Source organism: Dendrobates tinctorius, unplaced genomic scaffold (genome assembly GCF_039654945.1).
Source record: "Dendrobates tinctorius isolate UK_male_01 unplaced genomic scaffold, ASM3965494v1 ptg000039l, whole genome shotgun sequence".
NCBI classification, from domain to species: Eukaryota; Metazoa; Chordata; class Amphibia; order Anura; family Dendrobatidae; genus Dendrobates; species Dendrobates tinctorius.
The window spans coordinates 38755749-38899927 of record NW_027361707.1 but is presented as its reverse complement, the minus strand read 5'-3'; the positions used below and the strand labels follow the sequence as shown (position 1 = coordinate 38899927).

At 45.2% G+C, this 144179-nt stretch overlaps 1 long non-coding RNA gene and 2 pseudogenes across 1 annotated transcript; 1 reads left to right on the top strand and 2 right to left on the bottom strand.

The window, feature by feature from the left end:
- Window positions 1-60051: 60051 nt before the first annotated feature.
- LOC141088529 (mediator of RNA polymerase II transcription subunit 28-like) lies at window positions 60052-75409 on the bottom strand (annotated as a pseudogene).
- LOC141088530 (uncharacterized) lies at window positions 75151-78638 on the top strand. Its single transcript, XR_012231971.1, has 2 exons — window positions 75151-75210; window positions 78493-78638. It is a non-coding gene; the product is annotated as an uncharacterized lncRNA (long non-coding RNA).
- A 7664-nt stretch (window positions 78639-86302) lies between these two features.
- On the bottom strand, window positions 86303-134911 carry LOC141088526 (cytosol aminopeptidase-like; annotated as a pseudogene).
- Window positions 134912-144179: the final 9268 nt, after the last annotated feature.

The following is a 144179-nucleotide window of genomic DNA, read 5'->3' as shown; positions in this document are numbered from 1 at the left end:
CGTTGTCGGTGTTTCCTCAGGCAATCCCTTACTAGCTCCAGCACCAGCTGGTGAGTGAAGCTGAGGACGCCATCGGGTGGTAGAAGCACAATGTCCGGGCGATTATTGATAACAATCTCCCACAGTGCTTGTACCTGATGATTTTCCAAAAGTAATTCAGCCATAGTGAAAAATTGCAAATGCTCTCAGTCACTATAGAACCAAAAATGGCGCCGGTGACCCAGTGTACATTCTAGAAGTAGTGACTGAGCTGTGATGTCACAATGGCCAAGAATCACCAGTGATGTCATAATGGAATCTTGTGATAGAATCTTCGTGCTGAACTAACGCCAATGGTGAACATACCCTAATGATGCGCTGCGTCATATCATGGGAAATATTGGACATATTTTGCACCTCACGTGTTTTTTTCACCATAGATCATTTATTTCACTGTTTGCAAAGTTTACTATTAAAAACTGCTAAACCTACAGAGCGAAGAAGCAGCAAAATATCCTGTCCTAAGATATTAACGCAAATAGAAAATGAAGGAAATAAAAAATGCCAGATAGGGAATACATATAAAATATTAGAAAGCTTTATTGAAAAATCATTAAAAAAAGAAATAAGAGACCCAAGCAGACAAAAAAATAAAACTAAACAGAAAGGATGGTATAGATGGCAATAATGGCTGCAATGATCCATGACTGCATATACAGGAGCTTCTCACAAAATTAGAATATCATCAAAAAGTTCATTTATTTCAGTTCTTCAGTACAAAAAGTGAAACTCCTATATTATATAGAGTCATTACAGAGTGATCTATTTCATGTGTTTATTTCTGTTAGTGTTGATGATTATGGCTTACAGCCAATGAAAACCCAAAAGTCATTTTCTCAGAAAATTAGAATACTTTATAACACCAGCTTGAAAAATTATTTTAAAATCCAAAATGTTGGCCTACTGAAATGTATGTTCAGTAAATGCACTCAATATTTGGTCGGGGCTCCTTTTGCATCAATTACTGCATCAGTGCGGCGTGGCATGGAAGCGATCAGCCTGTGGCACTGCTGAGGGGTTATGGAAGCCCAGGTTGCTTTGATAGCAGTACCAATACCTGGTTTATAAACAACAGTATCACTGTGCTTCATTGGCCAGCAAACTCGCCTGACCTATGGGGTATTATCAAGAGGAAGATGAGACCCAGACCCAACAATGCAGATGAGCTGAAGGCTGCTATCAAAGCAACCTGGACTTCCACAACACCTCAGCAGTGCCACAGGCTGATCACATCCATACCACGCCGCATTATTTATGACTTGTGTTTAGAAACTGTAAAACTGCAAAGCGCTGCGGAATATGTTGGCGCTATATAAATAAAGATTATTATTGTTATTGATGCAGTAATTGATGCCACAGGAGCCCCGACCAAGTATTCAGTGCATGTAGTATACATACAGTACATTTCAGTAGGCCAACATTTTGGATTTTAAAATAATTTTTTGAAGCTGGTGTTATAAAGTATTCTAATTTACTGAGATAATGACTTTTGGGTTTTCATTGGCTGTAAGCCATCATCATCAACATTAACAGAAATAAACACGTGAAATAGATCACTCTGCGTGTAATGACTCTATATAATATATGAGTTTCACTTTTTGTATTGAAGAACTGAAATAAATTAACTTTTTGATGATATTCTAATTTTGTGAGATGCACCTGTAAAGTAATAGATCAAGGGACATCGCCAAATTGATTTTGAATAAAGTGTAACACAAAGATCATTATACATGAAGCTCTATGGGCAGGAGCAAGTAACTTGTACATAGTTGGTAAAAGCCAAGTTAGCTGAAAGATGTGAGAAATATATAGGCAAATGGAATAAGATATCAGAAAGAAAAGGAGTCCACTGGCGCCAATACTCAAATGAATAGTGGTGTTAAGCAGCCTGCTGGGAGGACAGTAACCACCTATTGTATAGTTACAATACACGTACAGAGATCTTTGGAAATATCCCACGCGGTAACTCAATTTGTTTGCCGATATTTGATCACAGCAGCCATGAATCTGTTTTTATTCATGATTCAATCAAAATTTCTGGATTTTATCTCCTGGAGCTGGACCTTTCTTTTCTTTTCTGGACTTCCATATACGTCTTGGCAGAGACGTGTCCGTGCTCGGAGCTTTCAATCAGTTCTCATGAACTTACTAAAGGTGAGCTGAAATTTATCCTTCACAGTACTTACGCTCTGCCAATGTGACATGGCACCCTCAAACCATTCCAGCAAAATCTGAACTCCAATATGGCGCTTCTTCCCTTCTGAGCTTTGCACTGTGCCTCAAACATAGTATTCCCCCACATTTGGGGTATGGGCGTACTCAGGAGCAATTGCACAACAAATTGTATGGTGCAATCTCTCCTGTTACCGTTATGAAAATGCTAAATTTGTGGCCAAAATAACATTTTTGTGGGGAAAATGTGATTTTTTTTATTTTCATGGCTCAAGGTTATAAGCTTCTGTGAAGTACCTGGTCTTCAATATGCTCACCACACAGCTAAATACATTCCTTGAGGGGTCTACTTTCCAAAATGTGGTCAATTGTGGGGGGTTTCCACTGTTTAGGCTCATCAGGGGCTTTCTAAATGAAACATGACGTCTGTTGATTCCAAGAATTTTTACTTTCAAAAAGTCAAATGACGCTCCTTCCCTTCCGATCTCTGCCGTGCACGCAGAGAGTAGTTTTCTCCCTCATATGGGGTATCAGCATGTTCAGGAGGAATTACACAACAAATGTTGGGGTCCAGTTTTTCCTGCTACCCTTGTAAAAATAAAGTTTCAAGCAATTTTTTTGTGAAAAAAGTTAAATGTTCATTTTTTTTCCACATTCCAAAAATTCCTGTGAAGCATCTGAAGGGTTAATAAACATCTTGAATGTGGCTTTAAGCACATTGAGGCATACAGTTTTTAGAATGATGTCACTTTTGGGTATCTTTTACCGTATAGGCCCCTAAAGGGACTTCAAATGTGATGTGGTCCCTAAAAAAATGGTTTTGCAAATTTTGTTGTAAAAATTAGAAATCGCTGGTCAACTTTTAACCCTTATAACTTCCTAAGATAAAAAATGTTTGGCTCCAAGATTGTGCTGATGTAAAGTAGACATGTGGGAAATGTTATCCGTTAACTATTTTGTGTGATATATCTCTGTGATCTAAGGGCATTAAAATTCAAAGTTTGAAAATTGCATTCTATAATGCTGTAGATAAGCCCCAGGTCCGACCTGCAAGATAAGAAAAATAAGTTTTATTATACTCACAGGGGGTCTGTCCGATGCGGTCTGGTCTTATGGGTGTCGCAGTCCGGGTCCGGCGCCTCCCATCTTCTTGTGACGCTGCCCTCCTGCTTGATTCTTAGCTCCCCGGCTTTGAGCTCCAGCACAGGCGTACTTCTCTGCCCTGCTAAGGGCAGAGCAAAGTACTGCAGTGCACAGGCACCGGGAAAGGTCAGAGAGGCCCAGCGCCTGCGCACTGCAGTACTTTGCTCTGCCCTCAACAGGGCAGAGAGTTACACCTGCGCAGGAGTGCGACACAAAGCAAGCAGGAGGACGACATCGCATGAAGATGGGAGGTGCCGGAACTAGACCTGCGACACCCATTAGACCGGCCTGCAACGGACCGCCTCCCCGGATGAGTATAGTAAAACTTATTTTTCTTATCTTTCAGGTCTGAGCGGGAGCTTATCTAGAGCATTATAGAATACTGCAGATAAGGCTAGGTTCACATTGCGTTAGGGCATCCGTTTAACAAATCCGTTAAACGGATGCGCTAACGCTAATGTCATTTTTGGAATCTTTAGCGCCATAGCGCTAACTGTATGCGTTAACGCATGGTAGCGCTCCGGTACCTAGCGCTACCATGCGTTAGCCCATGCATTCCTATGCACAGTGAAAGGGTCCGTTCACTGTGCTTTAATGCCAACGCACCCAAAAACGCTGCATGCAGCGTTCGAGGGTGCGTTAGGAAATAACGGCATGCGTTAGTATGCGTTATTAACATTGCGGTCAATGGCTGTGCTAACAGATGCGTTAGATAGTGTTTGCGCCGCTATCTAACGGATAGCGCTAGCGGATTGACCCTAACGCAATGTGAACCCAGCCTAAGCCCTGAATGGCGGTGGCCACATTTTTTATAGAGGCAAAAAGAGGTGACAGGTTCCCTTTAATTATCAAATCATAATAATTTTGTCTAAGGAGGTAATCACTACAAAATTAAAATGGCTGCCATCCTCTTAAACTGACAGAAACCTGTCCTAGAATGTGAGGACAGGTACCTGCGAGCATGTGCAGCAGGACGCTGCGCCCTCCTTCATGTATAGGAAGATGTGCTCCACTAATACTACTGGAGATCCCAGAGGTGCTGCGGTAAGAAAAGGCCACTAAAACTTGTGTGTGTCCTATCTATGTGATCTTACACTGGAGATACCAGGGTTCATTCAGAAAGAGGAGACTGCTCACACTGCTGTCCACCATGTCTATCTGATCTAATACTAGAGATACCAGAGTGCTAAGGTCAGAAGAGGCTGTCTATGGATTTAATAGCATAAATTGATCCCATGAGATATTCTACCAAACGGGCAGGTGACAGGCATTCTGTCATGATCCAGTGTTGGATCTGGCGGTATTAAAAGCACAAAGTGAACTTTTTTTACTTTGGTTATGTTCAAAGGTGTTTTGACTGTCCCCGGTGGTGGTTGTGGTATTGCACTTTGGGTTTTTGTGCACTTAATTAGGTATCAGGTGTGACACCCTATAAAGGTGTGCTAGAGGAGTGCAATCACGGCCTGTGATATTGTGAGTTTGTTTTCACTCTGGGTTGGAGAGCCTGGAGGAAGGATGGAGCTGGTGAGGAGTCCTGCGCAGCTTAGCCAGGGGGGATGTGTTTCAGCTATGGTGTCTGGACGAAGGGCTGGCATGGCGTGGTGGAGTCGCAGTGATGGTGTCAGCGGGAAGTGTCTGCATGGGCTGGTGGAGTGGCGACTATGGAGAGTGGCACTCACCATGTGGGACTTGGCCGCTGAGCTGGACTCAAGCATGCTCGACTTCGTGTCAGCAGCTGAACTCATCCTTGGGACTCTGGTTCTAAGCAGCTGCAACTGGTGTTGGACTCTGCTCCAAGGCTGCACTAAGGTGAAGGATCCTGTTATGGTGATGGATCCAGGTGGAGGAGAAGATGCACTCAGGTGGAGGGCTCTGTTGCTAGGAGCGCACGCAACAGAGCAAAGCTAAGTGGTGTTTCCCCTGTATTGTCTCTTTCCTCATGTGTGTTATTAGTGCAGTGGTGGGATTAGTCTCCGCACCGACCCATTCCCTAGTGAGGGTTTAGGTTCAGGGTGAGCAAGGGCGTTGAGGTACGCGTGCGGCGCCCGGTGCGAAACCGGCATAGGGAACGTTAGGAGTGCAGGGACACTGGCTCAGGGGAGCTCAGGAGGTCTCCAATTCCCTTTTCCCTATCGCAGGGCCCACCATTGTTAAAGTTTCCCAGGTTCCCTCTTTATTATTTGATTATTGTAGTTATAACGTGTAATACCTAAATTCGCCAGGTGGAGGCGGCGTATCCACCTGCACGTGTTATTATTTAAATTCGCCCCACTGGAGGCGGTGTATCCAGGGTCACGTGTGTTATGGGTCCGCCTTGCGGTATCATCTGCGTCCAGACACACGTGACCATGACACATTCATAAGGATGGGTCTGTAGGTCTTAAGGTAAGATTTTATCAATACCGACCTCCAGGCCCGACCACTGTCTTCATTGACCAATTGTCTACCTGGCTTCTTCATTTTCTTTCAACTGACACCCCCACTATCATCATGGGCGACTTCAACATCCCCACTGATACCCTTCAGTCAGCAGCCTCCAAACTCCTGTCCCTTACTTCATCCTTTGGACTTACTCAGTGGTCCTCCTCAGCCACCCACACAGACGGACACACATTAGACCTGGTCTTCACCCGTCTCTGCTCTCTTTCTAACTTCAGGACCTCCCCTCTCCCTCTATCTGACCACCATCTACTCACTTTCTCATCCCTGTCCTCCTCACCAGGCACCCAGGTCCAGCAACATACGCACCCCCGCAGAAACCTTGCGCACCAAGACACCCACGCACTCTCTGACTCTATTCTACCACTGGCAACCATATCCTCACTCCATGACACACAGTGCCACTGCTTTCTACAATGCCACTCTCGCATCAGCTATTGACGCCGTTGCCCCTCTCGTTAATGGCAGAATGCGGCGTATCAACAGACAATCCTGGCACAACAACACCACTAAAAAGCTCCGGCAAGTGTCCAGGATTGCAGAGCGGCGCTGGAAGAAAACAAATTTGCAAGATGACTTCACCACATTCAAACAGGCAACACTCGATTTCAAATCTGCCCTCACCTCTGCTAAACAGGCCTACTTCAGAACCCTCATATCTTCCCTTTCTTACAACCCCAAACAGCTATTCAAAACTTTTAACTCCCTCCTCCGCCCACCACTACCTCCTCCAACCTCCCTCATCTCTGCCGAGGACTTTGGCACACACTTCAAAAACAAAATTGACCAAACAAGGCAAGTCTTCATCACTCAACCACCACAACCCCTTTGTATACCAAACCAATGCCCAAACCCCATAACCTCACTCTCCAACATCACTGAAGGGGAGCTTAGTCGTCTCTTCTCCAAATCGCACCTCACAACCTGTGCACTCGACCCCATCCCATCCCACCTCCTCTCCAACCTCACCACCACACTTATCCCATCCCTAACCCACCTCTTCAACCTATCACTAACGTCCGGTACCTTCCCTTCTGCTTTCAAACATGCCACAATCACGCCTATCCTTAACCCCTTTAGCCCCAAGGGTGGTTTGCACGTTCATGACCGGGCCAATTTTTACAATTCGACCACTATCCCTTTATGAGGTTACAACTCTGAAACGCTTCCATGGATCCCGGTGATTCTGACGTTGTTTTCTCATGACATATTGTACTTCATGTTAGTGGTAAAATTTCATTCATATAGCTTGCGTTTATTTGTGAAAAAAATGGAAATTTGGCGAAAATTTTGAAAATTTCGCAATTTTCCAAATTTGAATTTTTATGCCCTTAAATCACAGAGATACGGCACACAAAAAACTTAATAAATAACATTTCCCACATGTTTACTTTACATCAGCACAATTTTGGAACCAAAATTTTTTCTTGTTAGGAAGTTATAAGGGTTAAAAATTGACCAGTGATTTCTCATTTTTGCAACACCATTTTATTTTTACGGACCACATCACATTTGAAGCCACTTTGAGGGGTCTATATGATAGAAAATACCCAAAAGTGACACCATTCTAAAAACTGCACCCGAAAGGTGCTCAAAACCACATTCAAGAAGTTTATTAACCCTTTAGGTGCGTCATAGGAATTTTTTGAATATTTAAAAAAAAAATGAACATTTACCTTTTTTTTTACACAGAAAAAATACTTCAGATTCAATTTTTTTTATTTTACCAAGGGTAACAGGAGAAATTGGGCTGCAAAAGTTATTGTGAAATTTGTCCTGAGTACCCTGATACCTGATATGTGGAGGGGAACCACTGTTTCGGCGCATGGCAGACCTCAGAATGGAAGGAGCGCCATTTGACTTTTTCAATGCAAAATTGGCTGGAATTCAGATCGGATGCCATGTCGCATTTGCAGAGCCCCTGATGTACCTAAACAGTGGAAACCCCCCACAAGTGACCCCATTTGGGAAACTAGACCCCCCAAGGAACTTATCTAGATATGTGGTGAGAACTTTGAACCCACAAGGGCTTCACAGAAGTTTATAACGTACAGCGGTACAATTAAAAAATCATATTTTTTCCACAAAAATGATCTTTTCACCCCCAATTTTTATTTTTCCAAGGGTAACAGGACCCTAAAAGATATTGTGCAATTTGTCCTGAGTACGCTGATACCCCATATGTGGGGGTAAATGACTATTTGGGCGCATGGCAGAGCTCGGAAGGGAAGCAGCGCCATTTGATGTTTTTGGCTGGAATTGAGATCGGACACCATGTCGCGATTGGAAAACCCCTGATGAACCAAAACAGTGGAAACCCCCCAAAAATGACACCATTTTGGAAACTAGACCCCCAAGGAACTTATCTAGATGTGTGGTGAGAACTTTGAACCCCCAAGGGCTTCACAGAAGTTTATAACATTCAGACGTACAATTAAAAAATCATATTTTTTCCACAAAAATGAACTTTCACCCTCAATCCTTATTTTTCCAAGGGTAACAGGACCCTAAAAGATATTGTGCAATTTTTCCTGAGTGCACTGATACCCCACATGTGGGGGTAAACCACTATTTGGGCGCATGGCAGAGCTCGGAAGGGAAGCAGCGCCATTTGACGTTTCTGGCTGGAATTGAGATGGGACACCATGTCGTGATTGGAAAACCCCTGATGTACCAAAACAGTGGAAATGCCCCAAAAATGACACCATTTTGGAAACTAGAACCCCCAAGGAACTTATCTAGATGTGTGGTGAGAACTTTGAACCCTCAAGGACTTCAGAGAAGTTTATAACATACAGACGTACAATTAAAAAATCATATTTTTTCCACAAAAATGATCTTTCACCCTCAATTCTTATTTTTCCAAGGGTAACAGGACCCTAAAAGATATTGTGCAATTTTTCCTTAGTGCACTGATACCCGACATGTGGGGGTAAACCACTATTTGGGCGCATGGCAGAGCTCGGAAGGGAAGCAGCGCTGTTATGATGAGTCACCGAAGGAGGAAAAAACAAAATACCAGCTAAGTCCAGAAAAACCAGAGAGGTTGGCAGCTATCGGATTGCAGACCCCTGAACCTATCCACAACAACTAGCAGTAGCCGTGGGGGGTTCCTACGGTGCCCTAGACCCCTCGATCACAGCCAGAGAGCTACATAGCCTAAAGACAGAAAGGGGGAAAACTAAACTGCCCCAAAGCAGACCCCAAAGCAATAGGCAGCCCCCAACATATAATGACGGTGAAGCAAGATGAAAACACTAACACAGATAGAAAGATAGGTTGAGCAAATGATGGGGCCCAAGCTAACTACATAGGACAGGATAGGAAAGCTGCTGTCTGCCATCCACAAAAACCCTATCAAAATGAGCCAACCGACTCATAGGAAAAACAGGCCCTGAAGTCGCTAGGCTTCAAAAGACTATATCAGCACTCAGGTATATTCTGAAGACAGAGCAAAAGATCAACAGATCAGAGACAAAAATGGAATTCAGCTCACCCCCGGCCAGGGATGGCAGAACTCCCAAAAAACAAGGCAAAACAAAAACAAAACTGAGGAGTACAAAGCAGAGCAGAAAAACTTAGCTTTGAGACGCAGGAATCAGACTGGTCTCCAAGAATCCAGCAGGAAAATCACCAGCCAGGAAGAAGGGCGTCGGCAGCCTTATATCCAGTCCTCAATTCCAGCCACCCAGTTATCATCTAGCTGCCCAGGTGTTTGGTAATCAGTCTCACTACCTTCCTTCACCAGAGGAGGGAGTTCATCTGACCTCAATGGTGAAGGGAAAAATGAACTCACAACAGTACCTCCCCCTTGAGGAGGGGTCACCGAACCCTCATCCATGCCACCAGGGTGATCCGGGTGAGCCCGATGAAAGGCACGCACCAATCTTTCAGCATGAATATCAGAGGCAGAGACCCAGGAATTATCCTCCTGACCATAACCCTTCCACTTAACCAAATACTGGAGTCTCCGTCTAGCCAGACGGGAATCCAGTATCTTCTCTACAATTATAGAAGGATAGGGAAAATGAAGGGAGGTCAGCTCACCAGTCTCGGTTGCGATCCATAATCCTCCTGCGCACGGAGTCACCTTGATCAGGGGTGTTGACTGAAGCAAAATAAAGGATGGAATCTCCAGCGCTGGACTTCAGTTAAAAATACATCATTTATTGTAAATTCTTAAAATAGAACAGAAAAAAGTATGGATAAGGACATACAGGCAGATGGGGTCTCTGGTGGTCTCCAACCAACGCGTTTCGACCTAGAGGGTCTTACTCATGGTTCACACTAGACCAATACTGACGACTACAAATAGTACAAAAACTAGTAAATCACAGGTGTTGGACAAAAGAATTAATGAAAATAGGGAGTATCCCTACCAGTTAACTCTTGCAAACACTCAGCCTAATGTGGAGCTGAAACAAAAACTTGTCGGAAAAACAGGAAAAAAAAAAAAAAAAATCTAATAAAAAGATATCATAAGAATATAATAACAATCACAAAAATTATCAGAATAACCAGAATTGAATAGGACTAAGTAGAATGTAAATATACAGAAGAAAATATCAATCTAATTGCAATATTAAATCAAGTCGTTTGTTCAGACCTAATGGTACTCTTGTATTTAATTTAAAAATCCAAAAGGATTCACGATTTAATAATTTTCTCCTGAAATCACCTCCCCTAGTAGATCTATAGACTTTCTCTATTGCTATAGTTTTACCTCCATGAACAGTTTTACAATGATAAGAAACTGCTGAAATATTATAATTACTACTAGTAGCTTCTGACAAGTGTTTCCTAATTCTCTTTTTAAGAGGTCCTATTGTACAGCCTACATATTGTAGGTTACAAAAAACGCATTCAATAACATATATTACTCCTTCTGAATTACAATTTATGTGAGACTGAATAGGGTATGATATGCCAGTAACACTAGAAGTGAATCTGTTGGTTTTAACCACATAGTTGCAGACTTTACAGGGATGATGTCCACATTTGGAAAAGCCTTTATATGACAACCAAGTATTATTTTTAGTTCTCCTATTGCTGATAAAAAGACTGGGGGATAAGATATCGCTCAAAGCAGGAGCTTTCCTGGCTATGTATCGTATCTGGGTATTGTCCAGAATTTGACCAAGTTCAAGTTCAAGACGCATTCAATAACATATATTACTCCTTCTGAATTACAATTTATGTGAGACTGAATAGGGTATGATATGCCAGTAACACTAGAAGTGATTGTTATTATATTCTTATGATATCTTTTTATTAGATTTTTTTTTTTTTTTTTTTTTTTTCTCCTGTTTTTCCGACAAGTTTTTGTTTCAGCTCCACATTAGGCTGAGTGTTTGCAAGAGTTAACTGGTAGGGATACTCCCTATTTTCATTAATTCTTTTGTCCAACACCTGTGATTTACTAGTTTTTGTACTATTTGTAGTCGTCAGTATTGGTCTAGTGTGAACCATGAGTAAGACCCTCTAGGTCGAAACGCGTTGGTTGGAGACCACCAGAGACCCCATCTGCCTGTATGTCCTTATCCATACTTTTTTCTGTTCTATTTTAAGAATTTACAATAAATGATGTATTTTTAACTGAAGTCCAGCGCTGGAGATTCCATCCAGTATCTTCTCTACCTCATATTCCATGTTACCTTCAACCAATATAGGGTCAGGAGGTGCCACCACAGGAACTACTGGTTCAACAAACCTCTTCAACAAGGACTTATGAAACACATTATGAATTTTAAATGTGACAGGAAGAGCCAACCGAAAAGAGACCGGATTAATAATCTCCAAAATCTTGTAAGGTCCAATAAATCTAGGCTTAAACTTAGGAGAAGCCACCTTCATAGCGATAATTTTTGATGACAACCAAACCATATCACCCACCTTAAACTGGGAAACAACGGTCCTACGCCGGATTGAAAACCGCTGGGCCTTTTCCTGGGAGAGAGGCAACTTATCCACTACTTGGTCCCAGATCTGGTGCATTCTCTCCACCACAGTGTCAACACCTGGGCAGGCAAAAGGCTCCACCTGCCCTGAAGAAAATCGAGGGTGAAAACCAAAGTTACAAAAAAAAGGTGACATCAAAGTGGCAGAACTAGCTCTATTATTTAAAGCAAATTCGGCCAAGGGCAAAAATGAAACCCAATCATCCTGATCGGCAGAAATAAAACATCTCAAATACGACTCCAAAGTCTGGTTTGTTCTCTCCGTCTGCCCATTGGTCTGAGGGTGAAACGCAGAGGAGAAGGACAACTGAATTCCCAGCTTGGAACAGAAAGTCCTCCAAAATCTAGACACAAACTGAACTCCTCTGTCAGATACAATGTTCTCAGGAATCCCGTGCAAGCGAACCACCTGTAGCAAAAACAAGGGCACCAACTCAGAGGAAGATGGCAACTTAGGGAGTGGTACAAGATGGACCATCTTAGAGAATCTATCACAAATCACCCAAATAACAGTCATTCTCTGAGAGACAGGCATATCAGAGATAAAATCCATTGAAATATGGGTCCATGGCCTCCTGGGCACCGGCAAAGGCATCAACAAGCCACTAGAGCGAGAACAAGGTTTAGACCGGGAGCAAGTCCCACAGGACTGCACAAAATTCCTGACATCACGAGACAAGGCGGGCCACCAAAAAGACCGACTCACCAGATCTCTAGTACCAAAAATACCTGGATGACCAGCCAATGCAGAGCAATGAACTTCAGAACTCACTCTCTTCCTCCACTGGTCAAGAACATACAACTTTCCACTGGGACAACGCTCAGGTTTGTCCTCCTGAAACTCTTCCAGAGCACGTCTCAAATCGGGCGAGATGGCAGAAAGAACTACCCCCTCGCCTAAGATGGTAGCAGGCTTAGTCACAACAGGAGAATCAGCAAGGAAACTCCTAGAGAGGGCGTCTGCCTTGACATTCTTAGTGCCCGGAAGAAAAGAGACCACAAAATCAAAACGTGTGAAAAACAAGGCCCTCCTAGCCTGTCTAGGATTCAAGCACTTGGCCGACTCCAGGTAAATCAAATTCTTGTGGTCAGTAAGGACCATGACTTGGTGTTTGGCTCCCTCCAACCAATGTCTCCACTCCTCAAATGCCCATTTCATGGCCAACAGTTCCCGATTCCCCACATCATAGTTACGTTCGGATGGGGAGAACCTTCGGGAAAAGGAAGCACAAGGATTCATTTTAGATGTCACAGGATCTTTTTGGGACAACACCGCTCCTGCACCAATCTCAGAAGCGTCCACCTCCACCTGAAACGGGAGTGAGACATCAGGTTGCCGCAAAACCGGAGCAGAAGTGAATCTTCGCTTCAGCTCCTGAAAGGAAGAAACAGCCTCCGGAGACCAATTCAGCACATCAGCACCCTTCCTAGTCAAATCCGTCAATGGCTTGGCAATACCAGAAAAATTAGCTATAAATTTCCGATAAAAATTAGCAAAACCCAAAAACTTCTGGAGGGCCTTCAAAGAAGTGGGCTGAACCCAATCATAAATGGCCTGTACCTTTGCCGGGTCCATTTCAATAGTTGACGGAGACAAAATAAATCCCAAAAATGAAACCCTCTGTACCCCAAAAAGGCATTTCGATCCCTTGACATACAGGGAATTCTCCCTCAAAATCCGGAACACAGTCCGGACATGTTCCACATGAGAGTCGCAATTCTTGGAGAAGATCAAAATATCATCCAGATAGATAATCAAAAATTTATCCACAGAGTCTCGGAATATATTGTTCATGAAGCACTGGAAGACAGAAGGGGCATTAGTGAGCCCAAAAGGCATCACCAGGTACTCAAAATGTCCCTCCGGAGTATTAAACGCCGTCTTCCATTCATCCCCATGCTTAATGCGAATAAGATTATACGCCCCCCTGAGGTCAAGCTTGGTAAACCAGCAAGCACCTTTAACTCTGGAGAATAGATTAGAAATCAGGGGTAACGGATACTGATATTTAACAGTAATTTTGTTGAGGGCACGATAGTCAATACAAGGCCTTAATGAACCATCCTTTTTAGCCACGAAAAAAAAAACCCAGCACCTAAGGGTGAAGAGGATGGTCTAATATGACCCTTCTTCAATGCCTCCTTAATATAGGATCGCATAGCCTCATGCTCGGGTACAGATAAATTGAAAAGCCGACCCTTGGGGAATTTACACCCCGGGTTCAGCTCAATTGCACAGTCATAACTCCTATGAGGAGGCAAAGACGCAGACTCATTCTCACTAAATACATCATAAAAGTCAGCCAAATAGTCAGGAACATCATGCGACTCGGGAGAGGTGGAGAAAACAGGAGCATCACTAAGGGCACACCGACAACCCCAACTCACCACAGACAAAGATTTCCAATCCAGAACTGGATTATGGATTTGCAACCAGGGAAACCCCAGAACAATGGTATCATGCAAATTATGCAACACCAAAAATCTGCAATTTTCTTGATGGTCTGGGGCGACCCGCATTACCACCTGGGTCCAAAACTGAGGTTTATTCTTCGCCAAAGGAGTAGCATCAATACCCCTCAAAAGGATAGGCGTCCGCAGAGGTGTCATAGGAAATCCACAACGTTTAGCAAAATCCAAGTCCATCAGGTTCAGAGCTGCTCCTGAATCCACAAAAGCCTTGGCGGAAAATGTGGACAGGGAGCAGATCAGAGTAATTGCCAGAAGAAACTTAGGTTGAACACCACCCACAGAAAACGTGTGTGCACAACGTTTCTCTCGTTTAGGGCAGACAGATATAAGATGCGAGGCATCTCCACAAAAAAAAACACAGCTTATTACGCCTTCTGAACTCCTGACGTTGCACCCTAGACAAAACTCTATCACATTGCATAGGTTCAAACATTTGTTCAACAGGTGGCAACATCTCTCGTGTAGTTTTGCGTTCACGTAAACGCCGATCCACCTGAATGGCTAATGACATAGAATCGTCAAGACCAGAGGGAACAGGAAATCCCACCATAGTATCTTTTACAGTTTCTGACAAACCCTTCTAAAAGAGGGCTGCCAAGGCACCATCATTCCAGGTAGTAAGGACCGCCCACTTTAGGAATTTTTGACAGTACAACTCTGCCGAATCCCGACCCTGGCTTAATGCCAACAGGGTCTTTTCAGCCTGATCAATAGCATTAGGTTCATCATACAACAACCACAAGGCTTGAAAAAATGCGTTCACATTATTCAGAATAGGATCATCAGGTTTCAAAGAAAACGCCCAATCCTGGGGATCGCCGCGCAGCAAAGAGATGACAATTTTAACCTGCTGCGCGGAGTTCCCCGACGAGTTAGGCTTCAAGGCAAAAAATAATTTACAATTATTCTTGAAATTCAAGAATTTAGACCGATCCCCAAAAAACACATCAGGAGTAGGAATCTTTGGTTCAGCAGCATGTGAATGAGCAAGATAGGCGGAAATTCCCCGCACTTCAGCAGCGAGCTGCTCCACACGATCAGACAATTGCTTCATCTCCATTGAGAGAAAAATTCCCGCTACGGCCCCAGAGATATAGAGGAAAAAAATATGCACACACAAAAAAAAAAAGAAAAAAATTCTGACACATTTCTTTTCCTTTTTTTTTTTTTTTTTTCTTTACAATTCTCTCCTGCTATTGAGTACCCTAGGATCTGCGGTATGGCTGGTGATTCTGTTATGATGAGTCACCGAAGGAGGTAAAAACAAAATACCAGCTAAGTCCAGAAAAACCAGAGAGGTTGGCAGCTATCGGATTGCAGACCCCTGAACCTATCCACAACAACTAGCAGTAGCCGTGGGGGGTTCCTACGGTGCCCTAGACCCCTCGATCACAGCCGGAGAGCTACATAGCCTAAAGACAGAAAGGGGGAAAAACTAAACTGCCCCAGAGCAGACCCCAAAGCAATAGGCAGCCCCCAACATATAATGACGGTGAAGCAAGATGAAAACACTAACACAGATAGAAAGATAGGTTGAGCAAATGATGGGGCCCAAGCTAACTACATAGGACAGGATAGGAAAGCTGCTGTCTGCCATCCGCAAAAACCCTATCAAAATGAGCCAACCGACTGATAGGAAAAACAGGCCCTGAAGTCGCTAGGCTTCAAAAGACTATATCAGCACTCAGGTATATTCTGAAGACAGAGCAAAAGATCAACAGATCAGAGACAAAAATGGAATTCAGCTCACCCCCGGCCGGGGATGGCAGAACTCCCAAAAAACAAGGCAAAACAAAAACAAAACTGAAGAGTACAAAGCAGAGCAGAAAAACTTAGCTTTGAGATGCAGGAATCAGACTGGTCTCCAAGAATCCAGCAGGAAAATCACCAGCCAGGAAGAAGGGCGTCGGCAGCCTTATATCCAGTCCTCAATTCCAGCCACCCAGTTATCATCTAGCTGCCCAGGTGTTTGGTAATCAGTCTCACTACCTTCCTTCACCAGAGGAGGTAGTTCATCAGACCTCAATGGTGAAGGGAAAAATGAACTCACAACACAGCGCCATTTGACGTTTTTGGCTGATATTGAGATTGGACACCATGTCGCGTTTGGAAAGCCCCTGATGTATCAAAACAGTAGAAACCCCCCATAAATGACACCATTTTGTAAACTAGACCCCCCAAGGAACTTATCTAGATGTGTGGTGAGCACTTTGAACCCCCCGGTGCTTCACAGAAGTTTATAACGCCCGGGCGTGAAAATGAAAAAAATCGTGTTTTTTCCATAAACATCATCTTTTAGTCCCCATTTTTTTATTTTCCCAAGGGTATCAGGAGAAATTGGACCCCAAAAGTCGTTGTCCAGTTTGTCCTGATTACGCTACACCTCATAGGTGGGAGAAAACTACTGTATGGGCACACGTCGGGGCTCGGAAGGGAAGGAGTGACGTTTTGGAATGCAGACTTTGATGGAATGGTCTGCAGGTGTCATGTTGCCTTTGGAGAGCCCCTAATGTACCGAAACAGTGGGAACCCCCCACAAATGACCCCATTTTGGAAACTAGACCCCCTAAGGAACTTATCTAGATGTGTGGTGAGCACTTCGAACCCCCAAGGGCTTCACAGAAGTTTATAATGCCCAGGCATGAAGATAAAAAAATCGTATTTTTTCCACAAACATGATCAATTAGTCTCCAATTTTTTTTATTTTCCCAAGGGTAAAAGGAGAAATTGGACCCCAAAAGTTGTTGTCCAATTTGTCCTGAGTACCCTGATACCTCATATGTGGGAGAAAACTACTGTATGGGGACACGTCGGGGCTCGGAAGGGAAGTAGTGGCGTTTTGGAATGCAGACTTTGATGGATTGGTCTGCGGGTGTCATGTGCGTTTGGAGAGCCCCTGATGTACCTAAACTATTGAAACTCCCCAAAAGTGACCCCATTTTGGAAACTAGACCCCCCACGGAACTTATCTAGATGTGTGATGAGCACTTTGAACCCCCAAGTGCTTCACAGAAGTTTATAACGCCTGGTCGTGAAAATAAAAAAAATCATTTTTTTCCGCAAAAATGATATTTTTGCCCCCAATTTTTTATTTTCCTAAGGGTAACAGGAGAAATTGGACCCCAAAAGTTGTTTTGCAATTTGTCCTGAGTATGCTGATACCCTCTATGTGGGGGTAAAACACTGTTTGGGTGCATGGCAGAGCTTGGAAGGGTAGGAGCACTATTTGACTTTTTCAGCGCAGAATTGGCTGGAATTGAGATCCGACGCCATGTTGCATTTTGAGAGCCCCTGATGTGCCCAAACAGTGGAAACACCCCAATTATAACTCCAACCCTAACCCCAACACACCCCTAACCCTAATCTCAGCCCTAGCCCTAACCCTAGCCCTAACCCTAGCCCTAACCCTAACCCTAGCCCTAGCCCTAACCCTAGCACTAACCCTAACCCTAATGGGAAAAAGGAAATAATTTTTTTTTAATTTTATTATTTTTCCCTTAGTAAGGGGGTGATAACGGGGGGTTTGATTTACTATTTATGGTGGTTTTTATGTTTGGCAGCTGTCACACGCTAAAAGATGCTTTTTATTGTAAAAATAGTTTTTGCATCACCATATATTGAGAGCTATAATTTTTCCGTATTTTGACCCACCGAGTCTTGTGAGGTCATATTCTTTGTGGGCCGAGTTGACGGTTTTATTGGTACCATTTTCGGGCATGTGACATTTTTTGATCGCTTTTTATTCCGATTTTTGGGACGCAGAATGAACAAAAACCAGCGTTTCATGAATTTCTTTTGGGGGGGTGCGTTTACACCGTTCCGCGTGCGGTAAAATTGATAAAGCGGTTTTATTCTTCGGGTCAGTACGATTAGAGCGATACCTCATTTAGGTCTTTTTTCATGTTTTGGCGGTTTTATGCAATGAAAACAATTTTATATAAAAAATAATTATTTTTGCATCGCTTTATTCTGTGAGCTATCACTTTTTTATTTTTTCGCTAATGATGCTGTATGGTGGCTCGTTTTTTGCGGGACAAGATGACGTTTTCAGCGGTACCATGGATATTTATATGCGTCTTTTTGATCGTGCGTTATTGCACTTTTTGTTTGGCGGTATGATAATAAATCATTATTTTTTTGCTTGTTTTTTTATTTTTATTTTTTAAGGGGTTCATTAAAGGGGTTAACTAATGGGACAGTGTTATAGGGCGGGTCGTTACGGACGCGGCGATACCAAATATGTGTACTTTTATTGTTTTTTTTTTATTTTCAAAAAATGAATTTATTGGGGAATATTTTTTTTTTACTAATTTATTTAGCGATTTTTTTAAAATTATTTTTACACTTTTTTTTTTACTTTATTACATTGTCCCAGGTGGGACATCACTGTCGTGTGACAGATCGCTGATCTGTCAGATCACTGTGACAGATCAGCGATCTGTCACAGGCACTGCTGCAGACTTCCTCATGCCTGCGCTTTGCAGGCAGTGAGGAAGTCAGCTCCCTACAGGCCCCCGAAGGTCCCCGTCGCCATCTTGGATCCGGGGACCTGTAGGGAAAGAGCCCCCCGCAGCAGCGCTGCACATTGCGCTGCTGTGGGGGGCTCAGGGAAGCACGGAGGGAGCTGACGGATAATCAGCTGACACCCGGCCGCGATCAGCGGCGCTCACCACGTGGGCGCCGCTGATCGCGCTAGACGTACTATCCCGTCCCTGGGAATAAAGTCACAGGGCACATGGATGGGATAGTACGTCTTATGGCAGAAAGGGGTTAGAAAGCCAACCCTCGACCCAACCGCTATGTCCAGCTATCGCCCAATATCGTTGCTCCCATTCGCTTCCAAATTCCTGGAGCAGCACGTCCATGCTGAACTTTCCTCCCACCTATCATCTATCTTGCTCTTTGACAATCTACAATCTGGTTTCCGCCCCATCACTCCACTGAGACAGCCCTGACCAAAATTACTAACGACCTACTTACAACCAAATCAAATGGACAATACTCTATACTCCTGCTTCTAGACCTGTCCTCTGCATTTGACACAGTTGACCACTGCCTCCTACTACAGATCCTCTCCTCCTTTGGCATCAAAGGCCTTTCCCTATCCTGGATCTTCTCATACCTTTCCAATCGCACATTCAGCGTCTCCCACTCCCACACCACCTTTTGGAAGTGCATTGAGCAGCAAGGTGGTGTGCTGGTAAAAGGGGAAAAAAAAAAAAAAAAAACTCTTTTAAATCTTCTTCCTGAGCGAGTGTGAACGAGCTGAGTGTGACCTGAGCGTAAGTGCGAACTGTGGTAAGTGTGTGACTTGAAATTCAGTGACTTTGGATTCAGGGAGTTTCCAAGGGAGGTCTTACTGAATTGCTGTTATATTAATACTTTTTTTTTTTTTTTTTAAATTATTTTTGCTTATCTTATTGTCTGGTGCAATCCCCATTAGGATGTGCTCCACTATTGCCAATGCCATCCAGTGCACGTCTTGCCGCATGTATGAAATCCTTGAACAGCCGGTCGAGGGTGCATACTGCTGTGCGAGATGTGAGCACGTTGTGCATTTGGAAGCCCAGATACTGGATCTAAATGTGCAGCTGGCAACACTGAGATCCATAGACAATATGGAAAGGAGTCTTCTGCTCACTGAGCAGACGCTCAATGGGATAGATGGGGGGGGGATGCTAGGTTGGAGCTGCAGGACAATGAAGCAGCTAGCTGGGTGACAGTTAGAAGGCGGGGTAGAGGGAAGAGCACCTGGCGCTCGAGTCCGACACATCGCTGATCGGGTTGAAGATTACTGGGAGGGGCTGGTGAGGATCCAGCGGTCATGGTGCACATTGGCACAAATGACAAAGTTAGAGGTAGGTGGAAGGTCCTTAAAGATGATTTCAGGGAATTAGGCTGTAAGCTTAAAGCAAGGACCTCCAAGGTGGTATTTTTGGAAATACTTCCTGTACCACGTGCCACGCCAGAGAGGCAACGGGAGATTAGGGAGGTTAATAAGTGGCTCAGGAATTGGTGTAGGAAGGAGGGGTTTGGGTTCCTGCAGAACTGGGCCGACTTCTCCGTTGGCTACAGGTTCTACGCTAGGGACGGGCTGCACCTCAATGGGGAGGGTGCAGCTGTGCTGGGGGAGAAAATGGCTAGAAGGTTGGAGGAGTGTTTAAACTAGGGACGGGGGGGAGGGTATTCCTTTTATAGGAGGGGAAGACAGTGCAGATAGAGACCTGGGCACAAATAATGACATTGGGGGTGGGGGTGGCATGGGGGGTGGGGTTAGAACAGTTAATAATTTAAGAAAGAATAGAGGTACAGAGAGATACATAAAGTGCATGTATACTAATGCCAGAAGTCTCGCCAACAAAATGGAGGAACTGGAGTTAATGTTGTTGGAACATAATTATGACATGGTGGGGATATCTGAGACATGGCTGGATGAGAGCCATGACTGGGCTGTTAATTTACAGGGCTATAGTCTGTTCAGAAATGACCGTACAAATAAGCGAGGGGGAGGCGTGTGTTTATATGTAAAATCATCCTTAAAACCCATCCTTCGTGATAATATATATGAATCTAATGAAAATGTAGAGTCCCTGTGGGTAGAGATAAGGGGAGGGGGGAAAAACAATAAATTACTGATAGGGATTTGTTATAAATCTCCAAAAATAATGGAAGCTACAGAGAATATCCTCATAAAGCAAATAGATGAAGCAGCGACTCAAGGAGAAGTCATTATTATGGGGGACTTCAACTACCCTGAAATACATTGGGGAACCGAAACCTGCAGTTCCAGCAAGGGTAATAGGTTTCTGACAACGATGAGAGACAATTACCTTTCACAACTGGTTCAGGACCCAACAAGAGGGGGGGCACTGCTAGACCTAATATTAACCAACAGGCCAGACCGCATATCAAATGTAAGGGTTGAGGGTCACTTGGGTAATAGTGATCACAAATTAATAAGTTTTCATGTATCCTTTAATAAGATGTGTAGTAGAGGGGTTACAAGGACACTAAACTTCAGGAAGGCAAATTTCCAACGGATGAGAGATGATCTTGGTGCAATTAACTGGGACGATATCCTGAGACATAAAAATACACAAAGAAAATGGGAGACGTTTATTAGCATCCTGAATAGGACCTGTGCACAATATATACCGTATGGGAATAAACATGCTAGAAATAGGAGGAAACCACTATGGCTAAATAGAGCTGTAAGGGGCGCAATAAGAGATAAAAATAAAGCATTTAGAGAATTAAAGCAAGTAGGTAGTGATGAGGCATTAAATAAATACAGAAGATTAAATAAATTCTGTAAAAAGCAAATCAAGACAGCAAAGACTGAGACAGAGAGACTCATTGCCAGAGAAAGTAAAAATAATCCCAAAATATTCTTTAACTACATAAATAGTAAGAAGCTAAAAAATGATAGTGTTTTTTTCGACAGTGTTTACACAAGAAAATCCCATGACGGATAACATGATCAGGGATAAAAATTCTCCATTAAATGTCACCTGCTTAACCCAGCAGGAAGTACGGCGGCGTCTAAAAATCACTAAAATTGACAAATCCCCGGGCCCGGATGGGATACACCCCCGAGTACTGCAGGAATTAAGCACAGTCATAGATAGACCACTATTTTTAATCTTTAAAGATTCCATAATAACAGGGTCTGTACCACAGGACTGGCGTATAGCAAATGTGGTGCCAATATTCAAAAAGGGGACAAAAACTGAACTTGGAAATTATAGGCCAGTAAGTTTAACCTCAACTGTGGGTAAAATCCTGGAGGGTTTTCTAAGAGATACTATACTGGAGTATCTGGAGAAGAATAACCTTATGACCCAATATCAACATGGGTTTACAAGAGACCGTTCCTGTCAGACTAATCTGATAAGCTTTTATGAAGAGTTAAGTTCCGGACTGGACCAAGGGAATGCAGTGGACGTGGTGTACATGGACTTTTCAAAAGCTTTTGATACGGTGCCACACAAAAGGTTGATACATAAAATGAGAACAATGGGGATAGGGGAAAATATGTGTAGGTGGGTTAAGAGCTGGCTCAGGGATAGGAAACAAAGGGTGGTTATTAATGGAGCACACTCGGACTGGGTCACGGTTAGCAGTGGGGTACCACAGGGGTCAGTTTTGGGCCTGCTTCTTTTTAACATATTTATTAATGACCTTGTAGGGGGCATAGAGAGTAGAATTTCAATATTTGCAGATGACACTAAACTCTGCAGGGTAATTAATACAGAGGAGGACAATTTTATATTACAGGAGGATTTATGTAAACTAGAAGCTTGGGCTGATAAATGGCAAATGAGCTTTAATGGGGATAAATGTAAGGTCATGCACTTGGGTAGAACGAAAAAGTTGTATAATTATGTGCTTAATTGTAAAACACTGGGCAAAACAGTCACTGAAAAAGACCTGGGTGTATGGGTGGACGACAAACTCACATTTAGTGGCCAGAGTCAAGCAGCTGCTGCAAAGGCAAATAAAATAATGGGATGCATTAAAAGAGGCATAGGTGCTCATGAGGAGAACATAATTTTACCTCTATATAAGTCACTAGTGCGACCACACTTAGAATACTGTGTACAGTTCTGGTCTCCGGTGTATAAGAAAGACATAGCTGAACTGGAGCGGGTGCAGAGAAGAGCGACCAAGGTTATTAGGGAACTAGGGGGTCTTCAATACCAAGACAGGTTATTACACTTGGGGTTATTTAGTTTGGAGAATCGAAGGCTTAGGGGTGATCTTATTACAATGTATAAATATATGTGGGGACAATACAAAGACCTTTCTAATGATCTTTTTACTCTTAGACCTGTGACGGGGACAAGGGGGCATCCTCTATGTCTGGAGGAAAGAAGGTTTAAGCATACTCACAGACGCGGATTCTTTACTGTAAGAGCAGTGAGACTATGGAACTCTCTGCCATATGATGTTGTAATGAGTGATTCACTACTAAAATTTAAGAAGGGACTGGATGCCTTTCTTGAAAAGTATAATATCACAGGGTATATACACTAGTCTCCTTAATATTGCGTTGATCCAGGGAGCTAGTCTGATTGCCGTATGTGGAGTCGGGAAGGAATTTTTTTCCCCAATGTGAAGCGTACTGTTGCCACATGGGTTTTTTTTGCCTTCCTCTGGATCAACATGTTAGGGCAAGTTAGGATAGGATATGGGTTGAACTAGATGGACTTAAAGTCTCCCTTCAACCTTAATAACTATGTTGCTATGTTACTATGTTACTATGTTACCTCTTCATCCCATCCTCTCTCTGTTGCAGTCCCCCAAGGCTCTGTTTTAGGACCCCTACTCTTCTCAGTCTATACACTTGGTCTGGGGCAACTCATAAAGTCCCACGGATTCCACTACCATCTTTATGCTGATGACACCCAGATTTACCTCTCTGGCCCAGACGTCACCTCTCTGCTGTCCAGAATCCCAGAGTGTCTATCAGCCATATCCTCCTTCTTCTCCTCTCGCTTCCTCAAGCTCAATGTGGACAAATCTGAACTCATAATCTTTCCTCCATCTCTCAGATCTTCCTTACCTGACCTAGCTATAAAAATTAATGACATCACACTTTCCCCAATACCAGAAGTCCGCTGCCTCGGAGTAACCTTTGACTCTGCCCTGTCCTTCAAACCGCACATCCAAGCTCTTTCTACCTCCTGTCGCCTCCAGCTCAAAAATACTTCCAGAATCTGTCCTTTCCTCAACCCTCAGTCTACTAAAATGCTTGTGCATGCCCTCATCATCTCCCTCCTCGACTACTGCAACATCCTTTTCTGTGGTCTCCCTGCTAACACCCTCGCACCTCTCCAGTCTATCCTTAACTCTGCCGCCCGACTAATTCATCTCTCCTCACTACTCCTCCGCTTCTCCCCTCTGCAAATCTCTTCACTGGCTCCCATTCCCTCAGCGTATCCAGTTCAAATTACTAATACTGACCTACAAGGCCAACTATAACCTGTCTCCCCCATATGTCTCTGAACTAATCTCCCAATACCTTCCCTCATGTAATCTCCGGTCCTCCCAAGACCTCCTTCTCTCCTCCACAGTTATTCGCTCCTCACCCAACCGCCTCCAAGACTTCTCCCGAATAGCCCCCATTCTCTGGAATTCTTTGCCCTAACAAGTCCGACTATCAACCACATTTGGATCCTTCAGACGGAACCTGAAAACCCACCTCTTCAAGAAAGCCTACAGCCTGCAATGACCCCGCTACCTCCTTCTCTCTCACCACTACCGGTGATCTCACCTCAACCAACACTGAAACTGCTGCAACCCACCAACCTACTGTCTCCTTCCCCACCATCCTGTAGCATGTAAGCCCGAAAGGGCAGGGTCCTCTGTATCATTCTGTCATTGTTAGTTTGTTTACTGTAAATGATATCTGTAATTTGTATGTAACCCCTTCTCATGTACAGCACCATGGAATCAATGGTGCTATATAAATTAATAATAATAATAAAAAAATAATAATAATCGATGACAACCTGTTTGACATATAACTTGTGAAGGGCCGCTCCTTCTCATTTGAGGGGTTTTCGCAGAACGAGGGTAGAGCAATTTCTTGGTTGGTACAAAAGGCGTTCTAATTTTAGGATTATACGGTCATCCCAAATCTGAAGATATGGGTCCCGAATGGACAAGGCCTGAATCTCCCCTACATGTTTTCCTGTAGTACCAGCTACCAAAAATGCTGTTTTTATGGTATGCTGTGAAATGGACATCTTTTCCCCAGGGACATAAGGCTTCGAACATGGGGACCTAAGGACCAAATCAAGATCCCAGGAGGGAACTGACCACCTGATTGTGGGTCACAGACACTGGATTGCCCTGACAAACCTTATTACCCATGGGTGAGTGGCCAGAGAGTAGGCAAAGAAAGTGCTTAAGGTCGGGGTCAGACTTGCGAGAAACTTGCATGAGTCTCACATCTCAATATCCGGCACTGCCACCAGTACTCGGGACCGGAGCGCTCAGCTGCATGTATTTCCATGCAGCTGAGCACTCTGGTCCCACGTGCCGGTAGCAGTGCCAGGTATTGAGATGCGAGACTCGTGCGAGTTTCTCGCAAGTCTGACCCCGGCCTAACATCGCTATCTCGACTTTTAAGGTACTGGGTCTAAGCCCCTTATTAAAACCAGCTGGATATCGGGCTTCCCCGCAATAAAGTCAGAACTGCCACTCTAAAAACAGATCTTCTTCCAGATCTTATAATATATTGCAGAAGTAACTGGCTTCCTACTGGCCTGGATTGTGGTTATAACCTGGTCTGACAGCCTCCAAGCTCTCAGGATGTCCTGCTCAGGATCCAAGCTGAAAAATGAAGCCTTTCCGGATCCTGATGGAAGACTGGGCTCTGATGGATGAGGTCTTTACTCCATGGAAGCAGAACCAAGTCTTCTAATGACATAGTTAGCAGCAGCAAAAACTAACTTCTTTTTGGCCTGTACGTGGTGATCAGAAGTACCTTCGCCTGATCCTCCTGCATCTTCTTGAGGATGGCTGGAATGAGTGCTATGGGGGGGGGAAGCGTAGGACAGGGACCGTCTCCATCTCTGACTTAATGCGTCGACGGCTTCTGGATTGTATGATGAGTTCAGCGAGTATAATCCGTCTGTCTTTGCATTTTTCCTGGTCACAAACAGATCTCTCTGAAGCCTTCCCCAGAGATGACAGAAGTACTGGAACACCTCATTTAGCTCCCATTTCGTTGCCAAACCTTTCGTCTGCTCAGGTAGTCCGCCACGACATTTTGAGAACCCCTCGAGATGAACTGCTGTCGGACTGTCTTCTATGCCCATGAAAAAAATCTCTTTTGCCATATCCTGGAGCATTCAATGTCTGGGACCCCCCTGGAGACACAGGAAGGACACCGCCGTCACATTGTCCGACAGAATCTTGACGTGCTGGCCCCTTAAGGCTACTTTCACACATCAGGTTTTCGGCGTCAGGCGCGATCCGGCGTCGTGCCGGAATGCCGGATCCGGCAAATGTTTTGTAAAACCTGATGTGCCGGATCTGGTTTTCTGCCGGATCCGTCTTGTTCTTGACAGACAAAACCGGATCCGTCCCATCCGGTTCATCCGTTTTTCTATCCGTTTTTCGACGGATTACGCCGGATCTGGTTTTTAAAAATGACCCTTGTGGCCTTCCGAACGGGATTGGCTACTGGAAAACTATATATAGCATGTTCCTACAGCCCTTCTTTGACAGGTTGTAGAGGAGAAAGTGCAGGTTGGAGAGAAGAGCAAGTTACTGGCGAAGATGGATGTTGTCATTGGAAATATTACCACTAGAAGTTCTGTGATGGTTTCAGTAATGAGGGACAATTTTGCACTATACTTTATGTCACCTCAAGGCAGAGTACACTGGCAGGATGACAAAGTGTGAAAGATTTGTGCCCTACCAAACTTGTGTACCTTCTGGACCAACAGTATATACCTTTGCCAACCAAAGTTGGCTATCTTGTCATGGTCTTACTATTTTTAGCTTTAGGCCACAGGTGTGTACCTGGTTGTGTTTTATGCAAAGTATTTCACCTTTTAACAAAAGTTGTGTACATTGTTAGGAAATCACCAACAATAAACACAACTTTTCAGGTGAAATACTTTGCTTCAAACACAACCAGGAACACAACTGTGGCAAAAAGCTAAAATTTACCCACAGTTATATACCTGGTTTTGAATACCTTTTTACCTTTTAAATACCCTGTATTTAACCTTTTTTTTAAACATATTTCGCCGCAGAAAGAAATGACAGACAACCAGTGTAAACAATAATTTAACTTTTATTTAAAAAATTTTTTTTTGTGTAAACTGTTTTTAAAGTTAAAAAAACTTTTTTAATAAAGGTTTGAAACCAACCAAATGGGCATTTTTATTACAAAAAAAACATTATAACTCGGTGTAGTGTGGGGTGGAAATACTGCTGGAGGGGCTGCGGGACACTTCGACAATGGGAGTGTGGAGAGAGGACTGGGATCGTGGTGGGGAAGGAACAGTTAGAGGTGATGGTGTGGAAAAAGATACAGAATGGGTGGACATGTGGGAGGCAGAAGAGGTGGTGGGCGGTGGAGTGGAGGGTTGGGCAGGGACTGTAGGAGCAGATGATGTTGATGGAAAGTTGTATGGGGAAGGAGTTTGGTACGGTGAAGGAGTTTGGTACGGGGAAGGAGTTTGGTACGGGGCAGGTTGCTGGAGGTGGGGAGATGTCTGGTACTGGGGAGGTTGCTGGTACTGGGAAGGTTGCTGGTACTGGTGAGGTTGCTGGTATGTAATAGGAGGGGGAGGATGGAAAGTGGCTGGAGGGGGTGCAGATGTAATAGGAGGGGGAGGATGGAAAGTGGCTGGAGGGGGTGCAGATGTAATAGGAGGGGGAGGATGGAAAGTGGCTGGAGGGGGTGCAGGTGGAGGAACTACAGTGGTGGGAGGTGGAGGTTGGGAGGTAACCTGCTGTACAGCACCGTGGCACGAATGCATTACATGCATCTGCTGGGTAGGAGATAGTGTTGCCATGCGCTCCACAACAGACCTGAAAAAGGTGTGGTTTGGCGAAGATCTTGCTTCTGAATGCATGGTTTGCAGAAGTGTCTTCACCTCCAGAATGCTGGAGTTGATCTGCTGAAAGCCTGCGGAGATTTGCTCTGACAAGACTTTTAGACAGTTCTGGAAAGATGCATTCAGATGCAAGAACTCTGGCGCATAACTCTTTTCCTGACCCCTCTGCCGCTGCCGCCCAGTACCCGCAGGTGTACTAGAGGTGGCAGGGGCAGAAGGGTGGGGTAAAGGGAAAGCAATCTCCTCACCAGCAGCTTCATGTAATGTAGGCGGCCACGATGCTCCTGTGCTGGTGGATGGGACAGATGGGTTGAATGTGTGGGAAGGCTGGGAAGGTGCAGATGTACCGTGGCGGTCGAAGTGTCCCTTGCTGCCGGTCTCCTCAGGGATCGCCTCAGAAGGGTCCAATCGTGCAGGCTCCCGAGTGCTGCTCACCGTGCTGTGGAATAAAGAGAAAAAAAACAATTAAAATACTGACATGGTATGGCCCTGGCTGAAAAAAAAAAGTTACATCTAACATTTTTTTTCACATGTGGTGTGTAATATTTACCTTCTAGTGACCATTGTTTCCCGGAGGAACGACAGGGCTTGTGCGTACTTGTACTTGCTCCTGCGTCCTCCAGATCCACTCGGGGCCCGCATCTCTTTATTGAACTCCTTCTTGAAACGATCCCTCACAGACCGCCACCGATTCACAATTCTGTTCCCTGAAACGAGAAAGGACAAAGTGGTTAGTATACAACATCAGTGTTTCCCAAACTCCAGTCCTCATGGTCCCCAGGGGTCATGTTTTCAGGATTTCCATAGTAAATAGAAATCCTGAACACATGATCCGTGGGGACCACGAGGACTGGAGTTCGGGAAACACTGGTTTACATCAAGCAACCGGTACTGTATATACTTACGCTCTTTAATCTGGGCCCGAACATCGAGGTCCTCCCAGCGGCCCACAAGGAGCGAACAGATTTCCTCCCAGAGTCGTCGGGTAACGATAAGGTCAGCGTGGCGGCGGTCAGCCATATTCCAGAGCGGCTCCCTTTCTCTGACGAGATCGATGAGGTGGTCCACATCGAGTCCTCCATCCTCACCGTCAGAGTCGGGAGCACGCTGTGAAGGCTGTTAAAGAAAAAGACAAAAATAACATAATTAGCCTCCAAAAAAGAAATGAAATAAAAAGTGCAAAAAAACAAAGCAAAAATATTTATACTTACACGCTGGTGACCGCCGCGTTGCTGTCGCCGACGACCCTGGGAGGCACTGCGAGGACCTCTTGGCCGAGCACCAGATTGGGAAGACTAGAGAAGAAAACAAAAAATGTTATGTCTTTGGATGTAGGCATTTGTTTGCTGTGTGTGGTCTGCAGAACATTGTTTTCTATGTGTTGTGTGTAGTGTGATGTTGTGTTTCTGCGTTTGATGCAAAAAACTTACCAATTGTGAGCCCACTCCAAGCGTCTGTCCACCCCTTCCTTCTTCTTCTGGGAGCTCCTCTTCATCTTGTGAATCCTGTTTTGAAATAAAAGGCAATGAATAGACATATATTACAGAGATGATGGATTTTGGAAATAAAAACTTACCGTCAAACGCTGACGATGCGAGGGAGGGCTCCCAGAAGATGATGTGCTGTCTTCCTGGTGGCCACACTCCATGCCTGTGGGTGGTGTTCCACCTGCTGCCATTGCTGCTGCTGCTGCTGCTGCATCTATTGGGCGGCTGTTGAATAAAGAGAAACAAAGGGCCAATGAATATCTTGATATTCAATAGCCCAAGTTTGGAGGAATGGGGGATTTGATAATTACCGTCTCTCATCTGCTGCTGGCCTCCCCTCCTCAGCATGTTCCATTTGCTGCTCCATTTGGGGTGGTGGTGGTGCTGATGGTGCTGCAGTGGTCTCCTGCCTTCTCCTGCTGCGCTTGGTTGCTTTCTTGGGTGGCATGTTGGGTGTGGCTGTGGGTCCCACTGTCTTGCTTTTATATATGTCTTGTGGGCAGAGCTACTGAGCATGCTCAGACCAAAAAAACCGGATCCGGTGCATTGCGGCGCTCATAGGCTTTCATTGTGTGAAAAAGCCGGACGCGCCGGATCCGGCGTGTCCGGCTTTTACGCCGGAGACAAAAAACGTTACAGTAGCCGTTTTTTCCAGACGCCGGATCGCGACACATTGCCGGATCCGGCGAAAACCGGATGAAACGCATGGCCATCCGGCGCGATCCGGCGCAAATGCAAGTCAATGGGGGGGAAACCGGATCCGGCATTGCATTTCGCCGGATCCGGTTTCTGTCAAAAGCGCCGGATCGCGCCTGACGGCGAAAACCTGATGTGTGAAAGAGGCCTAACAGTGCTCGATTAAATCTTAGGGCTTCCGACACAGCGTAGAGTTCTCTGTAGTTGAAAGACCTGGAACGCATGTCCGATGGCCATTCTACCTGGAGAATACTTCCTACCAGGTGCGCTCCGCATCGCTACTTGCTGGAGTCCGTGGTAATTACCACCCATGAAGAGGCATATTGGAAAATATTGGATTCTCATGTGGCTAGACGGAGACTCCAGTACTTTGTCAAACGGAGGGGATATGGCCAGGAGGATAATTCTTGTGTCTCTGCTTCTGACATTCATGCCGATAGATTGGTTCGTGCTTTTTACCGTGCCCATCCTGATCGGCCTGGTGGCGTGGATGAGGGTTTGGTGACCCTTCCTCAAAGGGGGGTACTGTTGTGAATTCACTTTCTGGTCTACCTCTGGTTGCTGGTGAGGGTGGTGGAGCTGATTGTATTGACAGAGGAGTCGTGAGTTCTCTTTCCGGGCTCCCTCTGGTGGTTGCAGGAGGTAATGAAGCTGATCTAATTAACAGAGACCAGCCACCTGATAATGAGGATGACGATTGGACATCTGGAGTCTCTGACTGGATTTAAGACAGCCGACTCCCTCTATCCATGCTGGTGATTTTACCTGCCTCCTGAGGTCTTAGTTTCCAGTTCAGTCCCTGCATTCTCAAGCTAAGTGTTCTTTGCTATTGTTCACATTTGATTTGGTTTTGTCTATTCAGTTTTGTGTGCTCAGCCAGGCCCGGCTGGGGCTGTGCTGAATTTCCATTCTTATGTTACTGTTTGTGCCAGGTTGCTTTTTGTCCCTTATTAGATTGGCCTCTTTTGCTCTGTTTTCAGAATATGCCAGAGTGCTGATATAGTGGGTGAAGTCTAGTGACTTCAGGGTTTTTTTGCTATCAGATGTGTTGGACATTTTTGCAGGGTTTTTTGGCATGATTGCAGACAGCATCTTTCCTTTCCTGTCCTTTCTAGTTAGTGTGGGCCTCATCGTTTGCTCAGCCTATTTTCCTACCTGTGTTTGTGTTTTCATCTTGTCTCACCGGCAATATATGTTTGGGGGCTGTCTATTCCTTTGGGGTCTGCTCTGGGGCAGTTTAAATTTCCCTTTTTCTTGCTTTAGGCTTATTTAGTCCTCCGGCTGTGTCAAGGCATCTAGAATCATCGTAGGTACGCTCCATGGCTACTGCTAGTTGTGTGGATAGGATCAGGGGTCTGCAATCCACTTAGTTACCAACCTCTCTGGTTTTCTGTGGCTTAGCTTGGTCTTGTTTTCCTCCTCGATGACCCAATCATAACAGCCACTGCTGTAAGGACGGAGCACGCTACTCAGCGTCCGATGCGCTGCTTGTCCACGCCAAAAATCTTTGATGTCTTGCCCGATTTATCTTAAGCTGGCCCCATGCCACTAGGTCAATGGGTCTGTCTGCTGCATTTTGACACAGTGTTGGCGCATTAGGTGCATAGTGCACTGCCCCCCTTCGTCTCCTCTTCAGCCTCCAGCTCAAAAAGGTAGCACATCAATCTCATGCTGGAACACTGCAGCACTGCCTAATCAAAGTGGGAACAGGCTGTGCTGAAGCTAATATGCTTCTGTGGAAAACACCACAATGCTGTAAAGTTGTGGACAGCTATGAAACAGCAGGCATATTTGTGGATGAGACTGGTGAACCCACAGTCAGGCATGTTTGTGTGTGACAATGGGTGGAACCTGGTGGCTGCTCTTTGGCAAGGCGAGCTCACACATTCGCCATGCCTGGTTCATGCGCTTAACCAAATTGGTCAATGTTTTTTGAAAAGCGACATGGAGCTGGCAGATCTGCTGGTAAAAATACAACGCTCTAAATACCCATTTTAGAAAGTCAGCTACAGCTTCATCCGCCATTGCCGTGATTTCATCAGCGCTTGCTACTTCTGGCTCACTGACTGGTGTGTGATGCCCCCAGGTCTTGGAACTCAACACTGCAGATGTAGGAAAGGATTTCTGAGCAGAAAAGGGCAGTGGGTGACTAATCTACCAGCATCAACAAGGTTGTTGGTATTCTATTCTGTCTTCACACATAACATATGAGGTGTGGACATCGATGTCTGACATGTGTGCCATCCTCCAAAACTTTGAGAAATCCACCAAGATGGTGAGCTTCAAAGGCAACATGACTAATGTCTCCATCCTGCTTTTCTGTGTTCTAATTTGAATCTTGAAAGTTATTATAGAGCGAAAACATACTTACAGCTTAACAGTTTCAAACACAACAGTCCTAAATAACAAGGCTAACAATAATCAAATAATTAAACCCAAATAAAACTACCCTGCTTATGACAGCTTACAAGCTACAGTAAGCAACAACGATGGCAATAATTCAACTCAAACAAAACAATCCTGCTCGTGACAAATTACAATCTAAAATTAGGTGGAGGGATCTTAAAACTACAGTGGTGTATTTACAAGAAGGTATTTACAGCAATGTTTGTACTCTGATCTTACTGAGGTTCGTTGTAAGTGTTGTAGGCCTGAGGACAAGGAGGAGGAGGACAGCATGATCAGTCATCCTGTTGGGGCGAGGACACGGAAGTGTTGCCTGTTTAGAGTCTGGGACTCATTGGGCTGACTTTATGTTGCGCTGCGTTTCCCTTGACCCTCGCATTATAAACATTTTCGGTGACACTCATTACTGGTTGGTGACACTACTAGATCCACGCTACAAGGAGAACTTTCAATCTCTTCTTCCAGAGGCAGAGGAGTGTACAAAAATGTTGCTGTACCAGAGGGCACTTGTAGCAGAATTACTGAAAATATTCTCATGTGAGAACGCTGGCAGCAGACGTCAGAGTTTGTTGTACAACCAAGGAGTCCAAGCGACAGAGACAGAAGTACTATCCAGCTCAGGCAGGGGAACAATGGCAAAGTTCTGGGCCACTTTTCTCAGACCCTCCCATCGTGCCGGCACAGAGGCAATGGGTGCTGGCACAAGAAGTGCAATGTTTGGGAAGATGCTGAGGGAGGACCTTGCAGATTGTATAAACATCCTCCGAGGTTCCTCTGTGCCTTTTAATTATTGGGTATCCAAGCTGAACATGTGGCATGAACAGGCTCTTTACGCCTTAGAGGTCCTGGCCTGCCCTGCTGCTAGCGTTCTGTCAGAGGGGTTTTTAGTGCCGCTGGTGGAATTATAACAGATAAGCCCATCCGCCTGTCAACTGACTATGCTGACAGGCTGACTTTTATAAAAATGAGCAAGGCCTGGATTGGGAAAGACTTCTGTACACCACCGAATGAAAACAGTGAAACATAGCCTCAAATACATTGTCTTTTTTGTGGAGGTGTAGTCTCATGCACCTCTTCACAACCACACATCCACTTCATGATTTGGTCTGTTTGGTGTTATCCTCCTCCTTATCCTCATTCTCATCATTCGCAACCAGTAGAACACCCGGGTGAACGTATTCCGTGATGCAAAAGTCACTCAATTTTTGAGCAAGGGTGTTTGTATGATGCCCGTTACTAATTTGAAACCAAAACAAATGTTACTCCCCCAGGGGGGACTGTCATAAAAATGAGATGTACGTTTATTCTTCCCACTTATTCTTATATTTTCCAGTTTTACTATGTCTGGACCATCCTCTAAGGACCTAGTGTATACCTCTACAATATAAAAATATTGAAATACTATTATATTATATTTTAATTTATATCCCTGTCTCTGAGCTGTTGCTAGGGACAAACATATCTCTGGGCACATTCTGGCTTCATATCTATGAACCTGTGTTCGCCCCTCCCTTTGTTTTTTCTTTCATAGGTGGATTCACATTTTTTATTTGTTTGATTTCAGTATGATTTATCATTATGTCTCCTCATTCTCTGCCACTAAATCACCAGGGTTAACGTGTTCTGTGCTGCTACAGGCAGTCCAATTTTTGGCAATGGTGTCTATGATGCCCATAGTATATTTTTAAAAACTGTAGCCCCCATGGGGAAATGTTTGTCAGCCCAGGCACTGCATGTATATAACGAGAGTGACAGACTGGCCAAAAAAGGGAATTTAGGCCTAAAATGCCTCAATTTTTGGCCCACGGATGTTTGAGGCATGTCAGAGATAGACCCCACTGTAAAATGTGGCCTGTTTTTTAAAATAATGCAACATAGTGCTATATATAACTTGAGTACCAGACAGGATATCACTGGCGCACCGGCCAAAATTCCACAAATTTTTATCACACGGACGTATGAGGCGTGTCACAGATATACCACACTGTCAAATATGTTTCTTTGTTTTTTGGTGGATGCAAAAGACTGCTAGATATAGCGAGAGTGACAGACTGCCAAAAAATGGAATTTAGGTCTAAAATGCCTCAATTTTTGGCACACGGATGTATGAGGCGTGTCAGAGATAGACTGGCAAAACTTTGAGCACACACAGATATGAGCTGCCAAGGAGATACCACTATGACAAATGTATGCCCTGGTTTTTTTTTGGCCTAACTAGTGCTGTATATAAGTACAGCTTAACCCAGGAAAAATAAAGAAAAGCGCCTACACTGGCAAATCATTGAGCACGCAAATATATGAGCTGACACGGAGATACCACTACAATAAATGTGAGGCCTGTTTTTTTTTTGGCTAAATACTGCTGTATTTAACCAAAAGTGACAGGGCGCCCAAAAAAGATAACAGCCTTAAACTGGCCAAACTTCGAGCACGCACAGATATGAGCCGGAACGGAGATGCCACACCAAAATATGTGTGGCCTGTATTCTAATTACACCTGGGGCTAGCTATATACGGCTAAGATATCCCACAGGTAGCAGTAGCAGAACCAGAACACAGGAAGGGAATGGACCCTCTTGACATATGCAGTGATCTATATGCACACATACAGTGCCTGCAGGCCTGGCACTGATGCGTGTACAGCGACGTACACTACCCTGCCTGCCTAACACTGGAACCTATATTCTCCGGAATCAATTCTTAGAAGGACTGTTGGTTTACCTGGATGTGATTATTTAGGATGGTAGACCCCACACTCACTAAGAAATCCCCAATTCTGACCCTATCAAGGCAGCCGCTCTCCCTACACTCTCTCAATCTGGAGCTGAATGCGCTGAGCAAGACGGCATCCGGTCTTTTATACCCCTGATGATGCTGTGTGGCCAGCCAATCACTGCACGACCATAACAAAGATGGCTGCGGCGCTTCATTGCCTGGCAGACAATCCCTTCAGCGTGATTGGGTCTCTAAAGTCCGCCAAAAGTGCTGGGTGGAGACCCGAGTTCCCGCCGAGTAATCCCAGAAATGCTCGGTGCTCACCGTGTAAAGTGATACTCGGGCGAATACCGAGTAGTGGCAAGCACATTCACTCAACACTTGTTACTATATGTCCTGTACACACTTTGCTGCATTATACATGCTTTTATCACTTTCCTGGAATATGCAGCACACATTCTTCTATTGATTGATACTCGTCTATATAAGATTTGATAATTATCAAGAGGTTGATAGTTTATATGTAGGATTATTATTCCACTATATATATATAACCATCATATTGATGTGATATGAATTACCTATTAGATTAGATTCTCACCTTCATATTGGGATACATTTTGAGTGCACCATTTTAGCTCTACATTTGGAGGCTTCATGTATGGTTATTGTATGTATGTTTATGTCTGACAATCTTTTAAATTTGATTTTGATATTTGTGTAATAAAGAAAATCTTTCCAGTCCCCTTGGCTAGTGATCCTGTATCTGTCTTTATAGGTTTTCTGTATTTAGTGGGAGAGCTCATTCAGGTGCTCAAAAAAATACCGTGTTGTATATTTTATATTATTGGGCTATGTAGTTTGGGTTATGTGCTAATAAATGAGGGTCCGTGCCATATCCAGAAGTCATTTAATATGATGTTTTATTTCATTGCTGTAAATGATGGTTTGCAATGTCAAAGATGTTAAATTATAATTTCTGGCATAAATAAAGAATAAAAGAAGAAAATTAGGATATAACGATGAGAGTCAGTGGTCACAGGTAGCTGGTGAAGGTCCTTCTATACAACTCCATCGCTGATGGTGGATCTGCTGGTCTTCAGGGCGCTGGATGCTTAGGTTTCCTGTCCTTTAGATGGTTCTAGGGCAACAGTAACAGCAAGCAAATATGCGAGCAGCCCTGGATAATCCGCGCCGGCAGGATGCTAATGTCCGGCGGAAGATGGAACCTATGAGAAGAGAAGTAAATATAATGTAAGTGATGGGACTCCATATGACATGATACTACTGTGCGGTCACTGTGGCCGGACGGCAGAGGAATATTATCACACAAAGGTCAGGGGTCATTGTCAGCCATCATACATGTGACAATGACAATCCCATCACTGACAGATGACATCTGCTCCCCACGAATGATTCTCACTGACATCACATAACATGGAGCTGATTCTCACACTTACCTCGTCTCTTTTTCCCCTTTTCTGGTTTTTCTGTATCATTACTCAGATTTGTTGCAGATTTTCTTTCTTCCTGAGCTGGAAGTTCTGATCAGAAAATAAAAAAAGTCAGTAACGATTTGTCCTTATAGGATCTGCTTTGTCATAACATGGATGACATAGGAAACCTATAGTATTCTATAAAAACCATCTGGAAATATTTGAGCCTTAAAGTCAACATTCCCATTGTTGGTGCTGCAGACATGGACATACCTGACAGTGGGGACGAGGATGGCAAGATGGTAGTAACGTTGTCTGTATCAGGTTCGGGGACAGATTCTTTCTGCCTGTTTGGAAGACGAAAAGCACGTAAATCACAGGTAAACCCAGTATAAGGGGTTGTCTCACTATAAGAACACCGACTATAAGGCCTAATAGGACATGTGACTGTCATAGTGGGGAAGGTCTAATGCTCAAAACTAACTTTTATAGAGCAGAGAGGAAAACAGCTACCAAGAATGTCTGACATGTAATACTACATCTCTCCTACAGTGTGGGGGGAAACACGAAAAATGCATGACCGGCTACAATAATGATGGGCTGTTATCACAAGCACTTTGTAAGGGCAAAAGCACAATGACCGCTAACCATGGGGCTGTGGATGCTGCATGTGAGATTATGGTATTTCTGTCCTATATTTGGTGTTGTGCACATATATCTGCCCGGAGCTCCCAGTAATGACCCCATAATCTACTCACATTTCTGAGCTGTCGGTGTTGGATGTTGGGGTACACTCTGGAGGGGATTTGGGATCCTCATCGTTCATCGTCCCGTTAACCTCTGGAGGGGACTTGGGATCCTCATCGTTCTTTGTCCCATTACTCTCTGGAGGAGACTTGGGATCCTCATCGTTCATCGTCTCGTTACTCTCTGGAGGGGACTTGGGATCCTCATCGCTCATCGTCCCGTTACTCTCTGGAGGGGACTTGGGATCCTCATTGCTCATCGTCCCGTTACTCTCTGGAGGGGACTTGGGATCCTCATCGCTCATCGTCCCGTTACACTCTGGAGGGGACTTGGGATCCTCATCGCTCATCGTCCCGTTACTCTCTGGAGGTGTCTTGGGATCCTCATCGTTCTTCGTCCCGTTAGTGGTGGTAGAGTGCTAAATGTGGATAACAAAAAGATATTAAATATTTTTTTTCACTCTTAGAGGTCCTTTATCTTATAGGTCTTTTTTTTTATATATTTTGGATTTACTGATCACATACTTACTTTAGAAAGACTTTCAGAAGATGTTATTTTTAGGAAGAAAATATTCTCCTCATTCTTACTTTTGCCCTCCTCATCCTCTGAGACCAGATGGTTGCTCTTATCAGAGTGATCTACAAGACATAGGTAAGGAAGTATTGTTAGAGGTTGTCAGTATAACACAGTCGCTATTTATCTCTAGGTTCCTGGATGCTACAAAGTTATTCAAGGAAAACATAAAAAGTCCTGTACAAATTAGAGAAATAGGGATTCAGTATGGGCCCATGGTCAACACAATTGGGATCCATGAAATATAGATACCACAGGAGAACAATCGCAGAAAAACCATGTGGAAATATTTGAATCTTGAAGTCAACATTCACATTGTTGGTGCTGCAGTCATGGACATACCTGATAGTGAGGACGTGGATGGCAAGATGGTAATATCATCGCCTCTATCATATACAGAAACAGATTCTTTCTGCCTGTTTGGAAGAAGAAAAATGTGTAAATCACAAGTAAACTACGTTTTATAAAGCAGAGCGTTAAACAACTACCAAGAATGTCTGGCATGTAATACTACATCTCTCCTACAGTGTGGGGGACAGCACTAAAAATGCTTGACTGGCCGCAATCATGGGCTGTTATCACCAGTGGCTTCTAAAGCCAAAAGCTCAATGATGCTAACAATGGGGTGGTGGATGCTGCATGTGATATTACGGTATTTATGTCCTATATTTGGTGTTGTGCACATATATCAGCCTGGAGCTCCCAGTAATGACCCCATAATCTACTCACAATTCTGAGATGTCAGTGTTGGATGTTGAGGTACACTCTGGAGGGGACTTGGGATCCTCATCATTCTTCATCCCGATATCGGTGGTAGAGAGCTAAATGAGGACAACAATAAGATATGAAATATTGTTTTTACTCTTAAATATTTTTTTACCTAACTTGGATTTATTGATCACACACTTACTTTAGCATGCCTTTCAGAAGATGACATAAAATTTAGAAAGTCAAGACTCTCATTGTCCACACTAGTGTCCTCCTCATCCTGTGAGACCAGCTGGTTGTTTATATCAGAGTTATCTACAAGACATAAGTAATGAAGTGTTATTAGAGGTTGTCAGTATAACACAGTCTCCATTTATCACTAATATTGAAGGGAACCAATGGTTACATATTAGGGAATAGGAGACAATCAGACACGTAGTCTATATGACGTCTCATTCTACTTACTGATGAAGCAGCTGGTGTCCATGTCTGATAAAAGCTGAGGGACATACTCCGGCTTCTGACTTAGGAGGTTGTCAAAGTCTAAGTCATTAAGGAATGGATGATCCTTGATCTGAAATGCTCCTCCTGGAAAATGAAAAACAAAAGTGATGCCGATATTGTCAGCCACTGCTCCATATCTGAGCAGTATATCATAATCTGACCTAATGATATAACTGAGCCGACATGAAGGAAAATGACTGAAAGTCTTAGTGCGGAGATCAAGAATTGGAAGAGCAGATAGAGAAGAGCTGATATCCTCATAGACATGAGCGATATGTCCTTGGTGTAACAACTAAATATTAACTCTATTATTTCTGTTACCTGTCCCAAGTCTATGCTCAGGATTTGTTCTGAGCAGCTCAGTGATGATGTTCTGAGCATCCAGGGGAGGAGCGCCGTCACAATCCCAAACTATGTCTCCTGTTGTATGGAAAGTTATAGAAAATAAAACCTCTTTAATGAACTGCAATATAAAGCAAAAGAAATAACTAAACCAATATAACCAGTCAAAAATTATTACATTATTCTACTTACCAAGAAGAACATTTTTATATAGCTTATTCAGGGAATCTTCATCAAATGGTACACATCCCAGAAGAAATTCATGAAGGATGATCCCCATTGCCCACCAGTCAACAGGTCTTCCATAGCCTTGTTTCAGGATGACCTCGGGGGCTGTGTAATATAGGGTGCCACAGACCTGGAAACCAACGGAAAAAAAGATCAGATTGATGAAACTATACTGTAGTTATTACAAGTTCTCTCCATGAAAACACAAAGAAAGAAGATAGCATCAATGGAAAAGTTCTCTAGAAATGAAGAACGTAGAGAAGAGACAGTACTGTGATGAGTTTTATAAAGAACTAGCTGAGTTCTTGTAAGTAACGCCAACCTCACGGTCCTGGAACTCTCTGCTGATGTCCTCTGCTGATTCCTTGTAGATGTTGGTGTTTGATATCATTAGACCAAATTTTGACAGCCCGAAATCGGTGATTTTTATGTGTCCGGAAGACGTTATCAGGAGGCTGTGAAAGAGAAGATGGGTTTAGTCTCACAGACTGTGAGATAATAAATGATAACTCTCCCTCTTTACTACACTACAGGTATTCACTTACTTATCCGGCTTCAGGTCTCTGTGCACCACACCGTAACTATGCAGGTATTCCACACCAAGGACCGCTTCTGCAAAGTACAAGCGGGCCAACGGGACAGGGAAAGGACCCCTGGTGCTTAGAAGGGTCCCACAGTCTCCACCTATAGAAGAAAGGAAATATGACCGGTGAGGGGTTTATACAGCAGATCACCATGATGTGTGATGAGAAGTGAGTAAATGCTGTGTGGGGATGTAACCGTCCACCAGGACAAGTCTTAATGATATGAGAGGTGATAAGATGTCAGCAGACTGGGCTGAATATAATTCAATGTACGTGTCCTACCTCCTACATACTCCATGACCATACACAGGTGAGATTTAGTGGGGAAGGAGCAGAGCATGGAGACCACGAAGGGACAATCTGCGATTGCTAAGATGTCCCTCTCCAGATAGGCCCATTCCACTTTCTGTGGAGTATCCAGGTTCCGCTTGGCCATTTTCTTCATAGCGAAGATCTGTTGTGATTCTTTATGGCGCACTAAGTGGACGGACCTGGAGAGAAGGAGAATCCATGGTTTATAATGAACCCTTATTAACAGTCTGTATATACAAGTCATTATATGATCTTTTGTACTAATGTTTAATACCAGCAGTCCGGCCATCACTAGAAATCCATGAATTAACACTACATAGATCACCTATGGGGGTCTGCACAATGCCATGTCTGCCAGACCCTCACCCAGGTCACATTATAGATGAGAGAATCTACCGAAACTCATCTTGGGCAGATTCACTATAACCGACCAGTAGATACGATTCAGTCCAAATATACTGTAAATTGGTGTAAATTGAAAGTTCTCTATTTGCTGGAAGAAGACGCTTATTATGTTCTCCACACCCTAAGGCAGAATAAATGGGAGTGAAGGAGTCAAGTCCTCCGTCCTCTGTGCCAGTCTTTGGTTGTCCTCCCTTCTGCTGCTGAGGCCAGTGATCGGACTCACATGGTCATGGTGGAGGGTGAGGGTGCAGATGTCATTGGCGTCAGTATCGTGTCACCTCTCACGTGACCGTGTGCAGCCAATCACTATTCTAAGCTTCATAATGGGACCCAAAAAACTCAGATCGGTGCAGAGGACGGGGAAGCGGTGGTGGAGGTGGCAGCATTAGAGCAGATGAGGTCTAGGACCGGTGGGTGTAATGTATTATATCATCCCTTTCCTTACAGACTGATTTGTTACAGATCTGGTCACTCAGCTCTATATAACTGAGCTGAATAGTGACATTGAGATGTGGACAGTGATGTGGACTCTGATCGTTTCCCTATGATAACACTGAATGGCAGAGCACAGAGGCAGCAGCATTGTCATAGGGAACCCTGAGAAATGGGGATTATGGGAACAGAAATCTCACCCAAAAGCTCCACTGCCGATCAGTGTAGATGTCTCATAGTCGCTCATACGCGGCTCTCCTGCCGGGATCAATGATCTGATCACGTCCTAAAAAAGAATAAGAAATTATATTAAGATATAGAAGCTGCAGGAAAACATCTCAGGATGTAAAATCTTCTCCTATATTATGTCCCAGCTGATTTACACTGATGCGATGTAGGGGACGATACAAGCCGGACGTTCCTCATGGATGTATTATAAGGGAGATCCTCTATACACCGGTATTATTGTAAAGTGCTGGATAATACGAAAGATCACACAGGCAAGAACTTAATAGAAATCTGTCAGCAGGTTTTTCTATGTAATGTAAGAGCAGCATGTTGTAGGAGTAGAGACCCTGATTCCAGCTGCGTTACTTAATATGCCATGTGCTGGTATTTCAATAAAATCAGTGTTTTATCAGCAGAAGAATGTCACAAAAGGACTAGCTATATTGTGTCATGTAGTCCCATTGTTCTCTGTAACCCTGCCCCCATCAATGATTTGCAGCTTTCTGTCTATACACAGTGTACACAGAAAGCTGCCAATCAGTGGTATGTGCGGTGTTATGCAGAGATCAGCATTCAGAGCACTGCTAGATCTGCAGCATAGAAGACTCACAACTTTTGCACCCAATAAAGTAAGTGATACATCGCTGGAATCAGGGTCTCTGCCCCAATACATACGAATGCTCTTAGATTGGGTAGCAAAGCCCAGGGACTGACAGGGAGTCCTGTAAAATGTAACACCAGATCTTGCCATATGTAACTGGTGATCCGTAGAAGATAGAGAGGATGAAGGTGCAGTGGCGTACCAGTCCAGTGGCGTACCAGTAAATGTGGCAGACTACGCATCCTGGATTCGGATACAGTTGAAAGCAATGATGGAAGTGGGAGCTGTCAATTGACAGTGGGGGCCCTGTTTCGGGGCCCTAAAAGAGTTTACGGGGCGATACGTTGGCCATTATACTATTTAGAGGTCTATGATGAGGCCATTATACAATATGGAGGGTTATGTTGGGGCTATCATACTGTGTATTAGGGTTCTGCAGGGGCCATTATACTGTGTGGAGAGGAGTAAGGGCCATTATACTGTGCTGGGGTCACTGTGGGGTATTATACTTTGCGGAATGGGGGGTAATGTAGGGTCATCAAACTATGCGTCTGGATGTTGGTATCTTAGAAATCCCCGGGGTATCATACTGTGCTTAGAGGGCAATTTTGTCGACTTCTGCTATGGGGCCCATGATTTCTATGCATGACCCTGGATGGGTCCTTACCGGTTGATCCAATGGGCGGGTCGGACATTCTATTACAGACAGGACTTCTTCGGCCAGTTCTTTAAGAAAAGCCAAATCTCCATTTTGATATTTTATTTCAGCCTATAAAGAAGAAAAAATAAAATCCTGAAATTATGAGAAGGGACATAATGGGGGCGGCCATTGTATGTGACATCTGCTCCTCTCTGCAGATACAACGACTCCATATCTGGGGACTCGTCATGTTTTATATTGGAGGAAAGAAGAAGCTTCTCTCCCACCATTATTCTCTGTGATTATGGAGAAGTTTTGTGCGGAGCGTCCGCCATTTACCTGGAGAAGTAATGTCCTGATGTTGTGACATAAATCCGTCAGATACTCTGACGTTAGACGACGTTGTCGGTGTTTCCTCAGGCAATCCCTTACTAGCTCCAGCACCAGCTGGTGAGTGAAGCTGAGGACGCCATCGGGTGGTAGAAGCACAATGTCCGGGCGATTATTGATAACAATCTCCCACAGTGCTTGTACCTGATGATTTTCCAAAAGTAATTCAGCCATAGTGAAAAATTGCAAATGCTCTCAGTCACTATAGAACCAAAAATGGCGCCGGTGACCCAGTGTACATTCTAGAAGTAGTGACTGAGCTGTGATGTCACAATGGCCAAGAATCACCAGTGATGTCATAATGGAATCTTGTGATAGAATCTTCGTGCTGAACTAACGCCAATGGTGAACATACCCTAATGATGCGCTGCGTCATATCATGGGAAATATTGGACATATTTTGCACCTCACGTGTTTTTTCACCATAGATCATTTATTTCACTGTTTGCAAAGTTTACTATTAAAAACTGCTAAACCTACAGAGCGAAGAAGCAGCAAAATATCCTGTCCTAAGATATTAACGCAAATAGAAAATGACGGAAATAAAAAATGCCAGATAGGGAATACATATAAAATATTAGAAAGCTTTATTGAAAAACCATTAAAAAAAGGAATAAGAGACCCAAGCAGACAAAAAAATAAAACTAAACAGAAAGGATGGTATAGATGGCAATAATGGCTGCAATGATCCATGACTGCATATACAGGAGCTTCTCACAAAATTAGAATATCATCAAAAAGTTCATTTATTTCAGTTCTTCAGTACAAAAAGTTAAACTCATGTATAGGAAGATGTGCTCCACTAATACTACTGGAGATCCCAGAGGTGCTGCGGTAAGAAAAGGCCACTAAAACTTGTGTGTGTCCTATCTATGTGATCTTACACTGGAGATACCAGGGTTCATTCAGAAAGAGGAGACTGCTCACACTGCTGTCCACCATGTCTATCTGATCTAATACTAGAGATACCGGAGTGCTAAGGTCAGAAGAGGCTGTCTATGGATTTAAATTTGACACAATCCAACATATCAATGAACATAATACTTTTTCTATCTAGAAAAAAGAACGTTCAAGAATGGCTAAATAAGGAGGCAACTCCCATGGAAGTATATGAACCTATATAGAAATGGAGTGTAACGCCAAAAAATTCAACAAGATAGTTATATTATAGTATCAAAAATATTAACTCTTTATTAGTACAATAGCAAAACAAGTACATTAAAAAGTACAATCAAAAATGATCAGGGAAAGTGAATGACACAGAGGAATGGAATCGCCGCACATATATGGTGAGTACAATGGTACAAAGAATTGTCCAAAAACTGCCTAAAGACCCATGCCCATGCCGCAAAGTCTCACATATGGCCATCTATTAAAGCAAAGTTACTACCAAAAGGCATAGGGAATTCATACAGAGGCTTCCATCAACATGCTGTGTGCAAGGAAAATGGACAGAGAAAAAGTTAGTCACCAAACTTACCCATAAGGGAGGTATGTGTGCGGGGTGTCCAGTCCCCAGAGCCCCTACGCACGTTTCGCGCTGGGCTTCATCGGGGGGCATATGTGGTGCTGTTGCGTGTGCGGGGGATAAAATATGTATGGCACAGGTGTCCGGAATTAGCATCGCCGCGGGAGGATGTGAGCGCATGAGAGGCCGGCCCCAATCGCGGAACGTCACTTCCGGCCATCATAATCTGTGGGAGGGACAAGGAGAGGTGCCACTCTCCTGACGTCATTGTCCCAGCCCAGATATACTGACGCCTTCCGGGACGCCCGCTCAAGACAGGACAAGCCGCGCATGCGCAACCCCGCGGCGGCCATCTCTGATATTGGCAGAGGGAAGGGCAGAATAGAATAACACGGCCTACAAGGAGGCACAAAAGGGAAAAGGAAGGGAAACAGGAGAGAGGGAAGGAAGGAAAAAAGGAGGAGAGTTCAACACTGATACCAATGGCCATACAAAACCACAATCTTCCACAAACAAAATTAACGTGATTCACCGAACCCACGTAAAATATGTTTAACAGCCATTGTGATTTACGAAAGAAAAAAACAACAAAACAATATTAAACATATGACAGAAAAGTCTAGATATATGCAATTATAACTATTAATATAAAAAGCACCATACATTGATATCCAAATGTGACCAAAGCACATATTTACTCATAAATAGTATAACATCAATTAGGGCATAGCCCATAATCAATTTCATTACTGATCTTTATATCAAAAGGGTGCAACATGTCATCTCATCTAATCAAGATACCATTTAATATGCTATATATCCAAACATTAAATTAAAACACAAAAAATAATAAAGAACACACAAATGGCTCTGCAAGGTCTGCATGGAAAAAGGTCAGTATAAAACCTGAGAGAACTTTCTTCCCTCTTCTTAAACTCCATATCCAGCATACAAAAGGGTTCCACATAAGAGTTTCTCCACCCTCCACTCCACGATTCCGATTCGTGCACCCAGGATAAACCCCGCAATACATACAAGGATTCATATTAATTGTACACTAAAAAAATTAAAATAAAAACAGCAATTAAAAACAAGAACGAAAAACACCTTATATATACATATATAAAAAGCCAGAAAGACATATTAACACTACAAAAAGGGGGCAAAGGATAATTTCTCATTGAGTCCATGAGGTGTCATGGACCCTAAAGTGACTATCCACCGACACTCCAGCTGGGCTAAGATCTTCTTATAATCTCCACCCCTAGTCCCAATATGTACTTTGTCAATCCCTTTCACTTTAAATGTCCGTGGATCGCAATTATGGACTTGCTTAAAGTGCCGAGGGATAGTCTTCAATATTGCAATATCTGAGATCTCCTTTGCCACCCTTATGTCCCTTACATGCTCCCTAACCCTCATGCGAAGCTCCCTAGAGGTGAGTCCCACATAGATCAAGTCACATGCACATGTGGCATAATATACCACATGTGTGGTACTGCAAGAGATATAATTTGTGATATGGTATTCCATACCACCATCGGCCGCCTTAAAGGTGGTTGCCCTAACAATATTTTGGCAGGCCAGACATGAGCCACATGGATAACATCCCCACCTCTGGGGCCTGGCACAAAAAGGGTTAGTGGATTTAGCCACATAGTGACTTCTCACGAGATGGTCTTTTAAATTTCTTCCCCTTCTAGAAGTCAAAAGGGGTCTATCAGGTAGGATTCCCTTTAGTGTAATGGATTTAATAGCATAAATTGATCCCATGGGATATTCTACCAAACGGGCAGGTGACAGGCATTCATAAGGATGGGTCTGTAGGTCTTATGGTAAGATTTTATCAATAGTATTTTTTCCATTTGAATAGTGACAGTATATCTAAAAAAAACTTTCTGATTACTATATGTTTATGTAAATTGTAGTTAAAATTAATTTGGATTAAAACTAATAATTTCTTAAATGAATCTTACAATCTCGACCATATAAAAAATATGTGTATAAAACGTTCCCAGAGGGGCAGATCTGCACCAAGTCAGCGACCCCAATACAGTAGTGTTCAAAATAATAGCAGTGTGTTCAAAAACATGAGTTATGCACAAAATCTTCATACTAGTTTTTATTTCCAGCATAGGGAATATTGCACACTGTTTTCTAATTTAAAACATGAAGAGAAATGTAGATAATTTTAACAACTTTACTGAAAATAGCAAAAAAATGAACATTGTGCTGTTCTAAAAAAATAGCAGCGTCTGCAATTGTCTTTACAAAGTCACAATATGTATTGTTTTTGTGGATTTAGGATTCCTGTGAATCAGTAACCTAATATTTAGTTGTATACTCACACTTTTATACACCTGCTTCACATCTATGTTGCATAGAGTCAACCAACTTCTGGCCCCTGACAGCTGTTATTACAGCCCAGGATGCTTGGACTACGTCCCACAATTTTTTGGTATTTGTTGGCTTTGCCTCAGAAACGGCATTTTTGATGTCGCCCCACATCAGATTAAGGTCTGGGAATTGGGCTGGCCGCTCCAAAACCTCAATTTTGTTGGACTGGAACCAAGATTTTGCTTGTTTACTGGTGTGTTTACCGTCGTTGTCCTGGAAACATAATTGCCGGTAGGTCTAATACCTATTTTCCAGGACGTCCCTCCTGACAGCACCATGGAGAATACCAAAGTACCTCCTCAGGGTGGGATTACTGCCTGGAGAACTTTTCTCCCAAAAGCAGTCTGTTAGCTAGATAACATGTCTAATTTGTAATGACTGCAAAATGTATTAAGCCTAGCCCAGGTTGAAGCCTTAAAAATTTGGTCTACTGATGCCCCCAACCCTCTTGGCCCAGGAGGTTGATACCACTCTATCCGAGTGGGCTCTTAAAGGGAACCTGTCACCCCCCCAGGCGTTTTTAAGTAAAAGAGCCACCTTGTGCAGCACTAATGCTGCATTATGTCAAGGTGGCTCATTATTTAGCGTCCCTTCCACCGCCGAAATAAGAGTTTTTAAAATTAGTCAGACATACCAGAATTTTGACCAGGGGGCAGGTCTTTCCCCCTCTGACACCGATGCCTCGCATCCATCATTCATTTCCTCCTTATGTCTTTGCTCCGCCTCCTCTGTGTTAAATTCAAATGCTGGCACCTGCGCTGTAATATATTTTCTTGGGCATGCGCAGTTAGCGCTGCCTGTTCTCTCACATCACTTCATGGCCTGGCTATCGCACCTGAGGTGGACGTGCTCTCAGAGATCCCGCCCCACAGTCGCTTATGATTTATTCACACTGCGGGGCTGAGTATCTTGGGCATGGGAGCCGCAGAGAACTACTGCACGTGCCCAGTTTTTCTTCTCTCTATTCTTTCCCCCAAACAAGAGGAACAAGTTATAGTCCTGCCTCCAACTACAAGTGGCTTCTATGTAATCCTTTCATTTAATGGTACAATCTCTGCTCCTGCTACATTCCCTGTTTGCTGTCATCTAGTGCAACCTTTCATTTAATGGTATCTAACAGTGCCTACTGAATGTTTGCTAAATTCATTTGTTGCATTGAACTCAAAACTTACTGCTGTCCAGCCATGTTGGGGCCAGTAGAGATGTTATCAGGTGTAAGGTGTTACTAGCATATGGATGTAGCCAGGCCCTGTGCCTTTGATTTTCACTCTCACTTGATCCTCTACTCAGTTCTATATATTCAGATGCCGCCTAGGGAGGCATGTGTGCGGGTCAGGCATGTGTGTCTCCCTGGAGCATAAGTATCTGAACATGCAGTTATTACTACGGCAGCTATTCTCGGCAGGAGTCAGGACCCCACACTATCTACCTGTCCCTTTTGGGTATGTCTGCTGAGTAAGCCCTTCTTATTACTTGGACTTAGCTTTTCTTAACCTATCTTATTTCATCACCATGTTTACATATGCCCTCACATTGTTTGCTCCTTTAATCCTCACTCTCCTTCACTATCCCCAAACCCCAGCACCCTCTAACCAAATAATCATCTCCCCTTCCCTCTTCCCTCCCCACCTGACCTCCTCTGCTGAACTGCTACTCAATCTCAAATCTGTCTGAATGAAACATAAAACAAGCTGCCCACTCTCCTTCTCCCATCTGCTCTCCCTTTCTCTGCTTCTCCTCACTGCTGGTGACATATCTCCCAATCCTGGACCCCCACAGCTCATACCCCCCATTACTACCCCTTCCTATCACTCCCTATCTAATAAGAACTAACGCAATCTTTCCAACTTAAAACCTGTGCCATTGACACTCAACCCCCTGCTCCCTCTCTCGGGAGCACTTTGGAATGCCCGCTCCATCTGCAATAAGCTCCATGTGATTCATGACTTCTTTCTCTCTTGCAATCTTGCCTTCCTCGGCCTCACAGAAACATGGCTGACATCCTCTGACACCGCCTCCACTGCTGCGCTGTGTTACGGCGGCCTCCACTTCACCCACACTCCTCGCCCTGCCAACAGACACGGTGGAGGAGTGGGTCATCTCCTTTCTTCCAACTGCACCTTCAACCCAATCCCACCTCTTCCCTCCCTAATCCTCCCCTCTTTTGAAGTCCACTCTGTCCGCATCTACTCTCCCTCCAAGTGACTGTCATATACCGACCTCCAGGCCCAACCACTGCCTTCATTAACCAATTCTCTACCTGGCTTCTTCATTTTCTTTCAACTGACACCCACACTATCATCATGGGTGACTTCAACATCCCCACTGATACCCTTCAGTCAGCAGCCTCCAAACTCCTGTCCCTTACTTCATCCTTTGGACTTACTAAGTGGTCCTTCTCAGCCACCCACACAGACGGACACACATTAGACCTGGTCTTCACCCATCTCTGCTCTCTTTCTAACTTCACCACCTCCCCTCTCCCTCTATCTGACCACCATCTACTCACTTTCTCATCCCTGTCCTCCTCACCAGGCACCTAGGTCCAGCAACATGCGCACCCCCGCTGAAACCTTGCGCACCTAGATACCCACGTGCTGACTCTATTCTATCACTGGCATCTATATCCTCACTCCATGACACACAGTGCCACTGCTTTCTACAATGCCACTCTCGCATCAGCTATTGACGCGGTTGCCCCTCTCGTTCATGGCAGAATGCGACGTATCAACAGACAACCCTGGCATAACAACACCACTAAAAAGCTCCGGCAAGTGTCCAGGATTGCAGAGCGGCGCCGGAAGAAAACAAATTCGCAAGATGACTTCACCACATTCAAACAGGCAACACTCGATTTCAAATTTGCCCTCACCTCTGCTAAACAGGCCTACTTCACAACCCTCGTATCTTCCCTATCTTACAACCGCAAACAGCTATTCAAAACTTTTAACTCCCTCCTCTGCCCACCACTACCTCCTCCAACCTCCCTCATCTCTGCCGAGGACTTTGCCACACACTTCAAAAACAAGATTGACCAAACAAGGCAAGTCTTCATCACTCAACCACCACAACCCCTTTGTATACCAGACCAATGCCCAAACCCCATAACCTCACTCTCCAACATCACTGAACGGGAGCTTAGTCGTCTCTTCTCCAAATCGCACCTCACAACCTGTGCACTCGACCCCATCCCATCCCACCTCCTCTCCAACCTCACCACCACACTTATCCCATCCCTAACCCACCTCTTCAACCTATCACTAACGTCCGGTACCTTCCCTTCTGCTTTCAAACATGCCACAATCACGCATATCCTTAAAAAGCCAACCCTCGACCCAACCGCTATGTCCAGCTATCGCCCAATATCGTTGCTCCCATTCGCTTCCAAACTCCTGGAACAGCACGTCCATGCTGAACTTTCCTCCTACCTATCATCTAACTTGCTCTTTGACAATCTACAATCTGGTTTCCGCCCCCATCACTTCACTGAGACAGCCCTGACCAAAATTACTAACGAACTACTTACAGCCAAATCAAATGGACAATACTCTATACTCCTGCTTCTAGACCTGTCCTCTGCATTCGACACAGTTGACCACTGCCTCCTACTACAGATCCTCTCCTCCTTTGGCATCAAAGGCCTTTCCCTAAATCTGAACTCATCATCTTTCCTCCATCTCTCAGATCTTCCTTACCCGACCTAGCAATAAAAATTAATGACACCACACTTTCCCCAGTACCGGAAGTCCGCAGCCTCGGAGTAACCTTTGACTCTGCCCTGTCCTTCAAACCACACATCCAAGCTCTTTCTACCTCCTGTCGCCTCCAGCTCAAAAATATTTCCAGAATCTGTCCTTTCCTCAACCCTCAGTCTACTAAAATGCTTGTGCATGCCCTCATCATCTCCCTCCTCGACTACTGCAACATCCTTTTCTGTGGTCTCCTTGCTAACACCCTCGCACCTCTCCAGTCCATCCTTAACTCTGCCGCCCGACTAATTCATCTCTCTCCTCGCTACTCCTCCACTTCTCCCCTCTGCAAATCTCTTCACTGGCTCCCATTCCCTCAGCGTATCCAGTTCAAATTACGTATACTGACCTACAAGGCCATCTATAACCTGTCTCCCCCATATGTCTCTGAACTAATCTCCCAATACCTTCCCTCATGTAATCTCCGGTCCTCCAAAGACCTCCTTCTCTCCTCCACAGTTATTCGCTCCTCACCCAACCGCCTCCAAGACTTCTCCCGAATAGCCCCTATTTTCTGGAATTCTTTGCCCCAACAAATCCGACTATCAACCATATTTGGATCCTTCAGATGGAACCTGAAAACCCACCTCTTCAAGAAAGCCTACAGCCTGCAATGACCCCGCTACCTCCTTCTCTCTCACCACTACCGGTGATCTCACCTCAACCAACACCGAAACTGCTGCAATCCACCAACCTACTGTCTCCTTCCCCACCATCCTGTAGCATGTAAGCCCGAAAAGGCAGGGTCCTCTGTATCAGTCTATGATTGTTAGTTTGTTTACTGTAAGTGATATCTGTAATTTGTATGTAACCCCTTCTCATGTACAGCACCATGGAATCAATGGTGCTATATAAATAAATAATAATGAAAAAAAAAAATAATAATCAATGACAACCTGTTTGACATATAACTTGTGAAGGGCCGCTCCTTCTCATTTGAGGGGTTTTCGCAGAACGAGGGTAGAACAATTTCTTGGTAAATACAAAAGGCGCTCTAATTTTAGGATTATACGGTCATCCCAAATCTGAAGATATGGGTCCCGAATGGACAAGGCCTGAATCTCCCCTACATGTTTTCCTGTAGTACCAGCTACCAAAAATGCTGTTTTTATGGTATGCTGTGAAATGGACATCTTTTCCCCAGGGACATAAGGATTCGAACATGGGGACATAAGGACCAAATTAAGATCCCAGGAGGGAACTGACCACCTGATTGTGGGGCACAGACGCTGGATTGCCCTGACAAACCTTATTACCCATGGGTGAGTGGCCAGAGAGTAGGCAAAGTGCTTAAGGTCGGGGTCAGACTTGCGAGAAACTTGCATGAGTCTCACATCTCAATATCCGGCACTGCCACCAGTACTCGGGACCGGAGCACTCAGCTGCATGTATTTCCATGTAGCTGAGGACTCTGGTCCCACGTGCCGGTAGCAGTGTCGGGTATTGAGATGCGAGACTCGTGCGAGTTTCTCGCAAGTCTGACCCCGGCCTAACATCGCTATATGGACTTTTAAAGTACTGGGTCTAAGCCCCTTATTAAAACGAGCCTGAAGGAAGTCTAAGACGCTTGGGATATCGGGCTTCCCCGCAATAAAGTCAGAACTGGCACTCTAAAAACAGATCTTCCAGATCTTATAATATATTGCAGAAGTAACTGGCTTTCTACTGGCCTGGATTGTGGTTATAACCTGGTCTGACAGCCTCCAAGCTCTCAGGATGTCCTGCTCAGGGTCCAAGCTGAAAAATGAAGCCTTTCCGGATCCTCATGGAAGACTGGGCTTGGATGGATGAGGTCTTTACTCCATGGAAGCAGAACCAAGTCTTCTAATGCCATAGTTAGCAGCAGCAAAAACCAACTTCTTTTTGGCCAGTACGTGGTGATCAGAAGTACCTTCGCCTGATCCTCCTGTATCTTCCGGAGGATGGCAGGAATGAGTGCTATGGGGGGGGAAAGCGTAGGACAGGGACTGTCTCCATCTCTGACTTAATGCGTCGACAGCTTCTGGATGGTATGATGAGTTCAGCGAGTATAATCCGTCTGTCTTTGCATTTTTCCTGGTCACGAACAGATCTATCTGAAGCCTTCCCCAGAGATGACAGAAGTACAGGAACACCTCGTTTAGCTCCCATTTCGTTGCCAGACCTTTCATCTGCTCAGGTAGTCCACCACAACATTTTGAGACCCCCTCGAGATGAACTGCTGTCGGACTGTCTTCTATGCCCATGAAAAAAATCTCTTTTGCCATATCCTGGAGCATTCAATGTCTGGGACCCCCTGGAGACACAGGAAGGACACCGCCGTCACATTGTCCGACAGAATCTTGACGTGCTGGCCCCTTAACAGTGCTCGATTAAATCTTAGGGATTCCGACACAGCGTAGAGTTCTCTGTAGTTGGAAGACCTGGAACGCATGTCCGATGGCCATTCTACCTGGAGAATACTTCCTACCAGGTGCTCTCCGCATCGCTACTTGCTGGAGTCCGTGGTAATTACCACCCATGAAGAGGCAATCCAATGAATTCCCACTTTTACGTTTCCTGGCTGAATCCACCAAAGTAGTGACCTCCTTTCTGCCGGGGATAAGGATGTTTTTCTGTCAAGGGTAGACTGTCGTCGATCCCAGGCTGACAAGACCTCTCTAAGCAGGGCACGAGTGAAACTGTGCCCAATGAACACAGGGGATACAAGCCATCATGAGGCCCAAAACTCTCATTGTGGATATGATGGAAACGTGACCTTTCAGGAGCTCTCTCATTCTGCTCCTCACCGATTTCTGTTTCTCTACTGGCAAGAAAGATGTTCTGTGACTGGAGTCCAGCAACACCCCTTAGAAAATCTTCCTTCTCTCTGGTGCGAAATCTGATTTCTGTCTTTTTCTGCGCAAAAGAGGGAACCAGTCAGGGGCTGTGATCAGAGGCAGCGGATTGCGCACAGCGCCCTTACCCCTTCCTGCTCAGTCCTGCCCGGATTCTCCATTGCACTGCTGTTATTCTGTCCCCCGCGAGATTCAGGGAAGGCACCACCTGTCTTGCCGAATTCCGTGTTCCTTTTTGGAACGCACACCGACCTTTTGCCCCGACGTCTTGCTCTGACGTCACTGGAATTGCGACGGCCTTCTCCACCGCGCAACTTCCGGTAGTAGCGATGACTTGCCGACCAGTATCGGAGCCGAGAGCCTCCCTGTGGGAGGAAGCGGCTCTTCTGAGGAGCCTCGTCCGCTCACTGATCTCTGAGGCTGAGGGACTCCCACCCAGGGAAGTGTCAGTCCCGGATTCCTTGACAGGGGGAAGGATTGGACAAGCTGCATGATCCCCCTGGGCCCATCCGGTAAGCAAACTTCCCCTTGTGCATTCCTCCATGCAGAGACAGGAAAAACACTGAGGGAATTGGGGTGAAGAGGGGCCTTTTATCCTCTTGTGTGCTTTCCTGTCCCTGTCAGGAGGAGGAAAACCTCCATGGTGCTGTCAGGAGGAACGTCCTGGAAAAGAACAATTTTACTTTCATCAGTCCATAAAATGTTTCTCCATTTCTCTTTAGGCCAATTGATGTGTTCTTTGGCAAACTGTATCCGCTTCAGTACATGTCTTTTTTAACAGTGGGACTTTGCAGAAACTTCTTGCTAAGATATTAGCTTCACTCAGGCGTCTTCTGTCACAGTGCTCACAGGTAACATGAGACTGTCTGTGATCATCTGGGAGTTGATCATTGGCTGAGTCTTTGCCTCCTGGCTTTTCTTCCGTTTCCTTTCACGTCTCTCTGGTTTGGCTTTCCATTTTAAAGCACTGGAGATCATTTTAGCTGAATGGCCTATTATTGCACTTTTTCATAAATTTAACCCTCTGCAATCAACTTTTTAATCAAAGTATGCTGTTCTTCTGAGCAGTCCCATATTTCTTTGGCTTTCAGACAGAAATACATGTACAGTGCTGTGCAAATTAATTGGGACAAAGCATTTTTTTAAAGTAAAATCGTAAGTTGGCTACCAGTCAGTGATTCAAACCAGTTTTAACTGCTTTGAACTGGCACTCACACCTGCTCAAAGCAGTTAAAACTGGTTTGAATCACTGACTGGTAACCAACTTACGATTTTACTTAAAAAAATGCTTTGTCCCAATTAATTTTCACAGCACTGTACAACATGTCCTGGCTTGACCCTTAAATAAGGAAGAAAAGGGGGAAATAGGGGAAGGGGAGTTTTTAATAAAATTGTCCTTTATTATAAATCATAAATTAAAATATTAAATTTAAATGAAATTATCATACATAAGATGTACATTGGATCATAGTATTTATTTTATAAGCACCACTATGATCACTAGTTCCCAAGTGACTGTCTCAGAATTATGATATGATATCCCAGCCACTGATCCTATAATAATAAGCTGGGTTTCAATTTAATATGGGCATTAAGAAGATCCAATGGCTTGATGTTGGATTGCCATCATTGATGTCACACCCTAAACGTTCCCGTTATTGTATTAAATTCAGAGGCTTGTATTATGCAGCACTTGGATAATTATTATTATGTATTACCTGCAGATACATAATTGTGGCACTGTAAAGCTGTGGGCAGAGAAGTACATCGGTGTCGGCTGGGGGTATCATCGGCACTGCAACTCAAACCACTCTGCTAGTTGCACAACTGCAAACTAAAGAAGATAGGCAATTGTGCCGCCGTCTGGCAATAGTGTAGTAAGTATGAATGCCGGTGATCCCCGATCCACCTGTCGGTGTTAACTACGGGGATCGTCTGCGCTGCAATTAAGATCGCTCTTCTTCACGTCTCGTGTCAGGAGACCATGTGAGGATTGATATCAGCCCGCCAGTCCCTAAATCTCATTACCCGTGTCTCAATCAGAGATCTGACGGGGAGTAGCGTGGCGGTGGATATACGAATAGTGCCTTCATTAGTCTGAGATAATATTCTACTTGGGATGAAGTCACTGACGTGCATTTCGCCGGGGTGGCCAGCTTTCTCTAAGGGCGGCGCTCATAGCAATACGGCAGTGACAATCATAGATATCTACCGGAGACCTATGGTAGTCATGCCAACCCATCGGTGACCCGCAATCACGTGACGGGGGTCACCGATAGGCGGATTTCCGGCTCGCTTGCCGAAAGTGCGTGTTAAATGCCGCTGTCAAGAGTTTGACAGTGGCATTTAACGGGTTAATAGCCGAGGGTGGATCGCGATTCCAACCGCGGCTGTTCTGGGCACGTCAGCTGTTCAAAACAGCTGACGTGCTGGAAAAGAAGTGGGCTCACATCAAAAGGAGGTTGTCTGAAATTGGCGTATTATTATGCCCAATGTCGGAAAGGGGTTAAGGACCAGGCAGATGTGCGGCAGCTTTGCACAACTCAGAGCCTGTGAGCACAAGCCTGGATTCTAATGCAGAAATTGTGTTCTCTCATTTCCAGATGGACAATTATAAGGATCTGTTGCAACTAAGACCGTTCTTTCTATTTCAACGGTAGCACCCTCTGGTCTGGGTGTCAGCTAATTTGCCAACAGATCACAAGTTGGATTCATTTGATATATGTTCTATAGGAGCGTATAAAATCATGGGTATTCATCGTGTATATAGTCCAGCCTGATGAAGGGGCTAGACCGTCTCCGAAACACGAAGCAACGATGAAAGCTTTTATACAATGACCCCAGTGGTACATCACCTCATAGAATCATAGAATCATAGAATGGTAGAGTTGGAAGGGACCTCCTGGGCCATCTGGTCCAACCCCCTGCTCAAAGCAGGATTCGCTAAATCATCCCAGTTAGATGTCTGTCCAGCCTCTGTTTGAAGACTTCCATTGAAGGAGAACTCACCACTTCTCGTGGCAGCCTGTTCCACTCATTGATCACTCTAACTGTCAAAAAGTTTTTTCTAATATCTAATCTGTGTCTCCTCCCATTCAGCTTCATCCCATTGCTTCTAGTCTTTCCTTGTGCAAATGAGAATAAAGTTGATCCTTCTACAATGTGACAGCCCTTTAGATATTTGTAGACAGCTATTAAGTCTCCTCTCAGTCTTCTCTTTTGCAAACTAAACATTCCCAAATCCTGCAACCTTTCCTCATAAGACAGGGTTTGCAGACCGGTCACCATTCTGGTCGCTCTTTTCTGAACTTGCTCCAGTTTGTTGATGTCTTTTTAAAAATGTGGTGCCCAAAATTGGACACAATATTCCAGATGAGGTCTGACCAAAGAGGAGTAGAGGGAAATAATTACTTCACGTGATCTAGACTGTATGCTTCTGTTAATACATCCTAGAATTGCATTTGCCTTTTTTGCTGCTGCATCACACTGTTGACTCATATTCAGTCTGTGATCTATTAGTATACCCAAGTCTTTTTCACATGTGCTGTCACTTAGCCCTATTCCTCCCATTCTATATATGCTTTTTTCATTTTTATTGCCCAGATGTAGTACTTTGCATTTCTCCCTGTTAAAAACCATTCTGTTAGTTGCTGCCCACTTCTCCAGTTTATTTAAATCTTTATGAATCCTCTCTCTCTCTTCTCTAGTATTAGCTATCCCTCCTAGCTTTGTGTCATCAGCAAATTTAATCAGTTTACCCTCAATTCCTTCATCTAAATCGTTGATAAAGATGTTGAACAATACAGGGCCCAGGACAGAGCCCTGTGGTACCCCACTTGAGACATTCTTCCAACTGGATGTGCAGCCATTTACGACCACTCTTTGGGTCCGATCACTAAGCCAGTTATGAATCCACCTAACAGTTGCCTTGTCCATTCCATACTTAGTCATTTTTTCAATAAGGATTGTATGAGAGACTTTGTCAAATGCTTTGCTGAAGTCAAGATATACTATATCTACAGCATTTCCTTGATCCACCCAATCAGTAATACCGTCATAGAAGGAAATTAAATTAGTCTGACATGACTTATTAGTTACAAACCCATGCTGACTCTGTTTAATCACTTCATTCTTATCCAGGTATTGACATACATGTTGTTTAATAATTTGTTCAAAGATCTTTCCTGGTATAGAAGTCAGACTCACCGGCCTATAGTTGCCTGGGTCCACCTTCTTCCCCTTTTTGAAGATAGGAACAACATTTGCTCTTCTCCAGTCTTCTGGCACTTCTCCTGTTCTCCAAGAATTTTCAAAGATTATGGAGAGGGGTTCAAAAATTTCTTCTGCTATCTCCTTCAGTACTCTGGGGTGTAATTCATCTGGACCTGGAGACTTGAATTCATTTAGGTTAGCTAAGTGTTTCCTCACTATCTTTCTGTTTATAGATATCCTGGATTCTTCTATTCCCTTAATAGGACAGTGAATAACAGTTGATGTTACATTTCCTTTCTGAGAGAAAACAGATGCAAAATAGGAATTTAAAAGTTCAGCCTTCTCAACATCCTGTCTTACCATTTCATCATTTTCATCCTGTAAAAATCCTATAGCATCTTTGACTTTTCTTTTACTTTTGACATATCCCCAAAATCCTTTATTATTGCTTTTGACATCTCTTGCAAGCCTCAATTCATTTTTAGCTTTAGCTAATCTGATTTGTGCCCTGCAGGTTCTGCAGACAGCATTATATTCTTCTTTAGATATGCCTCCCTCTTTCCATTTTATAAACATTTTTTTCTTCCTTTTTAGCATGTGCTTAAGTTCTGTGTTCATCCATCCTGGTTTCCTTAAATGCTTCCTATTCTTCCCTCTTTTCGGAATTGTTAACAACTGTGCTTTGAGAATTTCATTTTTCAAGATTTCCCATCCTTCCTGGACATTTTTGTCTTTAAGGATATCCAGCCATTGGATCCCTCCAATTCTCTTTCTGAATCCCTTAAAATCTGCCTTTCTGAAATCTAACCTTGACGTCTGAGTCTTCACAGGTCTTCCGCCTCTAGTTATCCAAAATTCTAAAATAGCATGGTCGCTACCTCCTAGGGTCCCAGCCACTTTTACCTCCTCAACCATTTCCTCCCTGTTTATAAGGATTAGATCCAAGGTAGCAGTTCCCCTTGTTTTCTCCATTACCTTTTGGAAGATAAAGTTGTCAGCAAGAGAGGATAAGAATTTCCTTGACCTGTTAGTTTTGCCTGAGAGAGATTCCCAACAAATGTCTGGATAGTTGAAATCTCCCATGACAACTATGTCATATTTTTTGGAGAACTTGGCCATTTGATGCATAAAGAGTTCATCCATATCTTCAGCTTGCACAGGCGGCCTGTAGTAAATGCCTACAATGGTGTCCTTTCCATTGTTCTGTCCTTGTATTCTTACCCAAACAGTTTCCACAGAACTCCCAGTCTCTGAAGCTTCAATCTCTGTGCAGATATACGCATTTCTAACATACAATGCGACACCCCCTCCTCGTTTATCAAGTCTGTTTCTTGCAAATAAGTTGTATCCTTCTAGTCTTGTATTCCAATCATGTGTATTGTCCCACCAAGTTTCAGTGATTCCAATGACATCATATTTCTTTTCCTGTGTTAGTAGTTCCAATTCTCCTTGTTTGTTGCCCATGCTTTGTGCATTAGTATAGAAACATTTTAGTTTGTGATTGGTTTCTCTTTCTCCAATATTTTTATTAATTAGATTCTTTCGTCTTTTTTCTTCCTTTCCACTTCTAATAGCAGAGTTCTCAATAGCATTTGTCAGGTGTATGGCTTTTTCTGGTCTTTTGCTTCCCTTCCCATGTTGTTCTAGTTTAAAGCTCTCCTTACAAGTGTAGCAAGGCGACTTCCAAATACCTGCTTTCCAGTCTTCGTAAGGTGCACCCCATCTCTAGCAAGTAGTCCATCGTATAAGTAGTTCACTCCGTGATCCAGAAATCCAAATCGTTGCTGACGGCACCATCGACATCATCATCCATGGCAGCACTGAACCAAACCCCGATTTTTCTCCCTTCCTTGGATTTCTGCCTGGATGTCAGAGTCCAGCAGGTGGAGCAACAGAAAATCAGAATCGCCTCATTATTCCTCAGCGCTGTGCCTGCTCTGACACAACAGGCTCAGGTAAAAAACAACCCAAACTCTGTTTTTTCTTACTACGATCTGCGCAAGGTACGCTTTCCTTTCTCTATCATGTACTCAGATGGACACTTCTATTATTTTTGCACCACCTCAGTTCTCTGCCCGTCATACATGTGACGCTTACTGCGCAGGACAGAGTATTTTAGCTTTTTTGAATCTGACACTTGGAAACATTAAGAAACACTGAAATACACCAGTTTATAGAAGCATTTTTTAATTGACTCCCCTTTCCAAAATATAGTATAAAAAAAAACAAACAAAAATATTCTTTACAATTTGTCCTTCAGGTCACGTCTGCTTCATTGGCGCAGGGATATTGGCAGAGGCTTGCTCCAGGAATGCCAGAGGCCCTTGTGGCATTTCGCTTGGCTTCTTAGGCGGACCATTAATCTCCTCTAGGACTTGCTGCCAGCTCCGTAGCTTAGCCAGGTGCTTCTGAATGAGCGCTTCCTTCCTCTGCAGCTCGCTCCTCAGTTCTGTCACATCCTATCAGGAGCAAATGTAGAAAAAAAAAAAGGCAATTTATATTGTAGCAAGGGTTTGATGATGGCAAACAGCAAACAATGCTTCCTGGCAGGAGGAGGTTTGCTGTTATGTCTACCAGGGCTGTGGAGTCGGAGTCGTGGTCGGTGCTCATTTTGTTGGAGTCGGTATAAAATGGACCGCCTCCGACTCCTAAAATATATAATAAATTGGGTACAGTAGTTCAATGCAGAATGTGCTGAATATTTTTTCATAGGAATTTGGGAAAGTTATGAAATGTCCTATAAATGGCTGTTCTATTCCTGATCTAAGGCTACATTCACACACAGCGTTTTTCCAGCGTTTTTTGAGGATACGTTTTTCAGTTGCAAAAGCAGATCAGCTTTTTAAAAAAACCGCATCACGAGCTCATAGATAATGTTTTCAATAGCAAAAGTAGATTAGAAATCTGCTCTATATATCCATTTATCCATATCACATCTGTACCAAAAAGAATGAAAGCTGGATAGCACACAGACTAACACTCCTTTTTTTAGCACCAGTCAGGTACATCTCATAGCTGCCCAAAAGGACGCCCAGGACAGGCATTGCTCGTCTTCAGTAACATCAACTGATAGTTGGAATAAATAGACTGCATTCATCACATCTTCTTAAGATGCAGGCTTTATTTTCAAGTGTAGGGGTGTGAAGTATGAGGTTCTGCAGCAGCTGACGTGTGCAGTATGAAATTCTGCGGAACAGTATGAGATTCTGCCTCCCCCGCTAGGTTTGATCCTGGCTACGCCCATAGTGTGAATGAAGCCTGAGGGTCTAGGGTTTATCTTAGCCGAGATAAGTCATAGTGTGTGTGTTTATATTATATACACACACACACACAGTACAGGCCAAAAGTTTGGACACACCTTCTCAATCAAAGCGTTTTCTTTATTTTCATGACTATGAAAATTGTAGATTCACTCTGAAGGCATCAAAACTATGAATTAACACATGTGGAATTATATAATTAACAAAAGAGTGTGAAACTACTGAATATACTGTATGTCTTATTTTCTAGGTTCTTCAAAGTAGCCACCTTTTGCTTTGATTTCTGCTTTGCACACTCTTGGCATTCTCTTGATGAGCTACAAGAGGTAGTTACTGGAAAAGGTTTTCACTTCCCAGGTGTGCCCTGTCAGGTTTAATAAGTTGGATTTCTTGCCTTATAAATGAGGTTGGGACCATCAGTTGTGTTGTGCAGAAGTCTGGTGGCTACACAGCTGATAGTCCTCCTGAATAGACTGCTAGAATTTGTATTATGGCAAGAAAAAAGCAGCTAAGTAAAGAAAAAGGAGTGGCCATCATTACTTTAAGAAATGAAGGTTAGCCAGTCCGAAAAATTGGGAAAACTTTGAAAGTGTCCCCAAGTGCATTGGCAAAAACCATTAAGCGCTACAAAGAAACTGGCTCACATGAGGACCGCCCCAGGAAAGGAAGACCAAGAGTCACCCCTGCTGCGGAGGATAAGTTAATCCGAGTCACCAGCCTCAGAAATCGCAGGTTAACAGCAGCTCAGATTAGAGACCAGGTCAATGCCACACAGAGTTCTAGCAGCAGACACATCTCTACAACAATTGTTAAGAGGAGACTTTGTGCAGCAGGCCTTCATGGTAAAATAGCTGCTAGGAAACCACTGCTAAGGACAGGCAACAAGCAGAAGAGACTTGTTTGGGCTAGAGAACACAAGGAATGGACATTAGACCAGTGGAAATCTGTGCTTTGGTCTGATGAGTCCAAATTTGAGATCTTTGGTTCCAACCACCGTGTCTTTGTGCGACGCAGAAAAGGTGAACAGATGGACTCTACATGCCTGGTTCCCACCGTGAAGCATGGAGGAGGAGGTGTGATGGTGTGGGGGTGCTTTGCTGGTGACACTCTTGGGGATTTATTCAAAATTGAAGGCATACTGAACCAGCATGGCTACCACAGCATCTTGCAGCGGCATGCTATTCCATCCAGTTTGTGTTTAGTTGGACCATCATTTATTTTTCAACAGGACAACGGCCTCAAACACACCTCCAGGCTGTGTAAGGGCTATTTGACCAAGAAGGAGAGTGATGGGGTGCTACGCCAGATGACCTGGCCTCCACAGTCACCAGACCTGAACCCAATCGAGATGGTTTGGGGGTGAGTGAAGGCAAAAGGACCTACAAGTGCTAAGCATCTCTGGGAACTCCTTCAAGACTGTTGGAAGACCATTTCTGGTGACTACCACTTGAAGCTCATCAAGAGAATGCCAAGAGTGTGCAAAGCAGTAATCAAAGCAAAAGGTGGCTACTTTGAAGAATCTAGAATATAAGACATATTTTCAGTTCTTTCACACTTTATATAATTCCACATGTGTTAATTCATTGTTTTGATGCCCTCAGAATGAATCTACAATTTTCATAGTCATGAAAAGAAAACTCTGAATGAGGTGGTGTGTCCAAACGTTGGTCTGTACCGTATACATGTACATGTATACAGTGTATTACATATTTACAATTTATTACAGTTTTTTGTGTTCTAAAGTTGTATTCCAATAAATATTATGTTCTAAATATCTTGATTATTGGATCATAGAAATGATTAAATGTCTGATGTTCACATTGTACTACAATAAATTTTTCACTTAAATATAAGCAATATATGTGGGAGTCGGAGTCGTGGAGTCGGTGTAAGGGAAATTGAGGAGTCAGAGTCGGTGTAAGGGAAATTGAGGAGTCAGAGTCGCAGGTTTGGCTTACCGACTCCATAGCCCTGATGTCTACTATGGTTATATTTAAAGGGGTTTTCTAGGATCTAAAATACATGGCTACTTTCTTCTAGAAAGTGTCATATCTGTCAGCCAGGAATGTCTGGTACTGCAGCTCAGCTTCGTGGAAATTAACGTGGACAGCTGTTTCTGGAATAAAGCAGCCATGGTTTTCTAATCCTTCTGGACAATCCCTGTAGGATATCTCCATGAATAGCAGATTTGCATTTGATTCTTCTGCATCTTATCAGTATGTAACATGAGCTGTTTTGCTGGGAAATTGAAACAGATTTCAGACTATGCGTTGCAGAAAGTGAAATCTACAATTCCACAACACGGATTAACGCGTCAATTTCTGCACAAAAATGATCAGCAACGTACAGTTTGGTCCATATATATTTGGACAGAGACAACATTTTTCCAATTTTGGTTCTAGACATTACCACAATGAATTTTAAACAAAACAATTCAGCTGCAGTTGAAGTTCAGACTTTCAGCTTTCATTTGAGGGTATCCACATTAAAATTGGATGAAGGGTTTAGGAGTTTCAGCTCCTTAACATGTGCCACCCTGTTTTTAAAGGGACCAAAAGTAATTGGACAATTGACTCCAAGGCTATTTCATGGACATTTGTGGGCAATCCCTTCATTATGTCATTCTCAATTAAGCAGATAAAAGGCCTGGAGTTGATTTGAGGTGTGGTGCTTGCATTTAGGATGTTTTGCTGTGAAGGAAACATGCGTCAAAGGAGCTCTCCATGCAGGTGAAACAAGCCATCCTTAAGCTGCAAAAACAGAAGAAACCCATCCGAGAAATTGCTACAACATTAGGAGTGGCAAAATCTACAGTTTGGTACATCCTGAGAAAGAAAGAAAGCACTGGTGAACTCATCAATGCAAAAAGACCTGGGCGCCCACGGAAGACAACAGTGGTGGATGATCGCAGAATAGTCTCTATAGTGAAGAGAAACCCCTTCACAACGGCCAACCAAGTGACCAACACTCTCCAGGAGGTAGGCGTATCAATATCCAAATCTACCATAAAGAGAAGACTGCATGAAAGTAAATACAGAGGGTTCACTGCACGGTGCAAGCCACTCATAAGCATCAAGGATAAAAAGGCTAGACTGGACTTTGCTAAAAAACATCTAAAAAAGCCAGCACAGTTCTGGAAGAACATTCTTTGGATAGATGAAACCAAGATCAACCTCTACCAGAATTATGGAAAGAGAAAAGTATGGCGAAGGCGTGGCACAGCTCATGATCCAAAGCATACCACATCATCTGTAAAACACGGCGGAGGCAGTGTGATGGCTTGGGCATGCATGGCTGCCAGTGGCACTGGGTCACTAGTGTTTATTGATGATGTGACACAGGACAGAAGCAGCCGAATGAATTCTGAGGTATTCAGAGCCATACTGTGTGCTCAGATCCAGCCAAATGCAGCCAAACTGATTGGTCGTCGTTTCATACTACAGATGGACAATGACCCAAAACATAAAGCCAAAGCAACCCAGGAGTTTATTAAAGCAAAGAAGTGGAATATTCTTGAATGGCCAAGTCAGTCACCTGATCTCAACCCAATTGAGCATGCATTTCACTTGTTAAAGACTAAACTTCAGACAGAAAGGCCCACAAACAAACAGCAACTGAAAACCACCGCAGTGAAGGCCTGGCAGAGCCTCAAAAAGGAGGAAACACAGCGTCTGGTGATGTCCATGAGTTCAAGACTTCAGGCAGTCATTGCCAACAAAGCGTTTTCAACCAAGTACTAGAAATGAACATTTTATTTACAATTATTTAATCTGTCCAATTACTTTTGGTCCCTTTAAAAACAGGGTGGCACATGTTAAGGAGCTGAAACTCCTAAACCCTTCATCCAATTTTAATGTGGATACCCTCAAATGAAAGCTGAAAGTCTGAACTTCAACTGCATCTGAATTGTTTTGTTTAAAATTCATTGTGGTAATGTCTAGAACCAAAATTAGAAAAATGTTGTCTCTGTCCAAATATATATGGACCGAACTGTATAAATGAGATTTATCATGTCAGTTAGCTGGTACTGTATTACTTTCTGGATTTCCACATGCAAATCCACACGGGACATCAGCCACAAACATGCAAAGTGTGGACATAACCTTTAGTTCCCCCACAGCGCTCCATCAGCCTTACAATGGATACTATTGCCACCTGAGCGACCATGTTGTCTTACAGTAAGGTCTGTTAGGGTACACAGGTAGATAGATAACCCTCCAGGTAAAGTGATATACGGTTTTATTTCTTGGGCAGGGCTGGATGGGGCCGCACATGTCTTATATAGCGTGTTATGCCTGTAAGGCTAAGTGCACACGTACCGGAACTCTCGCGGAAATTACCGCGAGAATTCCGGAATTCCAGTCCGCGGGAAAATCGCATTTTAAATTCCCGCGATTTTCCCGCGGAAAAACTAGCATTTTGCAAGCGTAATTAGCTTGCAAAATGCTAGCGTTCTCCAAGCGATCTGTTGCATTGCTTGGAGAACTGATTGACAGGTTGTCACACTCATCAAACATAGTGTTTGACAAGTGTGACCAACTTTTTACTACTGAGGCCGCCTATGCAGCATCAGTAGTAAAAGATAAAATGTAAAAAAAAAATAAAAAATGGTGTTATTCTTACCCTCCGACGTCCCTCGCATCCGTTCCCAGTAATCCTTTGCGAAAATGCCCGCGATGACGTCAGTTCTCGCGGGATCGCGACGTCTCGCGGTCATTCGCGATGACGTCGCGCGAATGACCGCGAGACTTCGCGATCCCGCGAGAACGGACGCCATCGTGGGCATTTTCGCAAAGGATTACTGGGAACGAGAGCGTGAAGAGAAGCGGGAAGACTGCGCGGGACGCCGGAAGGTATGAATAACAATATTTTTTACAGGACAGTCTCCTCTCCTCCGGACCGTGGGTACCATCCGCAAATGCTCTGCTTACTTTCCGCATGGTGTGCACAGCCACATGCGGAAAGTAAACGGAATAATGCATTCCTATGGGTGCGGGATCGCCGTGATTCCGCAAATTAATGAGCATGCTGCGGTTTTTACCACGAAGCGATTCCGCCGCGGTAAAAACCGCAGCATTAGTACAGCATTGCGGAATCCCATAGGAATGCATGGGATGCTTATTTTTCGCGTTTTCGCGGTTAAAACCGCCGCGGAAACGCGAAAAAAACGCCACGTGTGAACTCAGACTTAGTGGCACAACTCCCTTATTGCAGCCCTGTACATACAAGTGTGGCGGTGAATGGGGCTGCAGCTTTGGCCCTTTCATAGCACTAATCAGTACGGGCCCTAAGGACAGGTCATGAATGTTTAAAGGGAATCTGTCAGCAGAGAATGACTATTCTGATGTGGCAAACAGTCCCGTGCAGTTTCCCCCCCATCTTCACCCCCTCTATTTTGATTGACAGCTCTGGCTTTATAAAGTCAGTAAAAGGGCGCTGATAAAAGTGAAAACAAGTATGTGAAAAGGTGCACTGAACTGTTTGGCCACACCAATGGTGCACCAAGCGCCTGTTCATGGTTGGAACAGTCTTCAGCGCCAACAGTCTCTTTTTGAGCAATCATTCAGATGGCAGACATTCCAGCCGCCTCTCTCATACACAAGAGGCGCGCGTCCCGCGTTTTCTATGAGGGAGCCATCGCCTGGCACGTCTGGCTGCAGATTATCTCAGGGAGACAATGCGATCGGCAGGCCAAAAATCAGACCTTCCATTTCATTATGCCCCCCCAACAAACTGTCAGAGGAATTCCAGACACAGACTGTGGGACAATCCTGGAGATATCAGTGGGCTCAGCTGACATTAATCAAATGTGTATGGGGTTTAAGTCCTGGAGACCTCTTTGAGATAAGCCAGTTTGCTATGGAGACATCATCCTTAGGAGTAGTGAGGAGATGACATGGTCCTCACAGTAGGATATTCACCTCCTTAATAACCTGCTCCGGCTTCTGGACAGACAGCTGTAATCTCTTCTGTAGGAAGAAACATTCTGTTTGGCCACATCCAGGAACTTCTGAATACACTGTTCAACACCTGAGGAGGAGAGAAGAAGACCGGGAACGTTTCAGACTGGTGCTACCACATAACAGACGCAGCATGGACCCCTGGGCTGGGGCTGTAGACAGACATTTGCAGTAAAGCGCTTTCAAAACATTTCAGCAGTAAGGGGACCGTCTGCTACGTCTCTGTGCCTATCTGGAATAACGGACACTTTCAGAAAAAAAAAAAAGTATAAATGGAGCTCACATGAGTTTATGGTGATTTATCTAAACTCTCTCACAAATGCAGTCACATTTCCACGCTCCTGGCATTTATTCCCTCCTTGTATTACGTCCAGTACGCTGTAATCTCCCCACCATCGAGTACAGGCCGTCACACATCATAAACCTCTCATTTCCACTGATCCCACATCTCTCCTCAGCCTCCATGTCTCTTAATGGATTGTGTTTCTCAAGCTGGGCAGCAGACTGAACAGTTTCAGTACCGGAGCTGTGTTATGTGAGTAATTACTTTTTAACTATAAGAAATGTCTGTGTGGTGGAAGAGGAATCATTGGATCTGTAGTTCTTCACAAACAGTGAGGGAAAAAAAGTATTTAGTCAGCCACCAATTGTGCAAGTTCTCCCACTTAAAAAGATGAGAGAGGCCTGTAATTGACATCATAGGTAGACCACAACTATGAGAGTCAAAATGAGAAAACAAATCCAATTACGATTTCAGTAAGTCTTCACAAGGTTGGCGACACTGTTGGTGGTATGTTGGCCCATTCCTCCATGCAGATCTCCTCTAGAGCAGTGATGTTTTGGGCCTGTTGCTTGGCAACACAGATTTTCAAATCCCTCCAAAAGTTTTCTATGAGGTTGAGACCTGGATACTGACTAGGTCACTCCAGGACCTTCATGTGCTTCTTACGAAGCCACACCTTCGTTGCCCTGGTGGTGTGTGTTGGGATCATTATGCTGAAAGACCCATCCACATTTCATCTGCAATGCCCTTGCTGATGGTAGGAGATTTGCACTCAAAGTCTCACGATACATGGGCCCCATTCATTCTTTCGTGTACACGAATCAGTCGTCCTGGTCCCTTGGCAGAGAAACAGCCCCAAAGCATGATGTTGCCATCCCCATGCTTCACATTAGGTATGGTGTTCTTAGAATGCGGAGTTGCATACAGTCTCCTCCAAACACGACGAGTTTTGTTTCTACCAAACAGTTCTACTTTGGTTTCATCAGACCATATGACATTCTCCCAATACTCTTCTGGATAAACCAAATGCTCTTTAACAAACTTCAGACGGCCCCGGACATGTACTGGCTTAAGCAGGGGGACACGTCTGGCACTGGAGGATCTCAGTCCCTGGCGGTATAGTGTGTTACTGAAAGTAGCCTTTGTTACGGCAGTCCCATTTCTATGCAGGTCATTCACTAGGTCCCCCCTTGTGGTTCTGGGATTTTTGCTCACCGTTCTTGTGATCATTTTGACCCCATGGTGTGACATCTTGCGTGGAGCCCCAGATCGAGGGAGATCATCAGTGGTCTTTTATGACTTCCATTTTCTTATTATTGCTCCCACAGTTAATTTCATCACACCAAGCTGCTTGCCTATTGCAGATTCAGTCTTCCCAGCCTGGTGCAGGGCTACAATTGTGTTTCTGGTGTCCTTCGACAGCTCTTTGGTCTTCACCATAGTGGAGTTTGGAGTGTGACTGTTTGAGGTTGTGGACAGGTGACTTTTATACTGATAAGTTCAAACAGGTGCCATTACTACAGGTAATGAGTTGAGGACAGAGGAGCCTCTTAAAGAAGAAGTTACAGGTCTATGAGAGCCAGAAATCTTGCATGTTTTTAGATGACCAAATACTTATTTTCCTCCTTAATTTGAAAAATAATTCTTGCCAAATCAGACAAAGTGATTTTCTGGATTTGTTTTCTCATTTTGACTCTCATAGTTGTGGTCTACCTGTTATGTCAATTACAGGCCTCTCATCATTTTAAGTGGGAGAACTTGAACAATTGGTGGCTGACTAAATATTTTTTTCCCCACTATGTAATTTAGACAACAAAAGCCAAAGCAGCATCAAAAAAGGTAATAATGAGTAATAACGACCTCTGAGCCATGGTGCCATCACCTGGTTTGTATGGAGAGCTATTTGGATAAATTTGGTAAAAGAAGTAAAATCCCTATAAACGACAGAGACTCAGCATCTCGGCGTATGTTACCTGTGCGGATCTCCTCCTGGTCTGTGCCGTTCACATAGTCCTGGCTCACGAGAGAAGCAAAGCAAGCCTGTAATAGAGAGGAAAACGAATTACATCTACAATGGATTATACCATTTCTGAGGCGGCCATGTTACAGCGTTGCCTCGACTAGAAGTCCTTCTCTGTGGAGCAAGTGTGAGTGACAGCTGCCATCTCCAACAAGCTGCGGAAAACCATGAAACTGACAGTGGGCAGGAACATGGCTGCCCTGCAAGCACCCAGAAGACGACGGGACATGTCTGATCTCCATGCACGGCCGGGCAGTCAGGGAAGGATTGGGGTGAAACACCCCTAAAGTAGAAACATTGTAGTAAGGGATGCTGTGTATAGCTCAGGGCGCACAGACCAGACGTTGTCCCAATGCGCCGAGTACTGGAAACACTAACAATTTCTTCCGTATTTCAGTGATTTCCAGCTGTTACAAAACTACAACTCCCAGCACGCCCTAACACATTATTAATATACATTTATATAGCACCATTTATTCCAAGGCACTTTACATGTGAAATGAGAAATATAGACAAGTATAATAAACATTTGTAAGACAAGGGACACACAAGTACATAAGGAGAGGGGACCCTGCCCGCGATGGCTCACAGTCTACAGGGATGGGTGAGGATACAGTAGGAGAGGGTAGAGCAGGTCGTGCTGGTTGTGTGTCGGAACAGGTGGTTCTTCAGGTTCTTCTTGAAGGTTTCCGTTGTTGGTGAGAGACTGATGTGTTGCGGCAGAGCGTTACAGAGTATGGGGGAAGCACAGGAGAAGTCTTGTATGTGGTTGTGGTGGGAAAAAGATACGGGGGGAGTAGAGGAGGAGATCTTGAGATGATCGAAGGTTGCGTGCGATTAGGTACCGGGAGACCATGTGACAGATGTATGGGGGAGACAGGTTGTGGGTGGCTTTGTATGTTATGGTTAGGGTTTTGAACTGGAGCCTCTGGGCAATAGGAAGCTATTGAAGGGCCTGGCATAGGGGGGAGGCTGGGGAATAACGGGGAGACAGGTGGATTAGTCGGGTAGCAGAGTGCAGGATGGATTGGAGTGGTGCCAGAGTGCTGGAGGGGAGGCCAGAGAGTAGGGGGTTGCAGTAGTCGAGGCAGGAGATAAGGGCATGCACTAGTGTTTTTGTGGTTTCATGGTTGAGGAATGCGCGGATCCGGGAAATAATTGAGTTTGAGGCGGCATGAGGAGGTAAGGGCTTAGATATGTGGTTTGAAAGAGAGGGCAGAGTTGAGGAAGACCCCAAGGCACAGAGCATGCGGGACTGGGGAAAGCGAGCAGCCATTCACAATGATGGATAGGTCTGGTGTAGGAGTAGAGTGAGATGGGGGAAAGATGATGAATTCTGTTTTGTCCATGTTCACTTTGAGAAAGCGAGCAGAAAAGAAGGCTGAAACAGCAGACAGACATTGTGGGATTTTGGTCAGTAAGGAGGTGAGGTCAGGTCAGGTCCAGATAGGTAGATCTGCGTGTCATTGGCGTACAGGTGATACTGCAAACCGTGGGATTCTATGAGCTGTCCCAGGCTGAAGGTGTAGATGGAGAAGAGTAGGGGTCCTAGAACTGAGCCTTGAACACCAACAGACAGGGGGCGCGGTGAGGAGGTGGTGTGTGAGAGGGAGACACTAAATGTTCGGTCTGTTAGGTATGATGAGATCCAGGATAGGGCCAAGCCTGTGATGCCAAGAGATGAGAGAATTTGTAGCAGGAGAGAGTGGTCCACGGTGTCAAAGGAGAAAGACAGGTCCGGGAGAAGGAGGACAGAGTAGTGTCGCTTGCTCTTGGCGGTTAGTAGGTCCTTGGTGACTTTAGTTAGGGCAGTTTCAGTTGAGTGATGTGGTCGGAAGCCAGATTGTAACCGATCACATAGGGAACAGGAGGAGAGGTGGGAGGACAGTTCAAGATATACATGCTGTTCCAGTAGTTTTGAGGCATAAGGGAGAAGAGATATCGGGCGATAGTTAGACACAGAGGATGGGTCGAGGGAGGGCTTTTTGAGGATGGGTGTGATTGAGGCATGTTTAAAGGATAATAATCTTTATTTTTATATAGCGCTAACATATTACGCAGCGCTTTACAGTTTGTACACATTAAGAGGGAAAGACACCATTTGTAAGTGAAAGGTTGAAGAGGTGTGTTAGAGTTGGGATGAAGACTGTGGCAAGGTTAGGGATGAGGTGGGACGGGAGTGGGTCAAGCGTACAAGTGGTGAGGTGTGATCTTGACCAGGGGCGGACACTGACAGCTTGGGGCCCCTGTGCAAGAAATGTGTCTGGGCCCCCCTCCTTTTATGGCGTCAAAGCTACGTGTGTATATAGCCACACACACACACATACATGTATATATATTACATAATCTCCTTTATTATGTATATTGCTGTCCCTTACAGTGTGCCCTCTCGTTATGTACAGTACGGTCCCTTGCATTTTGAATTATATAGAGCCCTGTTTTTTATTACTTACCGTCCTGTCTTGTTAGCTGTATAATGCAATGATGGCTGATGGAGCATGGGAAAGCTTCTTTTCTAATGGATTTGCTGATGGACTGGTAGCCTGGTCACCGGCTCCTCGATCAGCAGTCATTTTATATCTAAAAAGAGAGGGGACTATGTAATAAAAGAGGGCAAGAATACACTATGTAAGAGACAGCACTGTACATAACAGCAGAGGAAGGTATATAATAAGGGACGGCACCATATATAACTAGAGAGGATGGTACGTAATAAGGGACGGTGTTATACATAATAAAAGAGGAAACTATGTAACTAAGGATGATGTTATACAGAATTAGTGAGTACACTATATAATTAGGGACTGTGTTAGACATAGTAAGTAATAATAATAATGTCTTCCTCCACCTCCCCCTGTTCCTAAGGCAATTATAAGTCCCCCTTCCTCCCATCCCAATCCCCCACACGCCTCATTGTTCTCCTCCCCTCACATCTCATTATTGTCCTCTCCCCCAAGCCATCATTGCCCTCTTCACCACCTCCATCATTTTCTTCTCCCCCACCACTATTTTGGCTTTCTCCCCCACCACTCCCATCATTGCCCATTCCACCACCTCCACCATTCATTGCCCTTTCCACCACCATCATTGCATTCTCCCCCACCACCCCATCATCATTTCATTTTTCCCCCACCATCCCATAATTGCCCTCTCCCCATCACGGCCTTCTCCCCATCACCCCATCATATCATTGCCCCTCGGGCCTGGAGAAATCGGCCAAATTGCCCTCCTCATTAGCCGCCTTGCAGGGCCCCCTGGAGGCTCTGGGCCCCTGTGCAGTTGCACAGGTTGAACCGGCGGTATGTCCGCCCATGATTTTGACAGGAGGGTGGAGAGCTGATCTTCACATGCAGAGAGTTGTGATTTCCTAACAGGTTAGACACCATAGATGTAAATTGGCTGCACTTACATGTAAGTGCCCTGTTTCTCCTCCTGGAGAGCGACATGCCAGGGTAAGGAGGCTTATAGGCCATACAATGCTCCTCTGGGAAATTAAATATGCAAATTGTCTCTTCAGAGAGTAAGAGGACTTGAACTCTAGCACCATCTACTGGAAGTAGCGATCCTAAAATTAAGTATCGACCCTTTAACGAGCCTTGCCATATGACTTTGGATAAAAGTCAAACCAAAATCTCAACTTGCAGACGTGTTTTGAGATATTACCCCTCCTCAGTGCAAAGCATGAGATCTAATTTTGCTGTATGGAGAGGCCTCTGACTGAGGTCTAAAGGGTGGCATCTCTCTTTGTGGAGAGTGACATACCTCCCAGGAGCATTGTATGGCCTTTAAGTCTCCTTACACTGGCATTCTAGACATGTCACTCTAAACAGATTGTTACCCCGTAGACCCAAGTCAGATGCCTCTCATACACCAAATCAGATCTCATGCTTTGCACTGAGGAGGAGTTACACCTTCCAAACATGTGTCAGCAAACAGATTCTGGTTTGGCTTTTATCCTAAGTCAGTAACCGATCTCAGACTGCGCCAACTTGTGTGATGGAAAAAGTCTGTGTGGCCGCACCCAGCATCACCCTAACAAACCACTGGAAACCATTAGGACACGTTCACACAATACTTTCTTGAGTGGAAACAAGTCCAACAACTATGTTTTCAGAGAAATCTGATTTCTTCTCCTCCTGGACTGATCACTTTAAAAATAATCAATTCTTGGTTAACATCGGAATTCATTGTTACATTAATGAGACGGAAGACAGTTGGTGCCAATAAGATTCTATGTAGATGAGGGAGGAGGAGCTAAAGGCAGAGCTCCTCCCCCCTCCTCTCTACAGTGAACTGTCTTCTCCTGTCTCAGTAATGGGATTTGAGAATAAGAAAGAAGCAGATTTCTCTGATGTATTACAACGTGTCTAATCTTCATGTGTCCTATCAATTCATGACATAGAAATGAAAACAGCAGCTACTCTAAAAGGAAAACCCTCATCATATGAACAGCACAGAGGATTTCCCATAGAAATGAATAGGAAGTTTTCCAATTGTTTTTCACTCAGTGTGAACATACCTTAGGGTGCCTTCACATTGCGTCTATCCCCCCGGTCAGAGCCCACGCTCGCCCTGTCACCACCATTATAGTCTATGGCCCCGTCAGCTCATGCGTCCGAAACCCGTTTTTCGGGGAGGTTCGGACATAAGCCCCAACAGGGACAAGGAACGGTGACAGAGCGAAATGTGAGCACACCCTTAGAACAGAGGGAATGCTGGTTATTGTGGTGCATAGACCCCGGTGTTCCCGACATGGCGGCCTGCAGACCCCTCCATCTAACTCCCAGTAATACACCGGAGCCGCCGTTACATTAGTCAGCGGGGTCTGCCATAGAGGAGGCAAAATACAAATCATCTCTTCCCTCAGACCAAGATGTTAGGTATACAGCTCCAGAGCCGGGGGGGCTGCAGTGCTCCAGAGCTGGGGGGGGGGGCTGCAGTGCTCCAGAGCTGGGGGGGGGGGGGGGGAGGCTGCAGTGCTCCAGAGCTGGGGGGGGGGGGGAGGCTGCAGTGCTCCAGAGCTGGGGGGGGGGGGGAGGCTGCAGTGCTCCAGAGCTGGGGGGGGGGGGAGGCTGCAGTGCTCCAGAGCTGGGGGGGGGGGGAGGCTGCAGTGCTCCAGAGCTGCTGGGGGGAGGCTGCAGTGCTCCAGAGCTGCTGGGGGTGGGGGGGTTGCAGTGCTCCAGAGCTGTTGGGGGGGGGGGGGGGCTGCAGTGCTCCAGAGCTTGGGGGGGGGGGGGGTGCTGCAGTGCTCCAGAGCTGCTGTGGGGGGGCTGCAGTGCTCCAGAGCTCGGGGGGGGGGGGGGGGCTGTAGTGCTCCAGAGCTGCTGGGGGGGGGCTGCAGTGCTCCAGAGCTGGGGGAGAGAAGAACCAGTGTCCTGTGTGCATGCTGGGACTTGTAGTGAGGCTGCAGACTACTAATATACACCTGTCCCTCCTCCATCATCTGCAGTGCAGACTGTGCAGCTGCTGTGGAACTACAACTCCCAGCATGTTGACGTCATCAGGGAATGCTGGGAGTTGTAGTCGGACGGCCCCAGTTTCCAGTCTGCACGTTCCTACCTCGAACGAGGACTCCAGCTCGTCCACCAGGGTGCTGTTGGTGTTCTTCGCCCCGGGAGGAGTGGACATCAGGCCAGGCCCTGCTCCAGGCTGCATGGGCGGCGGAGGCCCGGGAGGCTGCCCGGAGAACATCCCGCTGAGAGAAGACGCCATGAGACAGACGAACAGAACAGGGCTACTGACGTCACCGGACGTCTTCCTGCACAACCACTACTGGCATGCGCCCTACGCCGCCATCATTGATTTGGTAACTGATTTTTTTTAATGCTTTATTTTCGGAAGAGAATGTGCTTCCCAACAACAAAGTATGTCCGGAGCTGGGAATCGCCACACAGCGGCAAAGCGTGGAATAACAGCTACAGCCGTGTTTTTTTTTTAGCCACCAGATGGCGCCATAGCACAGGGAAACGAGAGCAGGGCCCGAGCGGCTCAGACTGGTGGGGAGTCATGGATACAGGGCTGGACCGTCCCGGCCTGCACTTGTGCGCATGAGCAGAAGATGACAGTCACTGCTCTACAGTCATAGATGTAACAGCCAGAACTTTTTTCCTTTCCTTTTTTTAGGGGTCAAAGAACCAGACTGGAGTCTATATTCTACAGTTGTGATAAGATACATATCACGTCGCCATTTTCCTGTAGAGTTCTCATTTTTCGGGGGCTGAGGGTTATTCTTTGCCCCCAGGGGTTTTTATTGATGCCACTTTCCAATGTTGCAGCGACCAAAAAACCCCATAATCCTGGCGGTTTGGTTCTTATCTCGTTCCGCTGCTTTCTGAGCGGATTAGTTTCTATTTTCATACATCGTATTTTTACGAATTATTATTATTTATATAGCACCATTGGTTCCATGGTGCTGTGCATGAGAAGGGCTGACATACAGATCACAGATGTCACTGACAGTAACAATGACGGACTGATCCAGAGGGAATGCAGCAATAGGGAGAAGTGGGGAGATCCGAACTTCTGTGGTTCCCCCATATTTTTACCCCCAAGGGTGGTTTGCTCGTTCATGACCGGCCAATATTTACAATTCTGACCACTGTCCCTTTATGAGGCCATAACTCTGGAACGCTTCCATGGATCCCGGTGATTCTGACATTGTTTTCTCGTGACATATTGTACTTCATGTCAGTGGTAAAATTTCAACGGAAATTTGGCAAAAATTTTGAAAAATTTCACAATTTTCCAACTTTGAATTTTTATGCCCTTAAATCACAGAGACACAGCACACAAAAAACTTACTAAGTAACATTTCCCACGTGTTTACTTTACATCAGCACAATTTGGGAGCAGCAAATTTTTTTTTCTTAGGAAGTTATAAGGGTTAAAAGTTGACCAGCGATTTCTCCTTTTTACAACACCATTTTATTTTTACGGACCACATCACATATGAAGCCACTTTGAGGGGTCTATATGATAGAAAATACCCAAAAGTGACACCGTTCTAAAAACTGCACCCCTCACGGTGCTCAAAACCACATTCAAGAAGTTTATTAACCCTTCAAGTGCTTCACAGGAAGTTTTGGAATGTTCAAAAAAATGAACATTTACATTTTTTCACAAAAAAATTACTTCAAATCCAATTTTTTTTTTTTTTACCAACGGTAAGACGAGAAACTGGACCCCAAAATGTGTTGTGCAATTTGTCCTGAGTACGGTGATACCTCATATGTGGGGGGGAACCACTGTTTTGGCGCATGGCAGAGCTCGGAAGGGAAGGAGCGCCGTTTTAGGCCATGTGCACACGGTGCGGATTCTGCTGCGGATCCGCAGCGTTTCTGGTCCTGTTGGTCCGCAGCAGATTTAGCTGCGTTGTACAGTACCATTGCTTTCAATGGTAAACTGGAAACCGCTGTGCACATGCTGCGGATTTTTCCGCGCGGTTTTGCTGCAGTTTACAATCCGCAGCATGTCAATTCTTTTCATCCATTATGAGGTGTAAAACCGCAGATAAACCACAGGACTTTAATCCTGCAGATTTATCTGCAGTTTTCACTACAAAATCCGCAGAGGCAAAAAACTCCGTGTGCACATAGTCTTACTTTTCAATGCAAAGTTGGCTGGAATAGAGATCGGACGCCATGTCACGTTTAGAGAGCCCCTAATGTGCCTAAACAGTGGAAACCCCCACAAGTGACCCCATTTTGGAAACTAGACCCCTTACGGAACTTATCTAGATGTGGGGTGAGCACTCTGAACCCCCAAGTGCTTCACACACATTTATAACGTAGAGCCATAAAAATGTAAAAATCATTTTTTCCACAAAAATGATCTTTTCGACCCCAATTTTTTATTTTCCCAAGGGTAACAGAAGAATTTGGACCACAAGAATTATTGTGCAATGTGTCCTGAGTACGCTGATACCCCATATGTGGGGGTAAACCACTGTTTGGGCGCATGGCAGAGCTAAGAAGGGAAGCAGCGCCAGATTTTACTGTTATGGTTTGCAGGTGCCATGACTCACTGGGAGAGCCCATGAGGTGCCAAAACAGCAGAACCCCCCATAAGTGACCCCATTTTATGACTTACACCTCTCAGTGAATTCATCTAGGGGTGCAGTGATCATATTGACACCATGGGTATGTCACAGAATTTTATACCATTGGACAGCCATGCGAAGAGACTCAGGAGGAACGGAGCGCTATTTGCCTATTCAAGTGAATGGCTCTGTGCACATGTCAGTGTGTTCCACAGACCATGTGTCCATGGGCAAAACATGCTGACATGTCCGTTTTTCAATGTCGTCGCTGGCCACAAAACATCCATCACACGTGCATACGCATAACACACATGGATGTCATCCATGCGACACGCATCGGCGCCGGGGAAGAAGCATTACAGCAAGTGCTGTTCCCCGGCGCCGGGTGCTGATTATAGCTCTCATCAGTCTCCCCTTCTTGTGCTGATCGCCCGCAGAGCAGGGGAGAATGACAAGATCAGCATCCGGCGCCGGGGAACAGTGCTTACTGTAACGCTTCTTCCCTGGTGCCAGTCCATGTGGTACTGATGCTGCACACGCATGCCACACGTGTGCCATAAGTATTACACACATGGACACTGACATCTCCGGTACCGGAAATATCAGGAAGTGTGAAAGAGGCGTTATAGCGGGTTTTTATGTTTGGCAGCTGTCACACACTAAAAGACGCTTTTTATTGCAAAAAAATAATTTTTGCATCACCACATTTCGAGAGCTATGATTGTTCCATGTTTTGGCCCACAGAGTCATGTGGGGTCTTGTTTTTTGCGGGACCATTTTTTGGCACATGACGTTTTTTGAGAGACAGAATGAGCAAAAGCCAGCAATTCGTGAATTTCTTTTTTTTTTTTTGGGGGGGGGGCGTTTACACCGTTCCACGTGTGGTAAAATTGATAAAGCAGTTTTATTCTTTGGGTCAGTGCGATTACAGCAATACCTCATTTATATCATTTTTTGTGTTTTGGTGCTTTTATACAATAAAAACTTTTATATAAAAAATTATTATTTTTGCATTGCTTTATTCTGAGAGCTATCACTTTTATTTTTCAGGTGATGGAGCTATATGGCGGCTTATTTTTTTTTGTGGGACAAGATGACGTTTTCAGCGGTACCATGTTTATTTATATCCGTCTTTTTGATCGCGTGTTATTACACTTTGTTTGGCAGTATGATGATAAAGCATTGTTTTTTGCTTATTTTTTTACTGGGTTCACTAAAGGGGTTAACTAGTGAGACAGTTTTATAGGAGAGGTCATTACAGACACAGCGATACCAAATATGTGTACTTTTATTGTTTAGATTTTTTTAATTCAAATATTTATTTAGTGATAGAATATTGATTTTTTTTATTTTTTAAATATTTTTACAATTATAGAATATAGATTTTTTAAAAATATTTTTACAGTTATTTAAACTTTTTTTTTACTTCATTCTATCTCTTACATGTTGTCCCACCATGGGACAATCATTTTTTGCAGGCTGATCGCTTAGACTATAGCATGCAGATGAAGATCTGCATGCTATAGAAGCTGTCAGCGCTGCACTTTCTGCACACTGACCTGAGAGACTTCCTGATCATGCACTGCGCATGACAGGAAGTTTCTCAGCTCTGGTACCCGGGTGTTGTCGGATTGCCATAGCAGCGATCGTCACGCCGCGGGGGTCTCCGATCCAAAGGCAGAGGGGCTGTCAGCCCTCTGCTTGCTCCCAGGATGCTGTGATCGCATTCGATCACAGTATTCCGGGGGATAAAGTGCCGGGAGCGGTCTGTGACCAGTGGTGTGGGGGGGCCCACCAGCCCAGGGAAAATTGCCCCATTATAATCTGCCACCATAGCGCCACGCCCCCATGTATCAACCCTTTCCTCCCCCTCCCAGACCCACCGGCCACCGCAACGCCAGCCCCTCACTGATAAATCCCTGCTCTGTGCGCACACGACCTGTGATGAGGTCACAGGAGGGGAGGAGTCAGGGGTTTCAGTAGAGGCCCCTGATCATGTGACCCCTGACTCCTCCCCTCCTGTGACTTCATCACAGGTCCTGTGCACACAGCCATCATTGTATTGTATGCGGGACTCTGCTGTGCTGGTTGTCATGGTGCTGGATGAGGAAAGTATGTGTGGGGTCAGGAGGGGTTTACAGGATGGATGTAGCTGCGTGTGTGTGCGAGGTGTACGGAGCAGACCCGCGAATGTGCGAGGTGTACGGAGCGGAGCCGTGTGTGTGCGAGGTGTACGGAGCGGAGCCGTGTGTGTGCGAGGTGTACGGAGCGGAGCCGTGTGTGTACGAAGTGTACGGAGCGGAGCCGTGTGTGTACGAAGTGTACGGAGCGGAGCCGTGTGTGTACGAAGTGTACGGAGCGGAGCCGTGTGTGTACGAAGTGTACGGAGCGGAGCCGTGTGTGTACGAGGTGTGCGGAGCGGAGCCGCGCGCGATGTATGGAGCAGAGCTGCGCACGCGAGAGGTGTACGGAGGGGAGCCGCGCGTGTACGAGGCGTACAGAGCTGAGCCCTGTGTTTACAGAGCTGAGCTGCACGTGTGCAAGGTGTACGGAGCGGAGCCGCGTGTGTGTACGAGGTGTACGGAGCGGAGCCGCATGTGTGTACGAGGTGTACGGAACGGAGCCCTGTGTGTACAGAGCTGAGCTGCACGTGTGCGAGGTGTACGGAGCGGGGCTGCACGTGTGCGAGGTGTACGGAGCGGAGCCACGCGTGTACGGAGCGGAGCCGTGTGTGTGTACGAGGTGTACGGAGCGAAGCCGCATGTGTACCAGGTGTACGGAGAGGAGCCGCGTGTGTACGAGGTGTACGGAACGGATCCCTGTGTGTACAAAGTGTACAGACCTGAGCCATGTGTTTACGGAGCGGAGCCATGTGTGTATGAGGTGTATGGAGCAAAGCCGCATGTGTACAAGGTTTACAGAGCAGAGCCATGTGTGTACAAGGTGTACAGAGTGTGGCCGTGTGTGTATAAGGTGTACGGAGCAGAGCCGCATGTGCACGAGGTTTACGATGTGTGTACTGAATGGAGCTGTGTGTGCGAGGTGTACGGAGCGAAGCCTTGTGTACGAGGCATACAAAGCGGAACAGTGTGTGAATGAGGTGTGCGGAGCCATGTGTGTACAAGTTGTATGATGGGGAGCATTCATACCTCCCAACCGTACCAGATTTTGAGAGTCTGCCCCACTGCCCCGACCTGGAGCTTACTTTTCCCGTGGACACAGGAGTATATGGCGGAGCCCCAAGGAGCACTTGAAAACTCGCACATGACATTCTATCGGAAGTGACGTGATGGAAAATGACCAGAGGAGATTGTGACGGAACCATGGAGGCTCTTCAGGGAATGCTTCAGATCATCACCATGTCCTCCTTTGAGAGCGCGGACAGCGGGATCGCCTTGGACTCGGGGATGTCGGCCATGTGAGTGGATCATGATATGTCCTGCACCAGGAGGCTCAGGTGGGCACTACAATGTGAGCTGGTATAGTATCTTTATAGAATCTTTCTTTCCCCTCTTTCCTTGTCTTTTTCTTTCTTTCTTTCTCTGTTATTTCTTTCACTTTCTGTTCTTTCTTTCCCCTCTCTTTCTCCCTCTCTGTTCTTTCTTTCTTTTTTTCTCTCGTTATTCTTTCTTTCACCTTTCTCTTTCTTTCTTTCTCTCTTTGTTCCTTCTTTCCCCTCTTTCTTTCTCTCTCCCTCGCTGTTCTTTCTTTCCCCTCTTTCTTTCTCTTTCTTTTTTTCTCTCTGTTCTTTTTTTCTATCCCCTTTCTTTCTCTGTTCTTTTTTCCTTTCTCTCTGTTCTTTTTTTATTTCTCTCTGTTCTTTCTTTCTCTTTTCCTCAGTACCAGTCAATGTGCCCACAGTACCAGCCACTGTGCCCTCAGTACCAGTCAGTGTGATCAGCAGTGCTAAATGGGTGTGGTTGGGGCATGGACATGGGTGTGACTAGTTGTGAAATGGGTGTGGTCGGGCGGCCGGTAGCCAATCATCATAGTGGAAGGCATCTGTTTCCATCAACTTTGTTATATGTGGGCAGTGGGCACCTCTAGTAAGGTGGGCACAAGATGGCGGGTTCTTGTCACCTGTGCCTCACACAAGTTACTATGAGATGTAAATGACCAGAGGAGATTGTGACGGAACCATGGAGGCTCTTCAGGGAATGCTTCAGATCATCACCATGTCCTCCTTTGAGAGCGCGGACAGCGGGATCGCCTTGGACTCGGGGATGTCGGCCATGTGAGTGGATCATGATATGTCCTGCACCAGGAGGCTCAGGTGGGCACTACAATGTGAGCTGGTATAGTATCTTTATAGAATCTTTCTTTCCCCTCTTTCCTTGTCTTTTTCTTTCTTTCTCTGTTCTTTCTTTCTTTCTTTCACTTTCTGTTCTTTCTTTCCCCTCTCTTTCTCCCTCTCTGTTCTTTCTTTCCCCTTTCTTTCTTTTTTTCTCTCGTTATTCTTTCTTTCACCTTTCTCTTTCTTTCTCTTTGTTCCTTCTTTCCCCTTTCTTTCTCTCTCCCTCGCTGTTCTTTCTTTCCCCTCTTTCTTTCTCTTTCTTTTTTTCTCTCTGTTCTTTTTTTCTATCCCCTCTTTCTTTCTCTGTTCTTTTTTCCTTTCTCTGTTCTTTTTTTGTTTCTCTGTTCTTTCTTTCTCTCTTTTCCTCAGTACCAGTCAATGTGCCCACAGTACCAGCCACTGTGCCCTCAGTACCAGTCAGTGTGATCAGCAGTGCTAAATGGGTGTGGTTGGGGCGTGGACATGGGTGTGACTAGTTGTGAAATGGGTGTGGTCGGGCGGCCGGTAGCCAATCATCATAGTGGAAGGCATCTGTTTCCATCAACTTTGTTATATGTGGGCACCTCTAGTAAGGTGGGCACGAGATGGCGGGTTCTTGTCACCTGTGCCTCACACAAGTTACTATGAGATGTATTTTATTCCTGCTATATTTCTTGGCATACTGAAATGTTTTGACCAGTTGGAAGTTGTACAACCTGAGGATTGTGCATGTGTGCACTGCCCGCATGTAGTAATATGTGTCTGTGTGTATATATATATATATATATATATATATATATATATATACTTACTCCGACCCCTATATAAACCCTGCCCCTCCAACCGCCGTCCACTTTCCCATGCTCCTGTTCCAATCCTGGGGTCTTTTTTGGTCCCCCTTGGTCCTTCACATGCTGAACATCTGGGACATGACTAACATTGCGCAATGTGCGCTTGTTCGTCGCCAGATGCAGCGTCGTGTTCAGTGTGTGAGGAGACGGCGACTTGTCTGTGGCGTTAACCCCTCTGCTGCCATGCTGGACACAGCCTGTGACGAGGAGCGTCTCTTCCTGTGTATCCGGCCACAGGCTGCACATCGGAGGCTGCTTCTTCTATCTGGGGAAGTTCATGAAGCAGAAGCCTCTGTGTGACTCATGTGAAGTAACTTGTCTGACAGGTCATGGGTCCAGGTCAGCAGGTGATTGCAGGCTATTAGCTGGTTTCGATGTTAGGTACAGGTGAGTCAGGACTAGATGTTGGGTGGAAGCCTTCCACTATTTGTAAGACCTCGTGCACACGCTGAGTATTTGGTGAGTTTTTCACTCAGTATTTGTAAGGCCTCATGGACACACTGAGCATTTGGGGTTTTTTACCTCAGTATTTGTGAGGCCTCGTGCACACGTTGCGTATTTGCAGAGTTTTTTTACCTCAGTATTTAACCCCTTCCCGCCACGTATGCGTCATGAAAACTAGTGACTTCCCGACCCCGTCACATGACCGGAGGGCCTATGGAGTCTGAACAGCCCGGGGCCCTGGCTACCCTTAATCCACCCCTGTGCATCAGCATTGCTGTGTGTAGCAGAGATCACAGTCTTCTATGAAAGCCAGCCATAAGCCGGTGCTCACAGTAGGATCGTAATGGCAGGTGCAGAGGTCTTCTGCCGACCCCCGGCTGTCACGACAATCCAATTGCGCCCCACGATCACGTGTCGGGTGCATTGATGGTCAAGATGCATGACGCACTTCTGGCCGGCACGTGTTAAATCCCACCGTTAGTAATGGACAGCGAGATGTAACCGGATAACAGCCACGGGCAGAGCACCACTACACTCAAGGCTGTTAAAGGCACATGGTGACTGATTAAATCTGCCATCATGTGCGGGGAAAAGTTGTGGGTCGGTGTGCAAGCCCGCATCAAAGACAGGCACAAACTTTGACGTAAATGTACGTCAAAGGTCATGAAGGGGTAAATGATCCAGCAGCTCTCAGGAGATTAATTTTCTCCCTATATCTGAATGTTCAATAAGGCGGACAGGGAACATTATATTGCTATTAAAGGGCAGATTATTCTTCTAGCACCATTACGTCCATGACACCTTACATGTTAAAAGAGTGTAAAAAAAAAAAAAGTACAATAATCATGAATACAAGTCATCGACTGGTACAGGAGGAGAGATAGGACCCTGCCCGTGAGGGATCACTGTTTACAAGGGATGTGTGAGGCTACAATAGGGAGGGTAGAGCTGTTTGTGCAGCAGTATGATGGAACAAGGGTTACTGCAGGTTGTCTGAAGAGGTGAGTCTTTAGGTTTCTTATGAAGGTTCCCATGGTGGGTGAGAATAGATGTTGGGAGACTAACTCACAGCTGTATGGAGGAGACAGGTTGTGGATGGCTTTGTATGCCATGATTGTGGTTTTGAACTGGAGTCTCTGGTCAATCAATGAGGAGCCAGTGAAGGGATTGACAGGGAGAAGAGGTGGGGGAATAGGTGTATTAGTCGGGCAGCAGAGTTTAGGATAGTATTGAGGGATGCAAGTGTGTTAGAAGGGAGGTCACAGAGCAGGAGATTGTAGTCTTTGAGATGGGAGATGATGGGGGCATGCACTATTGTTTTTGCAGATTCCTGAACCAAGAATGCATGAATCCAGGAAATATTTTTGAGTTGGAATTGGCAAGAAGTGGAAAGGGCTTGGATATGTTGTTTGAAAGAGAGATGAGAGTCAAGGATAACCCCAAGGCAGCGAGCAAGTGAGATTAGGGAGAGTGAACAGGCGTTGACTTTGATGGCCAGGTCGGTTGGGAGGCGGGTTGAGAGAGATGGGGGAAAGGTGACAAATTCTATTTTGTTCATGTTAAGTTTTAGAAATTTAGCTAAGAAGAAAGATGAAATAGACAGATGTTGGGATTCTGGTAAGCAAGAAGGTGACATCAGGTCCAAAGAGGTAGATCTGTGTGTCATCAGCATAGAGGTGATACTGAAAACCAAAGGTGTAGATTGAGAAGAGCAGGGGTCCTAGAACTGAACCTTTGGGGACATCTATAGATAGGGGGTGATGAGGTGGTGTGCAAGAGGGAGACAATGTCCGGTCTGTTAGGTATGACAAGATCCAAGATAGGGCCAAGTCTGTGATGCCAAGAGATGAGCGAATCTGTAGTAAGGGGGAGTGGTCCACTGTGTCGAAGGCAGAGGACAGGTCTAGGAGGAGGACAGTCGTGTCCCTTGGCTTAGGCAGTTAGTAGGTCATTGGTGACCTTAGTCAGGGCAGTTTCAGTGGAGTGATGCAGCTGGAAGCCAGATTATAAGTGGTCAAAGAGGGAGCAGGAAGAGAGGTGGGAGGACAGTTCAAGATGGACGTGTTGTTCCAGTAGTTTTGAGGCATAGGGGAGAAGTGATACGAGTCGATAGCTAGATACAGAGGATGGGTCAAGGGTGGGCGTGATCAAGGTACATATAAAGCATAAGGGGGAAGACCCCAGTTGTTAGTGAGAGGTTGAAGAGGTGGGATGAAGACTGGTGAGGTTTAGTATGAGGTGGGACAGGATCAGTCAAGTGCACAGGTGGCGAGATGTGATCTGGAGAGTAGAGAGGAAAGTTGGTCTTCTATAATGGCAGAGACACTGGTTTTGGAGGAGGAGGGCTGAGTTATGAGGAAGGGCTGTAGGCCTGAGCTTTCTCAGATGTTAATTTTCTGCTTGAAGAATTAAGCAAAGTCTGCAGCTGATATGAGAGGAGAGAGAGGGGGTGCTGGGGGATGGAAGAGACAACTGAAACTACTGAATAGCTGATTAGGGTTGCGAGACAGGGAGGATATAAGATATGAGAAGCAGATTTGTTTTGCTGCAGTGAGTGTGGACTTGAAGGTGGCGTTTTCCAAGGAGACAGGTCCCCATTAACTATACAAAAGGAATCTACTGAGAACAAATGCCAGGAAGATCCCTTCCACTAATATATTCAGTAAATCTACATCAGGAGAAAACAGCATCCTGAGTGAGAAACTCCACAACTGCTTTGTAGCGTGACCAGGAGCTGAGCAGATTGATATATAGAAGATTCAGGGAAACCCGTGACTTAATCATTTACACTTTGCGGCCCAGCTCCATACACATATGACTTGCACAGTACATGTACGGCAGATAGTAAAATATACCCAGCTCATGATGAATTGAACCCTTTAAGTCTTTCAACTTGTGGTTTTTGCTGACTTTGTTGCACTAGATTCATCAAAATGGCACATGAGACTCGAGTTTTGAGCATAACCTCAAGCTGTCTTTTTCCTAACTGGTTCTGCGAGTGCTTAAATGGGAAAAGTTGCAGCCAAATAACTGATATATTCACTCCAGGGAGGACTAGAAGAGTAGAATTGTGCCAAATTTTGCAACTTTTTTTTTTTTAAATAGTCGCATTTAATGAATCTGTTTAATTCATCTGGAAAGTCACACTGACATAAAAATCAGAAACCGCTTGGAGGAAAAAAAAAAAGTACAAATAGTTTGATTAATTTGTCACGTCCAAAATGCAATGATGAATCGTGCCTAAAGCGTTCAACACCTATAAAACAAATGTGTGAGATATGACTGGCAGATACAATTTTTGATTTTTTCTTTATTTTCAGACATTTCTCCACTCAGCACGTAGATGTATTAAAATTGCAGAATCATCTGAAGATGGAGGCGCAGATTCTAGATTTGCTTTGGTCGTGTTAGTAAAAAAAATAAGTGCATAGCAAGGTCATTGCGCTTTAGTTCATTACGTCCACATAGGACGAAGCAGATCCGGTAACTGATGTCCGGATTATTTGGGCTTCTTGTCCTTACTCAGCCGATCGGCGAATTCTACCAGAGTCCTTGTGGGGCGGCCGGACATGCCCTTGCGCAGATAAGGGACCTCATCCTTGTTGGACATGACTCCGGCTATATCCAGGTGAGCCCAGTGCGGGGACGTGACAAACTCCTTCAAGAAAGCCGCGGCCGTACACGCACCCCCAGATCTGCGAGAAGAAAACCTTTCATTAGTTTCTGTGGAGCAAGATACATTACCTCATGTATACTACTGATGTGGAAATTGTAGGTTTATTTTTTAATAAAATCCACATAAAAAGGAAAAAAAAAAACCCAATAATAATAATATTCCCATGATAGAAATTGATGACATATCCTGTAGGGGTGCACCCATGTGGTTAGGATCTCACCAATCATTTCTATAGGAATTCCAACAGATGAGCAAATCTGGATCTCCGTTTTGGTGATGGATGGAGGTCTCAGAGGCGGGGGTCGCTCTATGAGATACTTTAGAAACCTACTACAACCACCATATTTACATCCATTACCTGCTGTACTTCCCGACATTATTAAGGTCTGCGAGGGCCGACTCAGTCACTTGTTTAGTGTAATGATCAAAGAGAGGCATTCTCCATACACGATCCCCAGTCACGACGCTGGCCTGGAAGGAACATGAAACATCAGCAGTAAATTCAGCAATGTGGAGGACATCCCACAGGTCTAGAATACATACTTGGTGCCTTCCCACAAAAGGTGCAGGTGTACGGAGTTCTCTCAGGAGCTGAGCCGCCCCCATACAGAACAGATGCTGGCAGTGTTACACAGCTGGCAACTGCCTCTAGTAGCAACAACTGGAGCTAGCTCAGATCGCTGTATGACAGCTGAAATAGTGCTGAATGGGAAGGTGCTGATGGTTTCGTTGGCAGCCAGACACCTTCTGAAGGCCCTCATTGCCTCCATCTTTGTGCTCCTACGCAGCCTTGCCCTATCTTAATAGGCGACTGGTAATTTTTACTATATATTGCTGCAGTATACAGAACAAGTTCAAGTAAAGAAAAACACACCCTGACAGTATGAATTGAATTCCTTTTCCTGATCTGAATCTATTTGGCATTGCTGCAAAATGAAGGAAAAACAATGAAAAATGTTAAGAATTACAATACTGGAAAAGTCAAAAAATAAAGCCAAACTGACCATTTTTTTGGTCAACATAACCTCCAAAAAATGCAGTGAAAAATCAAAACGTTGCATGGACCCCATAATTGGGTCAAGGAAAAGAAAGAGAAAAAAAAATCTCGCCATGTGAAAAACAAGCTCTTGCACAGCTATATGAATGGAAGAAATTTTTTTATTCTTTTTATTTATTACAAAAGTTCCAAATGTTTTCTTTAAGACCAAACAAAGGGGTGAGCCCAAACCTATGCAGCTTTGGCACTGTTGTAATTGCACTGACCTGAATAATTGTGTTCCAGGTCATTTACTGCACAATGAGCGCTATAAAAAAAAAAAATTAAAAAAAAAAAGACAAATATAGTACAAAAAGTGAATGGTGTCTTTCAAAACTAGAACACACCCTCCTCCCAACCCAAAAAAAAAAAAAAAAAATCTCTCGTACAGTTATGTTAGTGGACAAATAAAGAGCTACTGGAATAAGGAAAGGGGGGGGAATAAAGTGAAATGAACAATGATTCAGACAGAAGAGCATGTTATGACAAGAAGATAGAAAGTAAAATGTTTCCGACCTCTTGAAGGTGATTCCAAAGCCAAGAAGAATTGGTGAAGACTCCAGTGGCTGCAGATCCCAGGGCTACGTCCATTGCACCTACACAACAATTCCCGGTGAGCCGTGCTCCTCGTGAGAAGACACAGGCAGACATCTACATACAATAACTGCATACAGCTGCAGTACAATCCCACAAAGTGAAACGGATAAAGCCGGCTCCATCTGCACCAATCACATCCTGGTAGCTGGTTGTGTCTACTGACACTTCTTCCACCATTCACATTCCACCCAATTGCAGCCGCCATAAAGCACAGACCACCAGACAGACAATGCAAAACTAATAAAATATACAGCTAAAGAAAAAACAAACATTATTTCTCTACGACATACATTATATTTTTTTGAAATCCAAATTAAAAGGGTTCTCCAGTTATTACCCATCCATAGGACTGGTGATTAGAGTTGAGCAAATTTGTTCGGGTTCCCTCTTATTCGGCAAGCTATAAGCGCTTACCAAATAAGCTGCAGAGGGAACCCGGCTTCCTGGATCACACCGGCTGAACGGCTCTGCAGCTGCATGTGTCGCGCCTGTGTCAGTCACAGCATGTGACATATGCAGCTGCGGCGGCGATCAGCTGATGGGCAGGCGTGATCCAGGAACCCGGGTTCCCTCTGCAAAGTCGCCCAAGTCTACTGGTGAAATCTTACTGATCGGTAACCGTATTGATCGGCAAAATTGGAACTTTTATCTCTGGTTAAATAGAGCGGCAATGCAGATACCTGACCGCTGCTCTGCTCATCCTATGGGGGGCTGCCCAGTGCTGCACTCGGCTTTTTCTGGCAGCCCTGTAAGAGGAGGTATGGAGCAGTAATCAAGTATCCAATCTGCCACTCAATTTTGTAACTTGAATTAAAAAAAAAAAAGCTCAATCAGGGACAGTTATTCCCTGGTCAGACCCTCACCGATCAGTAACGGATCATCTATTCTGAGCTGGTGAAGGGGGATGGGGCCTGGCTACACCCGCCCATTAAATTCATCAAAAGTGGGGGGTGATTCTTACTCTACAAGTGTTACTCCAGTCCTGTTTCTTGCGAGGTGCATGGATCCGCACAGCAGTGATAACGAGTTTGGGGCATCCTAAGTGGCGCGCGCCTCTCACGTTGAGACCCCACACTTAATGAATCGGAGCCCATGTGTACATTCTTCCAGCCCCTTCCATCATGTGTACGCAGCTCCCATACCTGTTAATGTCGCTGCATTTACGATCGCTCTTGCATTAAAGTTGTGTGCGTAACACAGAGCGTCCGCCAACAGCAGCCGTCCCTCCGCGTCAGTGTTATCTACCTGTGAGGAAACAGCAGCAGTCATGGATTTACTACTTTGCCATCTATAAAATAAAACAAACTAAATTGCTGTTCAGATCTGATCAGTACAGGGCAAGGGATCAATACTTATTAGAGGAGAACCCTTCATCTTGCGGTTAGATATCTGTATTCTATTGAATTATAGGACTCGCACTTTATCTATAATAGTCACAAAACTGGTGGCATTAGAGAACAATCCGGCTCTATCGTGGTCTATTCTAGAAAGATCCTGCACTGTAATAAATCTAAACCCTGAAGGACTGAATACAGCAATTTATCCACTATTGTGGGATGGGTTTATATTTTGCTCGTGTCCCCCTTCTGTGGAGGCTTCTTGCCTTGTCTTTTCAATTGTAATTTGTTTTTATATATCCATCGAAAAAGTCAATATTTTAATTATGAAGCTGGAATCTCTTCCTATCTGACAGCTACTGACTATTGCAGGAACAGATATAGGTGGTGTATTGAATAGTGAAGTGTCTACCATTATCCTCCTTGGATATATAGGATTAAGCAATACCAGTGTTGCTTTATATAGGAAAAAATCCCGCTCTCATTGGAGCACCACCATGACAGCCATAAGGAGTCTTCAGCAGACCCCCAGCTGTCATGACAACCCATTGTGAGACCGCGAGCACCTCGCATTGGAGCCAACAGCCAATTAGAACAGCGCGCTCCTCAGGACGTGAGCTGTGAATGCCGCTGTCAAAAGACTGGCAGCTAAGTTTAACAGGTAAACACCTGTGGACAGAGCTCCGCTCTACACGAGGATGTTAGAGGCAGATGATGGCTGAATAACACAGCCATCATCTGCTGGGAAAGATGCAATCTCAGTTCCTGAGCTCGCATCAAAGACAGGGTGCCGACAGATATCAGTAAGGGGTTAAAAAACAAAAACAATAATATGTTTGGGGGTTCAGTACTGGATTAGTGTAAGGGACTCTATACTAATACTACACAGCACAATGAAAACACTTGCCTTACCGGGGCCCCCAACACACGCTACGCCATTGACTATACATGACAAATGTATGGCCACTCCTCAGTGCCACTTTGAACTGGATAGCACTACTAACAATGGCTCAGGGTGGCGAGTTTTGAGCTGGTTCTCCATTGTTTGGTGGTGTTGGTACAGAACACTTTCCAGCTTCACACTGACCATGTACATCTAATGGTCCAACCCATCACAGGCCCCGCTACACATTGCCTTGGGTTACAATGAGATAAGAGCATAAACCCAGGGGCCAGATCTCCATTTATATCATGTTTACTAGGGAGCCAAAAGCTGAGGAAACCTAGGGCAAAGCTGATATTTGTATTCGTCACCCTACTAAACTCCTACTAGTCAGGATAATGGCCGTCACCACAGCCGGCAATGGGTGAAGATTACCTGGATGGTCTTCCCCGTTCTTGGCCTTCACCACATCCCCAGGCTTATTAGCTCTGCCGCTGGGCATATTTTCACACAGTGGAGCCAAACCTTACAGGACGAGATTAACACCATCATTAGTTTTACAGAAACATATTACATACAAGATAAAAAGTATCAGACAGGAGTAGAGATGCCATAGAAAACCTAGGACCAATGCTGAGTAACTACAATGGCCGCTGTTTGGGAGCCTCTTGGCAACAGGATCAAAGACTTGGCCGACTTCCTACTGTTCTGATAAGCCGCTGCGTGACGGGTGTTTTACTTTGTACCAAATTGATTTTTTTAAGTAATTTACTGCAGAATAATCAAATATAAAAAAAATGTCCTAAAAAGTGGTCCATGGGATGGGACAAGAAAGTAATCCATTATCGCATTTTGCCTGTTTTAAAGTTTATTTTTGTGTGTTTACGTGTCTATTTTTCTGTTTTTGCTGTCCCCGCCATTGTTGCCAGAGTTTGGGTGGTTTCGTGGAGTTTTTGTCCGATTCATCAATGGATTTAAAAAGAAAAAAATGCAGGTCAGCTATCTACTCCAATCTCCCTCTTCAGTTTTTTTTTTCTTTTAGAGAAACTTCACAAAAAAAAGTGCCACAATTCTGGGCAATTCTCCCCCCCTCCATGGAAGACAAAAAGCAATTTTAGAGAACTTTTTATATGTCACACTTAAACGCTTTAAGTTTTGATCAGTGAGGGTATGCGAGTTTAGCACCCCCCCACTGATCCATAAAACAAAAAGGTCAGGGGCACTATAATCAGAATTGTGCCCTTTTAGCTCATTTTTGGAGGGGCAGGGTTAGCATTGTATATGCTCACAAAAGTATATAAGTGGTCTGCGAAGGTTTCAGCACTCCGACACCATTAATCAAAACAGTTGATGTGTCGGAAGTTACCGTACTTAAATTGGGAGGGGAAAACATTTACAGCCAGATTTTTAAAAATTGTTCCACTGCATTTAAAACAAAATTAATTTTCAAATATTCCACAAATTTGTGTACACAGCTCATACCACGGTATGTGGTTCAATTGGTGGCATAAAAGTAAAAGTGAATAAAACTGTCATTTTCATATAGCCTTTATATAACTAAAATTGAAAGATAAATACTGTATTATTTTGCACTACACTCTAGGTTTAGAGAGCACAAAATAGGAAAAACATTTTTCCTACTAACTAAAACTTCCCGGGTAAAATGGAGAGGTCATGATCACTAATTTTAATGCACTAGGGTAGAATAGGAATGTAATAGATCAATTGTTAATGTGTATTATACACACACAGATCTGCTACGTATAGACACAGCTCTGAAACATTTGCTCATTTATAGATGCACACAGCTCTGCTACATTTGCACATTTATAGATGCACACAGCTCTGCTACATTTCCACATTTATAGATGGAAAACAGCAAAAGAGCAAAAAGGTTTACCCGTACAGGCCTCCAGACAAATGCACCATCAGGATGCAGTGGACCCATACAATTAACCCCTTCATGACCCAGCCTATTTTGACCTTAGCGACCTGGCCATTTTTGACAATATTGACCAGTGTCCCTTTATGAGGTAATAACTCAGGAACGCTTCAACGGATCCTAGCGATTCTGAGAATGTTTTTTCGTGACATATTGGGCTTCATGTTAGTGGTAAACTTAGGTCGATAATGTTTGCATTTATTTGTGAAAAAAACGGAAATTTGGCGAAAACTTTGAAAATTTTGCAATTTTCACATTTTGAATTTTTATTCTGTTAAACCAGAGAGTTATGTGACACAAAATAGTTAATAAATAACATTTCCCACATGTCTACTTTACATCAGCACAATTTCAGAAACAAATTTTTTTTTTGTTGGGAAGTTATAAGGGTTAAAAGTTGACCAGCGATTTCTCATTTTTACAACAAAATTTACAAAACCATTTTTTTTAGGGACCACCTCACATTTGAAGTCACTTTGAGGGGTTTATATGGCAGAAAATACCCAAAAGTGACACCATTCTAAAAACTGCACCCCTCAAGCTACTCAAAACTACATTCAAGAAGATTATTAACCCTTCAGGTGCTTCACAGCAACTAAAGCAATGTGGAAGGAAAAAATGAACATTTTAATTTTTCCAACAAAAATTTTCTTTTAGCATCAATTTTTTCATTTTCACAAGGGCAACAGGATAAAATGGATCCTAAAATTTGTTGGGCAATTTCTCCTGAGTACACCGATACCTCATATGTGGTCATAAACCACTGTTTGGGCGCATGGCAGGGCTCATAAGGGAAGGAGCGCCATTTGACTTTTTGAATGGAAAATATACTGTAATATTTAGCGGTTGCCATGTCGCGTTTGGAGTGTCCCTGTGTGCCTAAACACTGGAGCTCCCCCACAAGTGACCCCATTTTGGAAACTAGACCCTCCAAGGAACTTATCTACAGTCATGGCCAAAAGTTTTGAGAATGACACAAATATTATATTTTCACATGATCTGCTGCCCTCTGGTTTTTATGTGTGTTTGTCAGATGTTTTTATCACATACAGAAATATAATTGCAGTCATATTATGAGTAGCAAAAGGTTATATTGACAGTTAGAATGAGTTAATGCAGCAAGTCAATATTTGCAGTGTTGACCCTTCTTCAGGACCTCAGCAATTCTCCCTGGCATGCTCTCAATCAACTTCTGGATCAAATCCTGACTGATAGCAGTCCATTCTTGCAAAATCAATGCTTTTATTTTGTCTGAATTTGAAGGTTTTTGTTTGTCCACCCGTCTCTTGATGATTGACCACAAGTTCTCAATGGGATTAAGATCTGGGGAGTTTCCAGGCCATGGTCCCAAAATCTCTATGTTTTGTTCTCTGAGTCATTTAGTTATCACCTTTGCTTTATGGCAAGGTACTCCATGTTGAAAAAGGCATTGTTGATCGCCAAACTGCTCTTGGACGGTTGGGAGAAGTTGCTCTTGGAGGACATTCTGGTACCATTCTTTATTCATGGCTGTGTTTTTAGGCAAGACTGAGAGAGAGCCCATTCCCTTGGCTGAGAAGCAACCCCACACATGAATGGTTTCAGGATGCTTGACAGTTGGCATGAGACAAGACTGGTGGTAGCGCTCACCTGGTCTTCTCCGAATAAGCCGTTTTCCAGACGTCCCAAACAATCGAAAAGGGGATTCATCAGAGAAAATGACTTTACCCCAGTCCTCAGCAGTCCACTCCCTGTACCTCTTATAAAGAAGCAACCGAAAAAACAGTGCATAAACATCCAAAATAGGTAGAAATAACATGAATCTTTATTAAGGACACAGATAAAAATTGGCATGACAGAAGTGACACAAGCAGAACGCACAGAGGTACAGAGATTCCCTAAGGTATATCAATATGGTATAATGTATCTCCATTAGTGGTATATACAAGCCGACTAGTCATAGTGAAATAAAGGGTAAAATCCCCAGACCGTCAGGCAACCCCAAAGAAGGGGGTTATGAGAGATCAAAATACAAACATAATACTCATACCTAAGGGGGCACTGGACCACCGGCGCAAGGAAAACAGCCCAACGTACGTTTCGGAAGCTACACCGCTTCCTTCCTCAGGGGGTGTGTCATAAAAGGCCACCAGGTGTACTATAAATAGGGGTCCAAATAAACCTGAGCGCCAATCAGGGGAACGACCAACCACCCACCCACCAACACGTCCGGGCTGGCGCTGACAATACACGGGGCCCCGTGACGTCAGACGCCAGACCACGGGCGGATGGGGGTGGAGTTAGGCGCGCGTCACCCGTGCATGCGCAGACGGCCACAAAATGGTCGCGGCCATCTTGACTGGGGGCATAATAGATGGCAAACAGAAAAATATGATATCTAACATAGTATTTGACCAAAAAAGAGCGCCAAATGTTTTACCAGTATCTAGTGCATCACATAGCGACTATATTAGGCACCATGGATAAGTATCCAATAGCATAGGTGGATAAGGTAACCGCACATGCGCAAATGACCATAAAAAATTTATATACAGCCATCAAAGATGGAAACACACCTAATAGTAAGCGTAAAAAATACCAATGTATTTATATGAAAATTTATAGATTGTTACAAAGCATCAAAAATGATTAAACACGAGGGTTATAAGGATATAGGGTAAACCAACGTATTCCAGTCCTATACAGGTTTATGACAACAATATATATACCCCATGCATTAGTTTAGTCAAAAATTATAGCCATAAAAATGTACATAGTCCTATTATAATCTAAATGGAATAAGTTAGCCCAAAAATAATGCCATTACAATGAAATATAAAGAATAATCTCTATCAGCCGCATTATTATGCATTGCCCCCATATATATAACTACATATGCTTGTAAATAGAGGTGTATACAGCCATATATCAATGATCACCACATAGAAGTCCACCCATAAAAAATGGAAAAAAAATGGGCAACAAAGAGAACACATCTTCATCTTCTTGTATAGGAGAATGTTGATATATTCATAGAAGAGACGATCATATTTATCCAAAGCCTCCAGAAGATATTTCGGACCCAGACAACCCAACCAAAAAGATGCCAAATCTAAAAGACTAAAATAAAACAAAGTTAAAAAAGTTAAAAAAGACACAACAAATGTCACTCCAGAAGTGTAACAGTACCACAACGGGGGAATAGGTGGAGGAGAAGAGGGAAAGATAAAAGGAAAACTCACAAAAATGGAACGAATGAAAGACATTCGTTAAGGCCATATGGATGGACTGTTTTCAATTTCCAAATCCATTTAGCTTCTAATTGACTCAATCTTTTAGAGAGACCCCCACCTCAAATATCAATTTTCAGGGCCTCAATGCCCCATACCATAAGTGAGGTGGAATCACAGCCATGGTGCTCCTTGAAATGTCTAGGTATAGTCCTCAGGGTGGAAGCATCCGTGTGGCCACGAGCCGCCTGAATCCCCAACACGTGCTCCCTGACTCGGACCTTGAATTGTCGCGTAGTAAGGCCTACATAAATAAGGCCACAGGGACACGTAGCATAGTATATGACATACCTAGTCGTACAGGTAATGCGTTGTCTAATACTGAAGACCTGATCTCCACTCGAATTGTTAAATTCAGTACACCGCATAATGTTGGGGCAGGCGACACAGTGGCCACACGGATAACAACCAACCCCGGGAATGTGACCATCCAGAAAGGTAGTTTTAGAGCCCACAGCGTAGTGGCTCATAACCAGATGATCCCTTAAGTTTCTAGACCGTCGGAACGCCATGGCTGGTCTCTCTGTTGTGATCCTGTTAATGACCGGGTCAATGCGGAGGATAGGCCATGCTTTATCAAGGGCAGAACGAACAGCCTCTGATCTAGAGCTAAAAGTAGTAATAAACCTAACAGTTTGGTTACCCCTAGATGTATTGGACATCCCTGATCTATATAATAAATCCTGCCTAGTAGCATGCTTAGCCCGATTGAAAGCAATTTTGATGGATCTCCGGCTATATCCACGTTCTAGAAATCGTTGACGAAGCTCATCCGCCCGATGAAAGAATGTCTCATCTGTAGAACAGATACGGCGCAGTCGTAAAAATTGACCGATGGGTACCGCCTTAATGACATGTCTCGGATGTGCGGATGAGGCGTGCAGCAAGGAATTTGTCGCGGTAATCTTTCTAAATATGTCTGTTTGCACCATCCCATAGGGGTCCCTCCTTACGGTAACGTCCAAAAAGTCCAATTCATTAGCATCAGATGTGAACGTAAGTATAATATTACGGTCATTGTTGTTCAATTTTGAGATAAGCTGCGCAAGGTCGACGGAGCTGCCTTGCCAGATGAAGAATATATCATCAATGTACCGCATCCAAAGGGGGACACGGCACATTGACGCATCCTCATCTGACAAAAAGAGGTCCCTCTCCTACAGCTCCAGGAATAGGCCAGCATAGGTGGGCGCAAAGGCCGCACCCATGGCGGTCCCCTGGAGCTGGAGGTAGACCTGTTATAGAAAATTGACCTATAACCCCCTCTCATACTTATCTCAGCTGGAAACAATTCTGAAAAGATCTCTACGGGATGGCGTTATCACCAAACCATTATTTTCAGCATTAATGGTTCCTGAACCCACGATCCCAACTCTGTATCTGCTCCCTAAGATACATAAGAGCTCCTCGGTGCCACCCGGACGACCTATAGTGTCGGGACGTGGCAACTTTCTGGAAAATATAAACAAATGGATAGATTACCACCTGCAACCTCTTGTTATGTGCCTCCCTTCCTTCCTCCGTGACACTGGGGATCTGCTGCGCAGGGTCAACAGACTCTGCCTTGAGGGTGACACTCTTCTAGTTTCAGCAGATGTGGAGTCCCTATATACTAACATCAGACATTCGGATGGCCTGAGAGCTGTGAAATTCTTTTTGGAGACTTCTCCTTTGGCTCCCAGGCTTAGGGACCTTCTGCTGGAACTATTAGAGTTCACCCTCACGCACAATTTTTTTGTGTTCAAGGGGTCCTTCTACCTCCAGCTCCAGGGGACCGCCATGGGTGCGGCCTTTGCGCCCACCTATGCTGGCCTATTCCTGGGGCTGTGGGAGAGGGACCTCTTTTTGTCAGATGAGGATGCGTCAATGTGCCGTGTCCCCCTTTGGACGCGGTACATTGATGATATATTCTTCATCTGGCAAGGCAGCTCCGTCGACCTTGCGCAGCTCATCTCAAAATTGAACAGCAATGACCGTAATATTATACTTACGTTCACATCTGATGCTAATGAATTGGACTTTTTGGACGTTACCGTAAGGAGGGACCCCTATGGGATGGTGCAAACAGACATATTTAGAAAGATTACCGCGACAAATTCCTTGCTGCACGCCTCATCCGCACATCCAAGACATGTCATTAAGGCGGTACCCATCGGTCAATTTTTACGACTGCGCCGTATCTGTTCTACAGATGAGACATTCTTTCATCGGGCGGATGAGCTTCGTCAACGATTTCTAGAACGTGGATATAGCCGGAGATCCATCAAAATTGCTTTCAATCGAGCTAAGCATGCTACTAGGCAGGATTTATTATATAGATCAGGGATGTCCAATACATCTAGGGGTAACCAAACTGTTAGGTTTATTACTACTTTTAGCTCTAGATCAGAGGCTGTTCGTTCTGCCCTTGATAAAGCATGGCCTATCCTCCGCATTGACCCGGTCATTAACAGGATCACAACAGAGAGACCAGCCATGGCGTTCCGACGGTCTAGAAACTTAAGGGATCATCTGGTTATGAGCCACTACGCTGTGGGCTCTAAAACTACCTTTCTGGATGGTCACATTCCCGGGGTTGGTTGTTATCCGTGTGGCCACTGTGTCGCCTGCCCCAACATTATGCGGTGTACTGAATTTAACAATTCGAGTGGAGATCAGGTCTTCAGTATTAGACAACGCATTACCTGTACGACTAGGTATGTCGTATACTATGCTACGTGTCCCTGTGGCCTTATTTATGTAGGCCTTACTACGCGACAATTCAAGGTCCGAGTCAGGGAGCACGTGTTGGGGATTCAGGCGGCTCGTGGCCACACGGATGCTTCCACCCTGAGGACTATACCTAGACATTTCAAGGAGCACCATGGCTGTGATTCCACCTCACTTATGGTATGGGGCATTGAGGCCCTGAAAATTGATATTCGAGGTGGGGGTCTCTCTAAAAGATTGAGTCAATTAGAAGCTAAATGGATTTGGAAATTGAAAACAGTCCATCCATATGGCCTTAACGAATGTCTTTCATTCGTTCCATTTTTGTGAGTTTTCCATTTATCTTTCCCTCTTCTCCTCCACCTATTCCCCCGTTGTGGTACTGTTACACTTCTGGAGTGACATTTGTTGTGTCTTTTTTAACTTTGTTTTATTTTAGTCTTTTAGATTTGGCATCTTTTTGGTTGGGTTGTCTGGGTCCGAAATATCTTCTGGAGGCTTTGGATAAATATGATCGTCTCTTCTATGAATATATCAACATTCTCCTATACAAGAAGATGAAGATGTGTTCTCTTTGTTGCCCATTTTTTTTCCATTTTTTATGGGTGGACTTCTATGTGGTGATCATTGATATATGGCTGTATACACCTCTATTTACAAGCATATGTAGTTATATATATGGGGGCAATGCATAATAATGCGGCTGATAGAGATTATTCTTTATATTTCATTGTAATAGCATTATTTTTGGGCTAACTTATTCCATTTAGATTATAATAGGACTATGTACATTTTTATGGCTATAATTTTTGACTAAACTAATGCATGGGGTATATATATTGTTGCCATAAACCTGTATAGGACTGGAATACGTTGGGTTACCCTATATCCTTATAACCCTTGTGTTTAATCATTTTTTATGCTTTGTAACAATCTATAAATTTTCATATAAATACATTGGTATTTTTTACGCTTACTATTAGTTGTGTTTCCATCTTTGATGGCCGTATATAAATTTTTTATGGTCATTTGCGCATGTGCGGTTACCTTATCCACCTATGCTATTGGATACTTATCCATGGTGCCTAATATAGTCGCTATGTGATGCACTAGATACTGGTAAAACATTTGGCGCTCTTTTTTGGTCAAATACTATGTTAGATATCATATTTTTCTGTTTGCCATCTATTATGCCCCCAGTCAAGATGGCCATCTATTATGCCCCCTTTTGGAAACTAGACCCCCAAGGAGCTTATCTAGATGTGTAGTGAGCACTTTGAACCCCCAAGTGCTTCACAGAAGTTTATAAACGCAGAGCCATGAAAATAAAAAATTTTTTTTTCCTCAAAATGATTTTTTTAGCCCGATATTTTTTATTTTCACAAGGGTAACAGGATAAATTGGACCCCTAAAGTTGCTGTTCAGTTTGTCCTGAGTACGCTGGCACCCCATATGTGGGGGGGGGAACCACTGTTTGGGCGCACGGCAGGGCTCAGAAGGGAAGGAGCGCCATTTGACTTTTTGAATGGAAAATTAGCTCCAATCGTTAGCGGACACCATGTCGTGTTTGGAGAGGCCCTGTCTGCCTACACTTTGGAGCTCCCCCACAAATCACCCCATTTTGGAAACTAGACCCCCTAAGGAAGTTATCTAGATGCATAGTGAGCACTTTGAACCCCCCAGGTGCTTTACAGAAGTGTATAACGCAGAGCTGTGTAAATAAAAATATTTTTTTTTCCTCAAAAATTTTTTGATTTTTTGATTTGATTTTTTAGCCCGCTATTTTTTATTTTCACAATAGTAACAGGAGAAATTGGACACCAAAAGTTGTTGTCCGGTTTGTCCTGAGTACGCTGGTACCCAATATGTGGGGAGGGACCACTGTTTGGGCACATGTCGGGGCTTGGAAGGGAAGTAGTGACGTTTTGAAATACTGACTTGATGGAATAGTCTGCGGGCATCATGTTACGTTTGCAGAGCCTCTGATGTGCCTAAACAGTGGAAACCCCCCACAAGTGACCCCATTTTGGAAACTAGACCACCCAAGGAACTTATCTAGATGTGTGGTGAGCACTTTGAACCCCCAAATGCTTCACCGAAGTTTATAACTCAGAGCCGTGAAAATAAAAATCATTTTTTTAGCCCCCAATTTCTTATTTTCCCAAGGGTAACAGGAGAAATTAGACCCCGAAAGTTGTTGTGCAATTTTTCCTGAGTACGCTGATACCCATATGTGGGGGGTAAACAACTGTTTGGGCACACATCGGGGCTCGGAATGGAGAGAGCGCTGTTTGACATTTTGAACGCAAAATTGGCTGGAATAAATCGTGGCGCCATGTCGCGTTCGGAGACCCCGTGATGTGCCTAAACAGTGGAAACCCCTCAATTCTAACTCCAACTCTAACCCCAACACACCCCTAACCCTAATCCCAACCATAACCCTAACCACAACCCTAACGCCAACACACCCCTAACCCTAATCCCAACTCTAACCCTAACTACAAGCCTAACCCTAATCCCAGCCCTAACCCTAATTCCAACCCTAATTTTAACCCTAATTCCAACCCTAACCCTAATTCTAGCCCTAACCATAACCCTAATTCCAACCCTAACCCTAATTCCAACCCTAACCCTAATTCTAACCCTAATTCTAGCCCTAACTATAACCCTAATTACAACCCTAACCCTAGTTCGAACCCTAAATGGAAAAAAAAATATTTTTTTTATTTTATTATTTGCGCCTGGCTATGGGGGTGATAAAAGGGGGGTGTATTTACTTTTTTTTCATTTTGATCCCTGTGAGAGTGTATCACAGTGATCAAAATGAAAAATGAACGGGCAGCCGGCAAATTCATGGGCGCCGCCATCTTGAACAATGGCAGGCGCACTGCGCATGTGCCCACCATTTTCCAAGATGGCGGGCCGCTGGGAGCCACGGAGGGACACCGGGAGCACCATCGGAGGTCCCAGGGGGGATCGGAAGGTGGGAGGGAGCGATAGGAAGGGGAGGGGAACAGATGATGACGGCGGCGGCAACCGGTTGTTTCATCGGTATTCTTGCACCTGTGTTGCCATCTTAACCCCTTCACGACCCATGACGCCTACGTAGGCGTCATGAAAAGTCGTGCCCAAACGACCTATGACGCCTACGTAGGCGTCATGCTATAAATAGCCCCCCTGCGGGTCGGGTGACCGGGGTCAGTCGGTGTGGGGGGGGGTCGGGTGTCGGTGTCCAGCCATGTCCGATGCTATTGCAGCATCGGCCATGGCTGGATTGTAATATTTCACCAAATTTCATTGGTGAAATATTACAAATCGCTGATTGGCTGTTTCACTTTTAACAGCCAATCAGAGCGATCGTAGGCACGTGGGGGTTAAGCCACGCCCCCTGGGATTAACCGTAGAGTGTCCTCTGTGTGCGGGTCGGGTGACCTTTCAGTGACCCCGGTCACCCGACCCGCAGGGGGGCTATTTATAGCATGACGCATACGTAGGCGTCATAGGTCGTTTGGGCACGACTTTTCATGACGCCTACGTAGGCGTCATGGGTCGTGAAGGGGTTAAGATGGCAACACAGGTGCAAGAATACCGAATACCGATGAAACAACCGGTTGCCGCCGCCGTCATCATCTGCTCCCCCTCCCCTTCCTATCGCTCCCTCCCACCTTCCGATCCCCCCTGGGACCTCCGATGGTGCTCCCGGTGTCCCGCCGTGGCTCCCAGCGGCCCGCCATCTTGGAAAATGGCGGGCGCATGCGCAGTGCGCCTGCCATTGTTCAAGATGGCGGCGCCCATGAATTTGCCGGCTGCCCGTTCATTTTTCATTTTGATCACTGTGATAAACTCTCACAGTGATCAAAATGAAAAAAAAGTAAATACACCCCCCTTTTATCACCCCCATAGCCAGGCGCAAATAATAAAATAAAAAAAATATTTTTTTTTTCCATTTAGGGTTCGAACTAGGGTTAGGGTTGTAATTAGGGTTATAGTTAGGGCTAGAATTAGGGTTAGAATTAGGGTTAGGGTTGGAATTAGGGTTAGGGTTGGAATTAGGGTTATGGTTAGGGCTAGAATTAGGGTTAGGGTTGGAATTAGGGTTAAAATTAGGGTTAGGGTTGGAATTAGGGTTAGGGCTGGGATTAGGGTTAGGCTTGTAGTTAGGGTTAGAGTTGGGATTAGGGTTAGGGGTGTGTTGGCGTTAGGGTTGTGGTTAGGGTTATGGTTGGGATTAGGGTTAGGGGTGTGTTGGGGTTAGAGTTGGAGTTAGAATTGAGGGGTTTCCACTGTTTAGGCACATCACGGGGTCTCCGAACGACATGGCGCCACGATTTATTCCAGCCAATTTTGCGTTCAAAATGTCAAACAGCGCTCTCTCCATTCCGAGCCCCGACGTGTGCCCAAACAGTTGTTTACCCCCACATATGGGTATCAGCGTACTCAGGAAAAATTGCACAACAACTTTCGGGGTCGTGAACGGGTTAAGATGGCAACACAGGTGCAAGAATACCGATGAAACAACCGCTCGCAGCCTACCAATAAATGGAGGGGGCGGTTGCCTGGTATGTTAATGCACAACAAAACACTTGTATGCGGCGCTGTTCACACTATGGCCATGCACAGCATCCAGGCCAGCCTAGTAGAGACACCCTTCTATGAGCTCAGGCGGGCTGGCCCAGCGCTATCAAAATGCATGCCATGTGAACAGACACCGCAGTTTACAAGACCAAATGGGCCAACCAATACAACTGCTGGCAGGGTTTCAGCCACCAAACACTGTAATTTTACCCCCCAGTGAGAGCCATTCAGAGACTTCAGGTGGCCCTCACTGGGATGCTGGCTCTCTTCGTTCACAGAGCCAGTTCTTTGTACAGGGTCGCTCGTGAACCACTAGAGTTTGCGTTCTCCTCCATCACAGGAAGCTTCCTCCGGAATTTAAGACACACACTTTTTAGTAGTAAGTTTTTCTTACTAAAAAGTGCATCTGATAATTTTTGGGGATAACCACACTTACTTACCAATGAGGTTAATGGGTAATTTGAGAGTCGCAGCAGTCAAGATGGCAGAACAGACCGTCGCTGCACCACCCATATCCGCTCTCATTGCATCCATTCCAGATGATGGCTTCAAGGAAATCCCACCACTTAGAAAAAGAGACATTTTGGGGTCAGTGGTACTTTCAACAAGGCACAAAATGCTCTGTAGTTTTAGTCTGCACATATTCATCAGGAGGATGTGCGCCCAGCTGATAGTTGCTGCCCGGGGCAGGGACTGTGCTAGTAGTAATACATTGCTTCCATCATCTAGGTACACACAAGTAAAAAAACCTCCATACTGTCCAATAGTAGTCAGCAAGTGTTTTCAAAGGTTGTGCAACCCAATGTCATACCGTACGTGATGTGTCTCTGACCTGTCAAAAGTAACTCCTTTCCCCACAAACACAAGAGGAGGCTCGTTAGGATCACGGCTGCCAGTATAATGGATTTCCAGGAACACCGGCGGCTCATCAGATCCTTTGGCCACACTTAAAAACGCTCCCATTTGTTGCTCTTCTATCCAGGACTTTGATCTAGGAAACCAAAGTGGAAGCATATCACTGCATGGCATACAGTCGCTGTAACTATAGTCTACTGGTTAAAAAAAATGCAACATTGTATGTATTCAAATAACCAAAATTCAGTCCTAGTTACAAGAGTTCTAAATTGCACAAAAAAAGCCCAAAAAAGAAAAAACTCAAAACATGAAATACATACAAGAAAGGTATACTGCAGAGAATGATGGGGTGGTTGTATTAATACATTTAGAATATCCCCTGGAAGAAGCATTTCTTGCGAAACACTTCATCTCACATCTCATCCTTTCTGCAATATTTACAGCAGATATGTCCGCAGTCTTACCTAGTGAGCACCTTAACCCCGTCCCCCAATGCTCCAGTCTTCTGTTGAATTATCTCAGCAAACTTTGACGGAGTCACATAATTCGCTGGAGATTCCATCAAGTAACGAGCCAAGTTCTGCCCCTTCGCGTAGGAAACTCCTTTTTGCCAGGCATCTAGTTCTTCACTAAATAGAACAAATCATTCTGGGTAAACACACTGCAGGCTAGATACAAAGATGATTTTTTTTCCAACTTTATGGAAGCCGTCCACAGATTTTCTAATATGCAGCAAATACGCAAAAAAAGGGAAGAAAAAAAAAAAAGATACAATAACAAAAGATGTACCTGTGTAAGAGTAAGATTGCAACCGCATTCTCCACATCACCACTAATACTATACAACTGAAGTACTAATCTGCCACCAATATTTCCTTATTTTTACATTAGGACAATTTCCAATGTATACTTATTATATTGTTATCCCAATATTTGTGCCATATGTACAATAATGTGACAATTTTGCTGAATGTTATCACATTTGCGCACACACAAAAAACAAAAATACGGGAAAATAACCAAGGAGTATATACTTTTAGGCTATGTGCCCACGCTAGCGTTTTTAAACGCTCAGGAAAAGGATCCCCTTTCCCAGAAAACGCGCGTCTTTTTCCGCGATTTTTGACGCGTTTTTGACGTGTTTTTTGACACGCGATTTCTGGGATCATTGGGGATGGCTAAAAACGCTGAGCAATGCGGGAATTAATGAGCATGCTGCGTTTTTAGCCGCTAAGCGATTCCTGAGCGGTTAAAAACACATGCATTGGCACAAAAAGCCAAAAATGCATGCAAATGAATTAGAAGCATCTTGTAAGCATTTCTGCAGCGTCTGAGCCGGCACAAACGCTGCGGAAACGCATACAAAAATGCAACGTGGGCACCCAGCCTTAAAATGTTTAATTATTATTATTATTATTATTATTATTAATGTTAAAATTGACACAACAAAAGAAGAACAAAGGAACTACTGGACAGTCAATAGTGGGGACGCTATAAAGTACCGGTGACATGAGGTAGTACGCTTATCATACAGTTAGGTCCATATATATTTGGACAGAGACAACATTTTTCTAGTTTTGGTTCTAGACATTACCACAATGAATTTTAAACAAAACAATTCAGATGCAGTTGAAGTTCAGACTTTCAGCTTTCATTTGAGGGTATCCACATTAAAATTGGATGAAGGGTTTAGGAGTTTCAGCTCCTTAACATGTGCCACCCTGTTTTCAAAGGGACCAAAAGTAATTGGACAATTGACTCCAAGGCTATTTCATGGACAGGTGTGGGTAATCCCTTCGTTATGTCATTCTCAATTAAGCAGATAAAAGGCCTGGAGTTGATTTGAGGTGTGGTGCTTGCATTTGGAAGGTTTTGCTGTGAAGGAAACAGCGGTCAAAGGAGCTCTCCATGCAGGTGAAACAAGCCATCCTTAAGCTGCAAAAACAGAAAAAACCCATCCGAGAAATTGCTACAACATTAGGAGTGGCAAAATCTACAGTTTGGTACATCCTGAGAAAGAAAGAAAGCACTGGTGAACTCATCAATGCAAAAAGACCTGGGCGCCATGGAAGACAACAGTGGTGGATGATCGCAGAATAATCTCCATGGTGAAGAGAAACCCCTTCACAACAGCCAACCAAGTGACCAACACTCTCCAGGAGGTAGGCGTATCAATATCCAAATCTACCATAAAGAGAAGACTGCATGAAAGTAAATACAGAGGGTTCACTGCACGGTGCAAGCCACTCATAAGCATCAAGAATAAAAAGGCTAGACTGGACTTTGCTAAAAAAACATCTAAAAAAGCCAGCACAGTTCTGGAAGAACATTCTTTGGACAGATGAAAACAAGATCAACCTCTACCAGAATGATGGAAAGAGAAAAGTATGGCGAAGGCGTGGTACAGCTCATGATCCAAAGCATGCCACATCATCTGTAAAACACGGCGGAGGCAGTGTGATGGCTTGGGCATGCATGGCTGCCAGTGGCACTGGGTCACTAGTGTTTATTGATGATGTGACACAGGACAGAAGCAGCCGAATGAATTCTGAGGTATTCAGAGCCATACTGTGTGCTCAGATCCAGCCAAATGCAGCCAAACTGATTGGTCGTCGTTTCATACTACAGATGGACAATGACCCAAAACATAAAGCCAAAGCAACCCAGGAGTTTATTAAAGCAAAGAAGTGGAATATTCTTGAATGGCCAAGTTAGTCACCTGATCTCAACCCAATTTCGCATGCATTTCACTTGTTAAAGACTAAACTTCAGACAGAAAGGCCCACAAACAAACAGCAACTGAAAACCACCGCAGTGAAGGCCTGGCAGAGCCTCAAAAAGGAGGAAACACAGCGTCTGGTGATGTCCATGAGTTCAAGACTTCAGGCAGTCATTGCCAACAAAGGGTTTTCAACCAAGTACTAGAAATGAACATTTTATTTACAATTATTTATTCTGTCCAATTACTTTTGGTCCCTTTAAAAACAGGGTGGCACATGTTAAGGAGCTGAAACTCCTAAACCCTTCATCCAATTTTAATGTGGATACCCTCAAATGAAAGCTGAAAGTCTGAACTTCAACTGCATCTGAATTGTTTTGTTTGAAATTCATTGTGGTAATGTCTAGAACCAAAATTAGAAAAATATTGTCTCTGTCCAAATATATATGGACCTAACTGTATCTTATAAAGCAGCATAGACAACGGTACAAGGGGCAAAACATCCAACAGTTCAAGCCAAATAGCTTACAGCATGGAAGCATTACTTACATAAAAGGTCCTACTTGTTAAAGCGTTCCCACCGCCCCAACGTACGTTTCATCCAGTACTTCCTCAGGAGGCGTGTGAAGTACTAGATATCTTATTTATAAGATATGATAAGCATACTACCTCATAAAATCCCTGGTCTCTGCTGCAGATGTAATAGCGCTGTGAACCCTGAGCTGTGTATAATCCCACCCACATCCCTGACTGGCAACTTACTGTGTATAGGCAAAAAGCTGCCAATCAGTGGTGGAGATTACACAGATTAGCTGGACTGCCTGGCACGCTACATCCAGTCCCCCAATGATCATCTCTTTGCTGATAAAACAATGATTGTATTGAAACTACAGCAAGCAGCTGATCAAGTGACACATCGCCGGAATCAGTCCCTATAGTATGCTGCTCTCAGATTACATACCAAAGCCTGCTGATAGATTCCCTTTTAATACTGTGATAAATATATATAGATTTTCGACAATGCAGCTAATTCTGGAACACGTTTACTGCAAACGTCTTGTGAAACATTATGCAAAATGCTATAAAAGTGTCATTCCATGTGGGGTACAGTTAATCCGGTGCTTTTCCTATAGCGGCACAGACGTTGCAGCACAATTATGATGTTCCTGCACTTGACTCGCAGTGTTGAGCGCCCAGAGAACATACAGTGCCTTGCGAAAGTATTCGGCCCCCTGGAACTTTTCAGCCTTTTCCCACATATCATACTTCAAACATAAAGATACCAAATGTAAATTTTTGGTGAAGAAACAACAACAAGTGGGACACAATTGGGAAGTTGAATGAAATGTATTGGTTATTTTAAATTTTTGTGGAAATTCAAAAACTGAAAAGTGGGGCGTGCAATATTATTCGGCCCCTTTAATGTAACATTTTGTTGCGCCACCTTTTGCTGCGATTACAGCTGCAACTCGCTTGGGGTATGTCTCTATCAGTTTTGTACATCGAAAGACTGAAATTCTTGCCCATTCTTCCTTGGCAAACAGCTCGAGCTCAGTGAGGTTTGATGGAGATCGTTTGTGAACAGCAGTTTTCAGCTCTTTCCACAGATTCTCGATTGGATTCAGGTCTGGACTGTGACTTGGCCATTCTAACACCTGGATACGATTATTTGTGAACCATTCCATTGTAGATTTTGCTTTATGTTTGGGATCATTGTCTTGTTGGAAGACAAATCTCCCATCCCAGTCTAAGGTCTTTTGCAGACTCAAACAGGTTTTCTTCAAGAATGGTCCTGTGTTTGGCTCCATCCATCTTCCCATCAATTTTAACCATCCTCCCTGTCCCTGCTGAAGAAAAGCAGGCCCAAACCATGATGCTGCCACCACTATGTTTGACAGTGGGGATGGTGTGTTCAGGGTGATGAGCTGTGTTGCCTTTACGCCAAACATATCGTTTGCCATTGTTGCAAAAAAGTTCGATTTTGGTTTCATCTGACCAGAGCACCTTCTTCCACATGTTTGGTGTGTCTCCCAGGTGGCTTGTTGCAAACTTTAAATGACACTCTTTATGGATATCTTTGATAAATGGCTTTCTTGCTACTCTTCCATAAAGGCCAGATTTATGCAGTGTACGACTGATTGTTGTCCTATGGACAGACTGTCCTACCTCAGCTGTAGATCTCTGCAGTTCATCCAGAGTGATCATGGGCCTCTTGGCTGCATCTCTGATCCGTCTTCTCCTTGTATGAGATGAAAGTCTAGAGAGACAGTCGGGTCTTGGTAGATTTGCAGTGGTATGATACTCCTTCCATTTCAATATGATCGCTTGCACAGGGCTCCTTGGGATGTTTAAAGTTTTTAAAATCATTTTGTATCCAAATCCGGCTTTAAACTTCTCCACAACAGTATCACGGACCTGCCTGTTGTGTTCCTTGGTCTTCATGATGCTCTCTGTGCTTCAAACAGAACCCTGAGACTATCACAGAGCAGGTGCATTTATACGGAGACTTGATTACACACAGGTGGATTATATTTATCATCATTAGTCATTTAGGACAACATTGGATCACTCAGAGATCCACAATGAACTTCTGGAGTGAGTTTGCTGCACTGAAAGTAAAGGGGCCGAATAATATTGCACGCCCCACTTTTCAGTTTTTGAATTTCCACAAATTCAAAATAACCAATAAATTTCATTCAACTTCACAATTGTGTTCCACTTGTTGTTGATTCTTCATCAAAAATTTACATTTGATATCTTTATGTTTGAAGCATGATATGTGGGAAAAGGTTGAAAAGTTCCAGGGGGCCGAATACTTTTGCAAGGCACTGTAGATGTGAAGAGCTTACTGAGCCTTTGCAGGAAAGGTTTCTGTGGCTCAGTGTGTAACACTTGCTTTGCAGCACTGGGGTCCTGGGTTGAATCCCGCCAATAACATCTGTAAGGAGCTTGCATGTTCTCCCAGTGTTTTTGTGGGTTTCCTCCCACACTCCAAAGACAGACTGATATGGAATCTAGATTGTGATCCCCATTGGGGACAGGGATGATGTCTGTAAAGTGCTGCGGAATTAATGGCGCTATATAGTGGAATAAAATAAACTCTACCTTCCATATGGCATTGTTGAGACTTTTTTCTTCTTTTTGGCCTTAAGCTCATCATATTCATATAACCCCAGAACGGCCCCTTCTGCCGCGGCCTGAGCGTCTCTGCAGGGGTCAACGTCAACATGTGCAATCTCCAAATCCTGCATGTGCCTACAGCCCGCTGGGTGGGAAAGCAACAAACAGTCAGAAGTCAGGGCAGGTAAAGCCCCCACACGCAATAGATGTCCGGCTGACTGCTAAGGCACCAGACCCCTCACTACATGGCCGAGTGTTCCTGTGTTCTCTATGGGGGGGCCGCTGTCGGACTCCTCCAGCGTCAGCTCATCTCCATGGAGAACAAAAGGGTTGATGCTTTTAAACAGGTGTCTGACCTGTCATAGACCCCCGTACACGGACTCACTGCTGACCTCTCACACATTGGCAGGGTCAGTCCACTTTATGCTGGTTTTACATTAGCATTTTTTGCGCAGCACAACGTGCGTGTCCATGGGCATGCCTACCTATGTTTAACATGGCGCGCGCATGGTCTTGCGTTTGCACGCGTTCATACGCATTTTCGTGCACACGCGTTTTTTCGCCGTGTGCGCCTAGGCGCGCCCGACGCAACCTGTTGCATTTTTTGGTCTGCCGAAAGGCGTAAAAACACGCATGCGCACAGAATGTGACAAAATAACGCATTACAGTCTATGGGAATGCAGGTGTGTGCATGGACATGCGTTTGTCTGTGTTTTCGTGCGCATGCGTTTTTGGGGTAAATATGTGTAGACACTGGTTTTAACCCCTAGAGAACGAATGCGCAAAAAAAAACGCAAACGCATGCAAAAACACATCATGCGTTTTTTGTATGCGTTTGTATTGGGCACGATGCGCTGCACAAAAAAAACACTAAGGCCTCTTTCACACATCAGGTTTTCGCTGTCAGGCGCGATCCGGCGCTTTTGACAAAAACCGGATCCGGCGAAATGCAATGCCGGATCCGGTTTCCCCCCATTGACTTGCATTTGCGCCGGATCGCGCCGGATGGCCATGCGTTTCATCCGGTTTTCGCCGGATTTGGCAATGTGTCTCAATCCGGCGTCTGGAAAAACGGCTACTGTAACGTTTTTTGTCTCCGGCGAAAAAGCCGGACACGCCGGATCCGGCGCGTCCGGCTTTTTCACACAATGAAAGCCTATGAGCGCCGCAATGCGCCGGATTCGGCGACAGCCGGATCCGGTGGCCGGATCCGTTTTTTTTGGTCTGAGCATGCTCAGTAGCTCTGCCCACAAGACAAATATATAAAAGCAAGACAGTGGGACCCTCAGCCACACCCAACATGCCACCCAAGACAGCAACCAGGCGCAGGAGAAGGCAGGAGACCACTGCAGCAGCACCATCAGCACCACCACCACGCCAAATGGAGCAGCAAATGGAACATGCTGAGGAGGGGAGTCCAGCAGCAGATGAGAGACGGTAATTATCAAATCCCCATTCCTCCAAACTAGGGCCATGGAATATCAAGATATTCATTGGCCCTTTGTTTCTCTTTATTCAACAGCCGCCCAAGAGATGCAGCAGCAGCACTGGCAGCAGCAACACCACCCACAGCCATGGAGTCTGGCCAGCAGGAAGACAGCACATCTTCTGGGAGCCCTCCCTCTCATCGTCAGCGTTTGACGGTAAGTTTTTATTTCCAAAATCCATCATCTCTGGAATATATGTGTATTCATTGCCTTTTATTTCAAAACAGGAATCACAAGCTGAAGAGGAGCTCCCAGAAGAAGAAGGAAGGGGTGGACAGACACCTGGAGTGGGCTCACAATTGGTAAGTTTTTGGCATCAAACGCAGAAACACAACATCACACTACACACAACACATAGAAAACAATGTTCTGCAGACCACACACAGCAAACAAATGCCTACATCCTAAGAAATAACATTTTTTGTTTTCTTCTCTAGTCTTCCCAATCTGGTGCTCGGTCAAGAGGTCCTCGCAGTGCCTCCCAGGGTCGTCGGCGACAGCAACGCGGCGGTCACCAGCGTGTAAGTATAAATATTTTTGCTTTGTTTTTTTGCACTTTTTATTTCATTTCTTTTGTGGAGGCCAATTATGTTATTTTTGTCTTTTTCTTTAACAGCCTTCACAGCGTGGTCCCGACTCTGACGGTGAGGATGGAGGAATCGATGTGGACCACCTCATCGATCTCGTCAGAGAAAGGGAGCCGCTCTGGAATATGGCTGACCGACGCCACGCTGACCTGATCGTTACCCGACGACTCTGGGAGGAAATCTGTTCGCTCCTTGTGGACCGCTGGGAGGACCTCGATGCTCGGGCCCAGATTAAAGAGCGTAAGTATATACAGTACCGGTTGCTTGATGTAAACCAGTGTTTCCCAAACAACAGTCCTCGTGGTCCCCACGGATCATGTGTTCAGGATTTCTATTTACTATGGAAATCCTGAAAACATGACCCCTGGGGACCATGAGGACTGGAGTTTGGGAAACACTGATGTTGTATACTAACCACTTTGTCCTTTCTCGTTTCAGGGGACAGAATTGTGAAGCGGTGGCGGTCTGTGAGGGATCGTTTCAAGAAGGAGTTCAATAAAGAGATGCGGGCCCCGAGTGGATCTGGAGGACGCAGGAGCAAGTACAAGTACGCACAAGCCCTGTCGTTCCTCCAGGATACAATGGTCACCAGAAGGTAAATATTACACACCACATGTGAAAAAAAAATGTTTAGATGTAACAATTTTTTTTCAGCCAGGGCCATACCATGTCACTATTTTAATTGTTTTTTTTTCTCTTTATTCCACAGCACGGTGAGCAGCACTCGGGAGCCTGCACGGTTGGACCCTTCTGAGGCGATCCCTGAGGAGACCGGCACCGAGGGATACTTCGACCGCCCCGGTACATCTGCACCTTCACAGCCTTCCAACACATTCGACCCCTCTGTCCCATCCACCAGCACAGGAGCATCGTGGCCGCCTACATTACATGAAGCTGCTGGTGAGGAGATCGCTTTCCCTTTACCCCACCCTTCTGCCCCTGCCACCTCTAGTACACCTGCGGGTACTGGGCGGCAGCGGCAGAGGGGTCAGGAAAAGACTTATGCGCCAGAGTTCTTGCATCTGAATGAATCTTTCCAGAACTGTCTAAAAGTCTTGTCAGAGCAAATCTCCTCAGGCTTTCAGCAGATCAACTCCAGCATTCTGGAGGTGAAGACACTTCTGCAAACCATGCATTCAGAAGCAAGATCTTCGCCAAACCACACCTTTTTCAGGTCTGTTGTGGAGCGCATGGAAACGCTATCTCCTACCCAGCAGATGCATGTAATGCATTCATGCCACGGTGCTCTCCAGCACGTTACCTCCCAACCTCCTCCTCCCACCCCAGTAGTTCCTCCACCTGCACCCCCTCCAGCCACTTTCCATCCTCCCCCTCCTATTACATACCATCCACCTCCCCAGTACCAGCAACCTCCCCAGTACCAGCAACCTCCCCACTTCCAGCAACCTGCCCCATACCAAACTCCTTCCCCATACAACTTGCCATCAACATCATCTGCTCCTACAGTCCCTGCCCAACCCTCCACTCCACCACCCACCACCTCTTCTGCCTCCCACATGTCCACCCATTCTGTAGCTTTTTCCACACCTTCACCTCTAACTGTTCCTTCCCCACCACGATCCCAGTCCTCTCTCCACACTCCCAGTGTCGAAGTGTCTCGCAGCCCCTCCAGCAGTATTTCCACCCCACACTACACAGATTTATATGTGTATTTTAATAAAAATGACCAGTTTTATGGTTTCAAAGCTTTATTAAAAAAGTTTATTAAAATTTAAAAACAGTTTACTATAAAAAACATTTTTCAATAAAAGTTAAATTATTTTACACTGGTTATCTGTCATTTCTTTCTGCGGCCAAAAAGGTTAAATACAGGGTATTTAAAAGGTAAAAAGGTATTCAAAACTAGGTATATAACTGTGGGTAAATTTTAGCTTTTTGCCACAGTTGTGTTCCTGGTTGTGTTTGAAGCAAAGTATTTCACCTAAAAAGTTGTGTTTATTGTTGGCGATTTCCTAACAATGTACACAACTTTTGTTAAAAGGTGAAATACTTTGCATAAAACACAACCAGGTACACACCTGTGGCCTAAAGCTAAAAATAGTAAGACCATGACAAGATAGCCAACTTTGGTTGGCAAAGGTATATACTGTTGGTACAGAAGGTACACAATTTTGGTTAAGGGCACAAATCTTTCACACTCTGTCATCCTGCCAGTGTACTCTGCCTTGAGGTGACATAAAGTATAGTGCAAAATTGTCCCTCATTACTGAAACCGTCACAGAACTTCTAGTGGTAATGTCATGGTAATCTTGCAAGGTGGTTTCTTCAGAGGTGTCCTCAATGGAAATGGGTTCCTTGCAGATAACAAAATTGTGGAGTACCACGCACGCTTTGATCACCTCGTCCACAGTTTCTGTCTTGAGGTTGATCGCAGTCAATAGGACCCGCCATTTGGCTGTCAGAATACCAAAGGTACATTCAACCATTCTTCTTGCTCTTGTTAGGCGGTAATTAAAAATGCGTTTTGTTCTTGACAATCCTCTGCTACCGTATGGTTTCAAAAGGTGTTCTTTCAGCTGGAAGGCTTCATCCCCTACACAGACAAATGGCATAGGTGGACCAGATGTTTGCGGCAGCGGTCTAGGGGGTGGGAACTGGAAGGTGTTTCCATACAGTTTACGCCTCATGGCAGACAGTTTGAAAACTTGAGAGTCATTGGAGCGGCCATAGGCCCCAATATCAACAGCAATAAATTTGTATTCCGCGTCAGCGATGGCCATGAGGACAATTGAAAAATATTTCTTGTAATTGAAATATTCCGATCCCGATCCGGCTGGCTTTACAATGCAGATATGTTTCCCGTCCACAGCGCCCAAGCAGTTGGGAAACTGACATATCTGTTGAAACTTTTCTGAAATTTCAATCCACCTCTCTGTTGTTGGCTCTGGTAAAAACTCTTCAGCTAAGGAGTCCCACAGTGCACGGCATGTGTACTTCACTATTCCAGATATGGTGGAAATCCCGAGTCTGTACTGGAAATGCAGTGACGAAAGGGATTCTCCAATTGCAAGAAATCTGTGGAGAATTAAAAAACAATCAATTAGTTTTAAATCACAGCATTACATACCAAAACTCAGCTATAACACTTGGAGATACAAACTACCACCAACAAGATTGCAGTGAAAGTGTGCTCTGATGCGATCACATCCAATAAATGTGGCTTACCTTAAAGTCACCATCAGACGCTCTGCGGGTGAAACAGAGAAGCGGCAATAGGTGTCTGCTTTTCTTATGAGGTGTGCAATGCGCTCCACCAAGTAATCAAAATTCTCCATTTTCATCCGAACATATCCAAAAAATTTATCCGGGTTTCGTCGAAGGTCCATGCAGAGTGTAGAATAGACCCCACGCGTCATTCTCTTGGCTGTGATGGGGTGGATCCACAAACGTCGTCTACGATGCCTGATGCGCTGCTGTCTCGCTCTCTCCTTCTCCAGAACAATCACCCTCAAACGATTCGCCTCCGCTATAAAATCCGCCAAATTCTTCAAAATATTTCCAATGACAACATCCATCTCCGCCAGTAACTTGCTCTTCTCTCCAACCTGCACTTTCTCCTCTACAACCTGTCAAAGAAGGGCTGTAGGAACACGCTATATATAGTTTTCCAGTATCCAATCCCGTTCGGAAGGCCACAAGGGGTGTTTTTAAAAACCGGATCCGGCGTAATCCGTCGAAAAACGGATCGAAAAACGGATGAACCGGATGAGACGGATCTGGTTTTGTCTGTCAAGAACAAGATGGATCCGGCAGAAAAACGGATCCGTCACATCCGGTTTTATGAAATATTTGCCGGATCCGGCGCTCCGGCACAACGCCGGATCGCGCCTGACGCCGAAAACCTGATGTGTGAAAGTAGCCTAATGTGAAATTAGCCTTAGAGTAATGTGTAATGGGGTTTTATTCACATTTGTAGTTATTTGCCATAATTAATCACAATAACACAGAAAAATAAAGCAGCAGGATGAGAAATGGGTCCATTTACAGCATCAACAATAGTCAATTCTGGCTGCTTACACCGGCAACAGATATAGGATTTTTTTTTTTTTGCTTAGAAACATGTATTTGGAGCAGAAAATAGGTATTAGACCTACCGGTAATGATGTTTCCAGGAGTCCATCCTGACAGCACTATGGAGGACGTCCTCCTCCTCCTTACAGGGACAGGAAAGCACACGAGAGGTTAAAAGGCCATGTCCCACCCCCTTTCCCTCAGTGATTTGACAAGTACCACAAGGTGGATGATGCTAGTAACGGTTTAATGAAACAGTCATATTACAGCATATGACATAACATAATACAACATAGTATAACATAACAGGGAGGGAACTACCCGTGCTGTCAGGATGGACTCCTGGAAACATCATTACCGGTAGGTCTAATACCTATTTTCCAGGACGTCCACCTGACAGCACTATGGAGAGTACCAAAGCACCTCCTGAGGGTGGGATTACTGCTTGGAGAACTTTTCTCCCGAATGCGGTTTGTTGGCCAGCTAACACATCTAGTTTGTAGTGTTTGCAGAATGTATTAAGACTAGCCCAGGTTGCCGCTCGACAAATTTGATCAACTGACGCCCCTGCCCGCTCGGCCCATGAGGCCGATACCGCCCTTGTAGAGTGGGCTTTTAAGGAATCAGGCGGGCTGGCGCCTTCAGCCTGGTAGGCGTCCGAGATTACTGAGGTAATCCAACGCGCTATGGACGCCTTAGAGGCCTTCTTCCCTTTATTCCTACCACCAAAGAGAACGAACAGGTTCGGGTTGATACGCCAACTATTGGTGGCCTCTAGGTATTCTATAACTGCGCGCCTCACGTCTAGCGAGTGGAGCCGCCGCTCCTTCTCATTTCGGGGATTATCACAGAAAGAGGGTAACACTACCTCCTGGTTCAGGTTTCTTGTGGAGGCTACCTTCGGGGTAAATGCCGGGTCTAACCTAAGGATTATACTATCCTCTCTTATCTGGAGGTATGGATCCTTAGTGGATAGGGCCTGGATCTCCCCTATTCTTTTGGCCATGGTAATGGCTACTAGAAAGGCCGTTTTACGAGTGAGAGCACGGATGGGTATCTTCTCACTAAGGGCGAAAGTGTCCGAGCAGAGGAACCGAAGTACCAGGCCCAGGTCCCATGGCGGGGTGAGCTGCCTAATCGTGGGACGCAGGCGTTGTGTGGCTTTTATAAACCTTATCACCCAGGGATGTGCAGCTAACTGATAATCAAAGAAGGCGCTCAAAGCTGAAACCTGGACTTTTAGAGTGCTGGGCTTGAGGCCTTTATTAAAGCCTGCCTGCAGGAACCCTAGTATGTTAGGGAGATCCGGGGTACCTGCCACGAGCTCGGACCTGCCACCCTCCAGACAGAATCTCCTCCATATCTTCCGATAGATTGCCGACGTCACCGGCTTCCTGCTGGCCTGTAGGGTGGATATGACCTGCTCCGAAAATCCTTTTGCCTTCAGGATGTCCCTCTCAGGATCCAAGCCGATAGATGGAGTCTTGCTGGGTCCGGGTGGTGGATCGGGCCCTGGTGGATGATGTTCTTCCACAAGGGCAGCTCGACTGGATCTTCTACTGCCATGGCTCCCAGAAGGGAAAACCAGCTTCTCCTCGGCCAGTATGGCACTATCAATATCACTCTTGCGTGGTCCTCGCGTATCTTTCTGAGCACTGCCGGTATGAGGGCCAGTGGTGGGAACGCATAAGAGAGGGATTCTCCCCAAGTCTGACTCAGGGCGTCTACGCCCTCTGGATGGTCCATCGGATTTAAGGAGTAGAATCTGGGAACCTTCGCGTTCTTGCGGCTTGCGAAGAGATCTATACTGGGGTTCCCCCAGCGCTGACAAAGCTGGTTGAAGATCTCTATGTTCAGTTCCCACTCTGTCGGGTGGATCTGTTGTCTGCTCAGGTAGTCCGCCACTTCGTTTTGGGAACCTTCTAGATGTACCGCGGTCACGGATCGAACTGTCCGTTCTGCCCACGTGAATATCTTTTCCGCCAGTGCCTGAAGTGGTTGATGTCTGGTTCCTCCTTGGTGTTTCAGGAATGCCACTGTCGTCGTATTGTCGGATAAAATGCGGACATGACGACTCTTTAATACCGACCGGTTTCTCCGCAACGCTTCCCAGACCGCGAAGAGTTCCTTGAAATTGGAGGATCTGGCCTTGATGCTTGCTGGCCACTTCCCCTGGAAGATCTTCCCTTCTATGTGGGCTCCCCATCCCCACGCACTTGCATCTGTGGTGACTACCACGTATGGAGAGGTTGTCCAATGCACGCCCACCTGAAGATTCCTGGCCTGTAACCACCAGCGAAGGGACTCCTTTACTCGTCCTGAGAGTCTTAGGGGTTTGTCTAGCGACGCCTGACTCCTGTCCCACCTCGCGAGAATTTCTCTTTGTAACAACCGCGAGTGGAATTGGGCCCAACGGACACACTGGATGCAGGCTGTCATAAGGCCCAGGACCTCCATTGCTTCCCTTATGGAGCATTGACTCTTCAACAGACCTCTGGTTCTGGCCTGAATGGACTTCTGCTTCTGCTCGGGTAGCCAGGATATTCTGTCGGCTGAGTCTAGGAGGACTCCCAGGAATATCTTTCTGGTGTTTGGAGTGAGGTCCGACTTCTCCCAGTTGATCACCCAGCCCAGGAACTCCAACACAGTAGTTGTTCGGATCCTGTCTCGGATGAGCGCTTCCTTGGATCTTGCCACCAGTAAGAAGTCGTCCAGGTACGGCACAATCACAATACCCTGATCTCTCAGGTAGGCCACCACCTCTACCACCAGCTTTGTAAAGATCCTGGGAGCTGAGGCCAGCCCGAATGGAAGACCCTGAAACTGAAAATGGCAGGTCCGGGCTGGTGAACTGATCGCAAACCTTAGTAGGCTTTGGGATGAGGGATGAATAGGAACCTGATAATATGCCTTTTTTAGGTCTAGGGTGCACATAACTGCGTCCCTGTCTATCAGAGGAATTGCGGATCGGATTGACTCCATCCGGAACCTCCTGTATCTGACCCAAGCATTTAGTGGCTTCAGGTTTATGATGGTGCGGGCCTCTCCGGATTTTTTTGTAATTACAAACAGGGAAGAGTAGTGACCTTTCCCTCTTTCTGATGGTGAAACTGGTATTATGACCCCTGAGTCTAGCATGTCCTGAAGATCCGACCACATTGCGGAGTCCTCCTGGACGACAGTGGGGGCAATATATCTGTCGGGGGGAGGAGAATAGAGCTCTATCCTGTAACCCTCTCTGATGGTTCTGAGAACCCACTGATTGTTGGTGACTCGCGACCAGTTTGCTGCAAAGTGGCGAAGTCTCCCCCCAATGCCTATGGCGTCATTGTCTCCTCGACCTAGATGTCGATGCAAATGGGGGATCTCTGCTCTTCCCACTTTGGCTGAAGGAGCCTCTGTAGGAGCTTCTATTAGACCTCGCCCGGCCCCTAAACTCTGACTGTCCTCTGAAGAAGGAGCCTCTCCGAAAGGACTGGGACCGTCTGGGCTTTTCTTCCGGGAATCCCTTATTCTTATCAGACACCAGCTCAAGGATATTATCCAGGGCTGGACCAAACACCCTCAGACCCGAGAAAGGGATGGCACATAACTTGGCCTTAGAAGGGTTATCTCCCGACCAGGATCTAAGCCAGACTGCTCGCCGGGCCGCATTAGAGAGGGAGCTGTTTCTGGCCGCAAACCTAACTGATTCCGCCGACGTATCCGACAGGAACGCCGTGGCTGATTTCAAAAGAGGAGGAGATGCTAGAATCTCTGACCTCGGGGTCTTGTTGGTTAGGTTTTCCTCCAACTGCCCCAACCACAGGAACATAGACCTGGCCACCGAGGTGGCTGCTATGTTGGCTCTAATCAGGGCCGCCGACGTCTCCCATGTTCTTTTTAACAAGACGTCCGCCTTTCTATCCATTGGGTCTCGAAGACCGGACGAGTCCTCGGCTGGGATAGCCGATTTCTTCGTAACCTTGGCAACCGGGACGTCGATCTTAGGGACCTCTTCCCACGCCCGAGTTTCCTCGGGATCGAAGGGCAGTCTATTTTTAAAGTTTCGGGAGAGTGTCAACCGACGCTCTGCTTCCTTCCACTCCTCCTGGATCATTGCTTTGATGTGCTCGCTCACAGGGAACACCACCTGTTTGCGGGACACCAGTCCTCCAAACATTAAGTCCTGTCTGGACTGTGGCTTAGGGACTTCTTCCATCTGCATGGTATTTCTGACCGCGTGTACCAGCTCGTCCGTATCCTCCAGTCTGAACAGGTACTTTCTGTTCTGTTCCTGACTATCCCCCAGGATCTCGCCTCCTTCCTCCTGATCTGAGTTCCAGAAATCGGATTCCTCGCTAGGGCTCGCCTCTGATACTGGGACTGGTTCCCACCTCGGACGCTTGCGACCTGGCCCAGGGCTGGGGGATCGACGGGACGTAGAGGCCTGAATCTCTTCCCTTATCAGCGACCTCATTTCGGAAAGCAGAGATGGCTGTTCCTCGCCTATGACCCTGGAGGTACAGGGACCGCATAGGGTCTTGCTATAGGTGTCTGGCAGCTTTACTCTGCACACCGGACATCTGACTGATTTGGCGGTAGCTTTCGCCGGGTCCTTTCCCGAGGGGGACTCAGCCGGGGTTCCCTTTTCCTAATAATATAAGGGGCACCTCATCAGATCTGGGCTGTGGGGACGAGTGGGGAGGGTGGTCTGCGCTATGCGCACTTACCCCTCCACCAGATGCAGTGTTGCCTTCCATCCCCTGGCGTCCGATGCAGTCACACAGCCTGGAACCGCCTGTGACGACTCTGGAGAAGGCTTTGGTCCAGGAGCGCGCGCGCCCTGGATTTGAAACCGGCGTCTGACGTCACCGGATGTGACGCTGGTAAGCCGCGCCTCCACTTCCTGCCGGGCATCTGCGCGCGACCGCGCTCGGCGCGAGCCCCCGGCTTCCACTGCCCAGCGTCAGCGTCGTTCTGCGGGCTCGGCCCGCCGCCCCGCTTCTGTCGGTGCCCGCATGGCCAGCCGCCTGCGGGGAGCCGACCCGTCCTGGAGCCGAGAGCCCCCCCACCGGGAGGAACGGCTCCCTCCAGGAGCGCCGTCCTGCTCCTGGCCTTTGGAACCGAGGGACTCCCCACCGGGAAGTTTCGGCTCCGGGACCTCTTGACAGGGGAAGGATTGGACCGGCCGCACGATCCCCTGGGTCCCTCCGGTAAGCTCTCGCGTGTCCCTCCGTGCAGGGACAGGAAAAACACTGAGGGAAAGGGGGTGGGACATGGCCTTTTAACCTCTCGTGTGCTTTCCTGTCCCTGTAAGGAGGAGGAGGACGTCCTCCATAGTGCTGTCAGGTGGACGTCCTGGAAAATATAATTTTTTACATTGCGTTTTTTTAATTAAACATTGTGCACAGTTTAGCTTTTCCAGGCTCTTAGGTTTTCTCACATTTCGATGTGGTCTGTGGTTATAGATCAGATGAGTGAAACTCAGAAAAGTTACGAATTCATAGAATCATAGATTCGTAGCGTTGGAAGGGACCTCCTGGGCCATCTGGTCCAACCCCCTGCTCAAAGCAGGATTCGCTAAATCATCCGAGTCAGATGTCTGTCCAGCCTCTGTTTGAAGACTTCCATTGAAGGAGAACTCAGCACTTCTCGTGGCAGCCTGTTCCACTCATTGATCACTCTGTCAAAAAGTTTTTTCTAATATCTAATCTGTGTCTCCTCCCATTCAGTTTCATCCCATTGCTTCTAGTCTTTCCTTGTGCAAATGAGGATAAAGTTGATCCTTCTACAATGTGACAGCCCTTGAGATATTTGTAGACAGCTATTAAGTCTCCTCTCCGTCTTCTCTTTTGCAAACTAAACATTCCCAAATCCTGCAACCTTTCCTCATAAGACAGGGTTTGCAGACCGGTCACCATTCTGGTTGCTCTTTTCTGAACTTGCTCCAGTTTGTTGATGTCTTTTTTAAAATGTGGTGCCCAAAACTGGACACAATATTCCAGATTAGGTCTGACCAAAGAGGAGTAGAGGGCAATAATGACTTCACGTGATCTAGACTGTATGCTTCTGTTAATACATCCTAGAATTGCATTTGCCTTTTTTGCTGCTGCATCACACTGTTGACTCATATTCAGTCTGTGATCTATTAGTATACCCAAGTCTTTTTCACATGTGCTGTTGCTTAGCCCTATTCCTCCCATTCTGTATATGCTTTTTTCATTTTTATTGCCCAGATGTAGTACTTTGCATTTTTCCCTGTTAAAAACCATTCTGTTAGTTGCTGCCCACTGTTCCAGTTTATTTATATCTTTTTGAATCCTCTCTCTTCTCTAGTATTACCTATCCCTCCTAGCTTTGTGTCATCAGCAAATTTAATCAGTTTACCCTCAATTCCTTCATCTAAATCGTTGATAAAGATGTTGAACAATACAGGACCCAGGACAGAGCCCTGTGGTACCCCACTTGAGACATTCTTCCAACTGGATGTGCAGCCATTTACGACCACTCTTTGGGTCCGATCACTAAGCCAGTTATGAATCCACCTAACAGTTGCCTTGTCCATTCCATACTTAGTCATTTTTTCAATAAGGATTGTATGAGATACTTTGTCAAATGCTTTGCTGAAGTCAAGATATACTATATCTACAGCATTTCCTTGATCCACCCAATCAGTGATTCCATCATAGAAGGAAATTAAGTTAGTCTGACATGACTTATTAGTTACAAACCCATGCTGACTCTGTTTAATCACTTCATTCTTTTCCAGGTACTGACATACATGTTGTTTAATAATTTGTTCAAAGATCTTTCCTGGTATAGAAGTCAGACTCACCGGCCTATAGTTGCCTGGGTCCACCTTCTTCCCCTTTTTGAAGATAGGAACAACATTTGCTCTTCTCCAGTCTTCTGGGACTTCTCCTGTTCTCCAAGAATTTTCAAAGAATTCATTCAGACCAAGCTCACTGATAGATTCTCAGTTAACTCATCCGGCTGCAAGCAATAGGCCTTGCAACTCCGAGGCTTCAGAAGTCAAAGGGTGAAAAACTTTTAATGAAACCTATTTCAAAATGATTTTTTAGCCCCAGATATTTTCACGTGAGAGGGGAAAAAAAAGTTCCCAAAAGGTGAATAGCCCTTAATTAGAAAAGGAGGACCAAGCAGAATATTTGCTGGGTGTCAGATGTAACATAGTAATTAAGGTTGAAGGGAGACTTTAAGTCCATCTAGTTCAACCCATATCCTATCCTAACTTGCCCTAACATGTTGATCCAGAGGAAGGCAAAAAAACCCCATGTGGCAAACAGTGAGCTTCATATTGGGGAAAAAAATTCCTTCCCGACTCCACATACGGCAATCAGACTAGCTCCCTGGATCAACGCAACACTAAGGAAACTAGTGTATATACCCTGTAATATTATACTTTTCAAGAAAGGCATCCAGTCCCCTCTTAAATTTTAGTAGGGAATCACTCATTACAACATCATATGGCAGAGAGTTCCACAGTCTCACTGCTCGTACAGTAAAGAATCCGCGTCTGTGAGTATGCTTAAACCTTCTTTCCTCCAGACGTAGAGGATGCCCCCTTGTCCCCGTCACAGGTCTAAGAGTAAAAAGATCATTAGAAAGGTCTTTGTATTGTCCCCGCATATATTTATACATTGTAATAAGATCACCCCTAAGCCTTCGATTCTCCAAACTAAATAACCCCAAGTGTAATAACCTGTCTTGGTATTGCAGACCCCCCAGTTCCCTAATAACCTTGGTCGCTCTTCTCTGCACCCGCTCCAGTTCAGCTATGTCTTTCTTATACACCGGAGACCAGAACTGTACACAGTATTCTAAGTGTGGTCGCACTAGTGACTTATATAGAGGTACAATTATGTTCTCCTCATGAGCATCTATGCCTCTTTTAATGCATCCCATTATTTTATTTGCCTTTGCAGCAGCTGCATGACACTGGCCACTAAATGTGAGTTTGTCGTCCACCCATACACCCAGGTCTTTTTCAGTGACTGTTTTACCCAGTGTTTTACAATTAAGCACATAATTATACATCTTGTTCGTTCTACCCAAGTGCATGACCTTACATTTATCCCCATTAAAGCTCATTTGCCATTTATCAGCCCAAGCTTCTAGTTTACATAAATCCTCCTGTAATATAAAATTGTCCTCCTCTGTATTGATTACCCTGCAGAGTTTAGTGTCATCTGCAAATATTGAAATTATACTCTCTATGCCCCTTACAAGGTCATTAATAAATATGTTAAAAAGAAGCGGGCCCAAAACTGACCCCTGTGGTACCCCACTGCTAACCGTGACCCAGTCCGAGTGTGCTCCATTAATAACCACCCTTTGTTTCCTATCCCTGAGCCAGCTCTTAACCCACCTACACATATTTTCCCCTATCCCCATTGTTCTCATTTTATGTATCAACCTTTTGTGTGGCACCGTATCAAAAGCTTTTGAAAAGTCCATGTACACCACGTCCACTGCATTCCCTTGGTCCAGTCCGGAACTTACCTCTTCATAAAAGCTTATCAGATTAGTCTGACAGGAACGGTCCCTTGTAAACCCATGTTGATATTGGGTCATAAGTTTATTCTTCTCCAGATACTCCAGTATAGTATCTCTTAGAAAACCCTCCAGGATTTTACCCACAGTTGAGGTTAAACTTACTGGCCTATAATTTCCAAGTTCAGTTTTTGTCCCCTTTTTGAATATTGGCACCACATTTGCTATACGCCAGTCCTCTGGTACAGACCCTGTTATTATGGAATCTTTAAAGATTAAAAATAATGGTCTGTCTATGACTGTGCTTAATTCCTGCAGTACTCGGGGGTGTATCCCATCCGGGCCCAGGGATTTGTCAATTTTAGTGATTTTTAGACGCCGCCGTACTTCCTGCTGGGTTAAGCAGGTGACATTTAATGGAGAATTTTTATCCCTGATCATGTTATCCGTCATGGGATTTTCTTGTGTAAACACTGTCAAAAAAAAGTTATTTAGCATATTGGCTTTTTCCTCATCCTCCTCCACCATTTCACCCAGACTATTTTTAAGGGGACCAACACTATCATTTTTTAGCTTCTTACTATTTATGTAGTTAAAGAATATTTTGGGATTATTTATACTTTCTCTGGCAATGAGTCTCTCTGTCTCAATCTTTGCTGTTTTGATTTGCTTTTTACAGAATTTTTTTAATCTTCTGTATTTAGTTAATGCCTCATCACTACCTATTTGCTTTAATTCTTTAAATGCTTTATTTTTATCTCTTATTGCGCCCCTTACAGCTCTATTTAGCCATAGTGGTTTCCTCCTATTTCTAGCATGTTTATTCCCATACGGTATATATTGTGCACAGGTCCTATTCAGGATGCTAATAAACGTCTCCCATTTTCTTGGTGTATTTTTATGTCTCAGGATATCGTCCCAGTTAATTGCACCAAGATCATCTCTCATCCGTTGGAAATTTGCCTTCCTGAAGTTTAGTGTCCTTGTAACCCCTCTACTACACATCTTATTAAAGGATACATGAAAACTTATTAATTTGTGATCACTATTACCCAAGTGACCCCCAACCCTTACATTTGATATGCGGTCTGGCCTGTTGGATAATATTAGGTCTAGCAGTGCCCCCCCTCTTGTTGGGTCCTGAACCAGCTGTGAAAGGTAATTGTCTCTCATAGTTGTCAGAAACCTATTACCTTTGCCGGAACTGCAGGTTTCGGTTCCCCAATGTATTTCAGGGTAGTTGAAGTCCCCCATAATAATGACTTCTCCTTGAGTCGCAGCTTCATCTATTTGCTTTATGAGGATATTCTCTGTTGCTTCCATTATTTTTGGAGATTTATAACAAATCCCTATCAGTAATTTATTATTTTTCCCCCCTCCCCTTATCTCTACCCACAGGGACTCTACATTTTCATTAGATTCATATATATTATCACGCAGGATGGGTTTTAAGGATGATTTTACATATAAACACACGCCTCCCCCTCGTTTATTAGTACGGTCATTTCTGAACAGACTATAGCCCTGTACATTAACCGCCCAGTCATGGCTCTCGTCCAGCCATGTCTCAGATATCCCCACCATGTCATAATTATGCTCCAACAACATTAACTCCAATTCCTCCATCTTGTTGGCGAGGCTTCTGGCATTAGTATACATGCACTTTATGTATCTCTCTGTACCTCTATTCTTTCTTAAATTATTAACTGTTCTAACCCCACCCCCCATGCCACCCCCACCTTCATTATTTGTGCCCAGGTCTCTATCTGCACTGTCTTCCCCTCCTATAAAAGGAATACCCTCCCCCCCGTCCATAGTTTAAACACTCCTCCAACCTTCTAGCCATTTTCTCCCCCAGCACAGCTGCACCCTCCCCATTGAGGTGCAGCCCGTCCCTAGCATAGAACCTGTAGCCAACGGAGAAGTCGGCCCAGTTCTGCAGGAACCCAAACCCCTCCTTCCTACACCAATTCCTGAGCCACTTATTAACCTCCCTAATCTCCCGTTGCCACTCTGGTGTGGCACGTGGTACAGGAAGTATTTCCGAAAATACCACCTTGGAGGTCCTTGCTTTAAGCTTACAGCCTAATTCCCTGAAATCATCTTTAAGGACCTTCCACCTACCTCTAACTTTGTCATTTGTGCCAATGTGCACCATGACCGCTGGATCCTCACCAGCCCCTCCCAGTAATCTGTCAACCCGATCAGCGATGTGTCGGACTCGAGCGCCAGGTAGGCAGCACACCGTTCGACGATCCCTGTCTTTGTGACAGATTGCCCTATCTGTTCCCCTAATAATTGAGTCTCCCACTACCAGAACCTGTCTGGCCTGCCCTGCTCTCCTATTTCCCCCCTTACTGGAGCAGACACTCCTCCGGCTTTCAGAGGACATGCCTTGCTGCAGCAGTGCTACTCCTGCACTAACACTCCCCTCATCTGCCAACTTAGCAAACTTATTGGGGTGTGCCAGATCAGGACTAGCCTCCCTGGTGCTCTTCCCTCTACCCCGCCTTCTAACTGTCACCCAGCTAGCTGCTTCATTGTCCTGCAGCTCCAACCTAGCATCCCCCCTCATCTATCCCATTGAGCGTCTGCTCAGTGAGCAGAAGACTCCTTTCCATATTGTCTATGGATCTCAGTGTTGCCAGCTGCACATTTAGATCCAGAATCTGGGCTTCCAAATGCACAACGTGCTCACATCTCGCACAGCAGTATGCACCCTCGACCGGCTGTTCAAGGATTTCATACATGCGGCAAGACGTGCACTGGATGGCATTGGCAATAGTGGAGCACATCCTAATGGGGATTGCAAAAGACAATACGATAAGCAAAAATAAATAAAAAGTATTAATAAAATATAACAGCAATTCAGTAATACCTCCCTTGGAAACTCCCTGAATCCAAAGTCACTGAATCTCAAGTCACACACTTACCACAGTTCGCACTTACGCTCATGTCACACTCAGCTCGTTCACACTCGCTCAGGCAGAAGATTTAAAAGAATTTTTTTTTTTCCCCCCTTTTACCAGAACACCACCTTGCTGCTCAATGTACTTCCAAAAGGAGTTAAGCCCCAACCAGCTGCCCCTTATAAACCCTTAATTACTGTATGAACTCCCACCCTTAATTAACCCCTTGTGAATATAGTTACACATCAAGATTTAAATTCAATATAGTTAACCCTTAAAAACACAGATAGTAAAATAAGAGATTAAAGATTAGAGAGAGAAAAAAAAAATAGGTTAAACAAGCCCCCAAGCCCCCCAAAAATTGGACAGGTAGAAAGCACTCAGCAACCTACAATTCAGCAACTCACACAGGTATTTGTTATAGGTTTTCCAAACACCTCTTCACTGAATCTCAAGTCACACACATACCACAGTTCGCACATACGCTCAGGTCACACTCTGCTCGTTCACACTCGCTCAGGCAGAAGATTTAAAAGATTTTTTTTTTTTTTTTTTCCCCCCTTTTACCAGCACACCACCTTGCTGCTCAATGCACTTCCAAAAAAAAAAAAAAACGTGTCAAGAATGTGACAAGACTAAGTCTAGCCATTCCCTTTAACTAATAAGCTGATGTACATTTTCCTTTTAGTTCACTACTGAAGTATTAAGAGAATCACTGCCAAAAATACAAAGGTCAGCGGTAACCACAGCCACGACCGGTCACACTAAGTTACCTGATACTGCAGCCCTAATGTTCTCCTTGCTTTCATTCCAGAGCTCCTGCTGGTGGACACCTGGCGACTGCTTCCCCAACCCCACCGTCACCACACTGGGGAAATCCTGCCATTGAAAGAGACCTGTTAATGACGGGGTGAAATTCTGTTCACAGCTCATGGGTACAATTGTACGTAGAAATAGGTCAGACCCATCAAATGCCGAGATAAAATGTGGTCAGGACACCGCCATAGTGTACATTCACTTAGGACAAACTGTGGCCGGCCTGTGGGTCACATGCAGCCCTTTGGCGGTTTCGTGTGGACTGGAACAGTCAAAGGCATGGAATCAGCGGAGTACCGCCCAGGAGTTGGGGGTGGCGGGGTGAGGGGCCTGGTATGGCATAGCATCACAAGTACAGTATAACACTATATGCATCCTCAGAGTGTAGATACTGCTGAACACAACGGTCGAACAGGCAAGAGTCAGCTCCCTCCTCCACCAGTCAGAATGAGACAGCGCAGCGGGCAAGATGACATTACTAGATGTCTGTTACTGAGCCTCAGTACTTACAGCAAAGCACATCGGAGAAACAAGGCGAGGCGAGTAGTCATTCACTTGTGAGTGAGGGAAGTCTGGGAGGCATCATACTTTGTGTGGGGGAGGGTTGGGGGATCCATCATGCTGTACTATGAGGAAGCCATCACACGGTGTTTGGAGGACAGTGCTTTAGGGTCCCTCTCGCTGTGTGTTGAAAAGGTTTGTGGGATCCCCCATGCTGTGGGAGGGAGGGCTCCATCATGCTGTGTGAGGCCATCAAACTGCTTGTGGGGGGAAGGGCTGTGGGGTCCCATATGCTCTGCGTCGGGGAGAGCTATGAGGGGCACATCATACTGTGCGTGTTGGAGAGGGGCATGGTGGCGAGGGGCACATCATACTGAGCGTGTCGGGCATGGTGGTGAGGGGCACATCATACTGAGCGTCGTGGCGAGGGGCACATCATACTGAGCGTCGTGGCGAGGGGCACATCATACTGAGCGTCGTGGCGAGGGGCACATTATACTGAGCGTCGTGGCGAGGGGCACATCATACTGAGCGTCGTGGCGAGGGGCACATCATACTGAGCGTCGTGGCGAGGGGCACATCATACTGAGCGTCGTGGCGAGGGGCACATCATACTGAGCGTCGTGGCGAGGGGCACATCATACTGAGCGTCGTGGCGAGGGGCACATCATACTGAGCGTCGTGGCGAGGGGCACATCATACTGAGCGTCGTGGCGAGGGGCACATCATACTGAGCGTCGTGGCGAGGGGCACATCATACTGAGCGTCGGGCATGGTGGCGAGGGGCACATCATACTGAGCGTCGGGCATGGTGGCGAGGGGCACATCATACTGAGCGTCGGGCATGGTGGCGAGGGGCACATCATACTGAGCGTCGGGCATGGTGGCGAGGGGCACATCATACTGAGCGTCGGGCATGGTGGCGAGGGGCACATCATACTGAGCGTCGGGCATGGTGGCGAGGGGCACATCATACTGAGCGTCGGGCATGGTGGCGAGGGGCACATCATACTGAGCGTCGGGCATGGTGGCGAGGGGCACATCATACTGAGCGTCGGGCATGGTGGCGAGGGGCACATCATACTGAGCGTCGGGCATGGTGGCGAGGGGCACATCATACTGAGCGTCGTGGCGAGGGGCACATCATACTGAGCGTCGTGGCGAGGGGCACATCATACTGAGCGTCGTGGCGAGGGGCACATCATACTGAGCGTCGTGGCGAGGGGCACATCATACTGAGCGTCGTGGCGAGGGGCACATCATACTGAGCGTCGGGCATGGTGGCGAGGGGCACATCATACTGAGCGTCGGGCATGGTGGCGAGGGGTACATCATACTGAGCGTCGGGCATGGTGGCGAGGGGCACATCATACTGAGCGTCGGGCATGGTGGCGAGGGGCACATCATACTGAGCGTCGGGCATGGTGGCGAGGGGCACATCATACTGAGCGTCGGGCATGGTGGCGAGGGGCACATCATACTGAGCGTCGGGCATGGTGGCGAGGGGCACATCATACTGAGCGTCGGGCATGGTGGCGAGGGGCACATCATACTGAGCGTCGGGCATGGTGGCGAGGGGCACATCATACTGAGCGTCGGGCATGGTGGCGAGGGGCACATCATACTGAGCGTCGGGGGTTGCTATTGATCATGGCACAAAAGCTGAATCGGATATGTATGATTATAGAAAACAGTGATGTATATGGTTTTGATTAGTGGTTACTGATAAGCGTAAACCTTACAGTAATCCCAATCCTAACATGTAATAGCAGTAACAGCCAGACATACTTAATTCTGCTCAATATTAAATGATAAAATTAACAAAAATATATTAACATTGAACAGAATTAGTTTTAGTCTATTGGTTCGGCCCTACTCAGCCAGTCTCATGTCACCGCTTGGGATAAGTTACTCAACCCCAGGGTGGATAAAAATCAATGTTTTTTTAAAAAAAAAATAAAAAAAAATAAAAAAAAAATCGGATTTTTTTTTTATTTAAATCGGATTTTTTTCAATAAACTGCTTTTTGAGGAAAATATTTTACCATCCAAAGGTTCTTCCATCATGAGATAAAGCTGAATTGTTTAACTCAGTAGAATAAAGGCTGTATATGTGTAACATTCACAATGCCATGCTCTTCCAGAGGTTTCTGTAGGATTAGTGGGCAGTTTCTCTCCTATGTTATCACAGACGCTCGCTTTACTTACGCAGTTTTCAAAACTGAATTTGACTCCGCAGAGGTCCCAGCCTCTTCTTCACGGCAAAAATGTTACAACATGAACAGAGTTGAGAAAAAGACCTTAATCCTATTGTTCTACAAACCTATGAATACAGAATCAACCCCTTCAGTGCCAAGTCCAAGAAGTTAGACAATATGTTTCTGATTGTTTGGAGTGGAATAGATCTGCACAACACAAGAAGAATGTGAATCAAAGTGTGAGGAGGAGGAAGGGCAAGCAGACAAGAAAATGAAAGTGAAACTTTGAGCACAATACTGCAGCATAGCCACAGACAGACAAGTCTGGATCTGTTTGTGTGTACGATCTGAAGTTTATTACATTCTTTCCTTATAATGGCAGCAGGCCGTAAAAGAGACCCAGTTTGGGAATATTTTAATGAAGCTCCTTCGCCTATCGGTAAGGCAGGCATGCGTGCAAAATGCAAACGATGCAACAAAGAGATGCAAGGCCTGGTGGCGCGAATGAGGCAACATCATGAGAAGTGCGGTGATGAAGATGACCAAAGAAACACTTCTGAACAGGCAGGATCTTCAGGTTGGTAAACATTTTTATTGAATCCTATTTCTAAAGACTGAACTGTCATGTGTGAGAAAAATATTTCTTATTATTACTGCATGTTACTGTCATTTGGTACAGTTATGAAGAAAAACAAATATTCCTTTTGGGGCAGGGGCAGTGATGTGTTGTGTACAATAAGCAGAAATTGTATAAACAATAAAATAACAGCATTGACTTTTTTTGTTTAGGGGAATTCATGGATTCTGGAAACTATCCACCTCCAAGATCACCATCATCCTGTTCTACAGTTTCAGAGTTATCCATCCAGGATAGTGCTTCATTAGCAGCATCATCATCAGACACCCACAGCCACATATCACCATCACCCAAAAGGAAGACAAAACCTTTACCTCCTGGAACCACCATAGATAGGTTTGTGATAAGAACTAGCAGATTAGAAAAAGAGTTGATTGATGAAAAAATTGCCCAGTTTATTTATGCAACGAACTCTTCTTTCCGTCTGACTGAGAACCCACATTTCATTAATATGGTTCAGTCACTGAGACCAGGATACAGTCCACCCAGCAGAGCTGATGTTGCAGGGAAACTGCTGGATCAAGTGCATGACAGAGAAATGGAGCAATGTGCAACAGCTCTGGAGGGTAAAATTGTTAACCTAAGTATTGATGGGTGGAGTAATGTCCACAATGATCCTATTGTATGTGCTTGTATAACAACAGAAGAAGGTAAAGTCTTCCTTGCACAAACAACTGATAAGTCAGGAAATGCACACACAGCAGAATACTTACACGAAGTGGCAGTAAAAGCTATAACGACATGTGAACAAAAATTCAAATGTCTAGTACGCAGTTTGGTCACTGACAATGCTGCAAACGTATCCAAGATGAGAAGAGATTTAGAAGAGCAGGGAGGGAATACAAAGCTGCTAATAACATATGGTTGCAGTGCTCATTTGCTGCACCTCTTAGCCAAAGACTTAAGTGTTCCAGAAATAAAGGCTAATGTTGTTGAAATTGCTAAATACTTCCGTAATAATCATTTTGCTGCAGCAGCTCTGAAAAGGATGGGTGGAACCAAGCTAACGCTCCCACAAGATGTTAGATGGAACTCTGTGGTGGACTGTTTTGAGCAGTATATCAAAAACTGGCCTATTCTGATGACACTTTGTGAAGAAAATCGAGATAAAATAGATGGCACTGTCACGGCCAAAATCCTCAACATTGGGCTTAAGAGAAATGTTGAACATATGCTGAGCTTCCTGAAACCCATCTCTCAAGCTTTAAACAAAATACAGAAAAATAGCTGTTTTATTGCGGATGCTGTTGAAATTTGGAAGGAACTGAGTGAACACTTAAAAACAGAACTACACATGGACAGAATTAAATTACAAGCAGTAAACAAACGAATGGGACAAGCACTGACTCCAGCTCATTTTTTGGCAAATATTGTCAATATCCAATATCAGGGTCAAAACCTAAGTGCTGAGGAAGAGGAGTTAGCTATGACATGGGTATCCAGCAATCATCCATCTTTAATGCCAACTATAAAAAACTTCAGAGCTAAGGGGGAACCATTCAAGAAATATATGTTTGCTGAAGATATTTTAAGGAAGGTCACACCAGTAAACTGGTGGAAGTCACTTAAGCGCTTGGATTTAGAGACTGTTCAAGTAATGATTTCACTTTTAACAGCAGTAGCTTCTTCTGCAGGCGTTGAAAGAATATTCTCTTCCTTTGGACTCATTCATTCTAAATTGAGAAATCAGTTGGGACCCAATAAAGCAGGAAAGCTTGTTTTTCTTTTCCAGATTATGAATAGGAACAAAGAAGAAGATGATGATGAAGATGACGACAAGTGAGCTACAGAGGACAGCAGGGACAGTAGTATTTAAGTTTTTCATGTGTCGGCTGGGCTGACAGTCTAAGTTTCTTAAAATATATATATATTTTGTTTAGCCAAATTAGTTAACAAACATGGATGTTTGTGTAAGCAAATAACTTATGCTGTAATGTTGTTATTGTTTCAGTTGAATAAATCTATTTAAATTGTTATTAAGGTCAGGATTATTTTTCTCCTTCCTAAGTACAACAGAACAGTGGTGTCCAAATATGAATGATTAACCCATTAAACTGGGGAGAAAAAAGTAATATAAAAAGTGATTCTAAAAATCTTCATCTACTTGCATGTTAAAGTAGCAAGAACTAGTTTAGGTAGAAACTTTGATTTAAATCACTGATTTAAATCAAGCCTTACTGACTAGTGATTTAAATCGTGATTTAAATCATGATTTAAATCAGTTAGATTTAAATCAAATCCACCCTGCTCAACCCTGACATAGTAATGATACGGCAGAATGTAAACCCACATATAAGTGCTGTCTACACCCCGTCCTTCCCCTGACCTATATACAAAAAATGGCAGCAGATGGACAGGGGTAATACACAACTATAGGACAGGGTGTAGCCATGGCGACACATAGGGCTGCATAAAGGCTTTATACACAAAACAGCGGGACCCTCATAATACTCATTCATCTTTCCCGCTATATTACCAGATAATTACACATCACATAGTAATAATGAGAACGTGCCTCATGCAAACCATAAAACACTCACGTCTTCCCCTTCTTCAGTGCAGGCCCGGACCTGTAAAGGAAGACCATGGATTACTATGGGGGCGATGGGGTGGGAACAGTCTGCGTTATACACGGATAACATTGGATTTCTACCTTGTCAGCTGAAGTCGCAGTTTTCCTGAAACAGCATTGTCGAACCTGTCTGCGGCCCGGCTCAGGGGGAGACTTTCATCCTCCTTATTCTTATCATATACACCGAGAACAAGGCCCTAAAGCAGAAAGATGGAAATAGCTGAGGCCGCAGTACGGCTCCTCGATGTGTAATATGGCGCCATAATGGCCCCCATACCACTCCGAGGCTTCTTCATGCTCCCCCACCACCACGGCTTCTGGGAGGGAAAGGAAACATCTATATCACAGAGGTAACAAATGGTGGAAGGTGCGGTGGGCCATGCACACGGCTTCAGAACATGGCGCTAGCAGCAAATCCGGGGAGCCAAAAATGTAACCAGTGTATTGGATCCAATTCTCAGCCATTTATGAGCCATGGGAAATAAATTCTGTTGCCATTATTACCTATGGTCGGGGGGCAGCCGAAAGGTTTTTCGTGTTTTTATAACAGACCCACGGTTGAGTTTGATCAGTCAGATCAAGAGGGCAAAAAAAAAAGCTGCCGGCAGTCGGAGCGCCCTAATACGCCAGCCGCAGCGCCATCCTCCACCGTATACTGCACAGAGGAACAGCACAGATACAGCCAGGGCATGACACAGATGTGTGCAGACGTGAACAGGTTAAAGGAACCGATAGCAAGGGGCGAGATGAGGGCGGCTCGCGTTATAGCGGGGTTTTACCTTGCGCCCAGAGTTGTAGGAACGTGCAGACACGGAGAACGCTCTGCAGCAGCTTTTGTGCACACTGCTGTGGAGCGCCGCTCTGAGGGGCTGCAGCATGATCTCCGCTCTGGAGTGGCAGTAGCTGTCACTGAGGCTCAGCTGGTGCCCCGCACATGTGCACAGAGACCCAGGATGATGACGTCATCACACGGAGCCACGACGCCCGGCCTCCCTGCATTGACATCAGCCACAGGCAGCAGAAACCTATCACAGCTCATGGGTGCCACCTTGTGGCGGTACATCATACTGCAAGGCTCTAAGAAGATCTACAAACTGTTCTGAGGTCTCAGTCTCACGTCTGTTTCCTTTCTCATATGTGAAGAATAAAAAACAATAAAAGCAGACCGCTCTCCATCACTGTACTGGGTCAGAGCTTACCCATCAATGTTAAGCCACCCTGCGGTTCAAATCTTGTTTTTGAGCATTTTCTTCCTCTTCGGCTACATGTCACCACTCTGAGGCGAATATCTTCTGGAATCCACTCCGAATTTTACACATCAAGTAAAACAGCTGAAAAAAAACATTTCATATTATAATATATATACACACACTATACTGGATAATAAAAACCTCCCCAAAAAAGGAGTTTTTCCTGAAGCGGTTCCACTTGAAAAATTTGTTGTTTTTGACGTCCTTAAAAAGCTCCATCAGAATTTAGATTTCATGATATGTAAAAAACAAAAAAACTGGCAACTGGCGGTGTTGGAGCCCAGGATCAATCATGGAGTAGGCTGAGGCCTACTTGGAGCAAGTGTAAAATCTGATGTAGTGTGAATGTGGAGGGAGCAGGAGACATTGCCGGACACACAGCAGGGGAGCAGCTGGCGTTACTGAACCCCACTAACACTGGAGCGTGTGTTTTTCTCTGTGCAGACGGCACTTCTGAGCAGCAACTGGTGGTGTTGGAGCCCAGGGATTACAGTTCAGGTGGCAGAAATATGAACACAACAGCAGACCTGGATACTGTTGCCAACCAATTATTTATTCTGGAAGAGGACTGGCAAATTCCGGCGAGATCCAGGCCTTGTTCATTTTCAGAAAAGTAAGCCGGTCAATGTTATCGGAGGATAGTCGCGTGCGACGGTCTGTTAGTACACCACCTGCTGCACTAAAGACTAGAGTTGAGCGAAACGGGTCGAAAAAATTCAAAAGTCGCCGACTTTTGGCAAAGTCGGGTTTCATGAAACGAAACCCGACCCTAGGATGAGGTCGGCCACGAGGTCGGCGACTTACGCGCCAAAGTCGCGTTTCAAAAGTTTGTTTTGCGCTCTTTTTCAGCCAATCAGGATCCACGGACACTGTGGGTAACGTGATGACATAGGCACGGGTCACCACCATCTTTCAGAAGGGCATGCAAGTGATTGGCTTGCTTTGGTGGGCGTCACAGGGGGTATAAAAGGGCGTGCACACCGACCGCCATCTTACTTCTGCCGATCTTAGTATAGGGAGAGGTTGCTGCTGATTCTGTAGGGAGAGCATTAGGCAGGGAAGAAGACAAAAAAACTGCTTCTGCTGCTAGCTATTTGGCCTGCACAACACACCAGTCACTGTGTGTGCAGTGCAAGGGGAGGCTATATAGTGGTGTATCAGTGGTGTTGGTTGTTGGGCTGCCTTTTAAGGTTTCCTGACAGGCTGGCATTGCTGTTTACCCACTGCTCCGCAAACTGCTTTTTTAAAAGCAATCCCAATTTTTTTTTTTGTCCTGCTGAGAAGAAAAAAAAACTGCTTCTGCTGCTAGCAATTTGGCCTGCACAACACACCAGTCACTGTGTGTGCAGTGCAAGGGGAGGCTATATAGTGGTGTATCAGTGGTGTTGGTTGTTGGGCTGCCTTCTAAGGCTTCCTGACATTCCTGCATTGCTGTTTACCCACTGCTCCGCAAACTGCTTTTTTAAAAGCAATCCAATCTCCCTTATCCTCTAGTCACTTTTGTCACAGCTGTGCCATCGAGCCTGTCACATAGCGCTCAGATATTCATTGGGCCTCACACAATCCAAAAGTGTCCAGTGTCCAAAAGTGTGTGCAGAGATTCAAAATCTCCCTTATCCTCTAGTCACTTTTGTCACAGCTGTGCCATCGAGCCTGTCACATAGCGCTCAGATATCAGTGGGCCTCACACAATCCAAAAGTGTCCACTGTCCACAAGTGTGTGCAGAAATTCAAAATATCCCTTATCCTCTAGTCACTTTTGTCACAGCAGTGCCATCGAGCCTGTCACATAGCGCTCAGATATCAGTGGGCCTCACACAATCCAAAAGTGTCCAGTGTCCAAAAGTGTGTGCAGATATTCAAAATCTCCCTTATCCTCTAGTCACTTTTGTCACAGCAGTGCCATCGAGCCTGTCACATAGCGCTCAGATATCAGTGGGCCTCACACAATCCAAAAGTGTCCAGTGTCCAAAAGTGTGTGCAGATATTCAAAATCTCCCTTATCCTCTAGTCACTTTTGTCACAGCAGTGCCATCGAGCCTGTCACATAGCGCTCAGATATCAGTGGGCCTCACACAATCCAAAAGTGTCCACTGTCCACAAGTGTGTGCAGAAATTCAAAATCTCCCTTATCCTCTAGTCACTTATGTCACAGCAGTGCCATCGAGCCTGTCACATAGCGCTCAGATATCAGTGGGCCTCACACAATCCAAAAGTGTCCAGTGTCCAAAAGTGTGTGCAGATATTCAAAATCTCCCTTATCCTCTAGTCACTTTTGTCACAGCAGTGCCTTCGAGCCTGTCACATAGCGCTCAGATATCAGTGGGCCTCACACAATCCAAAAGTGTCCACTGTCCACAAGTGTGTGCAGAAATTCAAAATCTCCCTTATCCTCTAGTCACTTTTGTCACAGCAGTGCCATCGAGCCTGTCACATAGCGCTCAGATATCAGTGGGCCTCACACAATCCAAAAGTGTCCAGTGTCCAAAAGTGTGTGCAGATATTCAAAATCTCCCTTATCATCTAGTCACTTTTGTCACAGCAGTGCCATCGAGCCTGTCACATAGCGCTCAGATATCAGTGGGCCTCACACAATCCAAAAGTGTCCAGTGTCCAAAAGTGTGTGCAGATATTCAAAATCTCCCTTATCCTCTAGTCACTTTTGTCACAGCAGTGCCATCGAGCCTGTCACATAGCGCTCAGATATCAGTGGGCCTCACACAATCCAAAAGTGTCCAGTGTCCAAAAGTGTGTGCAGATATTCAAAATCTCCCTTATCCTCTAGTCACTTTTGTCACAGCAGTGCCATCGAGCCTGTCACATAGCGCTCAGATATCAGTGGGCCTCACACAATCCAAAAGTGTCCAGTGTCCAAAAGTGTGTGCAGATATTCAAAATCTCCCTTATCCTCTAGTCACTTTTGTCACAGCAGTGCCATCGAGCCTGTCACATAGCGCTCAGATATCAGTGGGCCTCACACAATCCAAAAGTGTCCAGTGTCCAAAAGTGTGTGCAGATATTCAAAATCTCCCTTATCCTCTAGTCACTTTTGTCACAGCAGTGCCATCGAGCCTGTCACATAGCGCTCAGATATCAGTGGGCCTCATACAATCCAAAAGTGTCCAGTGTCCAAAAGTGTGTGCAGATATTCAAAATCTCCCTTATCCTCTAGTCACTTTTGTCACAGCAGTGCCATCGAGCCTGTCACATAGCGCTCAGATATCAGTGGGCCTCACACAATCCAAAAGTGTCCAGTGTCCAAAAGTGTGTGCAGATATTCAAAATCTCCCTTATCCTCTAGTCACTTTTGTCACAGCAGTGCCATCGAGCCTGTCACATAGCGCTCAGATATCAGTGGGCCTCACACAATCCAAAAGTGTCCAGTGTCCAAAAGTGTGTGCAGAGATTCAAAATCTCACTTATTCTCTAGTCACTTAGGTCACAGCTGTGCCATCGAGCTTGTCACATAGCGCTCAGATATTCATTGGGCCTCACACAATCCAAAAGTGTCCAGTGTCCAAAAGTGTGTGCAGAGATTCAAAATCTCACTTATTCTCTAGTCACTTAGGTCACAGCTGTGCCATCGAGCTTGTCACATAGCGCTCAGATATTCATTGGGCCTCACACAATCCAAAAGTGTCCAGTGTCCAAAAGTGTGTGCAGAGATTCAAACTCTCACTTATCCTCTAGTCACTTAGGTCACAGCTGTGCCATCGAGCTTGTCACATAGCGCTCAGATATTCATTGGGCCTCACACAATCCAAAAGTGTCCAGTGTCCAAAAGTGTGTGCAGAGATTCAAACTCTCACTTATCCTCTAGTCACTTTGGTCACAGCTGTGCCATCGAGCTTGTCACATAGCGCTCAGATATTCATTGGGCCTCACACAATCCAAAAGTGTCCAGTGTCCAAAAGTGTGTGCAGAGATTCAAAATCTCACTTATTCTCTAGTCACTTAGGTCACAGCTGTGCCATCGAGCCTGTCACATAGCGCTCAGATATCAGTGGGCCTCACACAATCCAAAAGTGTCCAGTGTCCAAAAGTGTGTGCAGAGATTCAAAATCTCACTTATTCTCTAGTCACTTAGGTCACAGCTGTGCCATCGAGCTTGTCACATAGCGCTCAGATATTCATTGGGCCTCACACAATCCAAAAGTGTCCAGTGTCCAAAAGTGTGTGCAGAGATTCAAAATCTCACTTATTCTCTAGTCACTTAGGTCACAGCTGTGCCATCGAGCTTGTCACATAGCGCTCAGATATTCATTGGGCCTCACACAATCCAAAAGTGTCCAGTGTCCAAAAGTGTGTGCAGAGATTCAAACTCTCACTTATCCTCTAGTCACTTAGGTCACAGCTGTGCCATCGAGCTTGTCACATAGCGCTCAGATATTCATTGGGCCTCACACAATCCAAAAGTGTCCAGTGTCCAAAAGTGTGTGCAGAGATTCAAACTCTCACTTATCCTCTAGTCACTTAGGTCACAGCTGTGCCATCGAGCTTGTCACATAGCGCTCAGATATTCATTGGGCCTCACACAATCCAAAAGTGTCCAGTGTCCAAAAGTGTGTGCAGAGATTCAAAATCTCACTTATTCTCTAGTCACTTAGGTCACAGCTGTGCCATCGAGCCTGTCACATAGCGCTCAGATATCAGTGGGCCTCACACAATCCAAAAGTGTCCAGTGTCCAAAAGTGTGTGCAGAGATTCAAAATCTCACTTATTCTCTAGTCACTTAGGTCACAGCTGTGCCATCGAGCCTGTCACATAGCGCTCAGATATCAGTGGGCCTCACACAATCCAAAAGTGTCCAGTGTCCAAAAGTGTGTGCAGAAATTCAAAATCTCCCCTGTCATATAGACACCTTGTTTTACATACTATATAGTTTGTTGGATTTTGTCTACATTTCTACCAAAAATGAGGAAGGCTGGTGGAAGAGGCCGTGGAATTGGGCAGGGGTTGGCAGCTGGTAATGATGGTGTTGGTGGTGGATCTGATGGTAGTGGCAAGAGCAAAATAGGACCGAATGCAGGAGGTGTTGAGCCTGCGTCATCGTCTGGCTACATAAGGCCTCGAACGCTTAGTTTTCTAGGAGTTGGCAAACCGCTTTTAAAGCCAGAGCATCAGGAAAAAGTTTTGTCTTACATTGCTGACTCAGCCTCCAGCTCTATCGCCTCCTCTTCTTCAGTTGTAAAAAGTAAAAGCACTGAGTCGTCATTGGAGGCTCATGTTCATGAACCACACCTTTCCTTGTGTCCTTCACCCCAACCAAGATTGAAGGATGACGCAGGCCATACTACTGATTACTCCATGGAGCTGTTTTCACATACCATGCCTGGATTATCAAGTGAAATGGTGAATTACCCAGGCCAAGATGAATCTGACATGGAGTGCACTGATGCACAGCCGCTGATGGATGATTCTGCTGGTACATTCACTCAGAGCACTACATTGTCCTCGCAGTGTACAGAGCCAGATTCTGACCCTGATGAGACTCAGGTGCCCCTTCCCGCACACTATACCACCATACACGGTGACACAGAGGAAGGTGCACATGACATAGAAGAGGAGGTGATGGATGACCCAGTAGTTGACCCAGATTGGCATCCATTGGGGGAAGAGGGTGCTGCTTCCAATAGCTCAGATGAGGAGCATCCACAGCAGACATCGACATCGCAACAGCTGTTATCTGGCAGGCCCGGAGCACTCCAAAGACAGGTTCCAAACATCAAAAGAGTTGCTGGACAGCTTGTCCAGAGGGTCAAAAGATCACAGCATGCTAGGCCGCAAAATGTCTGCCAAAGTAGGAAGAGTGCAGTGTGGCACTTTTTTGAACAAAATCCTCATGATCAGGCCAAGGTTATCTGTAAGAAGTGCGCAAAGACCTTTAGCCGAGGGAAAAATCTGAAAAATTTGAATACCAGTTGCATGCTTAGACATTTAACCAGCATGCACTTGCAAGCGTGGACACAACAACAAACCTCAAGTGCCACATGTGCAACTGATCACAACGAAGGTAGTCAGCAACGCTACATTGTTTCCCCCACTGTAAGCCCACCGGTTAGCACAGCAGCAAATGTTGAGGTGTCGTTGCAAGGCCACAGCAGTCAGGGAATCCCACTGTTATATCAACGAAAGACTGATTCTAGGCCATCAGAAAGAACACCAACTCCATCACCATCATCAACCCTCTCTCAGTCCGCCCTGTCCACCGCTACTTCCACCATATGCAGCTCTCAAGTCCAGCTCACCCTCCCAGACACTATGAGTAGGTCAAGAAAGTACTCAGTCTCTCATCCGCGTACACTGGGTTTGAACGCCCACATTGCCAAACTAATCTCGTTTGAGATGATGCCCTTTCGGTTGGTGGAAAGCAGAGCTTTCCGCGAACTCATGGCCTATGCAGTACCACGCTATGACCTACCCAGTCGCCACTTCTTCTCTCGCAAAGCCATCCCAGCCCTCCACCATCATGTGAAAGACCGCATTGTCCATGCACTCAAGCAGTCAGTGAGCGGAAAGGTGCACCTCACAACTGATGCATGGTCCAGTCGGCATGGCCAGGGCCGTTACGTGTCCATCACTGCGCACTGGGTTAATGTGGTGGATGCAGGGTCCACAGGGGACAGCGGTGGTGGGACAGTGCTGCCTAGCCCACGGTATAGGAAACAGTTGGCTGTAGGCGTTCGACCCTCCTCCTCCTCCTCCTCCTCCAGAAGCGAAAGCTCGTCCACAGAGCGCAGTCGTACGAGCACTCCATCTGCAGCTGCCACTGTTGCACACGATGTGTCCCCCTATCGAGCAGCTAGTGGAAAGCGTCAGCAGGCTGTGTTGCAGATGATGTGTTTGGGCGACAGACACACCGCCGAGGTGCTGGCCGAGTACTTGAAGCGACAAACTGAGTCATGGCTGGGCAGTGTACATCTTGAGGCAGGCAAGGTAGTTAGTGATAACGGCCGTAATTTTGTGGCAGCCATAGCCCTTTCAAAACTCAGGCACATACCTTGCTTGGCTCACACCTTGAACCTGGTGGTGCAGTGCTTCCTCAAAAATTATCCAGAGTTAACAGTCCTGCTCCAGAAGGGGCGAAGACTGTGCGCGCACATCCGCCGGTCGCCTGTACACTCCGTTCGTATGCAGAAGCTGCAGCGATTGCTCCACCTTCCCAACCACCGCCTCATTATCGACATTGCAACAAGGTGGAACTCCACCCTGCACATGGTGGAGCGGCTGTGCGAGCAGAGGCAGGCCATAATGCATTTGTGGGAGGATACACAGCCAGGCACTTTGAGAGCAGACATGGAGTTGACAGGTGTGCAGTGGTCGAAGCTGAAAGACCTTTGTAAAGTCCTTCAGTGTTTTGAGGAATGCACACGGCTGGTAAGCGCAGACAACGCCATCCTAAGCATGAGCATCCCACTTATGCGTCTGCTCATGCAAACTTTGACGCACCTTAAGGAGCAGGCGTCTGCAGCCAATGTTGATGAGGAGGAAGAGGAGGAGGGAATCCTTGATGACATTCAGCCATTGTCTGCTCAGGGACCTCTCCTGGACGAGGTGGAGGAAGAAGAGGAGGAGGAGGAGGATGATGGGGATGATTACTTAGGGGAGGAGGATGCATCTCGTGGGGCAAGTGAAAATGTTGGCGTGGCAAGGTCTGGTACAGGGTTTGTGCGTGACTGGAGGGATGTGGATTTGCCAGAAAGTGCTCCTCCACCCAGCACTCGCAGTGCATCATTGACACCGGGAACATTGGCCCACATGTCAGATTATGCCTTGCAGATCCTAAAAAGGGACCCCCGCATTGCCAAAATGATGAACGATGACGACTACTGGTTGGCCAGCATCCTGGATCCACGCTATAAAGGCAAATTACAAAACATCATGCCACAGGAGAACCTTGACCTAATATTGGCTAATAAACAAGCAACTCTGGTAAATCGGTTGCTTGAGGCATTCCCAGCACACAGCAGCGGTGATGGTTCTCACACGAGCCGTACGGGCCGGGGGCAGCTTGGCAGAGGTGTTCGTGGTGCACACAGCAGAAGTGGCGTTGGAGACAGGGGTTTCATGACAATGTTGTGGACTGATTTTTCAAATACCGCTCACACAACTGGTAATACTGCATCGATGTAAAGTGACAGGAGACAGCAGTTGTCAACTATGGTAACAAACTACTTTTCCTCCCATATCGATGTTCTCCCACACAGGTCATTCCCCTTTGACTATTGGGCCGCTAAACTGGACACCTGGCCTGAATTGGCACAATATGCCTTACAGGAGCTCGCTTGCCCAGCTGCAAGTGTGCTATCGGAAAGAGTCTTCAGTGCAGCTGGATCAATCCTGACAGAAAAAAGGACCCGTCTGTCAACCCAAAATGTGGATGATCTAACCTTCATTAAAATGAACCACGCATGGGTTTCCAAGGATTTTGTCCCACCTTCCCCTGATGACACATAGGGTGACAGAAAAATGGCTTGCTTTGGTCCACCTCTTCCTGGTACTTCACCTATTTCGCCTTTTGCATCAGCTGAATGTCCAACATCAACATATGCCACTTTCTAAAACTCCCTAACTATGCTGCCTCCCCCCCCATGGCCAGGGTCACCACCTACCGCACGACACCGTGCGAGTGCCGTTGCCCTGGACAGGTGGGTAGGCCAACTCTTGGGCGCGGGCACTGGCACAGGGTCCCTCATAGTGCAATCAAGTGTCTCTGACGGTGGTGGTGCACACCCGCCGTCAGACACACCGCTGTACTATGAGGGGCCCAGTGCCAGAACCGACGCCCACGAGTGGGCCCCCCTTGCTTGGGCAGGGCCCCAGCATTTGCAATCTTTACCTCTCCCTGCTCCTCCGCTGTGTAATCTGGGCAGTCAAATCCATACTGTGCCTGACACCGTCTGAGCCTGCCTCCTGAGACATATATTTTGAATGTGTACGCTATCCATACATGTTATCCAGGGATACG